Raw genomic sequence first — 144179 nt, 5'->3', positions numbered from 1 at the left:
GGCCACTCGCGATTGTGTGAGGAAATAATTTATACACGTGCTCGTATTGGGCACGGAAAGTTACGCGTGCAAGTGTGCACGGAAGGAAAATACACTCGTGATTGTGCGAGGAAATAATTTAAAGTACGCGTGCAAATGTGCACGGAAAGTTATACGTGCATATGTGCACGGGAAGTATAAATGTACTCGCAATCCTGCGAGAAGTTTTACTCACATCCGTGGCGGCGAGGCAAGCGGAGTCCCCATCCCCGGGAGGGGGGCTCTCGGCGGCAGCATCTTGCTCGTGCTCCGAGAGACCTGCGACAATGGGTGGAGTCTCGACGAGAATCCCGTTTTTATCTGATCAGATCTGACTGTAGGCACTCTAGAAGCTTCTCTGTACCCCCCACACTGGCTGTGGGTGCCCCTGAAGCCTCCAAACATCCCCCACGCTGGGCGCGGCTCAGTGTGCCTTGGCACTCCCTTCTCCTAATGGCCCTGGCCAGGGTGCTCTGGGTCCAAACAAAAGAAGCTGTTAGCCTCAAGTAGCAGAGAGAGTGGGAGATGTGCCCACTCCTCCATACTGAAGGAGGGAGGGGGAGAGAGGGGGGAGGTTGCATTCTGCCACACTCAGACATAGTGATAAGGTGCCTAGAGTTTCCAGGGGCCTATGTTATCTAACACAGAGGTTCTACTCATCAAGCACACAAGGTCAGTAAAACAATTAGTGTGATGTATGTGCTTTTTCTACAGACAGGTGCAAGTCACTTGAGCATATTTACATTTAACTTATCTCCTCGCCAAATCTTCCGCTATATCCCCATACATGGGCCAAATAAGATTCCCAGGTAAATCTAAAAGCATGATTTATTCTTTTATTTACCCACTATTTTCTGAAATGTTGCCCCACCAAATGCAAAGCAGCAGCAGGTAGAGAGTCACAGCATGAGAGCTGTGGGGAAGCAACAAGTACTGCCCTCACTCAAGGCATTGAAAGCCAGATAAAAGGTATTCCTGTTTCCTCTCCATCTGCCTCACTTTCCAAGATATTCATTATTACCCATTTCTGATGGTTTCCCACTTTTTTATAAACACTTTTAAAAAGTGACTGTCTTGCCACAAGAGACTGTTATGGCCATTTCAAAGAGGGTGAACTGGAAAAGAGTGACCATAGGAAGTATTCAATTTAAAAAAAAATACTATGACTAGGATATAATCTGAGTTGAGAGTAAGGGTCCAAAGTCACAGGCTGGAGCTGAGGTCCCCTGTTCTTTTGGGAAAATTTACTTTTAGGAGGAATCCTGCCATGTTTGGATCAAGTGTGTATCAGCCCTTTGCCTTGGTACCCCAGAGCTGGTGTTTGAGCTAGGCATCATGTCTTATTTGTCTGATCTCAAAAACAATATAGAGCCCTTTTGGGCCTAAAAGTGTACGAAACCATGAAGAAAGTGGTGAGAAATAAAGTAAATTTTAATATTTTGAAGTGTCTGAAGGGGATCGGTTACAAGAAAATACAAAAAAAAATTAAACAGGCTGGTGAAATAGTGGCCAAACTGTAGTACCACAGATGAGACAAGCAGGAGGTTGGTCGAGCTGAATGTAATTTAAAATTAACTCTATGAGTATGTGAACATTCTGAGGACCAAGCAGAAAGGGGGTAAGAAATAATAGGATAAAAAAAGTCAAATAACAAACAAATATACCTTGCCAGCAGGGCTTTATGAAGTCATCTGATGATGGTGCTTGGCAGAGTTGGCTCTCCCGGAGTCCTTCTAACTCTCTGGGTCTCCACGTGCTTCTCCCATCTTCACCATAGAAGTGCAGGGAAGTGGCTGGTACCCTTTTTCTGTAGATGAAAAAATGAGGTGCAGATGATGGCAGTACCAGGGACAGCAGAGGTGTGATGGGACAGGGAGCCACGCCCTTACCTCCACCCATCTCAAACAAGGGAATGGTTTCGCCACTCGCCACTTTGAGTGGTGACCTGGGAAGGGATGCAGGGATGCTCATGGACCGTGGTACTCAATTGCTCAGCAAGGAGGGGTTTCCTACAACTGCTCTGGGGTAATTCTCCTGTTTTCTCAAAAATAGTTCAGCAGGTCGACACATCTTGGTCATCCCTCACATGTGCTGAGTGTTCCTTCATGTCCTGAACCACGGCCAAGTTAAGCCAAGTAAAACCCGCTGCATCCACCAGCAAAAAATGCCCTGCTCAGGAGGAGCAGACAAAATACCACAGCCAGGACCTTAGGAATGCATTTTTAAAATCAAATTCTAGGAAAAAAGGATTGTAAAGCTAACAGAGCTAACCCATGTTGTACTAATGGAGGATATGATCCTGGAGATATTTATCCAGAATTTATTCCCAAACTCATTTAATTTGCCATTTGACCTCTGTCCTGGTTTTGTTAAAAACAAGTTTCTCTTTTAGTGAATTTGCCTGTCAGCTAAAGCTTTCATATTAGCTGTATTTTCCTGAAGAGCCAGATAAATGTTTTGGTAGACATAGCAATGGAATGCGAGGTCATTGATAAGAAAGGATGGATGTACATCTCACGAGAGGGGCAACAAGAAACAGATGACCAAAACCTGACCAACTGAAGTATTTCATTCCATTCACGTCATACTTCATATAAAAGTGGGAGATCACGAGGATCTCGTCCCTTTTCCTTATGGCTGACATTAGGAGAGGACCTTGCTAGTCATGCCTGCAAACTGAGGCCTAGTGAGAGACTGAATCCAGTTCCAGTTGGCTGCAGAGTCCAGTCCGGGACTTCGGGTGCCAGCCCTTCATTCTACTGGAGCAGTTGCCAGGACTTTCAAGATTAGTTTTGTATATTTTGTATTATTTTCTCTATTTTTATTAGTAGCATTAGTAAAACGTTGTTAATTTTTCCAACTCTCTTCTCTCTGTCCTTCTTTCCCTCCCGATCGCCTGTCCTTAGTGGGAAGGGGGGAGAGGGAGGGGCTGAAGGGGGAAGGGGGGGAGAGGAGGTTAACAATAGATCTGCCATGGTTTTATTGTCACCCCGCAATCAAAACCTCGACAATCTCCCTATCCATTTTTCATTTAAATATCTATCACTTTAATAATGTAGGCTTGGTAAAATTTTCACTCACTTAAATACTATGGTCTTCTCAGTGTAGCACTGCCTTTTTGCTCTCCAAAAAAATAAATTATGAACCACTGCATCCCTCTCATCTTTCCGTTTTGTCTTTTCCAAGGGTACTCCGGTAGCAATTGTGCTCACTTGCAAGAGCTCTCACCCTTCCCACGACTGCACATCCCGATAATGTTGGTGGTTTGCACTTAAGTGACGTTTTCTGCGTGTGAGCAAACAGAAGCCGACATGACCACCCCTCTAACAAATTCCTGCAAACTGATCTATTATCAAGGGTAGGGCCCTGCTGTATCGCTGGTGGGCACAGTAATTAATTTCCATGCATATCATTGCCAGCATCGCTTACTGATCCGAGGAGAAAGATCAGAGATGTCACACCATAAATTGAGTCAGAGCCTTCACCTCTGTGTTCAGCGTGTAATTTTACACGTGCTTGACAAAGTAACGAACAGGGGGTAAAAAAGGCAGCAGTTCCCCAGGGCGATGGACGGGGGGAATTGGCCCAATAAATTTTTCCTGTACAAAGCAATGTTTTCCTCATTAAAAGGCAGTGAATTCTCTATTGCTTTTCATTAGTTGTGGGTGTGCTAGACATGAGATTTAATTGGCAGTGTGTTTACAGGACACTGGCCCCAGAGGTGAAGGAGACAGAGAGGCTGAAAAGAGATTCTTATTTATTAAGTAGAGGTGACAGGCAGCCACTTAATAAGTTTTTTTTGTGGGTCCTGGAAGAAGTTGCACCAGTGAAGAATAGCTGTGCAGGTATAACCCCTTCTGTGCCATTGCTTTATCTTTTTTTACCATTGGAATTTGAAGTCTCCATCCTTCTCCTTCTTGCAAGGATAATAAAATAAACAATACATTTAAAAAAACAATAATATAATTTAAAAAATAAACTTGCATTGGTTTCAAAGGCTTACTGCTTCATTCTCAGATTCATTTGAAATACTGAAGCATCCTCCCGCTGCTTGGTGTTTGTAAGAGAGAATGTATTTGGATTACCCCCCTGCTTCTTATTCACAGGAGGGTACGGATACAGGGTCAGTCTCTCCACACCCCGGTAAAGTGGGAAAAGCCCAGGGAAAGGGAAAAATATCCACTTGCAGAAGGATGGACCTTTTACAGCTGTCCTCTGCAGGCAGCAGCATCTGCAAAAACACCCCCAGTACCCAGCAGTGGCACAAACCCAGCAATATTAAAAAAAAATAAAAAAAAATGTACAGGAGTGCAAAGTTTACATTAGGTCAAACAGAAAATGCAAAAAGTGAGATGCTCTGCAAGAGCAGAAGAGAGACGTAAAGAGAAGAGGCTCTCCCCATTGATGCCCAGCAGAACTAGTTTTAGCTACAGCTCTGAGCTGAATGGAAGAAAAAAGGCTATAACTTGGCAAGCAATGTTAACTATGACACTTTTCCCACCAAAAAAATACATAATCCTTGGAAATTGTACATACAGTGAAACAAACCCACCTTTTTGGTAAATTCCAACTGTCTGTCTGCCTATAAAAATACAATACTGGCATTTTGTTGTGATTAAACACATGACAAAGGACAAAAAAGAAAAAAAAAAAAGGAAGTGCCACACATTCTCAAAAAAAAAAAAAAAACAAAACCAACAAACAGAAGATCAGAGTATCTTTCTGTCTAAAGGAGGTTGAATGTTACAGTTCATCCCAGTTAGCGATCAGAGAAACCCACTAAGTTTAACATAAAGTATCTTTTGAATCCCATCACCTGTCATTCAAGATGTCGTGCTTCCTAACAAGCATATGTAGAACTGCATCTCCTCAGCGCATCGTCTTCCATGCTTTGAACTATCTCCTGCAAATAAAAGAATTTATCAGGGTCTGCCTAAAATCTCATAGGTGAAGAACATAACATAAATAATTTCACTCTATTAACATGGATCTTGCCTTCTGATCATTGGGTGGGACATGAAATGAGAAGGATGGGCTGGAGCAGCTTGTAGAGCAATTTGGGGTCCCCTTCCTGGAGTAACAAATGCGGGGGCTCAGTTCCTGGGTACTACCTAAGGTTGTAGGTGCTTCACGTTAACTTAGCAAGGCAAACTGCTTCAAACAATATTGCAAATCAATGTTCCAGCACTTATCCCCATTTTATACTTGTCTCTAATCAACATATTTAAGAGTAATATGGCCATCCTGATGCTCCACAGCTTGTTGTGCTTACAAGAAATACTGGTGGAATGGGAGCCTTAAAAACAAGTAGCAAGGAGTGTCCAGTAATTAATTTGTTTTTTACATCCATTCTTTATTTAATGCAACTTTAAAACTACATTAGAAGCTGGAAATAAGCAGTGTAGCATGAAAATGAACTGGCCAGGTTCCAGGTAAGGCAGGGATTAGCATAATGTTAAATGTTGAGGATTGTCTGCATCATGGAGTTTGGGTGGGGGAGGTGATGGAGAGACCATCCATGTACCTATGGCCATACACAGAGAGATCAAAGCACATGGATGGACAGTGCAAAAGACCATCTCTGCTCCAATTCCAACAGCAGAGAGGGGAGAGATGGAAGCAAAGACCAGAGCTTTGACCGGAGCTTAGGAGGAGACTGGTGTCTAGATAGGAAGGCTGAAGTACTGAGTTCAGGTTCTGCTCTGGGAACCATCACACCTACACTTCCATAGAATCATAGAATCATTCTGGTTGGAAAAGATCCTCAAGATCATCAAGTCCAACCGTTAACTCAACCCTGGCACTAAGCCATGTCCCTGAGAACCTCATATACACATCTTTTAAACACCTCCAGGGATGGTGACTCCACCACTGCCCTGGGCAGCCTATTCCAATGCCCGACAGCCCTTTCTGGGAAGAAATTGTTCCCAAGATCCAACCTCAATCTCCCCTGGTGCAACTTGAGGCCGATTCATCTCATTCTGTCGCTTGTTCATTGGGAGCAGAGCCTGATCCCCCTGGCTTCAACCTCCTTTCAGGCAGTTGCAGAGAGCGAGGTCTCCCCTCAGCCTCCTGTTCTCCAGGCTGAACCCCCTAGGTCCCTCAGCCGCACCCATCACACTTGTGCTCCAGCGCCTTCCCCAGCTCCATTCTCTTCTCTGAACTTGCTCCAGCACCTCAAGGGCTTTCCTGTAGTGTCTTCATTATTCATGTTGCATTCATGCCTCCACAAGTTGCCAGAACGTTCCCATTCCCAAGGATGAAATTGTTTAAACTATATTTGAGTGGGTTTCCTCTAGGAGCTGCAATGAATCTTTTCCTCCTCTAATCCCCATGTTCACAGTCTTTCCCATCTCTCCATCTGCCACATTCAGGTGAGCTGACCCAATAGCAGCATTGCCCCTGTTATTCCCTTCATCTTGCCATTGTTTTGGCAGTACAAGTTTCTCATACCAAAGTTTGGGATTTGAGGGCTTGGTTTCTCATGGAGCAATGACCAAAAACATCTAGAAAATCTAGACCTTCAGAGTAATTTTTAAACCACAGAAATTTAGGCTAAATAGCTATTTCTTACCCTTCATGCTTTTCTATATCAACCTACATACCAGTTCCTTAGACAATCCATGAAACTTCACCACCATCTAAAACTATCTGAATTAAGTTCTGCAATGGTCAAGAAAATTAATTTTTTCACTGAGCTCAGTGCCATGGCTGCCATCTCCCCCAGTTCAAACCATGTCTGCCATAACCTATGTCACTGAAAAAAATTAACTTTGATCTTTTCCATTTCTCTTGCAAGAAAGTGTAGCAAGAGGAGACTAAGTGATCAGAAAACTCAGTCTAGATCTTGGCAGAAAATACATAAAAATTTGAACTGTTTTACTTGGGTAAAGCAGCCTAAGGAAAGCTGAAAAAATCATGTAACATCAGAAGTGATTGGCAGATTGGAAAAAGCAAACCCAAGCATTTTTTTGTGGAACACACTTCTGCTGTCTCTAGGGGAAAAAAAAAAAAAACAGTCAGGATGCATTTCAATCCCTTAAAAGAGATTTGGGTCTTGAAGAAAAAAAGACAGAAAGACAGAAAGACAGAAAGACAGAAAGACAGAAAGACAGAAAGACAGAAAGAAAGAAAGAAAGAAAGAAAGAAAGAAAGAACGAAAGAAAGAAAGAAAGAAAGAAAGAAAGAAAGAAAGAACGAAAGAAAGAACGAAAGAAAGAAAGAAAGAAAGAAAGAACGAAAGAAAGAAAGAAAGAAAGAAAGAAAGAACGAAAGAAAGAAAGAAAGAAAGAAAGAAAGAAAGAAAGAAAGAAAGAAAGAAAGAAAGAAAGAAAGAAAGAACGAAAGAAAGAAAGAAAGAAAGAAAGAAAGAAAGAAAGAAAGAAAGAAAGAAAGAAAGAAAGAAAGAAAGAACGAAAGAAAGAAAGAAAGAAAGAAAGAAAGAACGAAAGAAAGAAAGAAAGAAAGAAAGAACGAAAGAACGAAAGAAAGAACGAAAGAAAGAAAGAAAGAACGAAAGAAAGAAAGAAAGAACGAAAGAAAGAACGAAAGAAAGAACGAAAGAAAGAAAGAAAGAACGAAAGAAAGAAAGAAAGAAAGAAAGAAAGAAAGAACGAAAGAAAGAAAGAACGAAAGAAAGAAAGAAAGAAAGAAAGAAGAAAGAACGAAAGAAAGAACGAAAGAAAGAAAGAACGAAAGAAAGAAAGAAAGAACGAAAGAAAGAACGAAAGAAAGAACGAAAGAAAGAAAGAACGAAAGAAAGAAAGAAAGAACGAAAGAAAGAAAGAACGAAAGAACGAAAGAAAGAAAGAAAGAAAGAAAGAACGAAAGAACGAAAGAAAGAAAGAACGAAAGAAAGAAAGAAAGAAAGAAAGAAAGAAAGAACGAAAGAAAGAAAGAAAGAAAGAAAGAAAGAAAGAAAGAACGAAAGAAAAGAAAGAACGAAAGAAAGAAAGAAAGAAAGAAAGAAAGAAAGAACGAAAGAAAGAACGAAAGAAAGAAAGAAAGAAAGAAAGAACGAAAGAAAGAAAGAACGAAAGAAAGAAAGAAAGAAAGAAAGAACGAAAGAAAGAAAGAAAGAAAGAAAGAACGAAAGAAAGAAAGAACGAAAGAAAGAAAGAACGAAAGAAAGAAAGAACGAAAGAACGAAAGAAAGAAAGAACGAAAGAAAGAAAGAACGAAAGAAAGAAAGAACGAACGAAAGAACGAAAGAACGAAAGAAAGAACGAAAGAACGAAAGAAAGAACGAAAGAACGAAAGAAAGAAAGAAAGAAAGAAAGATAAGAACGAAAGAAAAGAACGAAAGAAAGAAAGAACGAAAGAAAGAAAGAACGAAAGAAAGAAAGAAAGAACGAAAGAAAGAAAGAACGAAAGAAAGAACGAAAGAAAGAACGAAAGAAAGAAAGAACGAAAGAAAGAAAGAACGAAAGAAAGAACGAAAGAAAGAAAGAAAGAAAGAAAGAAAGAAAGAAAGAAAGAAAGAAAGAAAGAAAGAGAAAGAAGAGAAAGAAAGAAAACCAAACAAAAACAAACCAAAAACCTAAACAAACAAACCACCAAAAAAAAAACACCAACAAAAAACACTCTGCACTACAGTAACTGAGCAAGAAACTTAAAATCACCCCAAAGCAAACCTGAGGAAGTTTTGCTAAATTTTGCTATCAGGTTATCCTGATTTGGTGTCAATGAAAGGAACAGCTGGGAACCAAGGCTGGATCTGTACAAAACAAGCCTTGGTGTTATCACCCACAGCCTTTCAAATCATCAGCCCTGGCCTTGATTCACTGGCTGGAAAGGGATGCAACTCCCCATTTGCAGCAGCAAAAATGTTTATTGTTCACAGATGCCATCCCCCAAGAAATATGTGATGTCATACTCACATGTAGGGTAAGGAGCTGGAGGGTTTAGGGATGCCTACGCTCAAACCTCCACTCTGACAGTGTAGGAGACAAATATTTCTGTAAGAAAAAGAGGAGTTACAACAATAATACAACATTTTAGCAATTTCTCCTAGAGTTTGTGTTGGTTCTTTAAGGTAACTGTCCGTGATCAGTTCCCAGTTCTCTGATACCTTGTGTGTCCCTGCTCTGCATCTTTTCGGGGTATCATCATCTCCATTTCTTACCAGATGTGAATGTCTTGTGGGTAAGATTTGGTCTGGTCATTGCTGCTGTTGTATGTTGGTAAAGCACCAGGTCCTGAGAAGTTGGGCGCTGTCAGGTTTGGAGCCAAGGAGGCACTGGTGCTAATGCACCACTCTTGGACACTCTCTGATATGTTGGTTCATGGATACCTGCAGTTTCAGGCTCTGGTCCCTTTATTTTGGGGTTACCCCCACACGGCAGACAGTAAGCAGACCATCAATGGGCTACCCTCTGCCTACCTGGGCTAGCTGGCTCTTGGGACTGTGCCTGTCCACTACTAATGCCTCTGCCATAGCCAAATCCAAGACTCAAGAATGAAGGAACATCTTCATTTGAAAAGCACAGTCCCCAAAGCACAAGGCAGGGACACTGCAATTGCACTTGGTGGTGATGTTGTGACATGGGGGCTCTACACAGTCCTGCAGTAACATCCTCTCCCTCTTGTCCTACCTTGCTTCACTAAAATCACTCCTTGATTACATGAAATCCCTGGCCTTAAATTTCAGACCTTCATCTCCTTTAGCTGTTTTAAAGCACAGCGGCATAAACTGAACAGATTTAATGGCATGAGTTCTTGTGAAGATGTTCCTATGTATGGCTTTGCAAAGAGACCATGCAAGAGATGACCTGTGGAGGAGGAAGCCATAAATAGGACCTGTATATAGCCGGTTGTGTGCCAGCAGGCCTAAGCACAAATATACATGTACTGGCCACATGCATGTGATGCTTCACCACAAGCCCAGCCTATCCCCCACAATTACAGTCAGAGAATCATAGAGTGGTTTGGGTTGGAAAGGACCTTCAAAGCTCATCCAGTTCAACCCCCTGCCATGAGCAGGGACATATTCACGCAGCTCAGGTTGCTCAGAGCTCCGTCCAGCCTGGCCTGGGATGTCTCCAGGGATGGGGCATCCACAACCTCTCTAGGCAACCTGGGCCAGTGTCTCACCACCCTCAGTGTCAAAAATTTCTTCCTCATGTCCAGCCTGAATGCCAAAGCCAGCAGCAGCACATCTCCACTCTTTGGTTCCAGCCGTTGGGTTTCCTACTCTAATTTGTAAGAATAAAACCTTCAAGTATTGAATACATTAAATGGGTCTCACAACCCATTACAGCAGCATGCCCAACTTTTATTCAGGCTTTTTCTGTAGTTCATATGTATACAGAACGGCCATTAATGCTAACGGGTGTTACACTCCAAGAGCAGCAACAAAGGTCCCAAGGAATGGCAGCATTTATAGATTGCATGTCCTGCCTTAAGGTTATAAAAAACTCAGGCCTTTCTAATTGCAGTGAGTGGGTTTCAAAGCCAACAGGAAAAGCATCTGTTGTCAAGTGGGCAACCTTCATATTATTGCACTGCCTCAAAATCTGATCCACATTATGTAACGGGTAGCAAAGTGGAATCCTGGCATGTGAAAAAACATCAGTCATTGAGAAGATCATTTCTTTTGGACGCATGGATGAAACCCCTGATGGACATTTTGTGGACCTTTCTTCTGGACACCTTGATGCCTACTTAAAAAGATACTTTTATGAGCTTCTTGAATAACCAGTGTGTTTCCTCCCAGCAGCAGCACAGTTGCTTATTTTTGGCTGATGCATGGGAGCCAAATTAAATACATGGGAGCCCCGGTGCTGGATGCACGTAGCGGAGGTGGCAGCATATAAAATGCTTTTCTAAGTTCCAACACAAGAGGCTGGTTGTTTTTACTCCATTCTTGCCCACTGCCCAGTGTTTGTTGCTCTGCTTGGTTGATCTGTTCTCCAGATCTTCACCCTGATTTTAGATTTGACGTAACAGAGGATAGAGGAAGGCAGGACAGCTCCTGGACCTGCAATTGAGCCCCTTCACTGGTGCCTTTGCAAATGCTGACCCTTGGGCAGAGCTTCGGAGCAGCTTTCCGGCAAAACGTGGCTCCAAAGCACACCCAGGCATCACCTCAAAAAAAAAAAAATCCCAGGACTGCATGCAGCCTGAATGAAAAAAAACAAAGCCCACCAGCATCAGAGAGATCCACCACTGCCCCCTTTATTCCCATTTATTCATGGGATGCTCATTAATTGAATTGGGAGCAAAGCAAAGGTACTGCTGCCTGCGCACAGTCCTACCTGACCAGAGGTGTACGCGCCGGTGTTTTCCTTGGGAGAGCTTAATAATCTGAAGGGAAATTTTTATTTACAGCTGGGGAAGAGGGAATCACTGACAACCCTCCATGACCACCCAGCACAGCCAGGATGGAGACGATGAGAAGTTGCCACTACCTCCGAACTTGGCTGTGCCCGTGGGTCACAGAGGAGCACAGAAGACACCTGAGAAGGAAATAAACTGGTTATTTTTATAGCATTTACCAAAATATCCCAAGTGTCAGCCAAAGGGGCTCCAGTAAGGACAGTCTGGATCTGGTGCAGCGGGACAGGATGAGGAATTGGGGTTCAGCCACGGGCTCCATCCTAGGGCTCTGTCAAGGACATGTCCTTTGGGGCTAATCCTGGGTGAATGGAGTTTAAACTTTTCCATGTCAAAAGGAGAATATAGTGCGCTTAATACTAAAATGCTCAAGGTTTTCTTGGCATCCAGGGAAATGTGCATTTTTAAAAAAAATTATTTTATATTTTTAAAACTGGATAAATCTCAAATCTCTGTTCCTTTTTTTTTTTTTTTTTTTTTTGTCCCCTCTGCATACACCCATTAACATTTAAGGACTTTTTTTTTAAAAAAAAATCTTTTAACACAACAAGCAATAGAATGGCTCTACACTGCCACCAGTAATGAAAGTCAGGCTTGCCAGCCTCAAAGGCAGTTTAACCCCTTGGTCACACCTTGGCTTTTAATTCCCTTTGAATAGGTCTGATACAGTTTTTATGGAAAACACACCCAGTGCATGGTTCAGAAGGCTACAGAACTGACAGCTATTAAATACTAAAAAGACAAGGTGAGAAACAATTTGCAAAATCTCCTCTTTTTATAGACTGCATCTACTGAGAAAAATTGAGTAAATTCCCCAGCTACCAAGACTGCAGTCTGTTTCAAGATTCCATCAATTTTTTACGGTACAATCAATATTTGTGAATCCCCAAAGAAATGTTGCAAAGAGAAACATGGTGAAACATATTCCATGCAGTTGCAAAGATGTAACACAGGGACCTAAATAACTTTTAAAATAAGCTCAACAACAATCAAAGTGCCTTACATAACTGATATGGTATAATGTCAGTGTTTATATTAGCTCTCTTTTAAAGAATAGATGAAAAAGGGAAAAAAAAGAAAGGAAAATATTTGCAGTTTAATCTCTCCTAAAGAAGACATTTTGCTATAATAAGTATTTTGTAATTTGGTGCTTAAAAATTCAAAGGAAGTATTATATTGAAAGTTCTTTGATTTTTTTAATGCATTAAAATTATTCACCATCATGCAAGCAAAGGATTTTTCAGTGAGCTGGAAAAGACAAAAAAAAAGATTTCTGTAAATCTAGGCAAACAAAACCACATTCCTTTAATGGCTACTTCAGGTTTAATATCTGAACTTATTTAAATAATTCTGAACCCTCCTGCTGAGAAATATTGAAAGTAATGGATTCCTTTGTGTGTAATCTCCATTTACATGGAGAGTTTAATTTCCCTCTGGGCTGAACCTGGGTAAAACTTGCTTTGAAATGTCCCTCTGTAAAAACACAATGTTTAGATGGTTGCCTTTTATTTTTTTAAAATTTATTTTGTGCATTAAAAAGCAAAGAACCAACTCACCTGCAAGCTGACAAAATGTGCTATGAAGTTGAAAATTAGTGATCAAGAGAAAGGTCAGTCTGCGACCAAAACACCCCAAAGTCCAACCAAAAATAACCTCAGCCCTGCTGTGCTCATCACACCAGTGAGACAAGTCTCTGGTGATGCTGGTATCCCCAGTCTCTGTGTTGTAGAAACAGGAGGAACAGCTTTGCTATGATTTTCTCCAAGGAAGTCAGAAGGAGTTTGCTTTTTGGGTGGAGGAATTATAAATTATTATTATTATTATTATTATTATTATTATTATTATTATTATTATTATTATTATTATTACTATTATATTTTATTTAAAATTATAAATTTTAAATTTCTCCCTTGATATTTGGATATCCTTTGGCTCCTTCCCTCATCTCAGTTCTGTCAAATTTTAGCTGCAAATAATCTATCATGCACATTTTTATTTCTTCTTGTTTTTAACTCAGAGAAGACAATACCAGGAGAGATCCCTGTTAACAACACAGTAACTCACAGCATTTAATTACCTAAAACAAAGTCTTAGGTTCAGTGCTAATTTTTATTTTTAAATGTCAATGAGGGCTAAAGAAGTCAGGAAATACAATGAATTTGCAAAACACTTTCAGTGAGGCTTATTTCCCCAACTTAATCAAGCAAACTGCAATCCCAGCTATTTTTAAGTCTAGTTAAGTGCTGCTCCCTTGCAAGGTGTCTTTATTTTTTCCTCCTCTCCCATACTTCATTAAGGTGTTTCAGCAATTCAGCCTCGTACCTAGATATCTCATCCAGGGGAATCTTGGTGGAAAGATCTGATATCTGATCTCTTTCCATATTAATGGGATATTTCATCATGGGGGGATATTTTATGGAACCATCTCCTCTGAAACTGTATTTTTTTACAGTGAGTTATGTTCAGAATAGAAATATTTTAAAACATGTTTTTGCTGGAAAACATTAAAACCAAAAATTCTTCTCTTTCAGGAGGATTAAGCAGGATCTGCCACAGGGAGAGGGTGGGGCAGCAGGAAAAAGGGCTTGTCCTCGGAATGTTATTAAAAGAAAAAAAAAAAGAAAAAGAAAAAAAAAAAAGAAAAAAGAAAGAAAAATTCTGAAAAAAAGGTACCCGAGGATGGGGATGATGAAGGGAAACATCCACAGCAGGGTGACCCACGGGCACTGCACCACGATGGAGATGGGGACAACCCAGACATCTGCTCCCTCTTCTGATAAACACATGAAAGAGTTAAAAGATCAAACACTTTTCAACTCCATGCAGCTCTCCAGTTTCTAAAATATATATAAAAACACAACAATAACACTGCAGTCTGATTTTGTGCTAGAAGCCTCCCTCTCCACCGAGGCAGCCAGGGACAACTTGGCTGATGTTAAATGAGTTTACAATGTTACATATCTCTTTATATTTTAATCCATTTAATCAACAAAATTTCAAACAAACATCAGAAAAAAAGACAGAACAACAACAACAAAAAACAATGCCCCAAATTTGTGTTTTGTTTGACTGCGAGTAATATTCATGTCTGCATGAAGATGGCATGTAATTAACATGTCATAATCAAAATGACTAAGTTTGACACATTATAATCACTGCATGGAGATTATAGCATAGCCACAGGCAATCTGCACGGCCTATCTTAATATAATTTGCATAATGAAAGCATGGTGGCAGTAATAGTTTTTTTCTCTTATTATCATAATTTCACCCAGGGCTGCAAAGGGCTTTGCTACTGTCAGATGTTGCCTGTTAAAAGTCATTGTGAGCTGAAGACTCCAGTCCAAGTGACCTAAGAATTTCCGTGTGAGCAGTCTCCACATGGCTGCATGAAAATACAATGAGATGTTTGGAGTTTTTTTCTGTGATTTCCCAGAAAACATGTGTGTGGTCTTTATTTCATGGTCCTAATGGAGGACGTGTTTCTTACCTGCAGAACTGGACTGCATTTTCTGAGCAACCCCTAAATTTCTTGTGTATTGGGAATAACGGGATACATTGACACAGTATCTTCCCTGAAACATCTGCAGTGGTTGATAGTGATGCTCCAGCCTGGCCCCAGCATCCCCACAGAGGATGCTGGTCATGGTGCTTTGCTCTTAGCCACCCGCCTGGAACAGAGGGAACAGTTTCTATCTGGTGCTAAGAGGTCAGCAATGCTTGCAAAATCAGAGAAATGTCTGCAAACTCTGGAGAAAAATCTTTAAAAAGGCTGAGAATGCTGAGAATTGACATAACATTTTGCAGAGCCACTGAGATTGATGCCCTGTGTCCCCTAAGATGAAAAAACAGCCACATGGTGTGAAAGGCTGGTGAGGAACAATCCATTGTCCCTTTGCATGCAAAATGAGTGGCAAGGTGCAGAGGGCTGTTCTTTAAACCACAGTCCCACTTTTGGCTCAAGTGGCTGCAGATCACATCTCAGCATCTCAGAGGGTCCCATCATGGGAAGGGAATATCCCAGCAGCTCCCAAACTTTGTCCATCCCCTGGAATCATAGAATGGTTTGGGTTGGAAAGGACCTTCAAAGCTCATCTAGTCCAACCCACTGCCATAAGCAGGGACATCTTCATCCAGATCAGGTTGGTCAAAGCCCCGTCCAGCCTGGCCTGTAGCTCCTTTTCCAGTATCTGCCCTGTGTGACCAGTTCAGGCTGGCTACCACCTTCCACTTCTTCTATCAGAAGAAGTTCCAACATTGCCCCATGTTTTCTGATGTCCATTCATGTGTCTGAGGGCTCTGTAAGTTCATCTTAAAGCAGCAGGACCCAGGATAAAGTCTCATTTTTCTGTGCAAGTTTCTTGATGCCTGCAAGGAATATCTATTTTCTTGTGGTCAAGTGTTCACATGGCATCATCCCAGCTCATTAGGTGAGGACCTCAAAGTAGAGTTTTCCCAACTGACAAATCAGGAACATAGTGGCCTTCAAGAGTGAATAATGCATCTTCTAAAGTAACGAGGGTCCTTCCAGAATAGGCTCAATAAGCAGTTTGGTGATACACTTGTGGGCCTTCAGGCTACTATAATCCCAAACTGCTTCTGCTCCAGTTGTGGACACTTCACGGAGACTTCACAACTAGTTGCTTAAGAGTAAAGACCCACAAAACGGTCCCTCATCTCAGGGATCCTCATGGCAAACCTGCCGTGTCCTACAAAGACCCATTCCTCTCTATCTAGCTGCTGCTTTTTCCAAATAAAGTATATTTTGAATGACAGAAATACAAATTCTCATGTCAATCACATGTTTGTCAGTGACATCTAACACAGAAAAATGCCAGTCTATGTCTAGCGTCCTGGTAATTTCTATCCTACTTACAGCATATTTCTATCCTGTCTGTGACCTTTACAAAGAGATTATAAAATATTTATCTTCTCCCCTAAAGGTACCAGGGAGCAACTTCCAGTCTAATTCAGAATCTCTTCTTGTAGCCAACTCAGTGACTCTGCCCCAACAGACAATATTTATACAGAACGACAGAATAGTTCGGGTTGAAGGGACCTTCAAAGCTCATCCAGTCCAACCCCCTGCCATGAGCAGGGACATCTTCACCCAGATCAGGTTGCTACGAGCCCCGTCCAGCCTGGCCTGGGATGTCTCCAGGGATGGTTCATCCACCACCTCTCTGGGCAACCTGGGCCAGGGTCTCACCACCCTCAGAGTAAAATGATGTAAAATATGACAAAAGCACTTGGAGATCCTGAATGAATTGCATTCAGCTCCTAAGCCCTGTCTTATAAGAGGGAATTAATGCTCCAGAAAACTGGTATTTTAAGCCAACAAAGCCCTGAGATGGAAAACAACTGAGCCAAGCTTGTAGGCTGGTATTAGAGCAAGGACCAGGACTTGAATGGAGCAGGATGCTACCAGACACCCCAGGACACACCCTACCCTTGTCAGCCAGACATCGTCTCATAGAACAGGTGAGTGAAAAGTGCCAGGTTGCCTTTGCAATTAGGATAATCCCAGTCTTCTGCTGAAAATACTGTGCTGTTTTCCCTTCTGGGTTGTCCCATTCCTTTACCCCATTAACACCAGTAAGTTATCAAGGACCAGTGCCTTGCTGTCCTGGTTTTGTTAAAAACAAGACCAGTTCTCTTTTAGTGATTTTTTTTCTTTCAGCTAAGTTCTTCTAAGTACCTTCTAAGTAACTGCACTTTTCTGAATTTAGCTACATGTTTTTCGGACACTGTGCTCCAAAGCTGATAAGGGTGACCAATGGAATGCAGAAGAAGCCCCATGTTTAGATTTATTGCTATAACAACCAAGAAGACTGATAAGATTTCACACATCCTGTCGCAAGAGGGGCGTAGTTGCAAGGAGGAGTGGACAGAATAGATGACTAAAACTGACCAACTGAATATTCCATCCCATACGCATCATACACCCTATAAAAGAGGGAGATCACGAGGGTCTTGCTCTCTTCAACCATGGCTGGCATCTGAAGAGGACCCTGCCTGTCGTCCCTGCAATCCAAGGCCTGAGGCCCTGCATCCCTGAATCCAGTTCCGGTTTGCTGTGAAGTCCCACCCAGGCCTTCCAGGTGCCTGCCCTGCAGCTGCTGGAGTGATACCAACTCCATATCAGCAACGCTGCTATCCCAGGATAATCAAGATTGAGTTTATATATTTTGTATTATTTTCTCTATTTATTAGTAGCATTAGTAAAGCCTTTTAAAACCTTTCCAACTTGAAGTCTCTCTCCCTTTTTCCTTCCTATGGACTTTTTCCTATGCGGAGAGGGTAGAGGGTAGTGGGGATTAACAGAGAGCATCTACCATGGTTTATTGTGGCCTTACAATTAAACCTTGACGGATTTAATTGGTGGCCCGTACAGGGAAAGAGAAACCATACAGGGAAAGATAAGAGAAACCGTGACACTTGCAAAGTGCATCCCATGCTGAACACATCAGGGTTTCATCGAGGAAGATGTTTCGACTCCGAAAACCCCTCATAGGGCTGAGACACAATAAATGAGGGTCTCACCACCGGTTTGGCTTCTCACGACAAATAGCAGTGTGTTGTGCTCCCTCTGCTGCAACAGGTTCTTAAATTCTTGTTCTTAAGTCGGACTAAAGTCAAAGCCCATCTCACTGTCATAATTCCAGTAGTTCATGTGTCTTCTAATCACATGTTTTACAGTTAGCAAAAATGCCCCATGGGACCTGATTAAAGGTTTATGAGAACCAAGAAGATCTGATAGATCTGCTCCCAGGCTCCCAATGGGGTGCACAGACATTTTGGGAACGGCAACACCAAAGGAAGAGGCTGGGTTCAATCCACATAATTCCCAGCATCAAAGATACAGAAATATTTAAGCTGATGCATGCTCTATCCTGGCATTCAACTTCTGGAAAATAGAAGAGCCCCAGGGCAGGCTAATAACAGCACTACTTAAGAATGTAAGACAATTATTACCTCCAACTGTGAAGGAGTCTGAGTAATTAAAAAGGGTTCTTTATTTTGATTAAAAAAAGATTCCTTGCAGTCTGATTGAATCTTTAGTAAAAGCTCTGAACGATATTTTTAGATGCCGGAAAAGAGACTCTGCAACCGATGCGAGATGCATAAAAAACTCATTTGAAAAATTCTCCTATTATCATTGTATTGTCCAAAATCAATTAATTTCTAATTCTTTCACCCACATCACTTCCTGGAGACAATGCAGGTCTAACCCGAAGTTTCCAAAGCCTTCTTTAGATTAACAGAAATCCAAAATTAATTTGGTTTAATTACTATAAATTTCCTTCCCAATAGAATCTTAAGAATTTCCAATCATGCTGATTTATTTGAGTAATTAGTAAGCCATTCACAGATGTCACACTGTCAGGTAGTGTGGATAATGCAGGGTTTGCTTAACTGGATCCTGAGACCACAGCGCTGTGAAGAATGACAACTAAAAATCTCCAATAAAAAGGGGGAGATTAAGGGAAGGCGAATGACACAAGCCCAGGCTGTGCAGGCAATGCCAGTGACTTCCCGTGGGAAACACCCTGCCCTCCACTGCATCTGCCACTCCACAATAACTTGTTCTGGTCCTTGCATTTTGCACTAGTAGGTCTTGAGGGGTTTTGCAACCATTCTTTTTTTTTTAACAGAGGAGGAACCCAAGGTTCCTACAGACGCGGCATCAGAACTAGGGTCACCCTGAAGGATGGTACCAAAGCTAAAATAAAAGAAGCACTTCAGTTCACAAAATTATCAGGGAGTCAGGCAGGTCCTTCTTCTCTACAGGGGAAGGTGGTGCAGACCCAGAAGACCCCATGTGCCTGTGGGTTCATAATTTTGTGAACCTGTAGGACAAATGGGGTTGTGTTCTCTTGCAGAGGTATTTTACAAAGCAGGTGAGCTGTGCAGGCCAAGGTGGAAATCATCCCATCCACCTTCAGACACCAAGGATTGTGCTGCTGAGAGCTGGACTGATGGCTCTGCCCATTCAGTGGAGAAAAACAGATTCATAGGGGTGACTCTTCTGACCTCACACCAGTCCTTGCTCTTCCCATGAAAAGGCTGAAGGATCAGGTTAAGTCTCCTTCAGTTGTCAGGCACTGGAACAGGCTGCCCAGGGAAGTGGTGGAGTCACCATCTCTAGAAGGGTTTAAAACATGAGTAGATGAGGTTCTTAGGGACATGGTTTAGTGATAGTGTGAATTTAACGGTTGGACTTGACAATCTTGAGGATTTCTTCCAACCAAAATGATTCTATCATTCTATCCAAGCAAGGAAGCAGATTTCACACACCCTCCTACAAATGGAACACACTTGATTTAATTAGAAAAGTCATTTGGTGATTAGTAAATGAAAACCAAGCAGATCAGGGTCACCAAACGTGAGAGGAAAGATTTAATTTGGTGCCATAAATCTAGACAGCAGTTTATAAGAGGGGAAGAGTGTATTTTTAAACACTCAGTTGTGAGCTGAATCTAACAGCTTAAATCTGAGCCTTGACAGTGAATTTTCCCTTCCCCAGTCATCCCCCCTCCCTCCCCCAAATTATCTTAGGTTTGTACATGTCAGTATCTAATAACATAATATTTAAATACCACAGTAATCTTAGCACCATAATCCAGACACAAGTTATCTTAAATAAGGGTCAGTTGAAGAACATAGTGTTCTCCAACCCCCCTGGGCTGTCAGACATCCTCAGCCATAAGAAATCTTTACTTTGGGCCTGACCCTTTAATGGCTCTGAAAGCTGCTGCTTTTGTCTAAATACATACATTGTGCAGCAGTTTATGAAATAAGTGAAAAGGATTTAATGGAGAGATTAGCACTAGACATTGTGAAGCTGCACAACTAGGTCCTAAGAGATTTCAGAGGTCAGGGAATTTTACAGGGCTTAAGTGTTTTGTAATGTAGTTTAGTTTGCCCCTGGAACAGGACATAATGGATGCTTCAAAACTTGTTTTGCATTGATTAAAAATAACTAGGTTGCTACTCTGGGCCAAGGGTCACTTGACAAAGTCCAGCATGTACCAGCAACTGCTCAGGTTTCTGCAATAGTTTTAATGGGTGGGGGTCAGGTGGGGCAGAAAAGGCATCAGACAGTTAACAAAACCAGAAGCTTTTTGTCCCTCTTGTATAGTCATAGTCTTCCTAGTCTTTGGTCAGACAGATTAGGGAACTTGTCATTAAAAAATTATATACCAACCATTTAAATAAAGTATTCATGGGGAAAGGAGGGGTTTAAGTGCAGAATAAGCCTTCCATGTAAAATCAATGCTGTTAAACGCCATTACACTAGCTTTCCTCCATGCCTAGGTAACCACCTTTCCGATACCAGCCAGACCATAAACCATGACCCCAACAAGCACCAGCAACAGACAGGAGAAGAGAGAAGTCATCTTTCACATGAAGCACTCTGGAGGATTATTTAAAAATGAATACCTCAAAGGCATAAAAGGTCTTTGTTTGCTCCACTGAGAGATGCTCTTTAACCTCTTCTGCCTAATTTGCCTATTTTCTTCTCTCCCAAATTTGTATAATTCAGCAGAGACTTGAGGGAAGGCAACAGAGATGCACCAATGTGGGTAAACATGAAATCAATGAACGTTGGGTCAGTGAGAAGCCACTGAAGTCAATCAACACCACAGATGTTGACAGCATCCCTACTGACATGTCTAGAATGACACCTTGGTGCAAATTTACAAAGAGTGTAGATCATAAATAATCCTGGAGTATTGAGTATGTCCCTCAGCTCTAAAACAGATGAGATGCAAAAATTGACTGAGATACAAAAAAGTGCCATGGACAATTTGTGAGTGGAGAAAATTTTGGAACAGGGAGCAAGAGCTCCATGCATTTAGCATATCAAAAGGAAGAGATGAATTGTTACCTTCCATCATGAGATCAAGAAACTGCCCTTCCCAGGGAAAAAGGTACTAGGCAAGACCTGCAAATCTACCAGGAAAGGTACAACAAAAATCCACAGCTGGAAGTGAAAGCCAGGAAAATCATAGCATGGCAGTAGAAATCATTGGTAATTCTAAAATTAATTAACCGTGCATCAAGTAATAGCAATGGACCAAGGTATACAGTGGATTCCCCATTGATTGATATCTTCCAGCCAAAAGCATGGTTGCTCCCCTGGAAGATGTACTTCAGGCAGACACGAGTTCTTGGCTTAGTCAAGGGGGTCAGTGGACTGAGATACAGAGCAAGCCAGACTGGCTGATCCATTCTGGCCTTCATAAATCTCTGAAATCCTTCCACAGGGACTTTGCCCTGGGATGCAAAAGATACATACACTAATTTCAAAGTGTTGGGTCAGCCATGTACATCTTTGTCCATGACTTCTCTCCCTTCTCCTAGCCAAGTGAAAGCAATGGAAGCTGAAGCCATCAAGCTGATAGGCAGTTTGGTTAAAAACACTGATAATGCACTTCCAGTTCTTTCTTCGGAAGATCATGCATTTTCTCAATGTGTGAGGTCAAAAAAGATGTGTGACCCAGTGCACTCTTGACAAAAGCATAGGTTCAGTGAAGCTTAGAATCAATATTTAATAGCAACAAGTCTTCTGTGATGCTGTGCAGATGTAAATAAGTGGAGAGAACGTGATATTTACCCCACTATAAAACATTCATGAGCTAAGCTATTTACAAAAGCTAAATACGACGCTGTATTTACTGTAGGTCACCTCCTAGGGTTAGAGATGAAAAGTTTTTTGTCTAATGGAAAGTAACATAATATACCATAATAACACAACCACTGTCTCGTCTGCAAAGAAATATCTCCTGGCTCCTTCTTTCTATTGCAATCACAGGTGGGTAAAGTCACTACAAGGGAGAAAAATAATACTTAAAAAACCCCCAAAAACAACAAAAAAAAACAAAGGGAAAGAGTGTCTTAAAGAGACTCAATACCTTGGGCTTGTTTTACTGTGTGCTCTCCTTGCTCATTGTCAAACATTGTCATGTTCACATAGGAACTCAGGTCAGTAGACAGATACATGGCATGACTTCACTTTAATTGAAGTTACACTATCCTGAGATTGCAAATAAAATACAAAAGTGCATTGAAGCAATCTAGGGCTTTCCTTCTACTCTGATGTAATTCAAATTCCCCCCTAAAGTTCCTTTGTATATACCAAAACCTGCAATCAATATAGATGGTTAAATGGGATTGTCAAAACTTTAAATGCCAATACACGGAGACTGAACTTGCTGATGAAAGTCTCACAGCATTAAGCTCAGGATTTATAGACCAGAATAGTTAGGAATTTGTTTCCACAAACTAACACCCACAACAGAACCCCCCACCAGCCAGCTGCATTATTTGCTATAAGTTTCAGAAATCACTGAAGAATTGTCAAAGTCAAAGCAGAGTCCTGATTTAGGAAGCATTTGGGTGAAGTTGTATCATAAAGACTAACAAAAACATTGCTTAAAAAGACACACTTATCTCAGAAGCCTGTTTTTTCTGTTTGATGTGACATCCAAAAGCAAGCTGAAAAATGATGTAATTTCTAAGGTGATAGGTACTTTTGGTGGAGCACCAATAAATGGAAAAAGGCAAGGAAGCTTCAGTCTTCTGTGCATATGGAAAGAGAATATGTGTTACTGTGAGCAAATTAGAAATGGGTCAGTGATACCCACCTCAGTTTTCCCTTTACTTAGCAGAGGATTTTTTCAGTTGATGACTTACAGATAGCAGTCCTCAGTCCTTTGAAATTTTTCCAGGGAAGGAAAAATTAAGATGGCCAAATGAGTTGTTTGTTTACCACAAATTTAACAGATATGAAAATGATAGCATCAAATCTAAAAAAAGAATAGAATAGTTCAGTTGAAAGGGATCTGCAATGACCATCTAGTCCTCCTGCCTCCCAAATCAAGTCAGGACTGCAAAGATAATTTCCTTGTGACTTAGAGAGGATTTTGAGCTAACAGTCATTCAAAATGGAAGTAGAAGCTAACATCTTTTCTCCTCCTCACCTGCAGGAAATTTCAAAGTAAAATAGGACCCCCAGCACATATTTGCCACACCTTTTCCCTACAAATCCCTTCCCAACAGCTGTCCCAAAGGGTGTTGCTTCAATGGACAGCAGCATCCCGATGTTGCTCTACAACACAAGCAAAGGGTCCACATACTCAAAAACCCCACAATCTCCCATCCACGTCAACAAGGTGGAAGTACTAATGTATTTTGGGTGATCTAGGAGCAAGTGACTTGCCCAAGATGAATCCACCTAGTCAGTAATAGAACCCCGGATAGCTCTCCTTCTCTGACTATTAAGCTCTGCTCCCTCTACAACCATCTATAGATCAAACCAACACTGGAACCAGTGACAAGATAATGAATAGAGACAGTGGTCTTTAACTAAGGCCTGAGATCTATCTCTGGGGGCTGCTCTTGGGAGTAAATCTTACTACTGGTATACTCAGTGTGCATACTTAAGGATAGATGATGTATCCTGATCCCATGCAAACCCTTTGTGACATCTACTTATTGAATTCCCAAAGAGACAGGGGAAGTTTCAGTGCGATTGATGAAAGACAATCAATAAAAATAGGGAGGTCTGCACAGTTTCAGAATTATTTAAGAAAAGATAGCTCACCCCATCCCCTCAAAACTCATTAATACCTGGCATTTTATTATTTTCAAACCATAGGCAGAAGGAGATGTGCTGAGAGGCCAACAGGAGAGCCCCCACTATTAACCTCCTTTCTAGCCGAAAGGTGGTGTGATTTTGGACTCAAATTCAAGCTTGGTGACATTTGGGTCCAATTAGCAACATGGTGCAGGAGTTTTAGGTAGCCTTGATGCTCAGACATCTCATCCACCCCACAATGATGTAGGTCAGCTGGATGGAGTCTCAATGAGTCTTAACACATCCTCCAACAAAGAGAGGTTGAACAACCTCTCTTGGCCAAACTGCAAAGGGGGTGGGAATGAAGTTCCCAAACACAGGTATCCAGTGCCAGATGCCTTAAGATTATCCAAAACATCTCTAAGGGCATGGCAGATTGAAGTAATGACCTCCGGGAGATGTATCTTGCAGAGCAGCTCGTGATTGTGTTGGGTGCATTGAAGCGTCTCAGATGTGAGTGAACACCTGTATTTTCACCTCAATTCAACTCCAGGCCCTGCAGATTGGAGTCCAGTTATTGCCCACACAAGTGTGGTGACTGGGACAACCAGGGCCACCAAATTGGTGGGGTGTACCTTTGAGTAGCTCATGCCAGAAGAAATAACTCCCTGTTGAGATCCACCTTGCAAGCACAAGAGAGAAAAATAAAAATATATTCCTGATTAAACTGTAATACCTGTTGCCTTGCAAGAATTAACTCTCAGCCACCTTGAGCAGATTTGCACAGATTTGTTCCAGGTGACTACAGACAAAAAAACCCCAAAAAACGTGCAGAGATTAAAAGATACAGTGAAGGAACCTTCCATTGGAGCAAAGTGACATTCACCATGTCGGCAGCTTTCATTTTTGCTCTTTGAGCAGATCTAAGAGGGAAGATCTGGACGCTCTACTCATTTCACCATGAACTTTGTTGCTAGTGTATTCAACCCTACTTAAGTCCATGTACAAAAACAAACAAGAGCAGAACAAACTTCGGAAACTTACTGGATAAAACTGGGGCATGGGAACTGGCAACATTTATGGTGAAAGCAGAATATAATTACGATGTGCTTTTTCCACTCCCAAATAACTGCTTCTTCTGATCCAACACCAAGTCTACAGGTTCACAGTTTCATCTCCTTTCTACACCAACAGTCCCTAAAGCAAAAACTTTGGTTTCCAAAGATGATCAGTGAAATTCTGGGATACTTGAATTAGAGAGAAGGGGCAGAAAAGGGGCCTCCAGTGCCTACCTAAAAAGCAGAGTTGTCTATAAGTTTATCATAAGAAGACATTTCCCAGAAGCAAGGCAATTCTGGTAATACCAAAGAGTTTCTCATGTCTTTACCAATTGCAACAAGATTTTTTTATAAAGAAATTGAAAAACTTTTTACAATACTGAAATATCTTATTTCAATTATTTACCAAACATTTTCATTTCATCTTGAGGCATACTTTATTTCACATCATCTTTTCAGTAGAAAAAAACCCACTCTAATTTAAATTTAGGGTTTTTTCAATTAAATAGTTGTCAGACTGACTTTTCCCCAAAACCAAATTTCAAAAATGTACCAAGATATTGGCTTTTCATCCAAATTTGGTAAAATGTGAATTTTGAAATCTTCAAGTTTTTAACAAGATTAAAAAAAAAAATTAAAAATTCTCCAACTTGCTTTACACACAAAGCGGCTCCCCAAAACTGAGATGCTCAAAAAACACTGTCATTAAAAATTCTTGTCCCAAGACCCTGTTTTTGGATCTTGTTCCTCCTCATTTATTATTGTTATCTCAGATGCTGCCCTGAAGCACATTTCCTTTTGCATCACTTTTCCCTACATCTCCAGTTATAGTTTAGGGGAATTCAACTACAGAAAAATGCTGGTGCTGTCATTGTTCACACACTTTATTTGGAATATTCAGAGTGTGAGTTATTCACAAGAAAGGAGAAATGACCCCAAATGGAGTGAAGGGGACATTTGGCCATAAGTGTTTTGAAATGTTCCTTTTAATGCCTACCCAGGGAGTTTCTCTAATTACAAATTTCTCTGTCAGCCACAGAAAAGTGACACTTCTCATTTATGAAAGGTGAATTTAACAGGATGCTGGAGAGGGTTGCTCAGTATCTGCTCCAGTTGTGGACAACTTTCACCTGGGAGCAGCCCCTAAGATGGAATTTCTGCAAATGAACCCCAGCCGAGCTACCAAGACACATTAATGTGGTGATGTGGCACCTTGTGCTTACAGTGAAGAGATGATAATAAACACCAAAAATTGGTTGCAGTGTATGAAGGTGGATGAAATGCTCCACAGCCCAGAAGACCACCCCATGAGCTGGAGCTCTCCTGCCATGTGCAGCCTACAGAGATGACATGCAGGATTAATTCTCACCACTTTTCTGCTCTGCATCGTAACGCACTTCTGCAATGAACACCGATGCTCTGCCACATCCCATGGGAGGGAAGATTTCTCCATTTACCTTGTCCATCATTACCATTAGGTTCATGACAATCAAGTTTCTCATGCGATGAAACTTCATCAGAGGAGATGGAATGGAAGAAAAGATGCCCCAAATCCTAGTTCCACCTGCAAGATAAGGTGAAACCTTATTTTGATCTTTCCATTCCCATCTGCCTTGGTTTACCACCCCATACAAAGATGAAAAGGAATGCCACTGCCTTTAAAAAGCTGATGACTAGAACTATGATATTATGAAGCTGATAATGCAAATAATGTTTAAATATCTTCCCTGCAGAGCTTTGCTGAGTAAGTCAGGTAATCAATCACTAAGGGGTGCACAACCATTTTATGGGTCATCAAGTGATAAAGCTAATATGCTGCTTAAACTCCCCAGGAGAGAGGTCTCATTTGGTTGCATCAGGCCATTACACAGGGCTATAAAAAATGCAATTGTTTGATTTGCCTAAATACAGGTGAGATGTAAGAAAACCCCTTATTTGCCATCCCTTGCTGTGTTATGGCAATCTCAAAGCAGGGACTGACCTTTTAATTTGTCTATTCTTACCTATAGTACTGTAGAAATAAAACTTAAGTATGTGTATGCATACATAAAATCTATTAATGGTATGTCAGGGGGGAATAAAAAGCAAGAAGTCTTTTCAAGATGAAGCCACACCAATCAGGAAATGTGATTTCCTTGAGTTCACACCAGTATCTTCAGGCTTGGGGGAAGGGAGGGAAGAGGATAGTGGAGGGCAACGTGCTCTTGGTTAAATGTGTAAAAGGGGAATGGATCTGAGCATCCCAAATGCTGAAGCAAAAAGGTCAAAGTGTGAGAAATAAAAGCATTTGACAGTGCGGTGGAGGAGAAAGAGGGAAAAAAATAAATAAATAAATAAAAGAAGGACCCTGATAGCATTACATCTTGATCAAGGAATGACTGATAATATTCCAGCGCACCATCTTTCAGGCCCCTCGTTTGATAACAAAGCACGGCCAACATCCCACATCCATTATTCACTTCCCTGCCCAAGGTGAGCACATCAATAATGCTCCCTTCTGCCTCTCGGTGCCGTGTCTCCCTGTCTGCACTGGGGCCGAGAGCTGGTGGGCATTTCCATACAGCCCGTCCACATCATTACAGCCCACCAATCTTTCACCACACACATCCTGCTGCTACATAGGAGCTGGGGTTTTAACCAGTTACTCTCCTTTGGGGATGCTCCATCCATCCCAGGAGGGTTGCAGGAAGAGGGCAGGGACTGCTTTTTAATCATATAAGGTCCATCTCTCCTCCTTTTACACCTGATTATAGGTGGTGGAAAACCTTCCAGCATTTTGGCACAACCACAGGGTTTTTTTTGTTTTATTTTATTTTTCCTTCTCTTGATCTTCTAATTAACAAACACCCTCATCCTACCTAGTTCACCCAAGAGGGTGAACAGTTTGAATTTGAATGCAAACATCTTCAAACATCTGTTGCTGTGGCAGATGGCAACCCCCCTCCCTCTTTTAATATGGCACATCTTCCCCTTTCTCTGCTATTTGAGGCTAACAGCTTCTTTTGTTTGGCCCAGAGCACCCTGGCTCCTGGGACATTAGAAGAAGGGAGTGCCAAGGCACACTGGGCCGCGCCCAGTGTGGGGGATGTTTGAGGGCTTCAGGGGCACCCACACTCAGTGTGGGGGGTGCAGAGAAGCTTATACAATGCCTACAGTCAGGTCTGATCAGATAACAAAACGGGACTCTCGTCGAGACTCCGCCCATTGCCGCGGGTCTCTTGGAGCACGAGCTTAGCCACTGCCGCCACGAGAGCCCCCCTCCCCGGGATGGAGACTCCGCTTGCCTCGCCGCCACGGTGTAAGTAAAACTTCTCGCAGGATTGCGAGTATATTTTCTTTCCGTGCACATTTGCACAAGTACTTTATTTCCTCGCACAATCGCGAGTGGCGGCCGAGAGCCCCTCGCACAATCGCGAGTATATTTTCCTCCCGTGCTTCCACATAAGCACGTGTAGGATTCCGTGCACATTTGCACGTGTAAAATAACTCTCGCAGGACTGCGAGCGTATTATAAATTTACTCTCGCGACATCGCGAGTGCACACTTTCCGTACTCACTGCGAGTACGTGTATCTCTATAAAAATAATCCCACACCGTGCTTAGGCAAGTGTGTACTCCTCCGGGACTCGGGGACGGCTCCGGCACTGTTTTGGTGAAGCCACGTGCATGCACTCTGTGGACCTCCTGTTGTATTAGTGGCTGCCCCTCTCAATAATTTCCTCCACTGATATCCGAACCTGTATTTAAGTCACATTCGGAGTGCTAAAACCCTGTGCCTCGCTGGTCTAATAAAAGTTGGTTTTGGACCTTGTGGTCCCTAAAATTGACCTGTGGGTTGCTCTGTGACAGTTGCCATTATTTGGCTGGATTAACAGTCTAGTTTGTTCAACCATCTGCTGCTCTCCAAGTGCAGCATTGGTTCCTGGCACACATGGTCCCACCATCCCGTGCCGAGGTGGGGATGGACTCATGCATGCTTCAGTTTTCACCCGAAAACCAGCAATGGGCTCTAAGACCCTTGGAAATCAGGGGTAGGTCTGAATTCCTCACCTACTACCTCTGGGTGATGTAATGGTTTGGCTTGGGAAGGAGACAAGTTGGACACGGCACTTGGAGCCTGGTGTGGATCTTCTTGACAGTGTTTTGGAGAAGTACTTGAGCCAGCAAGCACCAACAGTGAGAATTATTTTAAATAACTGACTATGAACCTTCCCCAAAGCTGCAGATGGAGAGTGCTGCAACTGAGGTGTTGTCAGCATGATGGAGATGAGGAAGACATCAAGTGTGGGGAACAGATTTGGAAGATGCCCCGTTTCCCCAAAAATAAGACAGGGTCTTATAATAATTTTTTCTCCAAAATTTATTACTTTTTTACGTGTATAGCTGTCTGGACACTATTTAGATTGACTTTTTAATGAACTGTAACTAGGGCTTATTTTTGGAGTAGGGTTTATATTTTAAGCATCCTCAAAAATCCTGAAAAGTCATGTTAAGGCTTATTTTCGGGGAAACAGGGAGCATCAGTCAAACCTCTGACTAGCACGAGGTTAAAAGATCTGAAGCAGACTCACCTGCCTGGCTTCTCAGCAGCCTCAAGTGACTCCTGGCAGTTGCTTCTGCATCTGTATTTGGGATTTTTTCAGGCCAAAAAGGTGCAGCTTGAGGTGTGATGAACATCAACACAGAGACAGGATCCACATAGCTGGAGCTGTAACAGAGGCTGCTCTTCCACCTCCACCATGGCCAGTCCAAAACCAGTTTGCTCCTACAAACGAGCTGGGAGCAATTCCCTTTCTCTCTCTGCTGAAGTCAACCACTGCTTGACTGCTCTGCCTGCTCATCACGGGTGACCCAACAAGATGGTTGGTGGTGGAAAGCAGAGCACACCTAAGTATTAATAATTCTTCAAATTACTGGTCCAAATCCCAGCAGGATCAGTGATGGGTTTTAAACTAGATCAGGTAAGTTCCACGTAGTTTTGTGAGATGCAGGGAAAGATTACTTAGTTCAAGTCCTCTGAAAATGAAATCTCAGCAAATGATGAAAATTTCTGTCTCTTGACAGAGTCCCCAGTTCACTCCCAGGATAAATGGGAGGAATTCCAGGCAAATCAGCTGGTAACACCTGTAATGAACCTTTGACAGTGTTACAAAATTTTTAGAGGTGAAGAATCTACTGTAATGAGAGCAATAAAAAAATGTTCCTAAAAACTTCTCATACCCACCAGGGTTTTTTCCTCTTGAAGGGGAGCCCAGTCCATTCCTCCTGCCTTCCCAATCACAGATTTGCACTGCCACGATTAGAGCCAGGACTCAGCTGTCACACCACCAGTGGCCAATTCTCTCCCCTCTGGCACGAAAAGATAAGATGTGTAGGACTGAAACCTGTGGGTAACAGAGAGGGGTGAAGGCCAGGCAGTCTCCAACCTGTTGCCTGCTCTAGGATGGACTAGAAGGGAAAGGTCAGCTCCATCAAAGTAGCCAGCAAGGAAGCCAGTTAATAGAAAACCTGTTTCTAATTGCTTGCTGTATTATAGCTACACCTTCAACCACCTGAGACCACCAGGAACTCATTCAAAGCCTTGCTTCCTAGCTTACACATAAGCCTTTCATGTTTTATTATAACCCTGCTGATTTTTGCTTTCATTTATGGGGAAGGAGGGGGGAGGGAATGGCTGCTTTGCTGGTTTCAACACACAATGAGACTTTTCTTTTAGTCTTATTTCCACATACATTGCTTCCGGAAACCCCCAGCAGAACCCCTTTGGATTCCTGCGGCGTGATGCTCCGGCTGTGAGGGGCACCCCAGCAACACCCTTGGGAGCAGGTTTTTCACCCTTTCTTGCTCTGTGTTCATGTGGGTGATGAAACTGTGGCAGTCCTCTTCACTTTTTTCATTGCGCTATTTTCAAGTGCATTCTATTAAAGTCCCCTACCTTCATGACTGCAGCAGCTACCAAGGCATGGAGGAGGTCCTCCAAGGAGCTCCACAAGAGCTCCCTGAGCTGGCAGCTCTTACAGTGGCTTCTCACTCATGCTCAAATCTACACAAACTTGTATGACAACCATGTGTGTGTTACTCCCATCTCATCCTCATCCAGGTCTCCCATGACATGAGTCAAGCACCCCAGCGTTCTTCTCCTGACTCAGCCCCAAGACGTTTCAGCTCTTGCCTGTCAGAGTACAATCTTGGGATTTTAAAGGCTGCAGGAAGGACTGCTCTGGTGAGACTCCCCTGCAGTGCTGCATCCAGCTCTGGGGTCCTCAGCACAGGACAGACATGGACCTGTTGGAGAGGGGCCAGAGGAGCCACAGAAATGATCCAAGGCTGGAACAGCTGTGCTGGGAGGACAGGCTGAGAGAGTTGGGGGTGTTCAACCTCGAGAAGAGAAGGCTCTGGGGAGACCTTATTGCAGCCTTTCCATACTTAAAAGGGGCCTGTAAGAAAGATGGGGACAGACTTTTGAGCAGGGCCTGTTGTGATAGGACAAGGGGTGATGGTTTTAAATTAAAGGAGGGGAGATTCAGGCTGGACATGAGAAAGAAATGTTTGACACTGAGGGTTGTGAGAGCCTGGCCCAGGTTGGCCAGAGAGGTGGTGGATGCCCCAACCCTGGAGACATCCCAGGCCAGGCTGGATGGGGCTCTGAGCAACCTGAGCTGGGTGAAGATGTCATGCCATGAGCAGGGGGTTGGACTGGATAAGCTTTGAAGGTCCCTTCCAACCCAAACTATTCTGTGATTCTGTGGTTCTATGACCAGAAGCTGGCCATGCTTTCCCCCGCTCCTACAGGATCCCAACATCTGGGCTACCCAAAAGCCCCATATTTCTTTGGTGGGATGGCAGGTCCTGGCCAGGCATGAGAGGGAATTGCATCCCCTCCTTTAGCCTGGTCCCTGACACTAAGCACCTCTCCCCTGCCTGATTCGCCTTTCCATTGACAGCCTACACCTCTGACAGTTCATTCTTCATCACCAACTATTAATATTTCATAGCAGCAGCCAGCACACGGACACCACTGCGATAGCTGCTTCAGAATTGCAGGTCAACCATGCAGATAGCCTGATTGCTAAATGAGTTAGGGTTGCTCCGGCATCATAGGACATTTTTTCAGCTTGGCTTAAGGTTATGGCAAGGGGCACCCACCAACAGCAGCATCTTGCCCTGAGTTTTCAGGCAGATGTGGTGGGAACACACTGAATTACAGACAAACCCAGCCATGCTCAACAGTTAATCCTGGCTCAGCTGAGCCCCAGCCACCTTGTCTTTGCTATTTTTTTTTCTTTTTTTTTTTTTTTTTTCTTTTCCCTGTTATTTAAATGATTTTGAGCAAGAAAGTAGTCCATGAAAAAGGGGGTAGCATTGTTTTAATAATTAGCAATTATGATTGCTGCAATATTAATTGCATATTTCCATTGCAAACACCCCCCAGAGGGGAAAATGAGCGGTGGTTAGAGACCGCCGAAGCCTAAAACTGGAATTCCTGGGAACAGGGAGGGGGAAAAAAAGGGAGAGAGAGAATGAACTTCTTACATTCAAGTAAATTACTACAGGGATTCCTTAGAAACCTTTAATTAGCTCTGCTCTGCTGTTGCATTGATTGATGTGAAACTCATCAATTATTCAATGGCAGCGGCTCTTTCTCTCTCTCTCTCTTTTTTTTTTTCCTTTCTTTTCATCCTTTAGGTGGAAGAGCCTGTTCTAACCTGTTGGGGCATTTCTGTTTCCATGCCATCATGCCACAGGCCAGAAAACGCAGCTCAATTTCTACCCTCCAGCCCAAACCCTGCAGGGACCTGGTCTGATATTTATGCTGGAGGATAGAGACCACATGCCCTTGCTTTTCCGGGGTTGTCTATCCCCAGTGGGACCAGTATGATTAAGACGTGACCCATGATGCTTTTTAGGGATCCCTCACCAGCCCTGGCTGCTTTCTAGTTTGGGTAATTTCACACTAGCCTCCAAAAGTTGGGTTTTCCAGGGGACAATGTGCTCCTCACACCCAGAATCCCTGCAAGTTAGCTGTCACCAGCGGGAAAGAAGGTGTCACGGCTCCTCCCGAGTGAGGGCTGCATTTCCATGCCAGAAAAACCATTTTGGGGAAAATAAGAAAAGGAGATCCAGCAGACAGCCCTCATCAGCTCTGGCAAGGAGATGGGGCTGACCTGGATTGTAGTTAATTGCTCCCCAGTGAAATTTGGCCCGGGAAGTTTTGAGTCCTGCATGCAAGGCGCTACATACAAGTTATTTCCACAGCTGGTTTGTGGCTGGGAATCACTGATAACCATCCCAAATTGGCTGCTTTCTCCAAAAAGCCACAGTTTCCACATGTTCATTTTCCAAATGAGGCACAGCCCTCATTAGCTGTCCCCTCTCACACCAGCACTGCCCCAGCACCACCTTCCTAGGCTGATTTACCCCACCAACCCAGTAGCAAACCCCTCCTTGGTACCTGTTTTTTGGCTACCAAAAGCACCCTGAACCTGGTCCTCCCACCAGCAGCAAGCCATGGCAGTGGCTCAGCTGTGGCACCAGAGCATCACAGATGAAGATGAACCGCAATGATCAAAATTCATCCCCGGCTGCCTCGTGCTAGTTAAACTGTTAAGAGAACAGCTTTGCTCCCCATGCGTGTACACGTATTAGGCTGTGTATTTTTTAATTCCACTTATCCTCAGGAATTTACTCTAAAAGCTGGTTTTTGGAGACCCCTTCGTATGATGCGGCTTCACAGCCTGCATGGCCACGCATTGCGATGCAACTGCGCCGGCTCCTATGCTGTGCAAAGGAGCAGCTGAGCTCTGTTCACATTAGTGCTTAGGAAAGAGATTAACTTGACGGGAATACAGGGCACAGACCTAGGCAGGCTTATGTTTATCAGGTTTTGGTCTAAATCACAAGCTTTTCCTTGAATTTGTAACTCTGAAAAATTTTGGTTAGATATGCAAAGTTCGGTTGATTCCAAAATACTTTTTTTTTCCTGTAGGAGACAATATTTTATTTTTTTAAGTTTAACCCACACGTACCTTTTAATGGATGAAATAGAGCTGTGTTTGTTGTTTGGGGTTTTTTTGTTGTTTTTGTTTTTCCAGGCTAAATGTAATTTTTCTGTCCCCTCTTCTCCCCACACAAACATCTTTACTCTCTCTGGAAGACAAAATGTGAGATCAAGGACTTCAGGGGAATGAAAATCAATGGAATTCAAAACAAAATTCAAAGCCCTGACTCTGCAGACAGCTCCAAAAAGTGCTGGGGGTGAAGAAGGTGGGCAGATCTCTTGGGCCAAACAGAGCCTGGTCCCTGTATTTGCAACAGCAGTGGAAAAAAATGAAATAATTTTCATGACATAGTGCCCAGAATTAAATTTTCCAATGGTTACTCACCTAATTGAATACAAACCATTATCACAAATGGCAATGACCGGCTTTTCAGAGCGATGAACATGTCTGCAAATGGGGTTTGTATTTTCCCCTGCCTGAAACGAAACTCTGAAGAGACCTAAATAATATTGAAAAGAGGTAAAAAATTGACAATTAGCTTTTCCACACTCAAAAAAAAAAGACAGTTTTCAGTGAAAATCTCTTTGTTTCAGGGAATCCCAGCCACCTCTTTTGCTTTTTTGTAAAGCTAGCGTCCCATTCACCTCACTTTCATGATGAAAACCTGGAAGAACTGCAAAAATTGCCCTGGAAAACGGTTTGTGCAGACAAAGCCTCTCAACTTCTGGTGGAAACAGGCTTGGAAGACTGAGTATGACCTGAGGATAATTTACCAAGAATTAAGATAAAAGTGGATGCACTCAATATAAAAGAAAAAATTTAAATGCCAAACTTGGATGATGAACCTTCCAAGCACAATGCATCTGTGCTCGTACCCCAGAAAAAGCCATTTTTAAACCAATGGCATGAGAAAATCGAGGCAGCAAAACCCCTTTTCCACAGCTGGTGGGGCAGAGCTGAGCCACCCCCATGCCCAGGGCACCCCGCAAACTCCCCACCTACCATCCACCGTCCCATGGATCAAGTTGATCCATTCTCCCTTATTTCCTTGCAAAATTTTGGAAAAAAACAGCTTGTCTAACCCTGTCAAGGTTTAAGGCAAGGCGGCAAAAAACCGTGGCAGACGCTCCCTGTTATCCCCTCACTTCCTGCCACCCCTTTCCTTTAGATCGAAAAGATGATAAGAAAGATAAGGGGAAAGGAAGAGAGACTTCAAGTTGGAGAGTTTAAAAGGGGTTTTACTAATGCTACTAATAAATAGAGAATATATACAAAATATACAAAACCACTCTTGAATGCTCGGTGTGGAGTTGGCGTCACTCCAGCAGCAGGAGCTGGGTGTGCAGAGCTGGCGTGGCTCCAGCAGGTGCAGCTCAGGCCCCTGGAAGTCATGGGCGGGACTTCACAGCAAACCAGAACCTGGTTGCAGGGATGCAGGGCCTGAGGCCTGTAGATCACAAGCAGACAGACAGGGTACTCTCTAGATGCCGGCCATGGTCGAAGAGAGCGTGACCCTTGTGATCACCCTCTTATATAGAGGGTATGACGATTATGGGACGGAATACTTCCGTTGGTCAGTTCTAGTCACCTGTTCCATCCACCCCTCCTCAAACACGGAAGGTGGGAAAACTTATCAGTCTTTCTTAGCTACCGTAGTAATAAATCTAAACACAAGCTTCTTCAGCATTCCGTTGGTCTCTTATCAGCACTGAGTACAGCATCCTAGGAAAAATATGCAGGCTAAAACTCAGAAAAGTACAGCCACCTGGAAGAACGTAGTTGAAAGAAAAATCACTAAAAGAAAACTGGTCTTGTTTTTAACAAAACCAGGACAAACCCATAAATATTTTTTTTTAATTTTTCTCTTGAATTTGAGAATATGCATTTTAAAGGAATGCTTAATTTGACCCTAATTGTTTTACACAAATCCATTTTTTTTCCAAGACAGAAGCGGGGGCAAAGGCTTCACATTTTCAAATTATTTTTGGGTAGTTTCAAAATACTATTTTTAAAAAGTAATTATCCCTTTTAGACTAACTTATAATGATGACTTATCTCTAAATTTTTGGGGCACTTATTTTTTTTCCCCTCAGACAGAATGTGTTTAATTTGATGCCATTTTGTGAATGGCTTTTTTCACCCCCAAACCCCACCTTTTTACATGGGAATGACTTGTCTTCTCCTCCAGCTTTTATAGTTTCATTTCAGTTAAGCTTGTTTTAAAATTTGCTATTTAGAACAAAGAGAGGAATAAGTAATTCACTTTGGAAAAAAAAATTATATTTATGACATTATCCAAAAATAGGACTTTTGGTACCATCCTCAAGCAGTGTAGATGTACCTGGGAAGGTCAGGATGGTCCCACTGGGTATGTCAAGGTCCTCCTGTTCCTACTCTCACCTTCAGGGACAGCTGCAGAGAAGAAATGATCTATTGACTATGAATTTCATTTATCTTCACACCTTCCTTGGTTTGAGCAGTTGCAACAGCGTCACTTGCGATGCATGGACACATTAGCCTGTGTATTTCCCATCCTAATTATCCCTGGGAATTTATTCTAAAGTTCATTTTTGGAAACCTATAAGTAGGACATAATTTGGAGGATTTCATGTTCTGGTCAATGTTTTGTAAAGTAGTTATTCTATAAGGCCTGATATTGTGGAGAAAAATATCCTTAATTTTTTTTTCCTAGATATAAAATACATATATGTCATCATTTACTGCAGGGTGACAATAAACCATGGCAGATGCTCTCTGTTAACCCCCCACCCTCCCCACTAAGGAAAGATAATAGGAGAAAAAGAGAGAGAGACTTGCAAGTTGGAAAAGTTAAATGCTTTACTAATGCTACTAATAAATAGAGAAAATAATACAAAATATACAAAACCAATCTTGAATTTACCAGAGTAGCACAGCATTGCTGGCAGCAGGGCTGGTGTGCTCCAGCGGCTGCAGGGCAAGCACCTGGAAGTCCTGGGCTGGACTCCACAGTAAACCGGAACTGGATTCAGAGATGCAGTATCTGGAACCAGGCCTCAGATCACAGGCACGACAGGCAGGGTCCTCTTGAGATGCTGGCCATGGTCGCAGAGCACGAGACCCTTGTGATCTCCCGCTTTTATAAGGTGTATGACGTGTATGGGATGGAATATTCAGTTGGTCAATTTTAGTCACTTGTTCTGTCTGTCCCTCCTTGCAAATACACCCTCTCACTTACGGGACATGCAAAATTTATCAGTAACCTTGGCTGCCATAGCAATAAGTCTAAACCTGGGTTTCTTCTGCATACCACTCCTACCCTTATCAGCTCTGGAGCGCACTGTCTGAAAAACATGCAGCCAAATTCAGAAAAGTGCAGTTACTTAGAAGAACTTAGCTGAAAGGAAAATTCACTAAAAGAGAACTGGTCTTGTTTTTAACAAAACCAGGCCAATATATATAAACTTTTACTTACAGATATGTAAAATCAGAATTGTAAAAAACAAACATCCAGAAAGATATGGGATACTTGGTTTGCCTGTCTATGCCAGACAAGCACTTTGAGCCTATTTTACCCTAAAATATGCACAAACATGTTCCCTTGTTCAAGGCAGCCAGACACAACTGTGCCACCCAGAACTGGCAGAAATGCTGCTAATTAGAAACTTTTTTTATTATGGATAATAATTTCTATCCCTCTGTTGGAGAGCTGGAGCCCACACACTCATCCCATCACCTGCTGCGGCTGGTGGGACACAGGAATTCTTCTGTATTCTACAGTAAACCCCAATATATTACTATTAAAAGCCTTCAGAAACATTCTTATTACAAGCTTTTTGAAAACAACTGCATTATTTTCTCTGGTCTTGAGGGTAGGAGGAGGAAAAATGTGACAGTTCTTTCCTGGGTCTCCACATCTCACCACTTCCATCTGCCCTCTGAAGAGAAGGGGAAGAAACATTGCAAATAATACTTCTTCCTAGTTTTTAAATTTTTTACCCTTTTTAATTTCAAATACAAGTGGGAAGCATTGCTGTTATCTATGAAGAGGAGTGTGCTCAATTTCTACCAAAGTCATGGCACTAGTTGAGAACTGACCAAAGAGAATCAATCAAAAAATTAACCAAAACCATACTTTCCCCTTGACAAAAAATAAAATGCAAAGAAACAAAAAAAACAACCTCAAACCTCTAAGGTGTCTTAAGAACAAGCTGTATTTTCATGGAAAATATTTAATTGGATTTTTATAGGATCTATTGAAAGACATTCGCTTCAAATGCAGTTTTGTCTTAACTGTTATAAATTTCCTGGCTTAAAAAATTAAAAAGTCTGAATTTTGCATTTTTTTTCTCTTTTCACTTTGCAGTACAAAGTAATTTTTAGAAACTTGTACTTTCAGTATAAACTTTTTTACTATTTGTCCATGAAATATATTCGGAGGGATGCTAGGAAAACCCAAGGGAACAAACCCACTTGTTTTGCTGGATCTTGTCCTCGATACAAACCCAAAGCTGTGCTCTTGCTGCAGGTCAGCTAACCCTGGTGGGGGGGAAACCTGTTATATATGAGGATGTTAGCAGGTGAACCAGCCCTACAGCTGCAGGGAAGAAATCAGCTGCTGGAAAATTAAAATTTCATGCACTGGGGAAGGTAAATGCAAGCTTTTAAAATCCTTACTCCATGCTAGAGAGGAGGGTAAGGATTTCATTGTTGCTAATTTTGTTGCCAATATATATTTTTTAAATTTGTTGATTTTTTTTTTTTTTATTTGTTGGTAATTTTTTAAATTCCCTGATGTCCTGGTTTTATTAAAAACAAGACCAGTTCTCTTTCAGTGAATTTTCCTTTCAGCTAAGTTCTTCTAAGTAACTGCACTTTCCTGAAGTTAGCTGCATATTTTTCTCAGACACTGTGCTCTGAAAGCTGATAAGATGACCAATGGGATGCTGAAGAAGCTCATATTTAGATTTATTCGTATGACAACCAAGAAGACTGATAAGATTCCACACATCCCATAATTGAGAGGGGCATGTTTGTAATGAGGGGCAGACAGAACAGGTGACTGAAACTGACCAACTAAGTATTCCATCCCATCCACGTCATACAGTATATATGAGGGAGATCATGAGGGTCTCGCTCTCTTCGACCATGGCCAGCATCTAGAGAAGACCCTGCTGGTCTGCCTGTGACCCTAGGCCCAAGGCCCTGCATCCCTGAAATCCAGTTCCGGGTTTGCAGTGATGTCCTACCCAGGACTTCTGGGTGCCTGCCCTGCAGCTGCTGGAGCCATGCCAGCTCTACCCACCCAGCTCCGCTGCCACTGGAGGCATGTCAACTCTGTGAGGGAGGGGCAAAGCTGCTACCCAGGATAATCAAGACTGGTTTTGTATATTTTGTATTATTTTCTCTATTTATTAGTAGCATTAGTAAAGCCTTTAAAACCTCTCAAACTTTCAAAGTCTCTCTTCCTTATTCCTCCTTATTATCTTTCCTATCAGGAGAGGGTGGGGAGGGATTAACAGAGGGCATCTGCCATGGTTTATTGTCGCCGTGCTTTAAACCTTGACACCTGATCAAGCCACCATCAAACCCAACACTTTCCATCAGCATCATAAATACAAGTTTACCCCCCGACTGCACTGAGGAAGAATTTCATGGGCTACAGGCCCACAAAACTTCCTCAATGGCACTTAGGAAGGTGGAAAAAAAGGACTAAGAGTGAAAATTATCTTCTCAGCCCCCAAGGAAACCCTTTTTTCCCCCAGGATCAGCCTCGATGCTGCAGCCTCGTGGTGCAATGCAAGAGGGCAGGGACCAAAAACTCCATCTGCCTCACAATTTTTTTCCCCTCTGCTGGTAAATTTAAGGATGGATCTCTATAGTATGTAAGAAAATACTTTTTCTGTTGATTTTTTTTCTGTTTTCTTTCTTTTTTTTTTTTTATTATTCATTTTGCTCCCTACCAATAAAGCACACACACACATATGTGCATCCCTGCCTTTAAGAGAATGTGGGTTTCTTCACTCCTCCCCTCCCCAAATTTCAAGAACATACAGCTCATGAAAATTTAATGACATATATGTAACAAAGCAAAATTAATACTTAATTGGGGCTTTTATGTGAAACCAGATAACAAAACCAGTTACATGGGGGGGGGGGGGGGGGAAGGGAGCTCCTCTAATGTTTGATAAAAACTGGGACTGAAGCAGTTAAGCTATTGGCAACAATCAGTTCCTAATAAACACTCAGTTAATTCTGTAGGAAAAGCACTAATTAGAAAAGCAATAATAATCAGTGTAATTGCTCTAAATTACCCTCCTCACAGAGAAGTGGGTTTAGATACTGAAACGCAGCTGCTCCTGTTCCATCCAGGAGCTCACAGCCAAGGATGCTCTGGCTTTTCTCTGCTGCCCTCTCCAGGTCCAGGAAAGTGGAAAAGATGTCACTTCTCACATCCCAGGGAAAGGCAGGGGCATATCCCCCACCCTGGGCACCCTTGGGTGTCCCGACCTGCCCAGGCTCAGCCTGCAGCCCCTGGTGGCATCACTTGGTTGTCACTGGGTCCAGAAAACACAACATTGGACTCCAGAGATGGGTTGGGGTGGCTGAGGAGATGCAAGGAGGGCCATGAAGTTGGTGAAGGGTTTGGGGGGGAAGCCGTGTGAGGAGTGGCTTAAGTCACTAGGTCTCTTCTGTCTGGAGAAGAGGACACTAAGAGGAGAAATCATCGCAGCCTACAGCTTCCTCACAAGGGGAGGAGGAAGGGCAGGCACTGAGCTCTTCTCTCTGGCGATCAACAACAGAACCCGAGGGAATGGCAGGAAGATGTGCCAGGGGAGGTTTAGGTTGGACATTAGGAAAAGGTTCTTCACCCAGAGGGTGGTGGTGCACTGGAACAGGCTCCCCAGGGAGGTGTCACAGCCCCAAGCCTGACAGTATTCAAGAAGCAATTGGACAATGCCCTCAAAAAGACAGGCCTGTTGAAGAGGGGCCAGAGGAGCCACAGAAATGATCCAAGGCTGGAACAGCTCTGCTGGGAGGACAGGCTGAGAGAGTTGGGGGTGTTCAGCCTGGAGAAGAGAAGGCTCCGGGGAGACCTTATTTGCCTCTTTGAGAGTTCTGCAACCTTCACCTGGGAGCTTTGCCTTTCTCAGTGCCAGGTCAACAACTGGAAGATCAAGACACCCCATCCCTGGGTGACCATGGTGCAGCTTCCAGGTGGAGCTGACCAAAACCAGATAAAAGCTGAGTTCTTTCTCATTGATGCCAGCACCTGGAAAAACAGCCCTGAAAAATTTTCTACTGCTTGTGGTGTGAATATGCATTTTGCACTGCAAAAGCCACACATGCTGTGTTTTCATTCACGTTTCACCTATATTGCAAAGACCTTCCTGGTAGCGGAGTTTGTCTTTTATAATATAATTTTTTAACGCTACATTATTTTATGGTTTGAGCAGCTTTCCCAAATAAATCTGCATTGGCTCTGTGGGCTGCAAAGTCCTTGATAAATAAAAAGATGGGTGGATGTCCTTGGGGTTCAGGTTTCCAGGGTAGTGGTAGGGTTGGTGTGGCAAAGCCCTGGGCAGGTCGGCCAAAATGTTCATTGAGTTCCCTTCCAGAGCTTGAATCTACAAGATGGCAGACATACAAGGAAAACACTGAAATATTTTTCAAAACTGGCCCAAATGGCGTGATAATCTTCATTCACTTCCGTCAGCTCTCACGGCTCTAGAAGAGATGGTTATGAGGGTTATTTTGGGTTGGGTTTTTTTGTTTGTTTTTAATTTAATTTAATTGATCCTGATGGAATTGTTATAGAGGAAATTATCCCAGGAACAAAGTAAAATGGTCAGAGCCTCTCCCCAAATTTTCTCTTTAAGCAGAAAAGTAATGCAGAAACCTAAAGTAGTGCCTTGGAGAGTCAAAACCCCTCCTGAGCTTGGCTTAATCTCCCTACTTTGGCAATACTACTCATGCTGCACCACAGCCTCGGAAAGCGGACAGTCACGGTCCAAGTTTCCCTGTGTAATTACATTTAAATCCTTGTTGCTTCCATGCATGCTTCAGCATTATTTATATTGGTTTAACGATCCATTAAACAAATACTGTACTCTGGGAAGTGTTACTTTGCTTAGGAACAATTATGGTTTCTCCAGTAGTGCCAATCATGGTGCAGAGCTGGCTTGGAGTAGGATCTTAGGGCTTATTGGGGTGCAGAAAAGCACTTTCAGCAATACTGATGTAACCCTTTCTGGGTCTGCGTATCGAAAAACATATTTCGAGGACATTCTGAAGGGCTTGTTTTTGTTTTAGAAAGAACTACTTTTTGTAGGAACCCACCTTAATTACAACCTGGTCACATTGAAAAGGGGAGTCCTACCTGGTAGGATTTACTCAACTGGAGTCCAATCCTGAAAATTCTTCCAGAATTTTGATGCTGTGGACAGGCTCCAGGTGGTGAAGCACATCCCATGAGCCAACCTCACCTTCCTCATTGCAGACACTGCACGCCCAGCCATACATGTTGAAGCACGTCTCATGATGACCATGCGTTTGGCCAAGAAGGGAAGATGTGGCCCTGGTCCTTGCGGTGAGCAGCCTGGTTCTTATCTGTCCTCAGCCCTGGGATGGCCGTGTGGTGGGAAGAAGTTCATAAATGCCCTCCCAGAAAACCGGAGCTGTGACAGGATCTTGGGAATGGAGAGCAACAGGTTTACGCAAAGAGAGTCTTTGTAGGCAAGAGACACAAGGAAAGAAAACCCAATGCAAGGGAAGAGATGGGATTTGGGCTACTACCCTTCAAAAGCAGATTTCAGTTAAATCAGCAATGGAATGTCTTGGACATGGCAGTGCCTTGCAAGCCCATCACTTCAGCCCATAATTAATTTATTTTTTCTTTAAATTTAAGTGGTCTTCAGTTTGTCAGTTGAGCTTACTTTATCTTTCCAGTTTGCTGCAGACATTGGGTGAGCCCCAGCACAAGGGAGAATGTTGAAAAGGAACCAGAAGGTAGGGGTAGGCAGAGACCAGCCCAAAGCAAGGAGGTGGAGAGGGAAGTTTTGGGGACATCAGGGGGACCACAGGTGCCTTCCCTGACCCTGTCAGCAGCTCAAGTCTGTAGAAACAGGGGGACGATTTTGTGTTCCACCTAATTAGGGTGCCTGGATCTGCCTGAAATGTGTCCCGGCTCTTTCACGTGACCATTCACCATTTACTCCTTGCCAAAGTGGTCTCTTGTGTCTTAAGACCTGTCTTATTGTCTTTGGTCTGGCAGAGTGGAAAATTTAATTTTAAACTAATTAGTTTATAAGTTGCTGAATATCTTCAAATTACAAGACATCACCTTTTCCAAAGGAGAGAAAAACATAACTCACCTGTATCCAACATTTGACACTGCTGGAGTCAAGAGCACAGAAACAAAGGATCCCCAATTGCTTATTGTCTTGGCTCAAAGGTCAAGAATAATTTATGACAAAGCTCTAATTAATAGTTTATTACCCATAACTGACCATAGTCTCTTTTGTTAACATTTAATATTATTAGGTAAAGGTTTGCTTTGAATGCAGAATGAGGTTCTCTTTGAATTCAACTTGTCTGGCTTTCCTTGGTCTTCAACCAAGGTTGCCCTCTAGCCCAGTTTGCATTCCCCAAGCATAGACCTATTTGTGTCAGCAGCTTTTCACCTGACACCAAATCATTGACGTGCTATTGCTCTGATTACTTGGTCACTGAAAGGTCATATGGATATAAATACTATTTTCCAAATATTTAGATAAACGGACCAGTAATCACGCAAAGACCAGCCAGCACTTTAACAACAGCAGCGATCACCATCCAAATGTAGTTTTTCAAGTTCATATAGCATCTGGGTTACTCTACCAGAATGCAATAGTTTTCAAAAGATGATATTGGTTTTTTTCCTTATTTTTTTTTTTTCTTTTGGTCCTTTGAAAGGTACCAAAAGGAGAATCCAGGCATCAGGGTGCAGACACAGCACCTGCCTTCGTGATGATGAGGGTTATAAATTTATATATAACAGGTTGGTAAAGATGATGCTGTTTCCCATTTGAGTCTGTTGTGGCAACACATTGTGCAAGAAGTCAGGTGGGAAGGGGTCAGGCGGATCCAGCTTGGGGGTGCCAGAATAAGCTCCAACCTCCCATTTGCTGTCTTGATGCTATTATTCCTGCACATGGGATCTGCACAGGATAAGAGGAAAGAAAAACTATTAAAAAAAAAGTAATTCTTTGCTCCTCCCTCCTCTTTCATGTAATCTCACCTCACTTCTTGTCACAATATCTATTTGCTTAGTTTTGAATACACCACAGGGTCCCAGCAACAACACTGATCACTACAGATGTACAGCAGATTTTTCCATTTGCTGGCAATTAAAAAAGGCAATGTAACAGGGGTATAATGGCAAAAAGTACTAATAAGTTTAAGAGTTAAATTGGGGGTCAAACCTTTTTTCAATTGGTGCATTTAAAAGTACGTTTTCCCCAACAGAATTAAATTCAAAATAAAAAATATTTCAAAGAGAAAGGATTATTTTGTTTTGAGAGTGTTCCTTTGAGATATTCCCTAAAGTTTTTCTTAAATCTCCCTCCTGTGACCCCAGCAGTTTGGCAGAACAGATGCAAAAATACCCAAAGAATTTAGGTTATTCATCAAGAGTTTCAGTTAAGTTGCTGCAGGTCCCCTTTAATGCAACATGCGTAGATGGCTGCATCTCCATGGGAAGACCCATGTCCTCACCTGTTCCAGCAATGCCTGGGAAGATGCTGGTGGTATGGACAGAAAATGTCATTTGTGCTATGCAGAGAGGTACTCGCTCCAAATTGTGGTCATTGGTGAGTCTCACCCGTTTCCCCAAGATGCGCTTTGGTTCCAAGACTTCTGCTATTGAGTACTTTTGTCCCTTGTAAAACAGCTCCCCAGTTTTGCTTCAGGAGCTCTCAAACTTGAACACCCCATGGTAAACTCCCAAATTCCCCATTACATCCACCCACATCCCCTTCTCACTCTCTTCCTGACACCTCTGGCCACCACCAGAAGAAGTGCCCATGGCTGAAGGGATCGCAGTCAGATCCGGCACCACTTGCAGGGGCAACCATGGACACCCAACCATCACAGTCCTCCCCATTTGCTTTTTGGAGATGCTGATGCTTGGCCGAAGCGCTGGGCACTTCACCCTGCTCATCATATCGTGGCATCCTCAAAAGTGGTACCCAAACCCTACCTGGTCTTTTCCTCTCCAGGAAAGCACAGAGATGCTGTTGGTGAGCTCTCCCTTAGACAGAGTCTTTCACCTTGTGAAGGCCCACATCACTGAACAACGCTCTGTATTTCAGAAATCTTCAGTACGCATTCAGCACTGGATGGACAGCCACTCATCCATTCCCCATTCTCTGCTGCCATCAGGTGGATGTTTGATTTTATTCAGGGTACAGCTGAAAAATCCCAGTTTTCCTCAGGTTTCACAATCTTGGCCACAGGCAGTAGACTCCCTGGCTTTTGGTCATGCAAAGCCATGGGAGCCTGGAGACATGGAAAAATCCTTGATATTATTCCCCTTCTCAGGAACAAGATGATTTTAGACACCACAGAGAGCTGGCAAGACCCAACAGGCAACACAGAATCATAGAATAGTTGGGGTTGGAAGAGACCTTCAAGGGTCATCTAGTTCACCCCTCTGCCATGAGCAGAGACATCTTCACCCAGATCAGGTTGCTCAGAGCCCCGTCCAACCTGGCCTGGGATGTCCCCAGAGATGGGGCATCCACCACCTCTCTGGGCAACCTGGGACAGTGTCTCACCACCCTTGTTGTTGGGTCTTGTCTCTAAGACAGTGGTCTGGATCTAACCCCACATGGGAGACTGGCTCCCCTTACCCAGTATCTCCCTTGCAAATCCCACCCCAGGAGAGGCAAGAGTTTAAGCAGTGTGAGATTTAGCAGTACCACCCACCTTGTCATGACCTCAAGGCCAGGAGATTTCCCGCACATGTTGGTTTAGGAGTCAGCAGTCTCTGGCACAGGATGCTCAAGACAATGCAGAGCAGGGTTCATGTCAAATGGGATACCACAACATTTTGGAGATCCACTGGTTCTGAATGTATTGGAAGCCAAGTTACTGGCAGAGATAGGAAAGCAAAGCACATCTTAATTTCCTAGACAGCTTTGCTGAGATAATCATCCAGCAACAAATTCTGCCCCAGGCAAGAACTACTCCTATGCAATATCGCAAATGTATCTTGTTCACGACATGCCACAGGACTTCTGAGAATTGCTTCAAACTGCAGCATTTGTAAAGGTTTTTGGAATTGTTTTGCACTTACTGTAGGTGCAAATCACTGTTTTTCATATCACAGCAGCGGCACCAAAACCCCAGTGTATCGTCTCAGTACTGAAATTTGGACAAATAGCATGCTTGTGCAGAAAAACTTTGGTATTTTGATGGAAGAATCAACCAAGCTGATGCTTCTGTGATTCAGAATGCCATGAAGATGTTTGGTGCTGATGCAGTATGATATGAAGTGTTGCCTAGAATATGGCAACCCCCAGTATCAGCACAGGCTGGGGATGAAGGGATGGAGAGCAGCCCTGTGGAGGATGTGGGGACTCTGGTGGATGAAAGATTGGACGTGAGCTGGCAATGTGCATTTGCAGCCCAGAAGCCAATTGTATCTTGGGCTGCATCACAATGAGCGTGGGCAGCAGTTCGAGGGAGGTGACTCTGCCCCTCTGCTCCGCTCTGGTGAGACCCTACTGCAGTGCTGCATCCAGCTCTGGGGTCCTCAGCACAGGACAGACATGGACCTGTTGGAGAGGGGCCAGAGGAGCCACAGAAATGATCCAAGGCTGGAACAGCTCTGCTGGGAGGACAGGCTGAGAGAGTTGGGGGTGTTCAACCTCGAGAAGAGAAGGCTCTGGGGAGACCTTATTGTGGCCTTTCAGTGCTTAAAAGGGGCCTGTAAGAAAAATGGGGACAGACTTTTTAGCAAGGCCTGTTGCGATAGGACAAGGAGTGATGATTTCAAACTAAAGAAGGGGAGATTTAGGCTGAACATGAGGAAGAAATGCTTCCCCTGAGGGTGGTCAGACCCTGTCCCAGGTTGCCCAGAAAGGTGGTGGATGCCCCAACCCTGGAGACATCCCAGGCCAGGCTGGACTGGGCTCTGAGCAACCTGATCTGGGTTGAAGATGTCCCTGCTCATGGCAGGGGTTGGACTAGATGAGGTTTGAAGGTCCCTTCCAACCCAAATTGCTCTATGATTCTATGGACCAATGTGTTATTTTTGTACAGTACCCAGCAACGATTCCACCTCATTCACTTACCTTGCACAGGGCTATACAAAGCAAGCACTACATGTGATATTTCTCCATCACCCCTGAGCATCCACCTCTGGTGCCTGATTCCTGGATCTTCCACTGCATTTCAACCCCTTCCATCGCAGAGGAAATCCCCAATGAGTATTTTCCCACCAAATGTATCTCCTCTTGCCAGGCTGCTCCCTCACTCCTTGTCTAGCCAGTAGATTTCTGGTTCACCAGTGGTGGGTCAAACAGAAGAGAAACATCAGGTTCACTTTGCAGCAGGGTGGTAGTATGGATCTTCCTTCTAGGTGGCCCTGGAAGATCCTACAAGGCTGAGCATCCTCTGTTACACATGACCTAAACTGTTGAGTGGGTTCAAAAGGCTGTGGCAGGGAAGAGCCTGGACTGACAAACAGCGTGGACACAATTGTGCTAACTGAAAAAAACAGAGGAGATGTTTTCAAGTTAGGCAGAAAAAAGCACAAAGCAGGAAATCAGGGTATTGAAGAAGGTATCTTAATTTTTCCTAGTAGATTTTGATCATTTATGAGTCACTAAGCACTTCTCTTCCCATTTTGGTGGAAAGAGGAGGTAGGAAAGTGGCCCTGGTGCAGGAGTGTGTACACATATGCAGGCACATCGCAAGAAGAGCCAGAGGCCACGAATGCATTGCAAAGAACAAGTTTTATTTTAATTACCTCTCTACTGGGGGATCTCCAAAGCCACACCTGAGCTCCCAGGCAGAGGTGACACCAGCGGGGACGCAGGCGCTGGTCAGTTCAGCCCTGCTGGAAGATCACTGGGCCTGTTGAGCTCACCTGTATTTCAAGGCTTCAGGCAGGCGCAGCCTCCTGCTCTTTCTCACAACAAAGCAGGAATCTCAGACATAGTGATAAAGTACCTAGAGTTTCTCACAGGCCTATGTTATCTAACACAGAGGTTCTACTCATCAAGCACACAAGGTCAGTAAAACAATTAGTGTGATCTATGTGCTTTTTCTACAGACAGGTGCAAGTCACTTGAGTGTATTTACATTTAACTAACCTCCTCACCAAATCTTCCACTATATCCCCATACAAGGAGCCAGCAGCAATTCTTGAAACACCAGCATGTGTTGAGCAACCAGTAGAGCAAAGAGGAGAAATAAAGGAAGAGGAGAAATAATGAAGAGGAGAAATAAATAAATTGGCTCCTACTTTCCTGGTATTCAAAGCGCTGTTTAAAAGGCATTTAGATGAGGTTCTTAGGGACACGGTTTAGTGCTAGAGTTAGGTTAGGTTATGGTTGGACTCGATGATCCTGAGGGTCTCTTCCAACTAAAATGATTCTATGAAAGTCCTTTGTCAGCTCCTATTTTTCCTTAGCCCCTAAAGTAAACGGGATGCTCAGGTGTTGACAAAAGACTACCAGCAGAAAGCAAGGTTAAAAAAGCAATAATTCAGCCAGTTAACTACCATCATTGTTCCTTCCTATCGCTGCATTCTTGATAAACAAATTTGTAACAAGATTTTACTGCTCCGTTCCTCGGAGCAGTCTATTAGCCCGTTGTTTAACATGCAGTACCTGTCGAAGCTAAGCTCTCACAACACAATATCCCTTCAGATGATCTCCTTTGCATTTACTCTGATGTAATTAATTATCCAGCCAGCTTTGATATCCTCATACTTTCCAGAAGGTTTATGAGCAAACCTGTTCCTTTAATTGACTTTCCCTGCCACCTGTATGTCTCTCTGCAGGCTGTTGCAGCTTGTCGAGGCCATGGGGAGCTTGGACATAACTTTGTCCTGGCTGACAAGAATTTAAAAAAAAAAAAAATCACTTCTCCTAACTAGCAGTTAGCCAATGTTTGATGGCTTCTCCCATCCATAACATTATGCTGATAATGCCTGTGCATTTCAAGGTTTAATCATCTTTTTTTTTTTTTTTCAGCATAGTAATTTTCCTGGGAAACCTTCACATATTTGTCCTTCCACTTGCAATGAAAGCCCTGTCTGTTAGATTAACATTTATCTGGGAAAGAAGGGGGGAAAAGGGGGGAGAACGGGAGGAGAAGAGAGGAAAAAAAACCAACCCCAAAACCTAGACATTCTGGAGGCCAGATCTTTACAGCCAGCATAAAACCAATGCAGTGACTAAGAAACTGGCCTTTTGATGTCTGGACTGAATTGCTTTAAGTAATACATATGAAAAATATCATTTGACATCAAAGTCTCATTATCTTCCCAACTGCCTGAAATTCAGCATGGTCCAAATTCTACCAGAACAGAAGATAGAAAGCCTTTTTCTTTCAATGAGTACAAGCTTATTTAGGAATATTTTCTTTCATGTATATAAAGTTTCAGTGCAAACGCTCTGCAGGGTATGGGTTTCATTATCTTTTTCATTTCAAGTTTTGCTGTGCACTTTCTTAAATAAAAAAATAAAAAAAATAAAATAAAATCTGAATTTTCATGGCTTGAGGCTACCACATTTTTTTCTCCCCAGCAAACATGATTTAAATTCCAAGAACAGTTGGTCATAATCATAATAAAATAGCCAAACACAACCCAGATACCTTTTATTGAGGTTGTTTTGGTGTGCATCATCTCCATAAATTCCCGGGGTGCGGGGTGCCCTTTAGTACTTTGCAATTTGAAAATGTTTTCACAAACTTTTTCCTGTTTTTTTTTTCCCCTCCCCCCTCTCCGTTATTGTTGAGCTGAATTGCCTCACGAGGTTACATTAGAAAAATGATGTGCTTGGCAATATTTCATAGATTTATTCATGGGCTGTGCAGAGGGTTTGCGACACAAGCTCTGAAGACATGGAAATGGTGTGGTGACTTCTGCAGAGCCTGGATCAGCAGCAGAACTACCCACAACTCAGTGCACAGATAGATGAAGGTCCATCATACCTCTTGCATTTTCCTCTCTCATACAGAGATACAACTCCAGAAGATTCCGTGGAAGGAGGTAGGACGAGGCCAACCAGTACACATGTTCCCTGCATACTGTTGTTTCACCCACACAGGATCTTAAAATGACAATCCCCACCTAATCCCAGCAATTTCCCTACATCGTTGATTAAAAGGGCAAAGGGTCATTGCTCCACAACTCCAACCACGAAGCTGCTCAGCCCAACGCTGCATCTACCCTCAAGGCTTCAGAGATGGGATGCTGCTGGAAGATGATCCATGATACAGGTGAGAGAATCACTGAATCACAGAGTGGTTGGGAGTGACCTCTGGAGATCATCTAGTCCAACCCACCTGCTAAAGCAGGGTCACCAGAGCAAATCACACAGGAATGTGTCCAGGCAGGTTTTGAATGTCTCCAAAGAAGGAGACTCCACAACCTCTCTGGGCAGCCTGTTCCAGGGCTCTGGCACCTCAAAGGAAAGAAGTTTCTCTTCATATTTAGATGAAACTTCTCCTGTGCTTCAGCCTGTGCCCATTGCCCCTCATCCTATCGTTGGGCACCACTGAAAGAGTCTAGTCCATCCTCTTGACACCCACCCTGGAGACATTTATCAGCATTGATGAGATCCCCTCTCAGCTTCTCTTCTCCAGGCTGAATGAACAGATCCAGCTCTCTCAGCCTTTCTTCATGAGAAAGACGCTCCAGACCCCTCATCATCTTTCTAGCTCTAAAAGGAAGCACCTCAGATCCTTCAATTCAAACAAGAGGACCTGGCAGCCGAGTGTGGTGGTGGAGGCAAGCCTCAATGCACCCTCCTTGCCTTTGCTTGGAATTGCCAAATTCTTACCTTGAAGCAACAGTTGCCCATGACCCACCAGAAAGACCTTCAAATGGGAGAACTTCCCTGATATGAAGGGTGTGAGAGTTCCTTTTAGGTGTGAGGCTTGGAAAAGGAAACAACATTCATCTCTTGGCTGAATTAGACAGTCTTAGAGAAAAAGGCAAGTAGACTCTGAAGGAACACTCTTCCTTTGAGACCTGAGCCGTGTCAGACATGAAGAGTGAGGTTTCCTTCATCTACAATGAGGGCGGTGAGACCCTGGCTGAGGTTGCCCAGAGAGGTGGTGGATGCTCCATCCTTGGAGACATCCCAGGCCAGGCTGGACGGGGCTCTGAGCAACCTGATCTGGGTGAAGATGTCCCTGCTCATGGCAGGGGGTTGGACTAGATGACCCTTGAAGGTCCCTTCCAACTCAAACCATTCTATGATTCTTTGAAGGAGCCAAATGTCCAACCCACAACCAGGCATGGGGACAAAACGGATCTTAAAAGAGCCAAAGGGGAAACCCAGAGTGCTGATTCTACCAGGTATCCCAGAACAGTCAGAAGCTATAACAGAGAGAAGGGAAAGCTTATTCTAGGAGAACTTCTCTTCCCTGTCTCTGACCCCTGGTACTACAGGGGAAGAGGAGTTAGCAAGCAAGGAGACCTGCAGGACACCCCAGCTGTGAGGAACAGTGTTTTAGATTTGGGATTAATCAAGTGGAAAGATCTCTGGCTCAGGTGGTCAGGGATTGTCCCAGATGGGTTTCAGAGACCTCAACATGAAGGCTGCCTCCAAACTGCTTCACTGACCAAAATCATGAGAGCATCATCCTGTCTTCTTCAGATCTTCATAAAGAAATAGTGAAGCTCAGGAGACCAACTCCAGAAGAGTTCAGTCGTGCAATCCGGACCACCTGAGAAAGACCCTAGGCACAAACCTACACCTACTCAAAAGCAGAAGCATCAACATTTCCTGGTCACATGGGAAATAAGCCAGCTGAGTTTATTTACATTTGGCTAACTCCACATCACATGCCCTTGAAACAATTTCAAAATAGATCTACCTTGGGGGGAAAAAAAAGCATCACTCAATTAATCTCCTAGAGCGTTCAAGGACAAGCAGGAGGGGAGCTGCTGAGACGAGCAAATCCTGTTGTCTTTACACCAAAGCCACAGGGAAATAGAGACTGCCTGATGGAGGAAAAGGTAGTCTTCTTGATAGAGCACACTGCGGTTGACAGACCAGAAAACTTTGCATGACCGCTTTTTAAAACAGCCTGGAGCTTTAGGGCATGAATGTGAAATTTCTGTGTCTACCAGGACTAAACCCAAGCTACTGAAGTTGCCTGTATGAGCTACTCCAACCAGAAAAGATGGTGTTTGCTAACACTAACCTAGGGAGAGACAGGTTTTTTGTTCCCAACCACCCAACAAGTCTTGCCACAGTGCAAGTGATGACCAGGTTGTTGTGGGAAAGTCTGGCAGGAGAGTAAAGAGAGCGCAACTCCATCTGGGAACACCCGAAGCAAAGCTTATAGATGAAACCTCATGTGAAGAACAAAGACCATGTGCCCAAGGGCGATAGACACCATCTGACCATGGTGGTTGGCTGGAATATCAGTTGCAGAATCAAGTTGGGCATGGTGGAAACCTTGCCCATAGGAATTTAAGGTTGTCTTGCTAAAGTCACAAGATCATAGAATCATAGAATTGTTTTGGTTGGAAAGGACCTTTAAGATCATTGAGTCCAACTGTTAACCTAACACTGTCAAGTCCACCTCTAAATCATTTCCCTAAAAACCTCATCTCCATGTTTTTTAAATCCCTCCAGGGATGGTGACTCCACCGCTTCCCTAGGCAGCCTGTTCCAATGCCTGACAAGATGCTCTAACAAATTCCATGCTCACAAAAATTATTCAAATAAAGCTTGGCATCTACCTAAGACCACAAGGTCTTACCTGCAACCACTGCAGGATATCTTCAAAACATATTTTTGTGGCCTTTTTTGCAGATTTTAGCTGTCCTAGGCTTTGGGAGACCCAGGATTTTGCACAAACCATCTTGAGAGGGAAGCAGTTGAATCACCATCCCTGGAGGGGTTTAACAGACATGGAGATGAGGTTCTTAGGGACGTGGTTTAGCGCCAGTGTTGGGTTAATGGTTAGACTCGATCTTGAGGGTCTCTTCCAACCAAAATGGTTCTATGAGAGGGGAAAAATGACACTTTTCCATGATGCAGATCAAAAGGTTGCTTCCCTGGGTTGTAAGATAACGAGGCTGGGGAGGAGTTAAAGAATAGCACAGCGAATTTTGGGAAGACAGGACAGTCCTGTTGTTAGGAGGAGTGAAAACCATGAAGGGGTTTAGAAGTGAATTCATACAACAGCTTTGAGAAAGAGAAATACTCACATCCAAATAGAAGCTGCTGTGCCGTATATAACAACAGCTGGAGGAGCTTTAGAACCAAATGCCTACACTATGTGAAGGGAGGCAGATGATTTTCATGTTATTTGGGAACAGAAAATTCAAAGTGAGAAATATTCAGTAGAAGACTTATAAAAAAATTTAATTTTTAAATAGCTGGAGCCACATGTGGTGACATAAGCTTGGGGAGGTCGCTTGGCTGGAAAGACAAGCAAGGGACCAACTTGTCTGCTTTGCTTTTATTCAGCAGTCCCATGTAATCAACACTTTTCCATGTAACATTTCGACTCTGTCAGAAGTGCTTGGCTCTTCTTTCTTTTTAAAAAACAAACAAACAAAAAAACCCCAAAAAAACAAAACAAAACCAAAACACAAAAAACATGGGGAAAGAGACCCCGAGGGACTTGGCTTGTAAAAGTTGACATTGCCTTAACCACACAGAATCATTTTGGTTGGAAGTGACCCTTAAGATCATAACCTAACTCTGGCATTAAACCATGTCCCTAAAAACCTTGTCTATACATCTTGTAAACACATGGATAACAAGAATGCAATAAAGATCTCAGACTGCTCTGTGAAAAGCCAGGTTTCATGGATGCCGGCTACAGCACAGGACATTTATGGATATCAAGGGGAGGAACAGCTCCTGCATAGCTTAAAAGGTCTATCTTAGAAATCATTAATTTGGGAATTAGCTCAGCCACAGCTGGGGAAATTCTCATAGCCAGAGCTCCACAGCTGCAGACATGCCAAAATTAGCACACAATACATGAATTTTGGGTTGATCTGGAACCACTTAAACATCCTACACCACAGGAAGAAGTCCACCAATTCCTCCCTGCTCCCCTGATGTTTTAATCCAGCTACATGTTTTCTTAACTAGATGTCTTTCAACGATTGGTCCTAATATTTAAGAAATACAAATGCATTTCAATACCTAGCTAACTCATTAAGCTGGCTTTTGACAAGGTCTTACTAAATTTAGCCCACCAGCAGCCTCTGTAAGCAAACTAGAGCTCCTCGAGCCAGCATCTGAACCACAGTCAAAAAGTCAGTTAATCCATCGCCGTCTGTCTGTATTTTGTCAGCCACCTAGTTGGACATAACAGACCCAATGGTAGCAATTAGTGTGGCCGGTGCTACCTACCACAGTGCTAATTAACAGCACAACTAGGTCTTCTAAATGTACCCAGATCTTTTGACAGCACTAGACACGGGGTGTTGGCGGAAGGCAGGAGGAGAAACATCTTTGCTTACCCTAGGTCAGAGATCCAACTTTCCAGAATCCTGCTCAACCTCCCAATGTCACAATATTAATAAACTATTCTTTCTGCTTGTTAAGCTCTCAGAGCACATCCAGGGAAGCACTGGGTACAAACAGATCTCCAGAACTTTACAGTTGCTTTTTGGTTACCTAACAAAGACGAGACTTGAGGGTTTTGACTCCAAATAGCATCCACTCGTGTAAACTGGCCACAGCTCTACTGACAGAAGGTAGAAGTCAGAGAGAAAACACAAATTATGGTCATTAGCACATAATTATGGTATTACTACAGCAAAGCCTTGATTTCAACTGGATGACCAGAAATAAGGTACTCAGAAAGCACCTTCTGAAAGGTATGAAAGAAATGGAACTGCTGAGCTTTAGTTTGTGCCCTTGGGATGGCACCAAGATCAGAAGTGCCTTCGCAGATGTATCAAGTTCATTACATCAAACCAAATTAATAACTCAACTGATGGCTGACCTGTTTTCAGGTGTCTTCACTGGAGACAGGACACCTTTGCCATACTGTTTGTCAGCCAAACAAAGCTGTACAAAACAAGGGTGTCTGTTGACACGACAAACTAAAAATAATACAAATTTGTGATCAAGTGCCCTACACTTGAAATAAAGCCTCTTTGAGCTGAAGTTCAGTGAGACTTCAATCAGCCAGGCAGGTTTCAACCCAGTACTCTAAATCCAAACGATTAAAATATTTACACTGTTACCTGCACACTAATTCATTTCCTACTCCCCCCCCCTTTTTAAGTAGATAACTTTGAAGCTGTTTTTTCCTTCCTCCTCCTAATATGACTTTCTGCTCAGTCCCTAACAAAAGAAATACCACCAAAAACTCACAAAATAAAACACTTTTGCTTCACAGGATGAGATGTACTATTTGCTGAGGAGCACTTGAACACTCACAGGGATTGTTCAAGTGCTCTCATTAAAAAAAAAAGCAAAACTCTGCTCTGAAATCAAAATTAATGTAGATATTACAGCAAACCTCTTCTCACAGAGGTTGTGGGCTTTTTATTACTATTTATTTGTAAGACTGCTTCTCCTTGTGGGTCAGGTAACAGTCTCTTCCATCCAGTACCAGGCTGCAGGACAAGTTGTGTCAGTTCTTCAGTCTTGAGCTCAAGTTGATCCTCAAAGGACTGAGTCTTAGCTTTGACAGTAAAAGAGATGAAAAACTAGATTTGTGCTCCCCTCAGCTCAATTTCCATTAAGCCTGCTCCTGTGTCACTGTTGAAACAAAAGAATAACCAGTTTTATGATCTTTAAGTAACTGATACATAATCAAGATCATTCAGATAACTGGTCAGGGTGCTTTGGTGACCACATATCACTGCTGAAGCTGAGGATCAGCCTTTTTTTTCAGCTCTACCACTTTTCCTGTTCTACCAAACCTCAGTTATTTCTCCGCCCTGGCTCTTTGCCCATCTTAATTTCACACACTAAACAAACCTCAAAGCCTGAGTACATTATGAAGATATTTTCCCATCACATCAGTACTAACATCAGCGTTGCTAATAGCTGTGTTTTTTCCTCCCATTGGACTTTCAGACTTCTGAAGCTGGGAAAAAAAAAGTGAACTTGTCTAGAAGGGAATTATTGTTCCTAAATTAATGTTATCATTTACAAAGTTTAACTACAAAAAGAGAAGAGAGGGTTTATGTTGGCGTATGAATGTACATCTCAATACTGTGTATCTCTTTTGCAAGGCATGTCCAGCCTGGAGGGTTGATGTTCTCCAGAGCAACCACAGCCCTTCCCAACCCACAGCTCGACAATCCTCCCTCACTTCTGACACCACTTAGTTCCTCAGATGCACCACAGCCCTCATCTAAAAGCCAATTTCATTTGTTTCCCACTGCAAATCTATTTTTTTTCTAGATCCTTCTCTACCAAAGTGGATGCTCTTTGCTATTCTACCAGATTGCTTACAAAAATTCATGGCAACTAATTCTAAAGTCCTTTCTCCACTCTTAGACATCAGTCTGGGTAGTGAATATTCATTCAACCCTCTGGTGGACCTTGTAGAGCTCTTACCCATCTCCACCAGCAGCAGAGACAAGCCCAAGCTTCATCTGTCTTGGTAACCAAGGATGTGAGGAGGCCACAGCACCAACACACAGCACAACCTGGCTCAGGTCCCTAAGGAATTTCACTAGGACAGTACCTGAGCTGACATCTCCTGGGTTAGTCCACAGTCCTTCTCCGTGTGGCATCACTTGGATTCCCACCAGCTCACAGATCTCGACACTGCCTGCCGCAAGATAAATTTTGCTCTTCTCAGAGCTAAAGTAGGATCAATTCTTGTTCTTCTCCTGGGAAGCCCATCTCTGCTGCCTGAGGCTTTTTTTTTTAAAAAACCACAGGCTCCATCAATAATTTCACAGGGAAAAAAAAAAAATACTTCAATGCCCAGCTGTGAGAGCCCTGAGGAGTCCATGCTGAGTAACTCCCACCCAAATCTCAACAGCTTAAGCACATCTTTTTCTCAGCTTTGCTTCGTGAATCCTACAGATCAACTCTTCAAGGAGATGCAATACAAACAGAAAAGACGGGACTTCTGAAGTGTTTCTAAACTCATTATGCTTTGGTTTTATTTCAAAGTAATTCATGCATCTAGACAACCTAAACTTTCCCGTATTCTGTTCCCTGTCTAACTCTTCCGTATCTCTGCAGATTTTGGAGCATATGACAAATAACCCTGTGGAGTCTAAAATTTCTGGTCCAACATACGGTTCTACAGCTTGACCTGCTTCTACTCCAGCTTGTAAACTGGTTGCATGTTCAAGGCTCCAGCCTCCTTGTTTCGTTATTCCTCGATCAAAGGCGACCAACCACCTAGACAAAGATTTCAAACATTTAAATAAGAACCGATGGGCAGCATCCACCCCTTCACCCGAAGATAAACTGCAACTGCTGGCAACCTAAGTTTAATGATTTTCTATGCTTGATACCACAATAGCTGTTCTTGGAATTTTACTTCAAAACAAAAAGGCAAGTAAGAGAGACTTTAAAGCAAAGATCAGTTTGAAAATCAAATGGAATTTGCTGCATTAGGTACACCTTGCTCATAAGCTCAATTAATTCATGAGGCATACATTCATTTTTTATGATACCTCAATACAGCTTCAGATGAGCAAATAGCTAGATGCTGTTAACAGAAAAATCAGCTTTGTTTCAACTTCCCCTGTTTCAAATTAAAATAAAAATAAAAAACAAAACAAAATATCCACACAACAGTAGGGCTGGAATATATATTTATCCATTGCCACTTTGGACTCTATTCCAAAAGGAACAGAAAAAGCAACTGGGCTTTACTGAATCCATCCTGAGTAAATTTTCTACATGGCAGAAAAGGATCATGAGCATCAAGCTCTGACATTTTTACATATCCATTTCTTGTCACTCATTTTTCTTCTGCCAACTAACTAGATTTAATTCTGATTACAGGTAATGAAGCAACAGCTAATGTAACATCAAAAACTCTTCTCAGCTTTGAAGCCTAGATTCTTGTTTTTGTAGCAGTGACAGTCTAGTTCTAAAAACTTATTCCACCAGCTGTATTTTCCCAAGAAAAGAGCACCCTTATTTAGAGCATTTTTTACCCAAAAAGAGAGATGGAAAAGTGTACCAATGTGACTGAAGGTTATTTTTAAACAGCCTCCTTTAACACAGTTTATGATGGTTATTTCCTAGCCACGTTGTCAGGAAAACACACATTTCATTAATGTTTTCTTAATAGCAATAAACTTTCAGACCAGCTGCAATTTAATTCCCTGAGCAGGTCCGTCCTTTCTGATATAGCTAGTGTGTTCCTTGCAATATCTGTGATTCTTCTAAGAACAGAAGTATTCTTCAGAGCTATTATTGCAGCTTCAGTGTCCCCAAAATTAGGCTATAGTCAAACTTGTTTTGATAAAAGGAACACGGCTTCATAGTCAAGTAAAATGCTGTGTGGGTGGAGTATCACAGTATGTTTGGGATTGGAAGGGACCTCAAAAGATCATCTAGTCCAATCCCCCTGCTGGAGCAGGAACGCCTAGGTGAGGTCGCACAGGAACATGTCCAGGCGGGTTTTGAATGTCTCCAGAGAAGGAGACTCCACAACCTCCCTGGGCAGCCTGTTCCAATGCTCTGTCACCCTCACTGAGAAGAAGTTTTTTCTCAGATTTAAGTGGAACCTCTTGTGTTCCAGCTTGATCCCATTACCCCTTATCCTATCATTGTTTGCCACCGAGAAGAGCCTGGCTCCATCCTCATGACACTCACCCTTTATATATTTATAAACATTGATAAGGTCACCCCTCAGTCTCCTCTTCTCCAAACTAAAGAGACCCAGCTCCCTCAGCCTTTCTTCATAAGGGAGGTGCTCCACTCCCTTAATCATCTTCGTTGCCCTACGCTGGACTCTCTCCAGCAGTTCCCTGTCCTTCTGGAACTGAGGGGCCCAGAACTGGACACAATATTCCAGATGTGGTCTCACCAGGGCGGAGTAGAGGGGAAGGAGGACCTCTCTCGATCTACTAGCCACCCCCCTTCTAATACACCCCAGGATGCCATTGGCCTTCCTGGCCACAAGGGCACAGTGCTGGCTCATGGTCATCCTGTTGTCCACCAGGACCCCCAGGTCCCTCTCCCCTACACTGCTCTCTAATATGTAATTTCCCAACCTATACTGGAACCTGGAGTTGTTCCTGCCCAGATGCAGGACTCTACACTTTCCCTTGTTAAATTTCATTAGGTTATTCCCCACCCAACTCTCCAGCCTGTCCAGGTCCCGCTGGATGGCAGCACAGCCTTCTGGCGTGTCAGCCACTCCTCCCAGTTTGGTGTCATCAGCAAACTTGCTGATAGTACACTCTATTCCCTCGTCTAAATCGTTAATGAATATATTGAATAATATTGGCCCCAGTACTGACCCCTGAGGCACTCCACTAGATACTGGCCTCCAACTAGACTCCGCACCATTGACTACTATAGTGAAATCCTGTATTTCATAATATTTTAACTCAAAACCCAGCTGCAGTAAAATTTCAGTTTGCAATGCTAAAAAAAGCTGTAACCACAACGAAGTACGAGAAGTTTGAAGGTTAAAACAAAACATAGTTCACTGTGCCAACAATTTAGAGCTGCAGAGGATTATCAAACCCCCAAACATCACACCCACCCACTTCAACATGAAAAATCAGGTTGGACACATAAAAATAAAAATCTTGGTGAAGTACAGCAGTTGTGATTTCTGCTTTTCACTGTGTAAATTAATTTATTATCATTTTATTCCTAAACATCTGACTACTTTGATGGCACCCAAGAATATTTTAAGGCAGATACTTGTATTTTATGCATTTAAATCGGGCAAGAGAGGAATTCAGAGCCCCAAATTCAGATTTTACCTCTCCCTGCTGATTATATAGGGAGTCTGAAGTTAAAACTATTTATGCTGTTTGCCTGCAATCAGTCTCAACTTCTGAATAAGAACAAGAAACCACCACAGCTCTCACCATGTTCTGGATTTGTATAACAGCACTTAGAAGCCAAAGGACTGTGTGGAAGATGCCAAAGTAACAGCAGAAAATTCCTGTTGCAGAGTTTTCTGCCTAAATAAGAAACATGCACAAAAGGAAGGGAGAAATACACATAGATAACACTCTACTATCAATTCTCACAGTTTAAAGGTGCAGGAGTCCAGACATTCGACATAATTCTTGAAGCCTCAGCCCTGGAACAACTTCTAAACTAAATCAAGTTTTTCTTTGGAGGGGGAATGGCTCTGATATGTCAGCTCAGTGCATCCAAGCTGCTAAAAGGCAACTCAAAAATAATTTTTAGGTTCAGCTGTTTACCTGATTTTTGATTACTTGGCTTCAGTAGTACTATAAAAATCAAGCTCAGACAGGGCTAGTGACAAGAGAGAGATCAGCACCCATGCACATGGAATCTCACTCCAAACTAAAGGCAATGATATAGAGAGCTTTTCCAGCTTCATGACACAGATAAGCAGCTAGCTACCCACAGTTAAGTATCTCCAGTTGGTTACTCCCTGCTTGGTAAGTATTTTATTTAACAAAACAGCTTCATTGAAAAAAAAAAAAAAAAAAAAAAAAAAAATCACTTTTCCCTTGTATTCTGGACATTGGTACTTTGACTGGCAGAAGAGGGATGAAGACACATTCCTTACATACCACAGGCATTAAGATGCTTGAGCAGGCACTGGTCAGATTCTGAAGAGTGGAACAGCATTTGGGTAAGTCAGGCACTGGATTAAGAAACAGGAGTAGGTTAAAGTTACTCGAGAACTGCCAAAGGTATTTAAATGAAATACAGACAAGCAAATATTTTGAACGCAGATAAAGTTCCCTTGTTCTACTGTGCTGTGGCTGAAACAGAAACAGCAGGAGAGAATACTTTAGTGGTACAAAAAGAAGTGAAAAAAAAGCAAATTCTACACAGACCGAGATGGCCTCACACACAGGCAGCACCACAGGTCTACAGATAACGTCTGCAGCGTCCTTGTACACTATTTGGAAGTGCCCACCAAAATAAAAAAGGGTCCAGTCAAGGTTATTACCACGTTCACGGCAAAGTAAGTAACGTCGCCGTCACCGAACAGACACGTACAGAAATCCACAGTACGGAAACTACAGAATTGGATTGTGGTAGAGAAAAGCAACGGTTTTAGTAAACTTGACCTAGAGCAGAATTCTATCACTAAACACACACAGATCCAGAACCTCCATGACAGACGTATAAGAACTGATTTTACCATCTAAACTATATCTTTCCAGCCACAACATGCAGGACACTGGTGCCATTTATATTTTATAATGATTCCTAACCTTCGACAGAAAATATATACAGCAATTAATTAAGAAAAAACCCAACTATCATGAGAATTAAAACTTTTATTAGTGTATTCACATGTTAGGCAAATGCAACACGCATGAAGCATATTTCTTAGGTTCACAAGTTCTACCAATACGTTAGTCTACTGGTAAAACTAGCACAAACTGGTAACTGCTTTGCCAACTTTTTTAAAGGTGTCTGGCCCACTTTTTCAAGGCTTGATTTTTGGTATTGCTTCTATGCCCTAGTCATTTACAGCATAAAAATATCCATCACTATCATCAATTCAGTTGACTGATTAAAAGCTGTAACACTGGCCACATTTTTGTTTTCAAAGCTAAAGTTCTCACTAGTTGTACTTACAAAGAAAGTACAGAACTAGTGTAATGGATGAAACAGTGAGGAAAAAAAATACAAAAACAAACAGACAAAGGCAATCCCACTACTGCCACAATAACAAAAGAATGACAGACAGCTAGATCACAAGATTGTTAGTAATATGTTAGTAAGATGTATAATTTTTTTTCAAGTCAGAATAACCCTTCTATAGAGTTTCCCAACCCTTCCCCAACCCACACTTATCTGTAGAATATATTTCGGAATATTTTTAATATGGCGCAGCTGTAGTGTCCAAGGGTTCACAATAACATGCACTGTCACGAAGAACCTAGAAGTCCTCCTTTGCTGGTCATACCTCAGCAACCACTATCCTAGACATTTTGCAGAAGCAACTACTTTTAATAACAAGGCCCATTATGATATAATGAATGCGTATGATCTGGTATGTAAGTAAGCTAGACAAAGCCACTCCGATCAGAAATTTAAATTCTGTTACTGAAATATGTTAAGCTGCATCTATTTAAAACCTATATGAAAGAAAGGATTTTTTTCCAAGGTATTTGACTCCAAAAACCTAAAAAAACCCATGATTTTTAGTGACATCTGATTAACAAAAAAATACAGATGTAAGGGGTAAGCCAATAACCTTGTCTACTTAATCCAGTATCCAAAATGCTACAGTAAATTCTCATTCCATGAGAAAAAAAATCACTGATTTCAATGATTCAAGGTACAAAAATAGTCCCAAATTACATCAGTGCCAGCAATACTGCTGGCAACAGATGCACCAACTCAGATGGGTAGGGAAAAATAGACTCCTAGTGTGATGGATACTCAGAATTTATAATATGAATTCATTTCAGGCCCCATTAAGCATATAATGTGTCTTAAGATTTCACAGATGAATCTCAAGACATTTCTTTCCCTTCCAATGGAGGGATTTTCTTTTTCTTTAAGAAGGCAGCAAAAAGTTAAGCTTTTCTACAAGGAAAGTCTGCTTTTTATGTTTAGGACAACTCAAAAATCTGCTTATATAAAAAAATATAAAAGAATAAAGGAGTAGAGTCTTGGAATTTTATGAGAGATTTGCCCCAATCAAAAAACCAAACAACTATTTATGGGAACTAAAATAGAGAACAGCACGATACTGTGATATTTGAGATCATGATACATTACCTGTACATATACTTAGCTATTCATGTTATTGATAAACCATTAGGACACTCAATTATATACCCAATAAAAACACCATTAAGAGTCTTTAAAACTGTCCCTTATTTCTGAAGAAGGCATTTCTATACACTAAATTTTCATCTAGTATCAGAGTATAGGAAACAGAATCCACAAGGTGCTTTAATTAATGAGACCTCAAGTGCTGTTTTTCTTTTTTTTTTTTTTTTTTTTTTTAAAAAAACCCAATCTTACACACAAATACTAACGACAGACGAGCTGTTACATTAAGTCTGTTGATTGGACTCAATATTTAGCCCACTGGTAAGGGAGGAAGGAGTTTCATGACATGCTGGAGCAGCGTACTGAAGGGGAGCCCATCTGAGTCAATACTTTGTCCAACCATTGTAGAGGTCCGTTCAGATGAAGTTCAATCCAACAAGGAGTGCTTGTTACTGTTTGCCGCCTAGGAAATAAAAAATAGGAAAGTCAGCAAGCAGCTCTGGCTGCCATAAAGTTCTGCATCATGCAATCAAATATGTTTCCATTCATAACTACTACTTAGGAATGTAAAAATCTGCAACCATTACCATAAGTGTTACTAAGTTTTTTTTCAGACAGTCTTTGAAGAAAGGAGAAGGGAGAGGAGAAGGGGAAAAGAAAAAGTTTAAATAATAAAAGGAAAAAAGAGAAACAACAACAAGAGATAGCTGTTTGCAGCTGCATCACAGCCTTCGAAGGGCCTTGCATGCATAGCAGGTTTTGAATTTTGTAATCCTCAAACATTTCAAGTAAAAATTGCGTTTCCCTTGTCTTCTATATAAACTTACCCATAATTTTCCACCACAGAAGCCATTAATTAAACACCATATAGAAAGCCTCAGTAAAGCTTTATAATTGTCAACCCCCAAGCTTTACTCACTTTACCATATACCTTTGTTTTAGAGACCTCTTATTCAAAACAATCTTCCTGTTCATCTCCAAAATAAAGAAATCAGTATTGGCCATCCTCTTGCCTGAGAAATCCTGTTATTTCACTGTATCCATTCCAGGCATGGGAGTTTTCCCAAACAAGATTGGCAAGACCAGTGTTGCTAAGCCATTTTTTTCCAAATAATTCTAGCTATCCCAAAGCCAAAGCAAGGAGGCGTTAAGATTTCAAGGCAGCAGATTAGTCAGGCACATTTTTTACTGTTGGCACTGCAACCCTTGGCTTGAAGGAAATCTCTTTACCTAAACAGAGGATCTGAAATGGCAGAAAGATTAATAGGATGGATTTCAAAGGATGGATTTCAAAAGTTTTCTGTGGTTTCACTTTTTTCTAGGAGAAGAAAGTGGCAAGGGTCTGTGCTCGCTCTAAAAAACATTGTTATCTTCACCCCGAATACCTATGCCAAAACAAAGTGATCCAATAAAAGAATAATCTAAACCACAGAAAATATAATTCCATTTAGCCCCGAATCGTCTCCCAAAGAAGGAAGTTCATTAATCCACCACTGTTAACTCCCCTCTGACGCGTTCCACAACACATTTGCTCAAAATTCTCTAACTGGATCTGTTCAACAACCTTGGCTTTGTGCTACACCAGTAAAAGTTGCTAAAATAGCAATGGTCACTTAGGAGAGTCTCAAAGCTAAAATTCAGCTGCTTCTACTTGTGAATTTCCAGTTCATGTATCACTAAATCTCTTGGCTGTAATTACCTCTGCTTAAGTTTTTTCAGAAGACGATCCTCAGCCTGGATAGTTCATGTGTTAACATAAACACTTATCTGCTGATATGAGCTTTTACCACCATCATGACAACAGAAAGAGCTTTTTCAAATACATGGCAAATAAAACTAACACCAGAGGCAATGTAGGCCCACTGACGAATGAGGTTGGTGCCCTGGTAACAGAAGATACAGAGAAGGCAGAGTTACTGAATGCCTACTCTGCCGGAGGCTGTCCTGAGGAGCCCCATACCGCTGAGGCCCCAGAGGAAAGCAGGACAATGGAGGAGTTTGCCTGGGTTGATGAGGACTGTGTTGGGGAACAGTTAGGCAATCTGGACATCCATAAATCCATGGGTCCTGATGGGATGCACCCCTGCGTGCTGAGGGAGCTGGCTGAAGTAATTGCTGGACCACTCTCCATCATCTTTGCCAAGTCTTGGGAAGCGGGAGAGGTGCCTGAGGACTGGAGGAAAGCAAATGTCACTCCAGTCTTCAAAAAGGGCAAGAAGGAGGACCCGGGTAACTATAGACAGGTCAGCCTCACCTCCATCTCTGGAAAGGTGGTGGGACGACTTCTCCTTGGTGCCATCTCAAGGCATATCAGGGATAAGAGGGTCATTAGGGGCAGTCAACATGGCTTCACCAAGGGGAAGTCATGCTTGACCAACCTCATGAACTTTTATGAGGATATAACAAGATGGAGGGATGATGACAGAGCGGTGGACGTGGTCGCCCTTGACTTGAGTAAGGCATTTGACACAGTCTCCCACAGCATCCTCACAGCTAAACTGAGGGAATGCGGTCTGGACAACTGAGTAGTGAGGTGGACTGTGAAGTGGCTGAAGGAAAGAAGCCAGAGAGTCGTGGTCAATGGGGCAGAGTCCAGTTGAGGCCTGGATCTAGTGGAGTGCCTCAGGGATCAGTACTGGGGCCTGTATTATTCAATATATTCATCAATGATTTGGATGAGGGAATAGAGTGCACTGTCAGCAAGTTTGCTGATGACACCAAACTGGGAGGAGTTGCTGACACACCAGAGGCTGTGCTGCCATCCAGAGACCTGGACAGGCTGGAGAGTTGGGCAGGGAAAAATTTAATGAAATATAACAAGGGCAAGTGTAGAGTCCTGCATCTGGGTAGGAACAACCCCAGGTTCCAGTATAAGTTGGGGAATGACCTATTAGAGAGCAGCATAGGGGAAAGGGACCTGGAGGTCCTGGTGGACAGCAGGATGACCACAAGCCAGCACTCTGCCCTTGTGGCCAGGAAGGCAAATGGCATCCTGGGGTGTATTAGAAGGGCGGTGGTTAGTAGGTCAAGAGAGGTCCTCCTTCCCCTCTACTCCGCCCTGGTGAGACCACACCTGGAATATTGTGTCCAGTTGTGGCCCCTCAGTTCCAGCAGGACAGGGAACTGCTGGAGAGAGTCCAGCACAGGGTAACAAAGATGCTGAAGGGAGTGGAGCATCTCCCTTATGAGGAAAGGCTGAGGGAGCTGGGGCTCTGGAGCTGGAGAAGAGGAGACTGAGGGGTGACCTAATTAACGTTTACAGATATATAAAGGGTGAGTGTCAGGAGGATGAAGCCAGGCTCTTCTTGGTGACAACTAATGATAGGACAAGGGGCAACGGGTACAAAGTGGAACACAGGAGGTTCCACTTAAATTCGAGAAGAAACGTCTTTTCAGTGAGGGTGACAGACACTGGCCCAGGCTGCCCAGGGGGGTTGTGGAGTCTCCTTCTCTGCAGACATTCAAAACCCACCTGGACATGTTCCTGTGCGACGTCACCTAGGTGTTCCTGCTCCAGCAGGGGGATTGGACTAGATGATCTTTTGAGGTCCCTTCCAATCCCTAGCATTCTGTGATTCTGTGAAAAGCTAAAAGCCATTTTGTCTACCAAGCTTATAAAATCTACCACCTTGCCATATTTATGCACGTATGCCCAAAAATGCAAGTAATTCTTTGGCAAAGCCGGTTCTATGATAAACGTTTCTTACATAATAATTCAGCACAGAAGTTTTAACAAGTATGATGGATTTTTACAGCTTCCTGATCTATTTTGACAATTCTGACTACATCATTTACATCCAAGGTTGCATTCAGAGGAGCAGCCTCTTCTTGCTTTAATCACAACTGCGGCATAACTTAGAAGTTTTGTGCATCAATAATTTATTAGCAGCATCTTAAACAGAGATGAAAAGAAACTAGTTCAGCATTATGTCAGTAATATTGGTTTCTGTGCTGTTCTGGTGGAGTTTTCACTGGAGTTTTTTCAACCCAATGATTTCTGAAGGGTTTATGGACTAATAACCAACATTTTCCTTAGAAATCACTTCACCAAAAGCCTCCCACACTGTTTTAACCCACCCCTTACACTCCATTCACTTCAGGCTGTCTCCATATAATCTGACTGATTAAGCCTTTCTTCTGTTCCGATTTGAATGTTGTATTTAATTATGTGTAAGTTTATACATATTTCTTTTGAGCCAAATCCAACAGCTCTTTAAACTTGAGCCAGATTCTTTCTCATGTACCTCTTTCTCACAAAGAGGTACCAATTTATTCCATTACTCAAATTTCTCATTTCATCTAATTATGCTTTTACAAAATTGGCTTCATTTAGACAAGAAGCCTCCCCCATGTACTGACGCCAGTATTTACATGTATATATTGCAAGAGCAGATAAAAGCATCAAAATCCCAGGATTTACAGTGGAATCTACATGCCATTATTCAACTTCAGAAATGATACAGATTTAAAAAAAAATAATTTTGAATGGAAACAGGGTATATATCAAGACTTCTTTCAGAGGACAATTTCTAGAGAAGTCTGAGAGTTTTATTTAAAACCACATCTCTAGCTCTTCAAAATACTGAAATCTTTAATATTGCTCCGTTACAAGTCAATGCTTTTTCTCCCCAAACTCCCAAACTACACTAAAACCAGGCATATTCCTCTACTATAGTTTTTAGTTTATGCTAACGGAGAATACAATTAGAATTTATTCAAAAGCAAATTTTAAAAACCCTACTTTTTCCACTCAATAAGCTGTTTTTAGCAGTTTTACAGTCATCTTACTCCTGCAAATTTTTTTTCTGCTACAAGTTCAAAAATATCCTTTAAATGTGTGTTCTTCAGATGGTTTGTTCTGCAGAATGCACTCTGAGTGACTCCAATTCTTTCCGTCGGGTACTATCACACACCACAACCTAATGGATTCATTATACTCCATATAGAACAGGACAGAGACCAAAACAACTGTACATCTAATAAACAACAAATAATCTCATACCACAAACTATGCAACTGCTAGATGTTGTCAGTGGTTTCACCACAAAAAGCAAGTGAGCAGGACTGAGCAAGTAAACAAAATTTTGATGATATTCCTTGTTCAACAGCTGACTTCAATACAATGCTAAGATCAGTTTACTGGTCTTCATGACTTAAAAGGGGGAGAAAAAGGAAAATATGGGTTCAAATTGCAGACAACGTATCTACAGTAGCAGTAAGAAGCCTGTACGTTTGGCTTTGAAGCCACACAGAAATAAGCATATCAGTGAAAGAAGAAAAACAACTGACTTTCAAGTTTAAAAACAAAGATTTTCTTACCTGTATTCAGCTCCCCATCCTTTAACAAAACTCATTCTTATGGTACACATTCTAGTAAGCTGATAAACTGCTTCAAAACCCTGATTCACAGATTGAGCCAGAAGAGCAGCAAATTCTTGGTTATTGAAGATTTTTAGATTGCATCCTATAAAGAAAAAAAAAGTCAAAAGGGTACAATCAATGATTACTTGTGTTTGCTACACAGAAGCTCAAAACTATGAAGAAACTATGAAGGAACTATCCAAAGGAAAGCAAATTAATATATTCACTGGATAATTTTATGTGAGACCTTTTGTATCACAGTATCACAGTATGTTTGGGATTGGAAGGGACCTCAAAAGATCATCTAGTCCAATCCCCCTGCTGGAGCAGGAATGCCTAGGTGAGGTCGCACAGGAACATGTCCAGGTGGGTTTGAATGTCTGCAGAGAAGGAGACTCCACAACCTCCCTGGGCAGCCTGGGCCAGTGCTCTGGCACCTTCACTGAGAAGAAGTTTTTTCTCAGATTTAAGTGGAACCTCTTGTGTTCCAGCTTGATCCCATTACCCCTTGTCCTATCATTGTTTGCCACCGAGAAGAGCCTGGCAGGCTACTAACCTGGTGGAATTTTGCACACAGTTGCAGGATGCCAGCCATATCTTTGATTACAGTTGGGGCTCTGAACAAAAATCGCGCTATCGCTTAGGCACTCGGCAAAAACTTCTCCACCAATGTAATAGAGACGTACTCCCCTTCCTGTAGTAAAATTCAAAGGAACTCTTGTTATGATACGACCAGAGCAGATTAACAAACAAGGGAGTATTTTGTTTCAGAGAAGGCCAAAGTTTCTCTTTACAACAGAAACAGAAATTATCTACAGGATCATACTGCTGGGCTGACAGCTGTAGTAGAAGCAGAACACAACTAACTTGCATTTTTCTCCCAGGATCACACAATATTTAAAGGAGAAGCAGAATCATTTTTGGTCAAGGGTGAGATACAATTTTCTAGCCATGTAATAATGACTAATAGCCATGTAATGACAAATAACTTTTTCACTTAAAGAAATACCAAAAAGGAAATAAAAAAGATGAGATCCAACAGAATTAAAAGTTGTGCTAATATTAAATTGTTGTATGTGAAGCAGCACAGGCCACTATGGAAAAAAAAAAAAAAAAAAAAAAGGAAAACACAAGTATATCACTTCAACACTCTCAGTTTACACACGCCCACAGTACCCACAGTATTTCACAACCCACTGTGTGGACAAAACCAACAGGACTTCATTTAGCCCTATCGCAAAAAAATACCCATAAGAAATCCTGTTGTTCACTCTTAAATTGTAATCTTGTTCTCTCTCTCTCTCTCTGAGTAGAAAAAAAAAATCTGTGTGAGTTATTTCTAGCACAAGAGAAATAATGTGCAATTAATCTGCAAAGAAAACTATTAATAAAGAACAGGTCCTTTAAAGGTCACGGTTTCTCTTCTTTTTCTTTAAAACTAGTTTTCAAACAAAATGCGAGCTAATCTATACAACAGTGAAAGCTCCTTATATTTTTGCTTTTCCTCAACAAGACTATTTTGATCACTTATCACAGGCATAGTCTGGGTTTCTGCATATCTAAAGTTTTACTAAACAAACATTTGGATTTGGCATAGAGGGAGTCAGAAGGTTCTACTAAAGAGGTTAAACATTTTTACTAAAAGTGAAAACAAAAAAAACTTGCAAATGTTGCTAAAAGAATCAACAGAAAAAAAAAAAAAAAAAAGGAAGTAATTTATTGAAAAACTTAAAGCCAAGATGCTGCATTGTGGAAAACAGTTTACAAAGAAAATCTTGATCACATGTTATCTCAATGGCAGCTTTTCCCATTTCAGAAAATAATTTAAGTTTAAATTAAGGACTATCAATGTCCATTCTGCATTTTGTATATTGGAATAAACTAAGCAACATGTGAATAATTTTAAAGCTTAAATTTCAATTATAATCAACCCGGACTATAAATGCTATCCAAAGCAGAGCAGGCCAACAAGGAGCCTGAAAGCCAAAAACCTGCCCCTTGGGATGATTTGGTTTGAGAGAAAGAAATTCCACAAGGATACAAACACACAGATCTGTTCATCCTACCTGGATGATTCCAGATCATTTAATGGCTAAAACGAAATAAAACATTTAAAAGATGAGAGATTTTTACCTATGTGTCGCCTTGTCATTTCCACTGTAGCGTTTCTATTAACGTTGGAGAGCAGACCTAGGCAAAATCGTTCGGAATTTGATGGATCTGTAAAGCCATCTACAGTCAGGGAAGGCTGTGATGCATGGAAGGTTTCTCCCACTCTTTGATTCAATTCATAATATGCGATTGAACACCAAAACGCAGGCTCTGAGTAAGTAACTGGTTGCAAGTCTAAAAAAAATAAAATTGAAAAACAAGATTAACACAGAATTTTATTTGAAGCTGAAATCTGCCCCGCTCTTTGTCTCTTCCTCAAACTACTCCAATTATGTTTTGCTCGCTGTCATTTTTACCTACCCCAGTAAACAGAATGGAATTCAAGATTCTACACAAGGGAAGGAGAGGGAGAAGAAAGGATGAGCTAATCTGACCGCAGCTCATGTACTTCAGCACTTGCATTTTGCTCGACAAAATGATTAAGCCGACGTTATTGTGAGTGCCAGACGTGGAGACATTTTTGTTGCCTTTCTATAACTCTCAAACATTTTGGCAACATCAAAGAAAAGATTAAACTACCTAACACTGAACCACAAAGGATAGGCTAACATCCTTTAAAATATTTATTGTATAAATACTATTCCTGCACACACCACTATATTATTATTTCTCTTTGCTAGAAGCTCAATAGTTACAAAAATATTTCTTAACAAGCTATTAAGCCAGCCCTATTATTTTTATCATGAGGAAGCCAACCCAATAGTGTCCTCCTAATACAGCTCTTATTTTTTTGAAGTACATTTTCATTTTTAATGCAATTACATATATAAAGAAGAGTCATCACACACAGAAACAAAAGTATTTCCAGCTTACCCAGGCTATGATTAACTGGGGAGAGAGTACTAGGAGACAGCTCTGCTGGAGATCCTGTTGAAGCAACATGGATTGTTTCAGAGCAAATAATTCTCATTATTTCAGGTAGGCAGGTATAACCATTATCTAGACACAGTTTTACATTAAAATTCTATGCAATAAGAAATCTCAGAAATCCTACAACCAGTTTTCCAGCATATCACATGCTTATTCTGAATTAAGATTGCATTTAATGTTCCAGACTCCTGGGAACCTACCCCTCCTCATAAAAACTCGATTAACATAATTGCATTGTATTTTGGCAGAGCTCTCACTTCATGCACCCTCTGTGAACGTAATTTTATTTACGCACTTCTCCAGTGAGAAATTAGTGACTTCTTCCCAAATTCAGTGAAAAAAAGCAGCTAAGAAAAAGTGGCCGAGACAATTAAGATATTACCTCTCTGTTCTCAAAGGAGAGGGTTTATCTCTAGAAAAGAACAAATTGGATTTATTTCCTCATTTGAGGAAATTATTCTTTCCAGGAAGGAAGGAAAAAAACCTCAAAAAAACCCCATGAACTCTCCAACACATTTTTTGCACTGAAAATATTGAGAGGCTTTGCACAGAAACATTCCTACAATGACTGCTGATGCCAGGCTCTTTTAATTAAGGTACCTCTTGTCACACAGGGGGAAAATATTGCAGTTCTTACAGAAATTAGTGCAGTGATTCCAATTTAACTGAAAAGGGTTGCTAACATTAGCTAAACCAAACAGACATTCAAGTCTGCCAGCACATAGGAGGTTCTTATCCAACATATTAAATGTGCTTTGTCCGACTCTAATGCCAACCAGATTAACTAGAAACACTTTCATTCAAGAATTAATTTGAAACGTGGCCAAAGCAATAAGATTGTCAGAGTTAAAAGGTTCTCGAAATGCAGAATTTCTGTCACTTTAGGCCACCAGACATTTTGCTTCAATGAATCTGTTTCCAGAAGGTGAAGTCAGGGGTAGGTTGAAACCACTCAGCTATTTAAATCTATTTTAAGGCTTTCTGATGAGGACTTTAATTAGACCTGTATGCTTTTGTTACAAAACCAAATGTACTTAATATGGCACAGAAAAGCATTTCCCTCGCAAAAAATTATTTGGTTCACAAAAGACTGCGAGTGATATTTTTAAATAAAACCGACCAGATTTTATAGAAAGCTACTGACATCATTGTTTGGGCCGAATTAATGCCCAAGCCTTGAAGGTAGTGAAAAATAAATGTTACCTGTATCCATGCTTTGGTTCAACTGCTGGTCACTTGTTTCTCCATCTTCACTGATATATCCTGGAGGCGGTGTTTCTGTCACAAAAAAATAATAAAAAAAAATAAATCCACCTATTGGTTCAATGATTGGGGAAATGTGTAACATTTAGCATTTGGGGGTTTTGTCCTCAAGCCTTCACAAGCTCCATATACCTGAATATTGAATTAAAATTTTATTTTGCTGTCCCTTTTGGCCTTCCAGCAGGACTTCAAACCCATTACCTGCCTTATTGCCTATGGAAAATGTAGCATCTCTTGTCTGCCAGTCAATTGCCCAAATATGTTAAATAATTAACACATAACCCTTGTTTGTTCCATTTAATACAAGATACTTTCACTACAATGAGTAACAATTTTGCAATTGTGATCAACAGCTTTCACATTTAGGAGAATTACAAATTAAAAAAAACACATCGGGTGACTTAAAAAAAAAAAAAAAAAAAAAAACAACAAAACAAAAACAAAAAAACAAAGGGAGCCTTTATGTAGACTAACCATCAGATCAGATACCCTCCCACACCTTATAGAAGTTGCTAGATTTAAAGGTTATTTTTCAGTTCAGTCCCCAAATCCATTTTTCTTCCATACCCAACAGTTGATTTCACTCATTAGTGATAACTATATTATTTAACTAGTTACACTATACAAGGTACATTATAATTATTATTACTTCTAAGCTCTATTAAAACAATCATCTACTCTTTTAACTAGTTTTCTTTAAAGATGAAGTTTCATAGACCAAAGTAAACTCAATAACAATTTGGAAGCATTCTGATACTAGAAACTGTGTCTAATTCCACACAAATATCTTCAAAACCCAGAAGAGTATGGTTGTTCCTTTTCTCCATGCAAAATGTACTTTGTAATCCAGGTAATGAGTTAACCAACTGCCTTTCAGGAAATAATTTTCTTTGAAATGGGCAAATGTCTTTTCCTATATTTTAAAGGCAAAACCTGGATTTCTTTAGTGAAAGTGTTTGAAGCTAAACTATCTCTAAATTGCATTAGAATTGTCTCTGAGACATCTGAGAGATTAAACGCATTTAATTACATTATTACCAAATGGCAGAAATTTAAAGTGTTTTGCTTAAGAATTAAAATCCAATTATATCCAATATCATGTCTGAGATTTACAGTAATATTGTAAGATCAGAAGGAAATCAGCAAGACGAAACTGAATCAAGTCAGTTGATTAAATAAAAATGAATCAAAAGAATTATATCTTTGGTTCATTCTATAAAACTAGCGTGCTAAATACAGATGTGACAAAATCGAAGTGAGAATTTTAAAGGAAGATTAAGGGAAATCTTTATTAGCAAGAAGCCGGATGACAAAATCATGCTTGTTTTGAACATTTTTATAGAATTTGTGATAAAGTGGACTCCACCCATCTCCAAATAATTCATTATAGTTAAGCCCACAGCCATGGTAAAAGGTCAATAATCATTTCCAACCCAACTCACGCCTCCTATTTCCAGTTGCTAATCTTGGCTCTTTAGTACATATTATTTTTCCATATCTAGTGTCTGTCTGAACAGATATTTCCTCCACCTAGTACTATTAACAGTTTTAGGGCCAGAGGTTGAGCACCACCACAGCTAGAAATAAATGCTCAAGTGCAGCTTTAAAAATTCTTAGTGGAGTTTGAATGCTGCCAAAAGTCTGAATATTGCAGTTCAGTGCATCCATAACCTGAAAGGGAACAAACAGCCCCAAAAGCCATGCTGCACCTTCACAATCTTCTTTCCTGCTTTACATGAAACCAACCTCTCTGTAGACCAAGTATGGAGATAGTTTTATGGTGCAAAACTATGATGGCTGTTAAGTCTAGCCTAAAGCTAATGGATCTCTGAAGCAGGCTGTCAAGACACAAGGCTTAGCAGAACATAGCTAAATATTCAAGATTTTGTTAGCAAGGTCAAATAAAGCAAGATGTCATGATATGAATACACCATGAGTGTGTCGGTGACAAAGAAAAGGAGGCAAGGTGTACTTAGCTGCATAAATATTTGGAGATTTTGTGAACATCCACAATCACCTTGAAGAAACTTCCTCCAAATAACTACCCAGTTGCTTTAGCTCATTTTTTTTCAAATGATGGCTTTCCAGTAAGCTGCTTGCAAATGCTATCAAAAGCCCTCTGTTTGAGTCAAAAAAGTATACATAAGTGAAGAAAACAACACCAACTTCTAGTACCTGAAATTGCTCTTTAAAGATCTGCTGGCAACAAATATGGCATAAATTAAACAGAAGAAATCAAATTAATTGAAATTTTTGGTGCCATTTCAATTCTTGGATACATGTAAAGAAAACACAAGCAAAATTCTGTTTAAGACACGTAGATACAACTTGTACGTTGTATATAATTCAGTTTCAAGGCAGTTGTCTTATTCTTATTTTCAGCTTGTTTGTAACAGAGCTGTGCTAAACATTTTTGAGAAAACTTCAGCTTTGCTTGGTTTTACACTCCAGGTAACTTCCTGAAGAGATAGGAAAAAGGAAGTTGGGCAGGAAACAAAAGTAATTGATTTTATGTTCCAATAACGGTACAGGCTTTTGGGTGCACTGTAGCAGTATTTGTTTTGGGGTGGGGAAGAGGAATTCTTTAAGCATTCAATATGGTTGGGTTTTTCTTTCATATTAAAAGGCAAAAATATAGGCAAACCATAGTAACAAATCCATAAAGCAGACCTTGATCAACTGTAAACAACAGAACAAAACACTTTTTAAATCACTGTTTTGCAACTAAGTTTTCTCCACATAGTGAAACTGAGAAGCAGTTTACTACTCAATCTCCAATAAACAGCATTTGACAAGCCCTATATGTTTGTAAAACAGGTTTAAAGCACAAGGTGAAGGTCTACTTTGTACTCATTAGCATTTTGAATCTTAAACAAGCTACTGAAACCAAGTAAGCTATTGTGAAACCACAGCAATATGGTTTCACACAGGATCATGTTCTGCAAACAGTGAGTGTTCAAGTACTTCCATTGGAATACATACACAAAATCAACCTAGACTTAATTTATTGGTGCATCTTTCAATTAGTTTGATCACTTAGGAGGATGAAATTACCATCTTTGTTCCAGTGGCACAGTGTTGAGTGTACTGTTTACAGTGGGAGTTAAGAAAATACCTGGTATGTAATTACTCTGTGGTTCAATTCCAGCTGGAAAGTTAGTGTTTTCGGGAATGGAATGAGTATAGTCATCGAGAGGCGGAAGCTCGGTTAGGATCTCAGTGTGCCGTGGCACTAGTACGGGAGGCAAGACTAGAAAAGCAAAATTCAAAGCGTTAGTAAGACCCTCAAAATATACGCCAAGAGGAAAAAAAAAACCCAAACAAACAAACAAAAAAAACCAAAACCATCTTCATACATTTTGAAATTCTCTCAGTACTACTAATACTGCTATTGTATTGCTAGTTCCTAGAAGAATCAGATTCCTGAGGTATCTCTTGAGTGAGACTATTCCACATTAGTAAAGGTTCAGTCCAGACCGTACTTAACCAGCTAGAAACTGCTAGTGGTACTGGAAGTATTTATCAGGGGTATTCAACACATTTGTAAAGATTTTTCAGTATTTTTACTATTAAAAGCTTCTCAAAAGCTGCATCTCTAAGAATCTTCTGGCAAAAAAAAGCATCATCTTTCTCTATTTTTCATTTAAAACATTATGCTGAACAAATACGTACAGATGCTGCTATAGAAAGTCAGAATTCTTCCTACCTGGCGTCTCCACTCTCTGGTAGTGGTAAGGGTTCACACAGACTTCATCCTTTTTAAGATTAAAAGCATATTCACAGTTTTCAATTGCTTTAAGTTCATGGTGACTGTGAAGATCTGGCCAGCGCCACAAACGACAGTAAATAACATGCGGTAATCCTTTACGGTGAGATACCTGTAGGCGGCCATCAAGAGATCTATAGGGGAAAGATTTGGATAAGTATTTACAGACTGCATGCTGCCTTTTAAATCACTCAAGCAACAGCGTACACGCATGGGATGGCTAGTTTGTTTATTCTCAGAATTCAGTGGAATGGCACTGTTAGCAACATTTATATATATTCTTGATAGGCTTCAAATGTGATAAAAATGATGGTATCAAGCAGTGCCTTTAACTTATTTTTGAGCTGCTCAAATTATTGCCAGTGAATTTAGAGTTCATTAAAAGCCACTTTACCTCCAATGAAGTATTTAGGATGATTGTTTCATACTTATGTTTTTAAAATGCAGAAGACAGTTGTTTAAAAAATATAGTCACACACTTAATAGTCCCTTTGCACTGCTAAACCTCAAGGTTTTGCTGTGGCATGGATATTTTATGGGTTTAAGCATAAGAATTCCCACAGGACTGCAAATAAGCCTATAAGCAGTCAGCTGCTCAAGTGATCCACGTGGCAGTATAACTGTAATACAAAAGTGTGAATACACATCTTGTAAGGGCTGGACAGTTTATCTTCTTGACTTCATCTGCCTTGCTACCAGCTGAAAACATTCTGCTAGTTTTAAAGACAGACTGCATATGCTTACACAAATGCAGATGTTTATGATTGTTATGGGATGGGAGACAAACCTCAGTACACAAATCAATTAATGTGACCAAAAAAAAAAAAAAAGACTGAAAAAAAAAAGACCGTGTTTATAATTTGCCCACCATTAACTACTGAAGAATTTACAAACGATTCTTTAGTAGCTCATATCTGAGCCAATTAGCAAGATTTAACTGAAAGCTTGTGGCATACAAAGCACTTACACTTACACTTTGTAAGATTAGGTCTGAAGAATTAAATATCCCAACTTCATTAATATAAATACCAAATCACATTAGAGCTTGCATTTAACAAGTCTTCCTATTCTTTCAACAGCACTGGTGTGAAAGAGGAATATTCCAGGATTAGAGTTTCATTGGTCAAAACATCAGCTGAGAACACTCAGAGATCTACACTGGCAAGCAAATGTTTTAAAATGCTATACCATGAGAGGCCTAGGAAGCATTTTAGTCTATTTTTTACAGCTAAAGCATCCCCTTACAGACCCTCCAAAGCCAATCCCTCCCACAAGATTTCTATGATGCAAGAGAGGGTGGAATATTCACCTGGTTTGTTCAGAGAAGCTGTAAAGGCCTGTTGTATCCCACTGATCTATCGTGTTTGGTGTACTCAGTCCCCAAATTTCAGAGCAAGTGCTGTGCATAAATTGAAAACAAAAACAAAAAATTGATATGAATATGGAACATGGTTATTCAAAACACCATGATGTCAAACATGGAAAAACGTACAGAATACTTCCTTTCACATAGAAGATAGAGCACTGTTAGACCTGCATTTGAATTGACATCTCATGCTATATTTTCTATATGAAGGAGGCTATCAAAATGGAACACATGATTCAAGGTAAATGATAATGTTTTTAAAAGGTGAACAAGTTCTCTGTTTTTTAAGTAGTCAATACAGTTGTAATGTTCCTTAAAACAGGCAAAACTTCCTCAGCCTAGCTCTTAACAAAATTTGATTTTAAAGGGTAGTTTCTGGGTTGTTTTTTGTTTGTTTGTTTTTAAACATAAGCTTCTCTAAGACTTCAAACAAAGGCCACGTGTATCTGAAACCAAACACAATCTAACTTTCAGTACATCCACTTCAGCATTAATCTAATTTCTCCATGCACATACTAATTTGCTGCTTTTCCCAAAACAGTAGAATTCAGACTCTGAAGAAAAGCACATTGTAGCTGACACTTCTCAAAGTTTCCTATACTCTCGTGATTAAAGAACCAGTTATTATTTTCCACTGTATACAAAACAGAGTGTTTAACGGAGTTTTACAGTATAGTATTTTAAAACTTAACCATAGAATAACAAATCTTAATTGCTAAATCAAGCAGGAGGAGAGACAACTAAATCTTGACCAAACTGGTTGAATGACAAGATCACAACAGGAAAGAAAAAGGAGCCTCAGGGCATAAACACAAACTAAAAGCAGCAGTAGATTCAGACAAAGCAAGAAAACAGCACGGGCTTGTAAATGGACAGCATATTTTCAGAAGCAGAAATTAAGCTCAGCTCTATCATAGACTTGCTCTGTGACCACTGAAGACGGACAGTTTATTTTACATAAGTAACACAACTCAGAAAGAAAGATAATTTGGTTCACAAGCAACTTAGAATTCCACTCCCTACTTACAAAACCTGAAGTTTGGCTGTTACATTACCTTTAACAGCTCCAAAAAGTCAAAACAAAAAGAATGCAAGTTCACCCAACTCCTGGTTTAAAATACAGGTTTTGCTATTTAAATTTAAGCTACTAAGCTTAGCTCATAGACTCACAAATTTGGATTGAGTGGTCAAGGGAAGAAAAATGTAGCAGGTATTCTCAATTTCGCACCCCTACACAGTGAAAATTAATTAGTGTTATGAAACTTTTTTTTAATAAAAAGTAAGAGCTACCAAAAAAGGGACTGAATGGTTCTTGTCCCCTTCCCACCCTGTCCCACGTGCTTCATTTCTAATGCCATCACAGGGAGGCTGAAGTGTTCATCCAACTGAGCAGCAACCCAAAGCAATTAACTGGCTGTCTGACCATAGAACGTGGCTGAAAATTAACATTTTGAAAGTTATTTTTCAACCAGATCAGTTTTTCTGTTCACTGCACTACAAAGCAGGACTGAGAGCATCATTTTTGGCAACAGCCAAAAACATTAAATAAAATATACCTTTTGACATTTTACTGATTAAAGACAGAGGTAAAATCTTGCAGCAGATGACTTTTTGTCTAGAAGGGAGCTGCAGAGAGGACCATTCTCTGACATACATCCAGCTCTTCAAAGAAGTCAACTGTCCTGGACAAGATACATCCATCTCAGACACAGGCAGCATCGCGGCTCTCCGGAAACCAAGTGGGCAGAAGAAGAATACTGACCATCAGTAGAGCCTGCAAACCTCTCTTCTTCATATTCCTGAGATGCCTCCAGGACATTGGGCTGCCAGAAGCTGCTTAAAGTCTGAAATAGTTGCTCTGAAGACACACGGGGCAGCTTGTGGGACACCACCCCGCACTGAACCGTGTCCTTAAATACATACTGCTACTGCTGGGAAGACAGATCATCATGCACATTAAATTAGAAGAACAATCAGCAGACACAAAGCCTGCTGCATATTAATTGGCACAGTCAGCTCCAACAGCTTACTACTTTTTAAAAATGGATCCTTTGTACAAAGCTGTGTTCCAAAGCTGAGACTCCACATTCCCAAAATTGTGGGGCGCATCACTGGTGTGAGCATGACATGCCACGTGTTTGCTCCACAACACACACAAAAGTAAAATTTCCTAGTCCTTGAGCATGCACAGTGAACAGAAACAGTATTTTATATTGCTAACCTCTTTATAAATATTCAAATTATCAAAGCTGACAGCATATTCCATAACCTACGAAGACACAAAGAGGATCCTGACAGATACGATGGAGCCATAGGTCACAATGAAACTCAGGACACCATGGAGGGAGGGCAGGCCAGGAAGGACAGGAAAAGTGATCAGTTAGAGCAAAATTGCTCCAATACATGACGTTGTCTTCCAGGATGTACGTCTGCTTAGAGCTGGGATTAATATCAGTGTTTTACTGGTTCATCTACACTAGGACTATCCACCAGCTCCAATAATCCACAATCAAACACTGAAGAGTCTGCAGGAAATCATCCTGTGTGATCAATAAAGTCAGCTCAACACAGCTTTTACTGTTCACTAGATGAAACATTTTAGAAAATAAAGTGGTCTCCCCACTCTCCAGCTCACTTTAAAGCCTAAACCATGCAAGACTGTCCTACCACTTCACCCAGACAATAAACTAGGGCTCTTAATATTCACACACAGGCACGCCAAATCTGAATTAAATTCCTCACAACCATAAAAAGCGTATTTCATACACAGCACTTCCATGAAAAGCCACAGTGTGTTCATTCATACGCAAGCAATAGCCTGACAGAGGGAAGGCAGGCACTCCTATGCATCCCAGAAAGGTTGTGGCTGGAAAGAAGGTGACTGCATTCTGAAAGATGTTTAGACAACCACTAAAACCATCTAAAAGGGAGACAAGGAGGCATAAACATAGTAATGCAGAATTACTGCCCCAAAATAAATAGGAAGCATTCTCTTCTAAACCTACCTTTCTGAAGTGTCCCAAATCCCTTGTAATAAAAAAAGTCCTTCTGCGCCTTAGCCCATAAAGAATTCGGAACCATCAAGGACTAAGATCTGTACTCAGATGTTACATCTTGTCTGGAAACAATCCCAGGCCCTGGAACATGATCATATACACTAGAAAGCAGCTAGAACATTCTCCAGCCATACAGGATTTTTTGTTTTGTTTTGAACTCACTGTATACTGCAGCACTGGTAAGGCATCATTGTTTCCAAAATATAATTTGGCTCCTGCATCCAAGCTCTACTTAAATCTTTCCTGCGTAGACAGCACTTAAATATACTCAAAAATACAAGCTTAAAGCTATTATACTTCCTCCCACCAGAGCAGACACTTTCATTCCAAGGAGTATTTTCATTGCTGTTCTCAAAACAATTGGTCTGTTGACAGAAATGAAGACAGCTATACAAAAGCTAATATTTTTATCTTTTCAACACTAGCTTGGATTAGCAAATCACCATGTTCTGTGGCCTCTAGGACTCCCAGAGCAAGCCTGCTTGAATACTAGATTGCTGCTTTTGCAGACCCCACAAAAAAAGCGAATTTATAAGGGACTTCAGGGATATAAAGCATCAAATTGGCTCAATTTCCCAGGTGTTTTGATATCCTAACAAAACTTTCCTAGAGAAGAAATGTTCAAAGTATACTTGCAAGGAATAACAATTACTTTTTGCAACCCAGGGATTTTTAAGGAAAAGTTGAAGTCTAGCAGACATCTAGATAAGCTGCTACTCTGCAATCCCTATGTTGGGATTGACCAGAGGACTAATGTAGTAAAGAAAGGGTCAGATAAATTATTAATGTATGGAATCAAAGCTGACTCCATCAGAGCTTTTCCATAAGTGCAAATGGTTGCGGGAGTTGGCGTTTCAACCTGATTTTTTTATCTGCTTATAAGGAGCAGCATCTCGGATGATATTGTATAATTCTGGCAAGAAGAATTTTTAATGTGGCAATCAGCATGCAACAGCACATGGCATGCCTTCACTTCTTCCATTTTATCATTTCCTTTCACAGGAAAATCTGAGTTCCAAAAAACCCTACTCTGGGCAAGAAATTACCTTAACAGCAAAGAGCTGTAGCAATGCTTCATAATTTTGAGACCAAGTGCCAAAACTGCCTTTCTTGAGTAAGAAAGAAAATAGTGACACACGCAAGAAAAATGTGGACGCAGGAAAAACCTAAATATCAAAGATAACCAAAAAGTATTTGTATTGTCTAGGCTACATATCACAAATGATGTTATCAGCATCAGTGAAAATTGTCTTCGTGGAATAATAATATCTAAAAGTCTACTACAAAACTGGACTATCAAGTCCCAGTTTAAATACAGATGAATTATTGAGGTACTCATGAAGAACAAATATGGACAAACTCATAAGTAAGCAATATGATTGCTTGTTTTAATGTATTATATCCCCATTAGAGGAATCAAAGTCCCTATTGAAACCTGTAATAACCAAATATAAACTACATGGATTGAAAGAGTCTAAAGTAACATGCTATAGTCACATTGAAGAGTCCAAAAATACAAATGGAATCATCTCAACTGGAACACACAGCCTAAAAACTAATTCTTGTATTTGTGAAGGATGCTGACCCATCCAGATGAAAATAAGGAACAGGAAAAGGCTGAACAGGATAAAATGACCATTGCCAACCAACATATTAATGTTAAATCTGTGACAGTACAACCTCATCTTACTGAATACAGAAAATCCTGGCTTGCAGTGACAGTAATTCTGAATTAAAAACTTCAGTAGCTGGAGATGCAGCTACACAGAACGATCCACAGTCCCCTCACTGATGTCCAGATGCCAATTAATAAAGCCACCTCAGGCTGGTACTCAACCTAGACCATTTATTACAATTAAGTTCAGCACAGTTAAAAGGCAGATGTACGGATTTGCAGATCCAAGCACATATATGCAAGTACTATCCAAACAATCATGGCACTGCACACACTCCAAGACATCCCTGTATTTTCTCCAAGTGCATCTGCCAAAAAGAAGATAAAAAGCAGGGATAAAGGCGGTAGGTCTCATTAATAATACTCAATTTTAGAGACGCTGTTTTATTGGAGGCTGTAGTCAAAAGAACCCGAAGCCAGCAGAGTTTTAAACAGTACGCTATGTGTACCAAAACTGTCACACACATGCTTAGGCTGATATTTATATATTACAGGTTGTTGCTAATATGAATTTGTTACCAGTTTTTACCAAGACAGAATGAACAAAGTAACTATCCTGCCACTAACACTAGTTACAGTATTGGCAACGCTGCACGCTCCAGGTATTTTTTGTACTAAATTAAGTGCTTGCAACAAGTATGCCATCAAATGAAAGTAAGCAGAACCACTTCAAAGATATACGAAGTACCAGAAACTCTAGACAGAAGTTGTTAAATATTGTCACAATTCATATATAACTGTGATTCCACTTTCTTCTCTAAAGTCTTACAAAGTAGAACAGCTCTAAAGGAGCTAAAAGGCACAGAGTTCGGTTGACAGCCTCCTCTTTACCTCAAGTGGCACCACTAGAAAGATGACAACTAAAACCCAAAACACAATTATCATCATGCTAGTCAAAGCCCATATTATACAGGAATCATTACAGAACAGTCTTGGACATTTAACTTACTTATTTGTGAAGTATTACACTGAATCCCTAACATTTTTCATGAATCTTTCATATCTTTCAGAATCTACAGCTACTAACAAGTTTGCAAGTCCACGCTCAAGGCAATCTTCTCCATTTGTTTGTCTCCTGCATCACGAGCCTTTCTTCAAATGAGTCTAATTTGTCTGCCCCTACATTTTCTGAGGCATTTGGAAAAGTAACTTCAGCAAACTATGATAGCACCCCATTTATCAGTTTTAAAGTAGGAGATGAGAATGAAAGTTAGTTTTCAAATTCTAGAACTCTCTTCTCTACAGATGTGAGCCTGAATTTTTTTATCACTCTTGTTTCCACTCAAAGAATAAACAAGAAAAACACAGACTTATACCAGCTTAACATTTATAGGACTTACTACCTATAAGGCAGAAAAAAGTTGCAGAATTTGCTTCAAGAGCTACACCAAGCTATCCAAAATTGAGTTAGAGCAGTAAAAATGGTCACTAGATTTAGGGAATCCCATTTTCTCATTAAAAAAAATAAGAAAATGCCATTGCTTTAGCATTGCACATGGCTCCTTCTGTAAAATTTGTCTGAGAAAACAGGATAAAGTCTGCAAATTGAAGAACTGTACCTTGCGTACTAACTTTTTTTTTCCCCCCAAATCTTGCTATGTAAGATGTTAGATCCAAGACCTCACACAGCAACATATGGAACAGGAACCCAAGGCAGGAACACCTCTATATTGCCTTAGGCTATGTTTCATCACCAGTGTAGCTAGATTTAAGTTACACTCCTGTGAAGACACTGCCCATTACACTCCACTGATACTAACTTTGAGAAAAGGAGCAACTAATTGATGCATGAAAGAACAGAGTCCTTCCTCTCATATCAATTATCTTCTTCCCTGATGCAACTGGGGTTCAAGAACCCATAAAGCTGGGAGGGAGATACACCAAACCTTTGGAACTAGCTCAGAGAGGGTCTCAAAGACAACAGTAATAGAAAAAAAAATATTTGAAAAGCTTAGATGTAATATAGATGAAATGAAGCCAACAATTTTAAAAGTTCATTGGCTTACATATAGTATTATATTCAGTAGAGATGACAGTTCCTACCAAATCTGCCTGATCATGGTTTCCTTAATTCTGGATTTCAAATGAAAATACATGCAGCTGCTTTTATAGTCTGACTTGACAGTCCTTCCTATATACTGGCAATTAGCATTTCTCCCTGTTACAGCCTAAAATGTCTCTGCACCAGCCAGTAGCAATGCTAATCATATTACCTGTCTTTACAAACAGCACCTCAGTTAGCTATATAGTCAGTTGTATAAACAAAAGCTTACTGGAAAATTTAGTTTTGCCAGCCTAAGTGTCTCGATTACTGAAATATTTTTTCCCCCCATGCTGGGGTTGGCAAGGAAAAGGTTACTTGCACTATGCTCACCTAGAAAACATTAATGAGATCTGCAACAACAATGCAAATGTTAAGCTACTTTCATATCTACCCTACTCCTCTTTGAACCTCAACAACATTTTGCATCCCTGCAGAACTGACCTATCGATTTACTCACATTTCCATCATCCCATATTACAGTGACAAAATGTCAGTTACTCACTTAAATGCACACAACCAGGCATGCACATTCATCAAATCGCATGGCTCAAAGCTACAGCAGTTCTTTCCTGCTTGTGAATTATGTGAACACAGAGGTCCTGATCTCATTTTCTTGCAACAGAAAACGTAAAGATTCAGTAATTCAGGATGAAATAATTTTTCTTCTAAGCACTTACTAGAGGGGTGAGCTAATATCGTAACCAACGCCAAATAAAAAGCACAAGTGTGAATTCTTAAAAACTCATCTTTAAGAGGAACTGGACAAGGCTCTTCCATTAAGACCATTATGTGATAAACGCTGGGGTAGAAAAGCAAACCCCTAGAAAATTTCCATTAAAGGGCAGTATTAGCAACCAGAGTAAATGAATATTTACACGTTTAAGCACAGGTGGGCAGTTAGCTTGCTAAAAGATTCTCCCATTCTTCAAAGGAGAAACAGAGCCTGTAAAAAATAAGAAACGGATATTAAGTAATGTCTAAAAGAGCCCTGGACTCCAAAAAAGAAAGCTCTCACAGAACTGAAAGCCCAGGTTTCTCTCTCAGCACAAACTCAAAAAAACAACAGTAAAACTGGTAGCTGGGACACTCAGCTCCCACAATTGTGAGTGCTTTCCCAAGTCTCTCAAACCACTTAGAGATTTAGCAGCACAGAAATACTTTCGGGACTGAGACATAAAAGGCGTGCAACACAGCTCAGCCTCACTCAAGACTCAGCAGGGAGCTGGTCACAAGTCTTATGGAGAGAGACTGAAGACAGGAGCGTGCAAAAGCCACCTATGGAAATCATCAGCTAAGAGCTTTGCTGGAAAACTTGCCCTACTCTCAACATAACACCACAGCTTTCAGCAGCTGCAGTTTGTATCTCACAAACTCTGAAACACTCTTACTGGAAATAGGATGAACCACAAGATAGATTTATTCTTCCCCTCAATCATATGTTCAAAAAAAGCCATCAAAAACAGTGACACTCTCATGAGACCCCCCCTGCAGTGCTGGGTCCAATTCTGGGGTCCTCAGCACAGGACTGCGGGAAAGCAAAGACATGGGAAAGCAAGATGGGCAGTTCCAGGCACCTGGATGATAAAGGAAGATCAATACTAACATCACCATCTGAACGGTCAAAGAAATAGTACTAACATAATTAGATCACAGCAAAATATAAAGGGTCTTGGACAGATCGTGCTGAAGTACGTTTCTCATAATTGTAAAGAGTGATAGCCCAGACTCGTAAGAATGGTATCTTGGGCTGGATGACTGCCCAAAAGTGCATGGGATATGTGAATGTCCTTGGGCCTGGTCTGTGAATGAGTGTGAACATAACTGAAACAAAGATAACATCAGTGTGGGGTGTTTTCAATAAAAATTATTGGAAAAACATCTTATGTAACATCTTAGTCCAGGCCCGTATCTGTAAATCCTATAAATTGTCGATGGCTAATAAAGAGAGTCTCAGCCCGGCTCTGCGCTCCTTCCTGAACAAGACCTCTGCATGTGTGTGCATCTTTGTCCGCGTCCCAGTGTGCATCGTTCCTCATCGCCGCAAGTGGTGCCCTGTGTGAGTATGTGACCCCTGGAGGCTCTTCATCGAGCAGTGTGTTTGGCAGCGACCACGCAATTCAACGGGTGAGTAAATTTTATTTGTGGCCACATTAATCCCTGGGGTATAGATAGGGACAAGAAGTCCTCGTTGAATGAGAGATCTGCGGGATTGCGTTAGTATGGGGCAATCCGCTTCTCAGAAACATATATTGTATTTGCAGGTTTTACTGCAGCTATTACGTTCTTCTGGGTATCGTATTTCTGAGAAGCAGATCACTTAGCTCCCGGTATGGGTGAGACAGAATTGCACTTGGCTTCCGAGTGAGGGGACATTTGACAGTAAAATTTGGAAACAGGTTGGAGAACATCTACACACACAAAACAATTCAGGTTTTACAGTCCCTGATGGTTTGCATGTAACTTGGCGATTTGTTGCAGTTGGCAGAGCAAATAACACAAAGGCAAACAGGGGAGAATGGACAGGAAAACACAAATAAGGAGGTTGCTAATGATTGGAGTCTTGAGAGCACTGACAGCACTCATCCTTTTGAGTCAGGCTCTGTAGATCTCAAAAAAGGGTCAGTTTTATATCCATCATTAACGACATCCCAGCTGTGTAAAAATACGGCAGAAATTTGTGAGGAGCTGGGTCAGGAGTCTAGAACTCTGCCCTCAGCACCTCCTTTGCCTGATTTTAATGATACTTTTACAGCACCCAGTAACCCCTTCGTGACTAAGACAGCGGAACACAAAGGGGTGATGCAAAAATGCTGTGAAAAGGCTATGGAGCACGGCGATTTTTCTTTCTCCTTTTCAGTTACTTACAAACCACAACAACCACCAGAACATGAGGAAATACCTGCTACTGTGTGTTGCCTTTCTGAAAATCAAGCAACTTATCAGGAATGTGAGTTGTTTTATTGGTGGTTAGTTATTTCTTTGTGATATTGTTTGTAGAAGTGCACTGTAAGCCTTCTCCCTCCTCCTCCCACTCGCGCTGCAAGCTGCTCTGTACTTCCCCCTCCTCCCTCCCTCTTCTCATGGTTTTTACTTACGAGATAGGGTCAAGAACTACTGTTTTCAGTCGTGTTCCTAAAAAAAAAAGTATTGGGAGGTGTTTTAGAACATAGGAAAGCACTTGGAAATATGAGGAAGGAAGATCTTGTGAATTATTATAACCAATGGTGGCTGCCGTGTAAGACAGATGAATGGGAAAAGTGGCCAGAAAATAGAACCTTGAAGAATAACACTTTGTTGCAAATAATGTTGTTTTTAAAGTGAGAAGAGCAGGGCAAAAATAAAACTTTACAAGAGATCATTAAATCATTTCAGACAGTTTTACAGGTGGAACAGTTTGAACGTCAACAAGCTGGGAGAGAATTAACTAATAAAACTCAAGTCATAGAAAACTTGTTGAAGATTTTTTCCTCATTAACCTGTTTTCTTTGTAGATATCTGTATAAGCATATTACAGTTTTAATAAGTCTTTGCCTGTTACATGGTACAGTAAGTTCACAAACTTAAATCATGAGAATCCACGGACTCAAAATGTGATAATACAGAAGACCATGAATAATTTAGCTCTTTGCTGCACGAATGCGGTGGTGAGATTTTGTGTGTGACAGCTGTTACTTTTCTAGCATGCTAGCTTTATTCCAACATCCAGACTTGTGCAACTCTGTGATAGGCTGTGTCTCATCTTGGTATACTAAATTTGGCTTTTTTCTATGCACACCAGATAAAGAATCCTGTTTTGGGGATAACAGTTATAGCATACCAGATGAGACACTAATAAAAGCCCTGCCCAGTTAAGCTTGCTACGGCGGCTGAGGGGGGGGGGGTGCCAATAGGGCTCCAGCGCGCAGTGACCTGTTTTGTCAGGGAGACCCAGAGGTACCTCCACTTGGCTAAGCAGTAAGTGGTTCAAAGGTACAATGCAAAAACTGAGATATTGTCTTGAAAAAGTATAATTGTGATCCATTTGCATATTTGAACTTGGTATTTTGTTTTCATATCTGAGCTCAATATTTTAATTTACATATTTCTATTTGGCACCAAAAGAATTTTGTTTGGGAAGATAATTACAAAAGGGGAACCGGTTCCACTGCTAAAATACCACCTCGCTCCCCCTTAGGATGCATCCTTACACATTAAAGTAACCTTTTGGGGAAATACTCTGATAAAAGAAAACTTGAAATGATATTGTACTCAAAAATGGCTTGAATGTGCAATTCTGGGTTTTAGTGCTACATTGCAATTAATGTTGTTCTGCAGAACTTTGGAAAAAATGGGATGAAGTACAGTACTGTAAGTTAATTTGCTCTTATTGTTTGCTAATAATTTTGAGACCAGAAAAGAATTTAAGTTGTTAAACTCTGATTCGCATTGAATCTATGTACGAGTTGGAGGTATGGGAACTAAAACTAAATGCTATGATGGATGTGAACTTGAAAGAGGTTGTATTTAAAAGTTGCTAGAATGTGAGCTGATTTGGATCTAGAAAAAAAAAATAATGGATGGTTAAGGTGCTATTTACTGATATCTTTAAGAAACTGCAAACGGTAAATGGGGCTGAAGAATGTAACTACTGCATACAGATTGTATTATGGCTGGAATGAAATGGGAAAATGCAAAAGCAAAATATCCCAGGCCTGTGCTATACAGCTTGAACATGAATTTCAGGCCTGTGTTAAGCTGCAAGACAAACTCAGCTCATTGTAACCAAGGATTTTTGCCAGGGCAAGGCAGCTCCCACAAAGTACCAGCAATTACACCACCAGCGTGGCCTCGTGTCCTGGTTTTGCTAAAAAACAAGTTTCTCTTTGGGTGAATTTGCCTGAGTCATTCAGACTCTGGAAATGAATCAAATGATGGTGAACCCATATCAGCATCAGTTCCTGGTTGTAAGAAAGTCACTAGAAAGACTACCCGTGCAGCAGATGATGGCACAGGGCCAACATCAACCCAAGGGGCATCATCAGCGCAGGGAGGAGATGAAGTGACCACCACTCGGTCCCTTTCTCCAGGTGAGCTGAGAGATCTGTGAAAAGACTCTTGTCGTCGTGAAGGCGAGAATATTTTAACCTGGCTGCTCCGATGCTGGGACAATGGGGCAGAAACAACTGAATTGGAAGGTGGTGAAGCCAGGCGGCTGGGATCTCTATCAAAAGATTCCACCATTGATAGGGCAATTTCAAGAGAGTCTAATGCCACTACTCTCTGGACCCGACTCCTGGCAGCTATGAAAGTAAGATTTCCCTACAAGGGAGACTGTATATCCAAGTTAGGTAAATAGAATACTATGGAGAGAGGTATTCAGTTCCTGAGAGAATTAGCTGTGCAAGAGATCATCTATTTTGGACCAAACAGCCAAGAGGGGACAGACCCAGATAGAATCAATTGTACACAACCTCTGTGGCACAGATTTGTACAAAGCGCACCACCTGCATATGCTAAGTCATTGGCAGGAATGGTCTGGTCATCTGGAGGCGTACAAGATATTACTGAAGCGACTGAGCAACTCCGAGACTTTGAGGACAGCCTTGCTGGCTCTCTACGGGCTTGTGTCTCTGCTGTGCAGAAAGTGTGTGAAAAATCTGATGACCAGTTTGAAAAGCTGTTGCAAGAAATCAAAGAACTCAGAGAAGACACGTACCATTCACGACCTGCACGAACCTATGATTCAGCTATTAGGAAAAGGCGTTTCCAAACTCAAGAGAGAAGACAGAGGCAGCCCACAAAAAGAGGTTGACTGTGGTTCTTCCTACAAGAGCAGGGAGAAAACATGAATAAGTGGCATGGAAGACCTACCTCAGAACTTCAAGAACGAGTACGTGAGATTACAGTATGTTTGGGATTGGAAGGGACCTCAAAAGATCATCTAGTCCAATCCCCCTGCTGGAGCAGGAACGCCTAGGTGAGGTCACACAGGAACATGTCCAGGTGGGTTTAGAATGTCTCCAGAGAAGGAGACTCCACAACCTCCCTGGGCAGCCTGTTCCAGTGCTCTGTCACCCTCACTGAGAAGAAGTTTTTTCTCAAGTTTCAGTGGAACCTCTTGTGTTCCAGCTTGATCCCATTACCCCTTGTCCTATCATTGTTTGCCACCGAGAAGAGCCTAGCTCCATCCTCATGACACTCACCCTTTATATATTCATAAGCATTAATAAGGTCACCCCTCAGTCTCCTCTTCTCCAAACTAAAGAGACCCAGCTCCCTCAGCCTTTCCTCATAAGGGAGGTGCTCCACTCCCTTAATCATCTTTGTTGCCCTACGCTGGACTCTCTCCAGCAGTTCCCTGTCCTTCTGGAACTGAGGGGCCCAGAACTGGACACAATATTCCAGATGTGGTCTCACCAGGGCGGAGTAGAGGGGAAGGAGGACCTCTCTCTATCTACTAACCACCCCCATTGTAATACAGACCAGGATGCCATTGGCCTTCCTGGCCACAAGGGCACAGGGCTGGCTCATGGTCATCCTGTTGTCCACCAGGACACCCAGGTCCCTTTCCCCTACACTGCTCTCTAATATGTAATTTCCCTACCTATACTGGAACCTGGGGTTGTTCCTGCCCAGATGCAGGACTCTACACTTTCCCTTGTTTAATTTCATCAGGTTATTCCCCACCCAACTCTCCAGCCTGTCCAGCTCTCTGGATGGCAGCACAGCCTTCTGGCGTGTCAGCCACTCCTCCCAGTTTGGTGTCATCAGCAAACTTGCTAATAGTACACTCTACTCCCTCGTCCAAATCGTTAATGAATATATTGAATAATATTGGCCCCAGTACTGACCCCTGAGGCACTCCACTAGATACTGGCCTCCAACTAGACTCCGCACCATTGACTACCACTCTCTGGCTTCTCTCCTTAAGCCAGTTTGCAACCCACCTCACTACTCTGTTGTCTAGACCACACCTCCTCAACTTAGCTGTGAGGATGCTGTGGGAGACTGTGTCAAAGGCTTTACTGAAGTCAAGGTAGACCACATCCACCACTCTGCCATCATCCATCCACCTTGTTACATTCTCATAAAAGGCCATGAGGTTGGTCAAGCATGACTTCCCCTTGGTAAAGCCATGCTGACTGCCCCTAATAACCCTCTTATCCTTGATATGCCTTGAGATGGCACCAAGGATAAGCTGTTCCATTACTTTCCCAGGGACAGAGGTGAGGCTGACCGGTCTGTAATTACCCAGGTCCTCCTTCTTGCCCTTTTTGAAGACTAGAGTGACATTTGCTTTCCTCCAATCCTCGGGCACCTCCCCTGTTTCCCAAGACTTGGCAAAGATGTTGGAGAGTGGTCCAGCAATGACTTCAGCAAGCTCCCTCAGCACCCACGGATGCATCCCATCTGGACCCATGGATTTATGGATAAAAGGAAAAACTCCTAGGAAGGTGGCTGCTCCAGTTTACAAAAAGAGCAGAAGAGATTCTGATGCTCTTGAAGGAACCTCTAATTCACACCCAGAGACTGTGCAAAACAGAAATTAGAGGTGCCCTGCCTCCAACCAGGTGGAGGAAAGGGATAACAGAGTTTATTGGACTGTACTAATATGATGGCCTGGTACAACACACCCCCAGGAGTACAAAGCTTTAGTGGACACTGGTGCTCAGTGCACAATAATTCCTTCTAATTATAAAGGAACGCAATCCATCAATATTGTTGGAGTGACTGGGGGATCCCAGGAACTGACTGTTGTAGAGGCTGAAATGAGCCTAACTGGAAAAAACTGGCAAAAGCATCCCATTGTGACTGGTCCAGATGCTCCGTGCATCCTTGGCATAGACTACCTCAGGGAAGGGTATTTTAAAGACCCAAAAGGGTATAGGTGGGCATTTGGTAGAGCAGCTGTGGACACTGAGAAAATTGAACAGCTGTCTGATTTGCCTGGTCTTTCAGATAACCCTTCTGTTGTAGGACTGCTGATAGTTGACGACAGTGCATCGCCGGCAATATCGCACCAACCGAGACTCTTTGATTCCTATCCAGAAGTTGATCCGTCAATTGGAAAGCCAGGGTGTGATCAGTAAGACTCGCTCACCTTTTAACAGCCCAATCTGGCCAGTGCGTAAGTCTAGTGACGAGTGGAGACTAACTGTAGACTATCGTGGCCTGAATGAAGTTACGCCACCACTGAGTGCTGCTGTGCCTGACATGCTAGAACTGCAATTTGAACTGGAGTCAAAGGCAGCTAAGTGGTATGCTACAATTGACATTGCTAATGCATTTTTCTCCATTCCTGTAACAGCAGAGTACAGGCCGCAGTTTGCTTTCACCTGGAGAGGCATCCAGTACACGTGGAATCGCTTGCCCCAGGGGTGGAAACACAGTCCTACCATCTGCCATGGACTGATCCAGACCACGCTGGAGCAAGGTAAAGCTCCAGAACACTTGCAATATATTGATGACATCATCGTATGGGGTGACACAGCGAAAGAAGTCTTCGAGAAAGGTGAGAGAATAATTCAGATTCTTTTGGATTCTGGTTTTGCCATAAAACGAAGCAAGGTCAAGGGACCTGCACGAGAGATCCAGTTTTTAGGAATAAAATGGCAAGATGGCCGTCGTCAGATCCCCATGGATGTGATCAACAAAACTGCAGCAATGTCTCCACTTAATAATAAAAAGGAGACACAGACTTTCTTGGGCATTGCAGGCTTTTGGAGAATGCATATCCCTGACTACAGCCAGATTGGGACTCCTCTCTTTAGAGTGACTCGTAAAAAGAACCAATTTGAGTGGGGCCCTGAACAACGACAAGCCTTTGAACAAATTAAGCGTGAGATAACTCATGCGGTGGCCCTTGGACCAGTTCGGACTGGACTAGATGTTAAAAATGTGCTCTACACCGCAGCCGGAGATAATGAACTTACCTGGAGCCTCTGGCAGAAAGCACCAGGAGAAACCCGAGGTCGACCTTTAGGTTTTTGGAGTCGAGGATACAAAGGATCTGAGACCAACTATACTCCAACTGAAAAAGAGATACTAGCAGCATACGAAGGAGTTCGAGCTGCTTCAGAAGTGATCGGTACTGAAGCACAGCTCCTCCTGGCACCTCGACTGCCAGTGCTGAGCTGGATGTTCAAGGGATGGTTCCCTCTCCACATCATGCAACCAAAGTTACATGGAGTAAATGGATTGCACTGATCACGCAACGAGCTCGAATTGAAAGTCCCAATTGGCCAGGGATCTTAGAAGTGATTACAGACTGGCTAGAAAGCAAAGACTTTGGGATGTCTCCAGATGAGGAGGAAGCTCGGATCAGCTGACTAAAGCCAGCTCGGCCGGAGCCAAGAGAGAAATCTCGAAGCTACAGAGGTAAGAGAGGGTAAAGAGAGGGGTTCCTGGTTGCGTTTTCGATTCCGCTACCTGGGAGTCCCCGGCAGCCCTTGCAGAACCGGCTGACGTGGCGTGACCATTACCACGGTGACGGAAGTCACACCCCTCCCCCTTGCTTTGAAAAAGCCTCTGGGCGCTGGAAGGTGAAGTGCTTGTGAGGCAGGTGAGCACTACCCACACGGTGTTCCAGCAGCGACTGGGGCTGCTCGTGCAGTAGGGCTCAGAGGTTCTGTCACTCCTCGCTGTTAGACCTCTCACTTGTTGCTGGTGACACAGACTGGGGTGTGGCAGGGCAAGTAGACTGGACACAACTAGCTCTTGTAGGTGAGTTTGTCCGGGGTTTCATTTTGTTTTCTTGTCCCCAATTTAACTAAGGGTAGCAATGGTTTCTAGAAAAAGGAAAGCTGTTGCTGCCGTTAATACAAAGAGTGTGTCTACACAGACACTACCTGCCAAGAAGGATGCAGCCACCCAGGCTTCTGGCTGCGCAGAGTGTCTGTGCCTGGCATTAGTATCGGAGAATGGTATGGGAGGCACCTGTGTACGATGTGACCAGGTGAATGACTTACTGTGCCTAGTGGCAGAGCTTAAGGAAGAGGTGGAGAGACTAAGGAGCATTAGGGAGAGTGAAGAAGAAATAGACTGGTGGAGTCAGGCTCTTTTGACTCCTAAGGGTGTGCAACAGGAGACGGCAAAGCCTTGTCCCTCCTACCATAAGGCGGATACAGCAGATCTAATTGATGGGGGGGAATGGAAACAAGTCCCTGATCGGAGAGGTAAAAGAACCCTCTCTCGAACCCCATCACCACCCTTGGTGCCCCTAACAAATAGATATGAGGCCCTGGACCCTGAAAATCAGGCAGAGGACAGCCAAGAAGATCCACCTGGAGAGCCCCCTGGATGGACCTCATCAACAAAAAGAATCACAACTGCAGCTGTAAGAGAAAAAAAAAAAAGAAGAGTGGTAGTAGTTGGCGACTCTCTTCTGAGGGGAACAGAGGGCCCTATATGTCGCCCAGACCCATCCCACAAGGAGGTCTGCTGCCTTCCTGGGGCCAGGGTGAGGGACATTAATAGAAGACTTCCTGAGCTGATTCAGCCCTCAGACTACTATCCCCTGTTAGTAGTCCAAGCTGGCAGTGAGGACATCAACAGAAGTATCAAGATAATTAAAAAGGACTTTAAAGCACTGGGTCAGTCAGTTCATGGGACGGGAGCACAAGTGATATTTGCCTCAGTTCCTGTGCTAGCTGGGATGGATAAGGAACTAAATAAAGAGAGGAGCAGAACAGTCCATCTCATCAACAGGTGGCTTAAGGATTGGTGTCACCATGAAAATTTTGGGTTTTTTGACCATGGGCCAAGCTCCGTGGTACCCAGTCTCCTCAAATCAGATGGGCTTCATCCTTCTAGGGAGAGCAAGAGGACTATAGCCCATAAGTTGGCACGGCTGATCAGGAGGGCTTTAAACTAGGTTTGAAGGGGGAAGGGATTGAAACTGGGCTCTCCAAAGATCAGCCTACGGATGGAATGCCCGAATTAAGAGGGAAATCAGCAGCCCACTTGAAGTGCATGTACACTAATGCACGCAGTATGGGCAACAAACAAGAGGAGCTGGAAGCCATCGTGCAGCAGGAAAGCTATGACATAGTTGCCATCACAGAAACATGGTGGGATGACTCATATGACTGGAGTGCCGCTATGTGTGGCTACAAGCTCTTCAGAAAAGATAGGCAGGGTAGGAGAGGTGGAGGGGTGGCTTTATATGTTAGAGAGTCACTCGACTCTCTTAAACTTGAGGTCAGCAGTGACAAGGTTGAGTGCCTGTGGACCAGAATCAGGGGGAAGTCCAACAAGGCTGACATCCTCGTGGGTGTCTGTTATAGACAACCCAACCAGGATGATGAAGGAGATGAATTATTCTACAAGCAGCTGGCAGATGTCTCAAAATCGACGGCCCTTGTTCTTGTGGGTGACTTTAACCTGCCGGATATCTGCTGGGAGCTCAATACTGCACAGAAGAGGCAGTCTAGGAAGTTCCTAGAGTGTATAGAGGACAATTTCCTTCATCAGCTGATAAATGAGCCCACCAGGGGCAAGACCCCGCTAGACCTACTGTTTACAAACAGAGAAGGGCTGGTGGGAGATGTAGTGGTTGGAGGCCGCCTGGGGCATAGCGACCATGAAATAATAGAATTTTCAATACTCAGAGATGCAGGGAGAACCATTAACAAAACCTCTACGCTAGACTTCCGGAAGGCAGATTTTTGCCTATTCAGAAGTCTAGTTCAGAGCATACCCTGGGAAACAATGCTTAAAAACAAGGGGGCCCAAGAGGGTTGGACATGCTTCAAGCAGGTGGTTTTGAGTGCACAGGAACAGGCTATACCAGTGTGCCAAAAGGCTAGCCGGCGGGGAAGACAACCGGCTTGGCTAAACAGGGAGATTCTGAATGAAATCAGAAATAAAAAGAGACTTTACCGACTGTGGAAAAAAGGGCTGGCTACTTATGAAGAATTTATGGAAATAGCTAGATCATGCGGAAAAAAGATCAGGGAAACAAAAGTGCAATTTGAAGTTAACTTGGCCAATTCTGTCAGGGATAATAAAAAGTCCTTCTTCAAATATGTTAATAACAAAAGGAGGGGCAAGGAAAACCTCCATTCTCTGTTGGACTCTGAAGGAAATATAGTTAACAAAGATGAGGAGAAAGCTGAGGTACTTAATACCAACTTTGCCTCAGTTTTTACCAGTAAGACAGGTGGCCCTCAGGACAACTCATCTCTGGAGGTGGTTGGCAGAGATAGGAAGCCAAATAGGCCCCTTGTATTCCAGGAGGAAATAGTTGGTGATTTACTGAGCCATCTGGATCCTCACAAGTCTATGGGACCAGATGGGATCCATCCTAGGGTGATGAGGGAGCTAGCAGAAGAATTTGCCAAGCCGCTCTCCATCATCTTCCAACAGTCCTGGCTCACTGGGGAGGTCCCATATGATTGGAAATTGGCCAACGTTACCCCAGTCCACAAAAAGGGCTGCAGAGCTGACCCTGGCAACTACAGGCCTGTCAGCCTGACCTCGGTGCCTGGCAGGGTTATGGAGCAGATCATCCTGAATGGAATCACACAGCACCTTCAGGATGGACAAGGGATCAGACCCAGCCAGCATGGGTTTAGGAGGGGCAGGTCCTGTCTGACCAACCTGATCTCCTTTTATGATCAGGTGACTCACCTGGTGGACGAGGGGAAAGCTGTGGATGTGGTCTATCTGGACTTCAGCAAGGCCTTTGACACTGTCTCCCATAATATACTCTTGCAAAAGCTGGTAGCCCATGGCTTGGACAAGTGTACTCTACGCTGGGTTAAGAACTGGCTGGAGGGCCGGGCCCAGAGAGTGCTGGTGAATGGGGCTGCATCCAGCTGGTGGCCAGTCACTAGTGGTGTTCCCCAGGGGTCAGTGTTGGGTCCAGTCCTGTTTAACATCTTTATTGACGATTTAGATGAGGGGATTGAGACCATCATCAGCAAATTTGCTGATGACACCAAGTTGGGGGGGGAGTGTCGACCTGCTGGAAGGCAGGAGGGCTCTGCAGAGGGATCTGGATAGACTGGAAAAATGGGCTGATTCCAATGGGATGAAGTTCAATAAGGCCAAGTGCCGGGTGCTGCACTTTGGTCACAACAACCCCCTGCAGCGCTACAGGCTGGGCGCAGAGTGGCTGGAGAGCAGTCAGACAAAAAGGGACCTGGGGGTACTAATTGACAGGAAGCTCAACATGAGCCAACAGTGTGCCCAGGTGGCCAAGAAGGCCAACGGTATCCTGTCCTGTATCAAAAACAGCGTGGTCAGCAGGACAAGGGAAGTGATCCTTCCCCTGTACTCTGCATTGGTGAGGCCACACCTGGAGTATTGTGTTCAGTTCTGGGCCCCTCAGTTCAGGAAAGACATTGAAGTGCTGGAGCGGGTCCAGAGAAGAGCAACACGACTGGTGAAGGGACTTGAACATAAGACCTATGAGGAGAGGCTGAGGGAGCTGGGGTTGTTTAGTCTAGAGAAGAGGAGGCTTAGAGGTGACCTCATCACTCTCTATAACTACCTGAAGGGAAGTTATAGCCAGGTGGGGATTGGTCTCTTCTCCCAGGCAGTTAGCAATAGGACAAAGGGGCATGGGCTTAAACTCTACCAGGGGAAATTTAGGCTGGATATTAGAAAGAAATTCTTTACAGAGAGAGTGGTCAGGCATTGGAATGGCCTGCCCAGGGAGATAGTGGACTCGCCGTCCCTAGAGGTTTTTAAACTGAGATTGGACATGGCACTTAATGCCATGATCTAGTAAACGGACTAGAGTTGGACCAAGGGTTGGACTCGATGATCTCTGAGGTCTTTTCCAACCCAGTCGATTCTGTGAAGCAATACGTGCTGAAGAAGCACCACTGTATAATAGTCTTTCAGAGACTGATAAGTAGTATTCACTGTTCACAGATGGATCTTGTCATCTTTTCGGAAAACATCGAAGGTGGAAAGCTGCTGTGTGGAGTCCCACATGACAAGTTACAGAAGCCACTGAAGGACAAGGTGAATCTAGTCAATTTGCAGAAGTGAAAGCCATCCAGCTGGCTTTGGACATTGCTGAACGAGAGAAGTGGCCAACACTTCTTCTCTATACTGACTCATGCATGGTAGCAAATGCCTTGTGGGGGTGGCTACAGCAATGGAAGAAAAGCAACTGGCAGCGCAGAGGTAAACCCATTTGGGCTGCCACACTGTGGCAAGACATTGCTGCTTGGCTAGAGAGCCTGCCTGTGAAAGTTTGTCATGTAGATGCTCATGTATCTAAAAGTTGAGCCACCGAGGAACATCTAAACAACCAACAAGCAGATCAAGCTGCTAAGATTAAAGTAGCTGAGGTGGACTTGGACTGGCAACATAAAGGTGAACTTTTCCTAGCTCGGTGGGCCCATGATGCTTCAGGGCATCAAGGTAGAGATACCACATATAAATGGGCTCACAATCGAGGGGTGGATTTAACTGTGGACACTATTTCACAGGTTATTCATGAATGTGAGACTTGCGCTGAAATCAAACAAGCGAAACGGTTAAAGCCTGTATGGTATGGGGGGCGATGGTTAAAGTATAAGTATGGAGAAGCTTAGCAGATAAACACGTCAAGGTAAGCGTTATGTACTTACAATGGTGGAAGCAACCACTGGATGGTTGGAAACATATGCCGTACCTCATGCTACAGCCCGAAATACTACCTTGGGCCTTGAAAAGCAAGTCCTTTGGCGACACGGTACGCCAGAAAGAATTGAATCAGACAATGGTATTCATTTCAAAAACAGTATTATAGACAACTGGGCCAAAGAACATGGTATTGAGTGGGTATATCATATTCCATATCATGCACCAGCCTCTGGGAAAATTGAAAGGTACAATGGTTTGTTAAAAACTACACTAAAGGCACTTGGTGGTGGAACCTTTAAAAACTGGGATTCACATTTAGCAAAAGCCACTTGGATGGTCAACACCAGGGGATCAACCAATCGAGCTGGGCCTGCCCAATCAGAAATTCTTCGTACTGTAGAAGGAGATAAAGTCCCTGTAGTACACATGAAAAATGTTAGGAAAGGCAGTCTGGGTTACTCCTGCCTCAGGCAAAGGCAAGCCCATTCGCGGGATTGTTTTTGCCCAGGGACCTGGCAGCACCTGGTGGGTGATGCTTAAGGATGGAGAAGTTCGGTGTGTACCTCAAAGGGATTTGAGTTTAGGTGAAAATATGTAATACTGAACTGCAAGATGTGAACTGCCGTACTAACAGTGTTTAATAAGTGTCTTTCAGATCAAGACAGTGATGATGAAACCAGAGCTAGCTTCTTCGAGTGGTGCCTGACAACTTCTTCGAAGTTGATGTCTTTAACCCACAAACAGTGGTCATGAGATGCACTTGTACCATTTTTCCTGCCCTGGGAGACTGTCGTGACAAAATGAACTTAAGGAACTTTTCAAAGGATGGTCCACTGATTAAGATTAATTACTCCTGTGTATATATGTACATATGTGTGTATATATATATATAGTAGTAGTGATTAATTAGATGGTATTGATAGATTGTATTGATAAGGTTTAAGTAGTCAGTGAATGGCATATTATAAGGGGTGGAATGTCCTGGTTTTGTTAAAAAACAAGTTTCTCTTTTAGTGAATTTGCCTGTCAGCTAAAGCCTTCATATTAACTGCATTTTCCTGGAGAACCAGATACGTGTTTTGGTAAACCTAGCAATGGAATGCAAACTTATCAATAAGCATTAATGGACATTTCACAAGAGGGACAATGAGAAACAAGTGACCAGGAAACTGACCAACTGTGTATAACATTCCATTCACGTGAATACTTCACATAAAAGTGGGAGATCATGAGGATCTCGTCCCTTCTGCTTACGGCTGATATCAGGAGAGGACCTTGCTAGTCGTCCCTGCCAACTGAGGCCTAGTGACAGACTGAATACAGATCCGGTTGGCTGCAGAGTCCAATCCAGGACTTTGGTTGCTGGCTCTGCAGTTGCTGAGACTTTCAAGATTGGTATTGTATATTTTGTATTATTTTCTCTATTCTTATTAGTAGCATTAGTAAAACATTGTTAATTTTTCCAACTCTCTTCTCTCTGTCCTTCTTTCCCTCCTGATCACCTGCCCTGAGTGGGAAGGGGGGAGAGGGAGGGGCAAAACGGGGGGGGGAGGAGGTTAATAATACATCTGCCAGGGTTTTACTGTCACCCTGCCATCTAAACCCTCGACACCTTGTCTCTATCTAAACTGCAGCAAGAGAGAGGAGAGAGAAAACACCTGGCTGCCCACTGCTAAAGTGGCAAAAGGAGGGTTTTCTCTACCCCCACTGTGCAGCGATGTTGCTACTGGAGAACTATAACAATGAAGCGGTCTGAAGGTGAAATTTAAAGGCATCCCCAGTAGATCCGTAGTCCTAATGAAGCTGGGAAATTAAACCAAAAACTTTTTTTCAACAGACTTCTTCTGTGGTAACTAGTTGTAAGAGACTTCTTAGTAAATTCACCTTGATAGTTTTTGAGATCATGGGACAGAAATAAAGAAAGGCTGTTTTTTGAAACCAATGGAATGCCAAATTTGGAATACAGTTTTAACAGATGAATTCTTGTATTTGCCCGAAAGCCCTATACCTCTCTCGAGTCAAGATTTGTTAACTAAGTTGTAAGCTCTAATAACGTTCCCTGAGAATTCTGTTTAGTTGCATGTCCCATAAGAAGCTGCTTGGAAGGTGCAGATCTCCTTACTGCAAGCAAGAAATCTCAAACAAAATTTTGGATGCTGTATTTCCACTAGTATGGGCAACCAAAGTATTGGTAAAGCCAACACTACACTGATAGAACTGAAACAGGACTTCGATCTGGTAACAGAAAAACAATATCCAATGAACATGAAAGCCAGAATGGAGTTAGAGACTTTGATGAACAAATTTATGAAAACCTTACAGGCTGACTGCATTTGATTGGACTTGCTGATTCATCTGTTTATGGTTACAAAACAAAAACAACCTGTGGCTACTGTAGGACAATATGATGAGAAAGCTAACAGACTGATATACTTGGAATGAAATTTTTTTCCCCCCCAATTCTTTCCATAAAACTATTACTCAGCTTCTAGAATTGATTGTTACTCTGATCAAAAAACACAGAGTGGATTCAGGTCTTAATAGGCCATGACCCATCTGTCATATATGTGCCACAACAGACTGAAACTGACAACGGTCCTAGCTAAACTGCTAGATCTACGTAAAATTCTTTATAGCAGTGGGATGGTTCGCATGTCACAGGTATTCCACATTCTCCCACTGGACAGGGTATTATTGAACAGGCGCATTCCATGGTGAAACAAATGTTATTAAAACAAAAAAAGGGGAATATGACGCCTCAAGAACAATTAGACAATGCAACATATACTTTAATTTTTTTGAATCGTACTATGACTCCCTCCTCTATCGCAGCAGTGGAAAAACACTTCCGTGTTCCAGATTCACTATCTCAGAGACCAAAGGTTTTATACTGAGATCCCCTGCACAACAGTCAGTGGCAAGGGCCTGTAGAGTTAATCACCTGGAGAAGGGAATATGTGCGTGTTCTTATTCCAACAGGACTGAAGTGGCTTCCTGCAAAATATGTTAAACGTGACTATGAATTGGACAAACACGACGCAGGACCTAATGCCAGAGATACAGCATCTGTCCCTGCAGCAGAGGGCAACAAAGAAACAGAAGAGACCAAAGGAAGAGGCCAGTGATGTTACCTGAGGGCAGCTGAAGAAGTTACAACAAAACGCAAGTACCATGATGGCAGCAGCAGGCCCCTGGCTCCAATTAACACTTCCTTAGCCTATTGGGCTATCATCTCCTGCAACAATGCAGTAACAATGACACACACTGGGTAGGTGGTGCATGGATACCACCAGAATGTCAATTGCTGAAAAACAAGGATTGGATTAAATTTCATCAAACACAACAGTATTTTGTTGAGACCCCTGTATGTATTTCTAAGAAACCAATTAAGAATTGTTTGTCAGAGAAGTTTCACTTGTTTTATCAGTGATGGGGGATGGAGGGGTGGTTCAGAGCAATTTGGATTTTGTTTCCATTCTGGGTCTTAACATGCAAAGCATCTAAAATAACCACAGAAGATCTTTTGAGTTTGTACTGGGCCCCCTGTAAATTAGAGGCACTAGCATATCAGAATGATACAGATTTACATTATTTGGACTGGGGACTAAATGGTGAAAAAACTTTCAATGCATTTGTTTTCCTTTTCAGGGTAACCAACCAGCCTTCTCCAATATTTGTTAATAACTGTAATAATAACTTGCATTATTCTATTCTATAGCAGGTTGATTTATAATGATAACGTATAATAGGAAAATGACACATAAGGTATGATGATCCACAGTGGGCATTCAAACTCACCAACAGAATGCCCCCTTTTGACTTTGGAGGCAAGAGGTGACTGTAGCACCACTCCAAAGTAGCCTGTCAGATGACTGTGGTCACAGGGTGGATTGTGTGGCAGTTACACATCCTCCTGAGATCTGGAGCCTTCAATGGGGCCGCTGATGGCTCTTCAGCACCTTTTGTGCCCCACTGTGTCTGTCCCAAAGTACACACCTAGGATGGTACCAAGGTGCTATCAGTCACATCCTCCCCTGCCTCAGGGCAGGGTGATTTCACCTCTACCAGCTAGTGGGACTGGAGGGGTAGAAGCCTTGGTCAATTGACAAGGTCCTCAACAAAGGATGTGCCCAGAGAAGCTGCAAAGCTTCTGGACTATGTTGTAATGCCCACATCCACATCTGACCAGACTATAAAATGGGGTTCCCACTGACAACACCTTTTGAGTGCTCATCTTGGAGCCGCAGGTCTGTGAACTGGAATCCTTTCCTTAGACAGGAACACCATCTAAGGAGACTTCCTGGGATTAAGAACACCTCACCTCTTCATTCAGGTGAATGATTATTTACTGGATGTATCCCTGAATGAGACTTCGCCTAACCCAGGTGAGTGATTATTTCTTGTGAGTACCCTGAAGTAAGAGGCCTCTAGGTTTGTTTCTTGTGAGTGACTACAGGCACGTTGTGGATCCTCATTCTTATGTTATTGTATTCAAATAATCTCCTTAACTGATATCTGAATCTGTATTTTCTGTTAGAGCGCTAAATATATGTAATACCATTGAAATTGAATTATAGTGTTATGAGCAAAATCAAGTAAAACAACACCTCCAGAGAGCAGTCTCAGCTAATGTGCAAGGCCTGATTTAGGATTTAACCAGTGCCCTGCAAAACAATTGCATCATTTGTAAGAATTAGCACTGTAAGACATAATGGCTAACATTACCTAATAGCATAAAGTGATTAGACCCAAAAACTTGGTTTTCGGGCCTCAATCTGCATATATGGGTTTTTGTGGGAACTGCATGTGTTTGTGTAATGTTTTTTCTTGCAGTCCTCTGAATCATCTGGAGAACGATACAGAACACAAAGAAGAATAAAGCCAGGGTCCTTGCTGCGCTCACTGAGAACCTGATATTCCAAAACAAAAAAGGGGGAGATGTGGGAAAGCAAGATGGGCGGTTCCAGTCACCTGGATGATAAAGGAAGATCAATACTAACATCACCATCTGGACAGTCAAAGATATAGTACTAACATAATTAGATCATAGCAAAATATAAACAGTCTTGGACAGATTGTGCTCAAGTACATTTCTCATAATTGTAAAGAGTGATAGCCCAGACTTGTAAGAATGGTATCTCGGGCTGGATGACGACCCCCAAGTGCATGGGATGTGTGAATGTCCTTGGGACTGATCTGTGAATAAGTGGGAATGTAACTGAAACAAACATAACATGAGTGTGGTGTGTTTTTAATAACAATTATTGGAAAAAACATCTTCTGTAACATCTTAGTCAAGGCCTGTATCGGTAAATCCAATAAATTGTCAATGGCTAATAAAGAGAGTCAGCCTGGCTCAGCACTCTGCTCTGCCTGGCTATGCACTCCTTCCCAAACAAGATCTCTGCCTGCGTATCTTTGTCTGCGTCCCGGCGTGTGGTGTTCCTCATTGCCGCACAGGACAGACATGGACCTGTTGGAGAGGGGCCAGAGGAGCCACAGAAATGATGCAAGGCTGGAGCAGCTCTGCTGGGAGGACAGGCTGAGAGAGTTGGGATTGTTCAGCCTGGGGAAGAGAAGGCTCTGGGGTGACTTTATTGGGGCCTTTCCATACTTAAAAGGGGCCTGTAAGAAAGATGGGGACAGACTTTTTAGCAGGACCTGTTGCGATAAGACAAGGGCTCAGGGGGTCGTGATCAGTGGTGCAGAGTCTGGTTGGAGGCCTGTTGTTAGTGAGGTTCCCCAGGGGATAGTGTTAGATCCAGTTATGTTAAACCTGTTCATCAGTGATCTAGATGAAGAGACTGAGTGCACCCTCAGCAAGTTTGCTGATGATACCAAACTGGGAGGAAGGGCTGACATACCAGAAGGCTGTGCTGCCATTCAGCGAGACCTGGACAGGCTGGAGAACTGGGCAGAGAAGAACCTGATGAAATGTAGTAAAGACAAGTGTAGGGTCCTGCACCTGGGGAAGGAATAACCCTAGGCACCAGTACAGGTTAGGGGTGGACCTGCTGGAAAGCAACACTGCAGAGAAAGACCTGGGAGTTCTGGTGGACAATAGGTTGATCATGAGCCAGCAATGTGCCCTTGTGGCCCAGAAGGCCAATAGTTCCTGGGGTGCATTAGGAAAAGTGTGACCAGCAGGTAAAGGGAGGTTGTTCCTCCCCCTCTGCTCTGCCCTGCTGAGGCCACATCTAGAGTTCTGTGTCCAGTTCTGGCCTCCCCAGTTTAAGAAGGACAAGGAATTACTGGAGGGTATCCAGTGGCAGAACACTAAGATGCTGAGGGGTCTGGAACAACTTTCTTATGAGGAGAGACAGAGAGCTGGGGCTGTTCAGCCTGGAGAAGAGAAGCTGAGAGGGGATCTCATCAACACTGATAAATATCTCCAGGGTGGGCGTCAAGAGGATGGACCAGAGTCTTTTCAGTGGTGCCCAAAGATAGGAAGTGGGGCAACAGGCACAGACTGAAGCACAGGAAGTTCCATCTGAATACGAGAAGAAACTTCTTCACTCTGAGGGTGCCAGAACCCTGGAACAGGCTGCCCAGAGAGGTTGTGGAGTTTCCTTCTCTGGAGGCATTCAAGACCCACCTGGACACATTCCTGTGTGATCTGCTCTGGTGAACCTGCTTTAGCAGGTTGGACTAAATGATCTCCAGAGGTCTCTTCCAAACCTAACCATTCTGTGATTCTGTGAAGGGGTGATGGTTTTAAACTAAAAGAGGGGAGATTCAGGCTGAAGATGAAGAAGAAATGTTTTACACTGAGAATGGTGAGATCCTGGCCCAGGTTACCCAGAGAGGTGGTAGATGCCCCATCCCTGGAGACATCCCAGGTCAGGCTGGACGGGGCTCTGAGCAACCTGATCTGGGTGAACATGTCCCTGCTCATGGCAGGGGTTAGACTGGATGAGCTTTGAAGGTCTCTTCAACCCAAACCATTCTGTGATTCTAGATGCCATGCTCACTGGATGCAGGGCAAGTGTACAACAGCATTCACAATGGATGGCAGCTCCCCAGACTAACCAGGCAATTAAAAAGAAAAAAAAAAAGCTAAAAAAAAAAAAGACATGGGCCTACAAGCTCTGAGGACATGCATGTTTGTACTTAAGATGGCATTCATGAAATGATAACTTGGAATTCCTTTTTCTTTCATCTGTTACACTATTGTACCCAATAAAGGCTTTCTGATTGCTGTATTATTCTGCAGTTTCTCACAGTATCTTCTGCCATGTAAATACAGTGCTTCAACTGGGACAGAAGCTTCCAAGTATGAAACTCCCATAGCTGAAAGTATCATATTCATTACATGTCTGAGTGAACTCAGCTTCAACGTTAATTATCTGTATTTCACCTGAGAACATCACACCTGAAAATGCCTTTGGACTTTCTGACAAAAGCTTTCCAAAGAACACAAGACCACCACCTCCTGAAAGAAATAAAGGATCAAAACCCTATTATCACAGTAAAAGCAGCATAACCAGGAACACAAGCTCCAAAAATGTCCATTTAAGAAAAGAATCAGAGCTCTGGATATCTAGTAAGATGTTGTACCACATCAGGTAGCAAGCAGCTATGAAGCAAGTACGTTTAGCAACTCAGTCTAGCGAAGAAATCACCACCTGTCCTCCACTCTCATTATGCCATGCCTGTGGAAACAGTTGATTAAGCAATTCCTTTCTACTATTTAAATTACCACTGAAAAGCTTCAACTAAAGAGACAGATGACTAGCATGGTCTTCCAGGAGCAATGTCAAACTGTTAATATCTTTCTTTTACTTATAAGTTATGTAAGAAACGAAGAACCCAACAATTTGATTTCTCAATTTCAGTTCACACCACATGCGGTTGTTACTTTTTTTCTGGTTCGTATTAGTAAGCAGTATCACGCAGTGGGTTAAGATGACACCCAATGCAGTTTCACAGATTAACGCTCTGTATCATCCTTAACAGACCTAAACAGAATCAGAATTATCAAAGGACAGAGTATCTTTATAGGAAGACATATCCACCACAATACTGGCTGATCTATCCACAACAAATTGCTTTGTTAACAGCAGATAGGAATCTCATGGAAGATCATACTTTCAAAAGACAGACATACACATTTCAGGACTAGCACCAGACAGACATTAAAAAAAAAATTACCTTTATCTCAAGTTCTCTAACCACTATTAGTCATAGTAGGTATGGCGAAAGCTTTTCCCACAAGCTAAAAGGCACATCTACCAAGGGCTACATCAAATAATTTTTCTGAAATAGTCCGTCATTCTCCAAGTGGGTAAGCGGCTGATGCTACCGCATGAGTGGGCTGGTTTGCAACCGATGGACAGCTGAAAAAAGATGTGACATTTTGATTAACCTTTTCCAACTAATAGGTATTTGGGGTAGTGAGAGGGAGGCATTAGCTCCTCAAGACATTTATCTTGTCCACGTTGCTTGAAAACTATGCTAAATTGGCAAAACATTACTCTTAGAACAACAGTTACAGAATCTTTTAATACCTCTTTTCAAACTGAAGTTGCCTCTGGACAGCTTCTTATGGATTACACACCCATCTCGAGAAACCCAGGAAGAAAAATGAATACAGGATATATAATATCAACTATTATATAAATAAGGCATGCAGCATTTCCCATAAGATATTTCAAATAAGGTTTGAGCCACAGAGGAAGCTTCCCCACACAACATATTGGCATAAGTACCATTCAGTTCCCATTTTCACAAATACATACAAAAATTAAGTCAGAAGATGTTATCACTGCTCACAGCAATGCCCATATTTTATGAGAAATATTAAAAGAAAATTCACGACTAGCAAATAAGCCACAAAAAGGTTTGAAGAGTTTCAGTCTTCAGATACAAGAAAGTAGTATTTTATTTTTAAAATTGACTTAGCATGTTTGCTGAGACGACATATTGCCTTACATGCTTTGCAAAGGAAGGAAAGAAAAAATTTAAGTAATTTAATAATTAAGCTGCCTAACAACTGGCCTCTGCTCTCCTCAAGCCCAGAACAGAATATAAGACCCCATATTAGACACTATTGACAGAAAATCTGAGTATGCAGGCTACACTCTTAGAAAAAGAAAAATTAAAATCTATTTCCTGAGCTTTGCTGCCTAGAGCTAGCCAGAAAGGATGTGTTAAGATCAAGTCCTGAAGTTTTCAGCATCTTGCTCAGAATTCACACCCAGAACACACACCTGAAGACGATACCCATGAGTCCTCTTGCTTCACATGTGATTGCTTAACACTTAAAGCACTTTCCCAGGAGATCCAAAAAGCTGCTTTTCTTCACTCCACCTAAAAAGAATCAACCACCTGCCCCCTGCTGAGGTGGCAGTTGCCCTGCTTGCTCTGTCCCATTGCAGGAAAAAAAAAAATTCAAAGGCTTCAGAAACACTAGCATTCAAGTAAACCATTACTTGACTTTTCACAGGAGAGCTGCTTAAATCCTTCTTGGAATGTCTGTGGTTATTGCCCAAAACGTTGAATGGTTCCCACATGATGGACAAACACACTGACACTGAGCTCCAGTAAAAACGTCTTCCTATAATTGAATACATTATTACAGTGTTTTTAAAACGGCTGCCACCAATGTAGCTTACAACAGAGATGTGTAGGAGACAGCAAAACATTGTTTTTGGGTTACTAACCGTGCTTAGACAAGGCACCAGTCTGCAAGACAGGTACACAGAATGCAAAACATCAAACACTCAAAATTTAGATACAAAGGAACTAAAGGTATTTTCAACACTAGCTTTGCAGAATTCATCAGAATGGGCACATTTGAATTCTTCCCCTGATATGGCCATTTACATTTAAGTCCCCCCCACTATAACAGAAAGGGAGATTTATTACAGAAAAACAGTGAAACTATCAATAAGCTTTGGTGATTGGAGGCTGCACTGCTGTAGGCTATGCAAACACAGCAAGGTGCTCCTGGAAATTGTAGCTGGAGTCCATGAAATTATTATTTGAGTTATCTACTAAAAGATTTTTTTCAAGCAAACACCCAAGAGACAAAAAACATTTCAAACGCAACTTTCCATGCCACAAAGCTGAAAGATTCCACATTCTTCGGTCAAAATTTCAAAACTACAGCATGAGTTAAAATTACTTCAAATATCAGAGGAACTTGACTTGAAGCCTCCCACAAAACTAAGAGGAAGTGAAGACCAGTTCTGGGATGTAACTCACCAATTCAACTACACAGTGACTTTGAAATTCTGCATTTAAGCAAAACTCAAAGTTTACTACTTCCGCATCAGGTTTCACTCTATCCAGTACCTAAGAAAAGATAACCTAAGCATCCAAATAAATGATCAGTTTTGCTACAATTATGAAAAAAATACTCCAACTGAAAGCCTTCAATTCTTGACCAACTGAAACTTGCTTATACATTTTGGAATTAATAAAACAAACACAACACACAATACAAAAAAAAAAACCAAAACAAAACAAAAACACCACACAACACAATTTGGGGAATCTTCCGAACAAAAGCTGAAGTCAGCTTACTGTGCAGCACTTGACCAAGGGGATTTCCCCAATTTCGCTGTTCTTCTGCCAATTTTGAAGCATATGCATGGAGATGTGAACTTACTCCAGCTCCCAATTTTTCTCTCATATCCTGCCAGTCTGTTTCAAACAATACAGCACAACAGAAGCCAAGGAAAGCCACTCATGATGATATTATTGCACTGTATGCTATAAATTTTAAAAGCTTTCTGCCAACCGGCACTGCAACCAAGTCAGAATAAGCGAAAAGAAACAAGTAGTAAACAAAACACAGGGAATTGCTTTTATTAAATTAGGAGATGTAGCTTCCAAACAGGATTAAATCGGTAGGGAACCTGTTAACTAGCTATTTGTGTTCAAAAGATGCAGCAGGAACAGAACTTCAGCATGTTGTTAATCCTATAAATTCTTCCTAGACTAACAGTCTGAGCTACACAATTTTGGAAGTTTTTCCTGTAAAACTGCTCTGATAATCATAAAACATTCACACAAGTAAAAACAGTACCAATAAAACTAAAAAACAATAATCTTTGCCACACCGAATAGCCGGGCTGATATAAAACCACTAATTATTATACCAGAGCAAGACAGGGAATAGTTTAGCATTGACTAGGGCTAACTAAAGCCCTGATTCTTTTATTGGAGAAAAATAAGTACTATTTATGAGATAATTTGGGCCTCGATATGACAATAAAGCACAGTTAACTTATTTTTCTTGAGTGATCAACACATCATCTTAACAGTAGCATGAAATGTTAGATACAGATATTACTATTCCTAGTTAGAGCTCAGTACCAGGATCTGCTGAGCAGGTAAGCTGCTAAATTAATCACAAGTAGTTATTTTTCATTTGCTTAAAATTCAACAGCCTCAGCATCAGTTGTTAACCTACCAAACAATTAATGGCATATAAACTCAACCAAGCTTTAATACTTACTTTTGATTCTGACTCTTCCCACTTCTTACCATTAAGGCAATCCTAGTGAGGAGCAACAGCATCTTGAAGCTAAAGAATTTCCACATATTCCAACAACTTCCAACACCCCTAAATTTGCTTTCCATATCACCGATACTCCAATGGGAACAACTTGCACTCCCTAACCAACTAATTCAGCTTTTACCAGGGAGGTGAAGGCATTATCACAAAAATTCATCTCAATTTATAGACTGAAAAATGGCAGCAATTTTTCCTCCTGACTCGAGGCAAGCTCTTTCCAACTATGCAGCATTTTGCTACTGGCTAAATATCTTGTGCATTTAAATTTTTACACGTTGACCTACCCCAAATGACATGCCAATACTTTCTGCTTGGCATGCCGACTCTGTAGGAAATGATGTGGATAAGTCACGTGGCTTCCTGAATTGCACAAGCTTAAAACTGGCAGCCCTAAGTTTCCTTGTTTAATATTCTAAGACTTCCTTTTTCAGGATGACATCAATCAGAAGATGCTGTAACCTGAGCTATGTCTAAACTAAAGCTTAAACTTAGTCGTGGCAACTCAGTCCTCAACATCAGTCACAGCTGTGCAAACCAAAATAACAATTATGTTTTAGTACCTTTGATAAAATCTCACACTTGAACACAATCGCTACTCTTAATTTCAACCAACACTGCATTAGAAGGCTAAACAACTTAATTAAGTCTTAAAATTAATCTTCTAAAGCATGACTTAGACTAGACCAAAGCCCTGGCCTCTGTAATACGCAGCGTCTGGGCAGTATCCTACCGATGCACGCTTATTTTTCTGTATATAGGTATCAAGAATAAGGTCCTGCTGCTTAGCAGCCATTCAAGTAGGAACACTGGTAGAGGAAAAATATGCTATTAAAAAACAGCATTATCTTACACTCATATTAATCCTGCATCCTACTCTACTTAAATATACTGATTTTATTAATCAAAAAAGAGAAAGCAAGCACAATGTAATTTGAGGCTATAATTTTTAACATAGTTTTGTAGTTAAAGGAAATGCATAAGAGTAGTTTTCAAAAACAAGTAATGTTACCAATGCTATCCTACTGATTGCTAACCTCCAGTTTAGAAATTAGTTTTCATAAAGGCTTGAAGTCAAACTTGACATATAATGGGAAATTAAAATTCATGTTCATGCAGCACCTAAAGGTGTCCTGCAACCTAGAGGTTGCACATGTCATTTTACATATATGTAATTAGGTCCAGCATCCTTTTGCCTACACCATCCTGAACATTTAGAAACTAAGAAGACCTGGCCCCATTTATCTTTGAGCAGGAAAAGGTCTTGGAAAGCCAGGTGCTTGCTTGTGTCATACCAGCTCTGAGAAAGACCCCAAGTAAGTTGGTGCAGTCTCTCAGAATCCTCTTTTTCTCTCTCTGCACTAAAGAACATGGACCAGTTGAAAGCTGTCATTGTAAAATTATCTCAACACAGATTAGAAGACACTAAAAAAAAAAATACCTCTGAAGTCAACTGCTTTGCACTTGCCACTTTCAGCAAGAGCGGACTATTTCCCTTGCAGGATCATCTTTTCACATTTCACATTCAGGCAACACAAGTGGACTCTCTTCATCTGGGAAGCAGCTGCCTGGCTGTTTTCTAGGCTCAAAATTTAGGCTACATAACACTGTTTACTAAGAGGAAGGTACATGGCAAGCTGCCAGAGGAGTACATATGCACGAGGCTAACTCTGAGATGAAGAGATGCCACACACAAGAGGAAACCACCACAAAGCACCATCCTTCTGTCCTTACTGCCCTGTGGAGGCCAGAGCCTGGCATGACACTTAGAAATCACTGAGAATTTTTTAGTCTTTTACGGAGGATGTAGAGACAACATTCAAGTCCTACCATAAATACAGGAATGAGAAGAGCAAGGGCAATTTGATTCTCCTGCTACACCTTTCCAGTGAACACATCCGAAGTCTTCACAGCAGAAATACAAAAATATTAATATGTAGTGGATTTATTTCCTGGACATTTTAAACAAGTATGAGAAAAGTTGTCAAGTGTCAATAGTACTAGTCACCTGAACACCCAGAACAGCCTTTTAGACTCAGAAACCACATGGAAAAGAAACTCCTGTAGATTTTTGCTTCACAAAAAAAACCCACATTACAGCCTTCAGAACCAGTCAATATATACTACTACATTTTCACTTTCTTAAGGAAAAAATATTAAAAAGGCATTCTGAACACAATGCTTAAATACCATCACCATGCCATTTCCTGGAGAGAATCAGGGTGTGATTTGTTCTGTAATAGCCTTTTAAAAAGTTACCAACCTACACTATTGGCTGAAGTGAAATATATGCAACAGGTATGGCTTTAAAATACTGCTATTTCATCCTAACAAACTCAAAAAACAATGGCAGGATTTGAGCCCCTCTTGCTCGCTCACTTAAGTCAGAAAATAAAGCAAAAATAAGCTTCTGAAAAACAAGAAACATAGCACAGGGATACTGTCCTCATGTTAAGCAAGAAGGATAGAGGACACAGATAAGACTACATTTTCTACATAATCTACTGAACCGTTAAGCAAGAAAAAGCATTTTTTCAGATGATACTTTCTAAAACTCTTACGGCACAGCAGGCTGGAAAGCAAGAGTTTGACAGGAGAATTACCCTTCTCTCTGCACTGGAAGCAGCCGCTGCTTTTCACCTAAGAATCTAAAGAAAGTAATTTGATTCTGTGTCAAACCCTTCTACAGTACTGAGATAAGTACACAAATATCTGAAAAGAGAAAAACACGTTACAGACATCTTTTAGCAGACTCTACCACAGTTGTCAAATTTCCCACACGTTGGCATAGAAGCAGAATTCAACATGTGATATGGATGCAAGCAGTTACAGCTCAGGAAGGACACAGTTCTGCATTAGATTTCAGATATGTACGCTCTAGAGGAACATAAAACTTCGCAAAGGAGTCTTAACGGAATGCTTCCCTTAGCTTTTTTTTTTTTTTAAAAAAAAAAAAAAAAAAAAAAAAAAAAAAAAAATAAGAGCTACAACATCCCAGGTCAACATTAACCCAAACCTACTCCCACTAAACTCTTGTTAGTTGCACATTATCAGGCATTTTATGAAAACAAGTGCATTTTGGTCTTACTTAAAGGCAGCAAGAAGCAAGCGCAAAGGATGTCTATATTCTTTTTAAGACAGAAAAGCTGATCACAGCAAAATACTGGGACACTGAAAAGAGCAATTTTTGTTTCCCTAGTTTGGATTCCAATACTCTCTACTTTCACCACTGAAACAACTTCTTAAATAACATAGACAGACTATGAATATACCTGCTGACTATTCATGACACAGTTTTGTTTGTTAAAGTCTTGATTTTAGCTATCCCTAGTTACAAAGTATTTATTTCAACAGAACAGCCCACGATAATAAGGAAAAAACTACTCCCTTAGAAAAATAATTTTATAAATTGATGCTTGCGAGGGGGAAAATTCATGGACTCCACACAATTCAATATGAATTCAAGTGAAACCATTTATTACAGAAACAAGCCTCCTTATATATGCAGTTATTTCCTGATCACGCGTCCACGCTCCAAGCATACATTAGCTGATTGGATATTGTCCACGCGCCCGAGTCTCACTGCTGTTTTTCAGCCTTTGGGCTGGCCTTGAGATTCCTTTGGCTAGTTCAGAAATAAATCTCTATCTAATAGAAACCCATCCACACAACAACCTCAAGAAAATCCCTCAAATCTCCCACAATTCCCCCTTTTTGTTTTTGAACCAGCCAGGCCTTGTTTACAACACACTGAATCATCTTTGAAATACGCTGCAGCATACAACATATGATTAACAACAATGATTACAGTTACATATAATGTAGCTAAGCCTTACATAATAAGATCAAACAACTACCCACCATTTGTCAAACCCTAATTCTACTATGACAATCTCATTAATGTGCTGGGTTAGTTTGTCTAAAACACTATTAATAGATCCATAATGATTAAACAAGTTAATACAACATCTTTCTCTTAAATTCATCACAACCATGTCCTTATGATAACAACAAAAATCTATAGCAACATGATTTTGAAGTGTAACATGCCTAATACCATCAACATCTACTACTAATTGATTTAGTTAGATTAGCCTGATTAAAAGACCAATAGCTTAACTTTGATAGGTCTCCTAAACCTTTACCAGCTGCTAGACTAAAGAAAAGGAGTGCAATAGATACTATGGTAGGAACGTCTCATAATTTTATCTCATTTTTGCATTGACTAAGTGTAATATCACCCTTTTGGCTCACCTGCTGTTTGCTCAAATTGCCATTCCCCACAGAAGGTACACCACCTGCTTGCTAATAGGCTTCTAGACCACCAGGTCTGTGAGCATCTATAACACTGAATTAGGATCCATGGTTTACATCTGAAACAGTCCTCACAACTTATCTCCCTCCTGTCCATCTGCATCCCTTGAATCTTTGTTGAATCCACTTCAATCCTCGGCCTGTAATGACATGAGCATAACCTTTTCCCCAGGTTATCAATTGATGTGGCCTTTTCCATTTACCATTAACTAGTGATTTGACCATAACTAATGCAGGTTCTTTCTGATTTAGCATGGTTTTGGGTCACATTGCAAAGTCTTTCATCACAGGGCAAATTTAGGCTGCACCACTTAGATACAAGTCATTCATCACAAACAATGCTTTTGACAATTGGTTTTGTGCTGTTTTCCCTACTTCTCCCCCCTTTTTGTTTAAAAACAAAAAGAAAAAACAAAAACAGAGTTCAGATTCAGATACGTGTGTTGGACCTTGGCTACGTACTCAGAATCACAAATCAAATTTAGAGGTTCCTCCTTAAAAAGCTCTAAGTAATGTAAAGCTGCGCCAAGTTCTGCTAATTGGGTTGAACCTTCAATAATTTTTACAGAATGATGCCAATTGTTATCCTCACACCAAACCACTACAGCTTTATGAGACTTCCCAGAACCATCAACAAAAACTGTGCAAGTATGTAGGATCAGACCAAATACAAGTATGGTCTGTGACCTGATGTTAAAGACTTGCATCAGTTTACAGTTAGGCATGCCAAAAGCTGTGCTGTTAAGAAAATCAGCTAGTGCAATTCACAAAAATGTCGAATGCAAATAAAAAAAACAAAATTAGATTTCACAAATGGTACATATATGACAAAAGGATCATGGCCTATTAAGGCTTAATTCCCTGCATTTCTTGATCAGAGTAACAATCAGTGTATCAGTCTGTTAGCATTCTCATCATACTGTCCCACCATAGCCACAGGTTGTTTCTATGTTGCAGCTATAAACAGACAAATCTGCAAGTCCAATCGAATACAGTTCGCTTGTAAGGCTGTCATAAATTTATTCCTCAAAGTTTCCAACTCCATTTTGGCTGTCATATTTATTGGATATTGTTTTCCCTTACCGGATCGAAATCCTGTTTCAGATCTATCAGTGTAGTATTTGCTTTATCGAAACATTGGCTGTTAATACTAGTGGAAATACAGCATTCGAAATTTCCTTGAATATTTCTCACTTGCAGCAAGCAGATCTGCACCATCCAAGCAGCTTCTTGTAGGCCATGCAACTAAACAGGATTCTCAGAAAACGATATTTGAGCTTACAGTTTACTTAACAAATCCTGACCCAAGAGAGGTATAGGACTTTCTGGCAACTACAAGAATTCATGTATTAAAACTTTGTTCCAAATTTGGCATTCTATTGGTCTCAAAAAACAGCCTTTCTTTCGTTCTCTCCCATGACCTCAAAAACCTAGCATGGTGAATTTACTAAGTCTCTTACAGCTAGTTACCACAGAATAAGTCTATTGAAAAAAAAATTTTGGTTTAATTTCCCAGCTTCATTAGAACTATGGACCCACTGGCAATGCCTTCAAATTTCACCCTCAGACTCCTTGATGCAGTATTACAGTTCTCTAGCAGTAACATCGCCGGGGGGGGGGGGGGGGGGGGAATAAAACCTCCCTCTCGCCCCCACCTGAGATGGCAGGATCTCCAGCTCAGCATGAAAACAAACCAGTTCAAACTCCACATCAAACCAACCTGGCTCCACTCCACACCCAAATCAGTGGGTGACCCAGAGAAGCACTAAGCACTCTGATCTCCCCCAAAGCTGACCAGTGTGAAAGACCAACCTCAGCAAGGAGGTAAAATGATGAACTCTCTCCCCAGATGTGCCAAAAACCTAGGAAAAAAGACAGAAGCAAAAAGAAACAGCACCAACAACCCCTGATTCGAAGCCGAGAAGCAACACAGTGCCACAACAAGGATGGATCACAATACTCCAGGAGAAAAAAAAAGACAGAGCAGGGGGAGTAAAGCCCCCCTTTCTCCGCTTAGCAACAGGAAAACAGGCTTTTTTTCCATTTTTTTCTTCTTTCTCTTCTTGCTGCAGTTCAGATGTAGCCAAGGCCACGTGGCTGGCGTAATCGCTGGTATGAAGTAGGAGGCTCTGGCAAACTCCTTGACTGCAATGAGCTGAGTTTTATACACAATTCCAATTAGCTCAACAGTTGTTACATTCCTCAGCGCCATTTGCCTTTCACAATTTACAGATGTCAAAATACAGTATATTAAACATCAATCCATTATTCCATTTTCCTAGATCCAAATTCATATTCTAGCAGCTTTTAAATACAACCTCATACAATACCAGGTTCACATCCATCATAGCATTTAGGTGTTTGTTTGTTTGGTTGCATGTTTTTCTTTGTTGTTTTTTTTTTTTGTTTGTTTGGGTTTTTTTTGCAAAGCAGAGTTTAACAATTCAAATTCTTTTCTGCTCTCAAAATTACTAGATAACAATATAAGCAACTACTCTAATGCATAAGGATGCATCCTAAGGGGGAGCAAGGTGGTGTTTTAGCAGTGGAACCGGTTCTCATTTTGTAATGATTTCCCCAAACAAAATTATTTTGGTACCAAATAGAAATATGCAAATTAAAATGCTGAGCTCAGATATGAAAACAAAATACCAAGTTCAAATATACAGACAGATCAGAGTTACACTTATTCAAGACAATATCTCAATTTTTGCATTGCACCTTTGAACCGCTTACTGCTCAGCCAGGTGGAGGCACCAGGTCAGTGCACGCTGGAGCCCCATCGGCACCCGCCCCCCCGCTGCAGCAAGCTGGACTGGGCAAGGCTTTTATTAGTGTCTCATCTGGGGTGATGCAACTGTTGTCCCAAAACCAGGATTCTTTACTTGGTATGCATACAAAAAAGCCAAATCCAGCACATCGAGATGAGACACAGCCTGTCACACAGTTGTGCAAGTCTGGATACCGGAATAAAGCTAGCATGCTAGAAAGAAAAGTAACAGCTATTACACACAAAACATTAACATCACGTTCACGCAGTAAGGAACTAAATTACTCATGATCTTCTGTATTATCACAAAACACACTTTTTGAGTCAACCGATTCTCATGCTTTAACAGTCTGTGAACTTACTGTACCATATAACAGACAAAGACCTATTAAACTGTAATATGCTTAAACAGATACCCACAAAGAAAACAGGTTAATAAGGAAAGCATCTTGCAGACTTCAGCAAGCTTACTGTGACCTCTGTGTTATCAGTTAACTCTCTCTCAGCTTGTTGAAGTTCAAACCATTCCACCTGTAAAACTGTCTGAAATGATTTAATGATCTCTTGTAGGGATTTATTTTGTCCTACTCTTCTCACCTTAAAAACAACATGAATTGCAACGAAGTGTTACTCTTCATGATTCTATTCCCCGGACACTTTTCCCAATCATTTAACATATACAGCAGCCACCATTACTTATAATATTTCACAAGATCTTCCTTCCGCATATTTCCAAGTGCTTTCCTATGTTTTAAAACACCTCCCAATAGCAATTTCTTAAGAACACAACTGAAAACAGTCATTCCTGACCCCATCTCTTAAGTAAAAACCATGAGAAGAGGGAGGGAGGGGGGTAAGCACAGGGCTGCTTGCAGCGCGAGTGGGAAAAGTGGGGAGAAAGTTTTACGGTGTACTTATACCACAAAGAAACAATTCTAACAACAACCAATAAAACAATTAACTCACATTCCTGACAAGCTGCTTGATTTTCAGAGGGGCAATACACAGGAGCACATAATATGCACTGTAAAACTCACAGATATAACACGTTGATAGCAAACATTAGCATTCTCTACTGCTAATTTCAACACCAGTGCTTCTTTAGCTTCTAAGGTTTCAACATGCTTATTGATAACCTCTTGAAGATGGTCAATAAATTGCATGTAATTCTCACTGGGACCCTGATAGTAGTTATAAAAGATTTGGCTGCTTTGTTGGTTTCAGACAACTCTACTATAGCTTGATATGCAAGATCTGTTGACTGCCTCAGGATTTCAGAAACTTATCGTGCCTGTAATTGTGGTGTGTCAATTAGAGTCTGTTCCAAGAGTTGGGGGATACCTGCCCCTTTCAACGAGTCCACATCGTTCCGTCCTAAATTATCTAAAGCTGTTACATTGCATAGGTCTAATTTTACTTGAGTCTTTCATAGTTTTTATCTGATATCGGGGCAACACGTACACATACTCCTTTAACTTTTCAAGAAAATGCTGCAGACCCTCATCCTCGTCCAAGTCATCAGATAACGCGGACTTGAACAGTGCTGGAGAATCGTTGGTAACAGGGGGCTTCGGAACAGTGCACATTCTCACCAATACTTTCTAGCATCATAATTATTCGTATAACCTGAGTCCCCAGGAGCACCCCCTTTCCCGTCACAATCATCATGACTGCATTGCCGACTGCTGGATTCACTCGCTATTAGCTGATCTAATCTGCCACACAGTTCTGTTGTCCAGCTCTTATCCAGTGACTCCTTCTGCTCTCTCATGGAAGTTGGAGGGTTAAAAGGCAGTAAAGGCAGATACAAATTGGTAAAAGGACAGATAGTACACTTGTTTAAGACCTTAGCATTCTGAGATATCACAGGTTCTTTGGGCAAATCATACGACTCCAATCCTTTGGACTTGCTGTTCTCACCAGGGTTGGACAATGGTACAGGAGACCACCCATTTGGCATTTTTCCTCCCCCCGCCCCGGACTGCTGAACTATCGGGGATGCCGAAATCACAGCAGGGGATGAAATAGGGAGGGTATCAAAGACACGAACCGGGTCAACTTCACCACAACTTTCAGGATACTTATCGGGCTGCAACGCTGCAAAAATTCCGACAGCAGCAGACCGTTCAGCCTTAAGATCTTTTAAGGTAGTGATTATAAGCTTCCATGTAGTTGCTAATGATTTAGCTTATTTCCATTGCTGACTTTATCTCATAATTTCTGCTCTATATCGTCCCAAAGTTCAAGTTTAAGTTTTGAGTCACTAATGCTTGTAACTGTCTTTTCAGGTTTTAATTGCTGCAGTGTAGTAATGATCAGTTTCCAGGTGGTTACAAGGCCAAGAATATATTTTTCATGGCGACTAATTGCCTTCCACAACACCGTTGCCACTTTTTCCCCACGTCTCTATTTGAAAAACTCCTACCAGGTCAGCAGGAAACCCATTGCCTCTGCACCAAATTAATAGTCTTTTGAGGTTACTCTCCTCATACTTCACCCCTCTCTTAGAGAGAATATGCGAGAGGAGCCGCAGTATTTCTTCTTCTTCTTTAAAAATATTCTGCCCCATCTCTCGCCCCCAGCTGCTCACCTCTTTGGGTGTCCATCGCAACAATATCAGATCCTTTATCCCTCCTCTGTCGCTTCTGTAGCGATCCATCGGGAGTCACGGAGCCCACAGACTACGTCCCGGTCCAGCCGAGCCGTTCCAGCTGGGGCTCGCTCCCCGCAGCAGTCGTCCCCCTTCCGTAAATTCTCCTTATGGATCACGTTGGGGTCACCACTTGCGAGGGCAAAAACTCATGGACTCCACACAATCAAATATGATTTCAAGTGAAGCCATTTATTACAGAAACAAGCCTCCTTATATATGCAGTTATTTCCTGATCACGTGTCCATGCTCCAAGCATGCATTAGCTGATTGATATTGTCCATGTTCACGAGCTGTCCACGCACCCGAGTCTCACTGCTGTTTTTCAGCCTTTGGGCTAGCCTTGAGATTCCTTTGGCTAGTTCAGAAATAAATCTCTATCTAATAGAAACCCATCTACACAACAACCACAAGAAAATCCCTCAAATCTCCAACAGATGCTCATGCTCTGTTTCTTCACTGACTCTTCCTTGTGCTCCATTTGTGTTGAAACTGCAAGGGAGAGCATAAAGGCAGCATCTGAAACTCTACAAAATTCATTACATATTTTAGAAAAGTGAACTCATGTGCCAACGTTTAGTTTCAGGATACACAGGAATTATGCAATTAGAATCCCACTGGCTCACTGGAAGGTTTCAGTGAGATAAGTACAAATTACTTAGAGGGCCAGTGTCAAAAGGACCTCTGTACTTATTTAGCCTCTGCTCTAGATTACTGGCCCACTTATGAAGAGCTAAGCACCCCTGCTGCACGATGCCAACACCCACTCTATCTATTTGCTTCTGCTTTCTCAGAACCTCTATTAGCCCACGTTGTGTTAATTACCAAACAAGCAGCTTTTGCATAGTACACACAGTATGAGCCTCACTAAGCACGTAGTTACCTGGACAAACAGCACAGAAACAGAACAATCAGAATTGCAGCAGGGTTATCAATTACAATATTTAGATTTCTTAAGAGGCAATTTAATTCCATTTTTGCTCTCGGTTTTGAAAAAAAAAAAAAAAACAAAAAAAAAAAAAAAAAAAAAAAACAACAAAAAAAAAACCCAAACTTGTAGGCCTTTAGCTGGTTTAGGTTTCAATGATAAAAAAAAGTATGAAGTACTGTATCAAACTTGCTGGAAATCTCCAAGGGGACCAGAAATTTGTGAAACCACAACTGAAACTTCTGTTGACAGAATAATGCAGCAGCTGCAAACAGAAGCATTCCACGATATTTGTCACTATCTACGCTGAGTTAAACAGTGTTATTAATTAAATCTAAAGCTAGTTTAAAAAAAAAAAAAAAAAAAAAAAACAAACAAACCACACACACAAAAAAAAACCAACAACGCACAAACACACACATAGAAAACCAAACACAAAAACCCTCCCCACACAGAACATGTGGAAAGTAAGATCACATCGGAACCACATATCACCAGCTTAGCACCTCAAACTTCCTGCTCATTAGGAAGAAAAAGTTTCAAATTCAGCATTTTATTATTTATCCCTCCTGATCTGCAGATCATTGAAGACATTCATTAAAGTGGGTCTCAAGCAGCAGTTTCATTAACTTACTAAATCCAAGACCAAGAATCCCCAGAAGTCATTACAGTACTGATTTGACATTTGTTCTTTCTTGGGAACCCAGACTACTGCTGTCAAAGTGAAATTATATCAACGGTCCAAAAGCCAACTATGAAACTCAAGAATTCTGTATAGTGCTGCTGGCAACCTTGATATCGCACCCCTTAATACCAAAGTCATTTCTTAGTTGAATTTTAAACCTTGTGTAAGAGCCAAAACCACTTGAAGCGCTCTCTAAGCTACCAGCTTCTCCTAAGGTAGTAAAGAAAAATAAAACCCAGGTCCAGTCTTTTACAGCAGACTAGAGGGTAGAGGAAAATTGTTCATCACAGCCCAGCAAGGATTGCTGGTCACAACATGGAACCTATACGAAGTAAAACTGAGCTTCGTAGTCTCTTTTAAATAATTATTTACTATATCTACCTTAACGCAAAACAATCATGCATGCGGGAGGAGATAGTCAAATACAGATGACAAGTAGACTAGGAAAACAATGATAAATTGGCATTTGATTTGTATCTCCTAACATCATCTTCAAAATTAAATGTAAACAACAACTATTCTGAAGTAATAACATTTACTGCTCCAGTACCTCTGCAGGAGAGCTCTAGGAACCCTCTCTAAGAGCTCTAAATATTAGACATTTTATATCAAGTGAATCTCCGTATGACATACGGACCTTCTATCATACAAAACGCCTTCCAATTAAGCATTTTGTCTCTGACATTGTGGGGTTTTTAGAAGACCAAGGACATGTAGTGAGCAATCCAGACACTTTAGATATGAACTTGATTAGCCTGTGAAGTGCAGGCCTCAAAGATGCAGCAAGATAAATCAAGGTTGAAGAAATGCTGATACAACCTTATGCAGCAGAAAAATGAGGAAGAAAGGCAAGTGTACGTGGCCAATGCCTGTCTGAAACACAGGATGCCATGGGGGGAGTTGGTGGTCGCAGACCAAAAAGGACTGAGCTAGCAGAAACGGTTTAAGGACGCGCGAACAGCTCATTAACAGCGCATGCAACCAATCAGATTTCAGCTATCATATAATAAGGGAGCCAATAGCATATATGTCTGATGCTTCTGCTAATAAAGTGACTACTATCTGATCATATTGATCATGTGACTAGTCCGTGACTTCCACGTCGACACGTCATAGTAAAGACTTGCTAAAAAAATCATAGAGTCATCACATGTCAACTCAAAAAGTCCATGTCCCTACAGGTTCCAATCTCAGTCTACTGATATACACTCAAGACAAGAAAGCTCAAATATTTGATTTCTGATTTTTTTTCTAGCTGGCAAAAGGAAGAAAGCAGAAGGAAAACCTAGAGAATTTTGGGACTGCTCTAGGGAAGAAAATACAAGCAGGGGGCAGCATAGGAAACAAAAGGTGAATAGAAAAGAGAGAGAACAGAATTAAAGTAGTCATTCATTCAGAGCATACTCATGATTTGTCCCAGAAAGCTGTGTCAAATCTAAAAGAGAATGCTAAAACCATTATCAAATAACAGCTATAACACATTTGATATATGAAAATCATTACTGACACCAGTCTAATCTAATTTGCACTATGATTAATATAAAGCTTAAAAGTATCTGGGACGAACGCGCTAATAGAAAAATTAAGTTCATAAACCAGATAAAATCCTTTCTAGGGGAGAGAAAATGTAAGTGTCAATGGGCTAAGTGCCCAGAACATTCCTGTGCCACCAGATCCTCTAGCTTCTTCCTAGAAAAACATACCTGTGATTTGATACTTATGTCACACATAATGAGCTTATACACACACCTTAGTGGGATTTCTGTACAGCATGAATCAAGAGCAGACTGCATTATACTTACAAACATAACCCTTGCCTCTCACACAGCAGTTGCTATGAACTAAGCTGAGAAATTCAAAGGGGTAGAATGCAAGTCATTCACCTAGATGTATATACATATCAGGAGCAGAAGAGCAGTTCTAGAAATACTCCAGGTTATTAAATAAAAAGCATTTTCATCAACCAATAACAAATAATAATTAAAGTAAATAAACCGGTCTTCAGACAACCTGCCTCCAAAGAGAAAATTCCCCTTCAGAAGGGAGAATGGATGCAGCTTGTACGACTTAAAATAACTACCATATACAACTAAAAATAATTAGATGACTGAAGTATTGACCAAGGAAAAACTAGGGTTTTTTTTGTTTTGGGGTTTGGTTGGTTGTTGGTTTTTGTTTTTTTAAAGTGGCAGAGTAGATTCAAGTTTTTATTAAATAAAAGCATAAAGCAGTGCTACAAACTAAGAACTGTGCTAGGCACCACCAAAATACAAACAAATTGGAATCTACATAATAATGAAAATTGAAATGTAAAGTTACTATTAGAAACTGTGACTTTTCCAAGCAAGCATTATGTAAAACCAAAATGTTTTAAACAATCAAAAGCATCCAACTGATTTTTTAGTCATTTGTTCACAGGACAGCTTAAACATCTGTTGAGTTATTTCTTAAGTGGTTGTAACAATTTTAAACACAACAGTACTTACCTTGGTATCGTCACACATTTTGTATTGCAATTCTGAGTGGTAATTGCCTTCTCGAGCTCATCCAGCTGTCCTGTTTTCTTCAGCTTCTTCACCAAGCTTTTCACTGCTTTTTCACACCACTTTTCCTCCTGACCATTCTGCTCACTGCCACCAGCCCCTCCAGAGCCACCAGCAGATTTTTTCCACCCCAGGAGTCTCTTCACCACCGGTGGAGTGAATGGCAATATGGATGACATGACTTTCACCAGAAAGAATGCTCAGCAAGCAATAAAATAAGAGATTCCCGTCCGATCCCTAAAAACACAAACCAAAACAGAAACATTATCACTGAGTTTTCACATGAAACAAATATTAATATATCTTGCTTAGGACCTTTCATTAACAAATGCCATAGGACACTGCAACCCAAAACAAGGCAGATAACGGTTCAGAAATAGTCTTCATCATGGTTCAAAACTTCACCAATAAAGTTAAAATGCAAGCTTGCTGCAGACTCTTCAACAATTAAGGTTATTGTTGGATTACATTTATTTTTTTTCTTCAAGTCTTTCTTGCTTTAAATCAACTCCAGAAAACACAGAAGTTAACTTGAGTCTAACTTTGCACCTAGGCTGGTTCATTTTAGCCATTTATTAATATTTTCCATACATGAATGACAAATTACATACACATATATGCATGTTCTGCCCGTCTCCAAATTAACTTCGTGAGCAAAATTGCATTTTGAATATCATTTAGTAATTACAGCTTGATAGAAGTCTTCCAATAGCCAACGATTTCACAAGCCTCTTCTCATTTTCTTTGTAATATTTTAAATAACTAGCAATTTCTGTTTCACTGGGGACACCGATTTGAAATTCACTCATAGATTTGGTAATAAGCTTATTCTCATCTTCTGCACTAGAGCTCAATGGCCTAAAGAAAATGAAACTTCTCAACTGGCAGCACCTAAAAATCATCAAGTCTTTCAAAATTCATTAAAGGATATTAAAAATCTTAGTTTGCAGGCACCTGAGTACTAGAATCGTGTTTTCAATTTTGATAGTATCAACTACCTGATCAGGATGTTTATACAAAATGAAAGATTAGAAGGGATGCCGAAACTTGGGTTATATTTAGCATTCTCTGCAATTAGCACTTCAAATAATTTTGAAGAAAAATTATAGCCATTTAGGGAAAAAAAAAAAAAAAAAAAATCATCTTGGTTTTGCAGCTTCTATTAAGCTAGTTTGAGGTACTAAAACATAAGCCTCAAATAAACCGTATTATTTCAGGCAGACAGCTGTTAGAAATTGCTTGAGGACATAACGGCCCTATGGGTTCAAGTCAAAAACAACCTTATTTCCAGGCAGCAAATAGGTATTTGAACTCCAGAAAGTTACCTTATTTCCAAGCTCTGTAAATTAGTTCAGCTAAGAGCTAACACTACCTTCAGGCTACTTAATTTGAGATCTGAAGGCAGCTTACATGTCTCCCCATCCTGTACAGGAACATGCCTCATTTCTATCCAAAATGTATAAACTTCATCTTATTGAAATTTTCCATCTGCAAAACAGCATGGATTATTTGGGATACTTCAGGCTACAGTATTCATGGTTAATTTATGCCTTGTCATGTCTTTGCAGTTTCAGTAAGGACCAACAGGTCAAACAAACACTAAATTATATTGTACAGGTAACTTTAAATCATAACTTTTCAACTTCCACAAAACAAAACATTTGGCAGCAATGACATTTCAGTTTCAACTAAAATATACCTCCAAAAATGAGCTTCTGAGAGCACCTAAAAATATGACTGAAGTTATGATTGTAGTTTTCTGGGGTCAAAGAGACAGAGGTTCCAGTTAACGGGGACTCAAGATTAACACTGGTAACTTTATGCAAGTCATTCAAAATATTCTAAATTAGAGAACCATAGAATGGTTTCTGTTAAAAATTATTTAATCCAACCCCCTGCCATAGGCAAGAACATCATTCACTAGACCAAAAAACACAAACCAAAAAAAACCACACCTCTTTTCCCATTTTTTTCCCCATTTCCAAAAGACTGTCCACACAGACGTAACTAATCTGAAATTTCCAGATATTATACTTAGTTTTAACCAGTTCCCTTACAGGTACTTGCTCATACAGTTTCTGCAGATGCTGTCAGAAAGCACAGGTTGATCTGCTTTAAAAAAATTAAAAAAAAAAAAAAGGGACACACTTAAAGAGTCCTTTATTACAATTATTATTACAGCTTAGCAGCTGCTTTAAAAAACAAACAAACAAACAAACAAAAACACAAAAAAACACACAACATACATCACAGCTGCAGACTAAAAGTCTGGGGGAATTAAACTAACTTCTTCCTTCTAGCTATTGTTTTGCTATGTCAGGGATTTGCCAGGGGTATCAATAAGAATTTCAGTAAACTATTCCTGTATTGGCCCCATATATTTGAGGGGCTGAGCAGATAGAATGTGATACAAGCAGTGCAGGACTTCACTTGGTTAAATACTTCAGCCGTTTGTGATGAATGCTCACAGGAGAATATTTCAGCCAGTTTAATTTTTGAAAAAGTGACATTCTGCTGCAAGCCTAGAGAAAGCACTGTGAAGCATAAGGCACAGTTAGGTTGAATTCAGAGCAATTTTGATCCATGCAAATTATGCCAGGAAAATGCAGCAATAAAGAAATTAAGAAGAAATACCCTACTGGGCACTTCTGTCTCCAAAGGTGGCAAAAGGATTCACTACTCAAGGAAAGCATGTGAACCTGGCTGTTGTATGTAACCCATTCTCCTCATAATTCTTCAGCATCTTAAACTGTTCCAGTGGGAAATTAAAGGCTTCATTCCTACCTATTACCTTTAGTAGCTGTTTACGGACCTGTTGGCCACAAAATCATCTAACTACTTTTTGAACCTGCTTCCATGACCTCTTGCAGGAGACAGCACCAGAGTTTAACTGCCCACTTGTCTAAAGTAGTCCTTTTAGCTGTTTGAATTTAATCTCTTTCTAGCATCAGAAAGTGGCCCTTGTTCTACCACTGCAAGCTTTGCTAAAGAACTGTGTGTATTCATCTCATCCACAAGCTTCATGATTCTGTACATTTGAATCACGTCCCTCTCTCAAAGAGAGGACTATCAGCCTTTTGTCACAAAGAAATTATCTGAACACAGCTCTGGGAAGCTCCTCTGGACACATGACAAGCCTGAAAGATTTACTATTTCAATTTAATTACAAGTCCTTGAAGATATCGCATAAGGACTGATCTAAAGACCACAGAAAAATAGTATCAGTCTGTGGTTATATTTTCACTTATCTTTTTGATTATATTACCCTAAAGCTCTCAACATCATAATTAAAATAAAAAGCACAAAGAAATCTACACCTCACAAGGAATTTGGAGATAGAAGGTGGACAGCACATGTCTGCTGCTGAACATCTGGCAGGAGTTCAAATAAAAATGAGAAGCCCTACATTTGCATTGGGTTCTAAACGTATCCACCTAGATGGTCTCAGATACCACGTTTATACTAAGGAGTTTAAGAGTCATTGCCGCATGTCATTTTGACCAGTAAACCAGTTTTAATTCAACACCTGTAATTTTTGCCTTCAAATTGATACAGTAATATAAAGAGTTTTGATCTTTGTTCCTGAAGAATCACCCTCTCACACATTGCCTCTCTTGACAATAGCCTCTTTCTAAAAACATTCCTCTAGTATTTCCCATGTACACTTTCCTCATCCACAAAAAAAAAAAAAAAAAAAAAAAAGCTTTTTCCCCAAATGCACCCAAAAAACAATCTTTGCCAACGTTGCCAAAAACATTTCCACATTGCCAAAGTGGTCACAGATTAAATACATGCTTAATATGTAACATCCCTTCCTCCTTGCAATATAGTTTTTGTAATTTCCTTCTAGTCTACAGCCAACCATCTCCAAAAACCAAGTCCCCATTTACAGCCTTTGCTTTTAAGGACATTAAATGTGCTTTACCATTGCTTATTCTTTGCATTGTCTCTCCTTTGCTCGTTCTCTTCTACTGAGGCCCAACATCACAGCCCAAATCTGATCTTTCACCTTCCTATGTACTATTCCCACTACAACATATCAACATATTGAGACTCTGGGACTAAGCGTAAGCAGATTTTTGAGACCACTTTCTGAGCTCAACTATAGTTGAACTATTAGTATCAAGGCAGCAGTGTGATACAGAGTAAAAAACTTCTGCTATTTTATCCCTTTCCATGTTCTCTGGATCACACCTTAAAAATACAGCTTTGAATATTCAAAGGAGGACTCGCTCTGTTCCCCAGAGAGTTCCGAATGTTTCTTCAGATTGCTGGAACACAGGGAGCACGTACTGTTATTCCCAACAGATTAATACTGGAAAATTTACAAATTGCCTGACTTCGGTGGTATTCGTTTCATCTATGCCCCATCATTTATCTCCACTTCCTGATGCACGCATGTTTCTATGGTGGGTCAAATGGTGTCCATAGTTGGCAACTTTTAAAGTCACAGTTTGAGTCATGTCTACTATTATTCCATTCTATTGTGGCTCTCCGGAACAATTATTAAATATTAAGTCCATGATCACAGCAGTAACTAAGCAGGAAAGATGAAAAAAACCTTAAGGGCAGCATGCTAGCAGACTAAAATCTTCAAGGGAAATTCTCCTTTCCTGAGCATCTGGAACACACTATAAACACACTGGTGCTACCAAACATATCAAGTGATTTCTGGCTAATTTATTCTAAAGCCTTATGCAACATATTTCATATCAGTCTGCTTATTCATCTTAAACTTGAAATAAAGAAATCTGATCTCTCCTGGTTTCAACAGAAGTATTCTGGCTTAGGGGAATTTCATTTGTGAGAACTCTCCCAGAATAAAGAAGACAGAAGTTAGGTTCCCCAGGAAAGAAGATCGAGGAAAAAATGTCAAAGAAAATAATATGTGGCATTTGAGAGAGAGTTTACAAGTTCATTTCCTCCCTATTTTAGTCCTGGTTTTGTGATTTTTTTTTTTTTTTTTTTTTTTTTTTTTTTTGAAATGACAATTTTTTTTTTGTTCATTAGTCCTGGAATTCGGATAAGATCCTTTATCGATTTCACCAAGTGAACAATATTTCAGATCTTTCAGGAGAGGAAGAAATATCCATCCTTTCCCCTTCACATGCATCACTGTGATATTAGTAGTTTCAGAATAAGGCAACATTCATTGAAGCACAGTCTAATTAAGGCAGTATCAAGACCTTATGTTAGGCTAAACAGTAATGAGAGCTAAAGTTTTAAAGCACATAGCTTATGCAGCACTGCATATTTTTTCATATTAATCCAAAGTCATTTAGACTTACAGAAATGATAAAACAAGTATTTCATCTTGCATTGAACACAAGCAAAACTAATTTATGATCCACTTCTGGATACTTTAAGCTGTGTTATTCCAAACAACAAGGAAACAGTTTATTCTCAGCAGAATCTGAGAAAGTTTCCCCAACGTTCATGATCCCAACACACAGGAAACCTGAATTCTGTATGAAGTTCGAATTAAAATCAAAGCCAGTCTTTTCCCTTTCACATAGGATACGCTCTAGTTAACTCAGCAGAACAGACAAGAGAAGATATTTCACTTATTCTATTGCAACCACACCCCCTCCATAAACTGACTTTTGAGATTCCAGAAGGGATAATACTTTAATTTCTTCCCCTACAAACACATACTAAAGAGACCTGGTTTTGTCCTAGTGGAGAAGCTCAAACCTGCAGCCACATACATACTTTTCTGAAGCTTTGACACAAACCGATGAAGTTCAAGGCAGGTTGCTTGTCATCTGGGGGGACAGGAGTGAAGAAAATTCTTCATCTGGGTTAGTTTTAGCATGAGGATTTTGTAACGTGCCTATCTACAGACTTAATTTCCACTGGAATTTTTAGGCTTATTTTACTCTACTATTGCATCTCGAAACTCTGCATAACTGTATTATCTTTATACAGCTCACTGAAAGCAGAATTACCCACCTAATTTAAAAGTAGATTTTTTTTCCTCTCACTCATTTCATGAAGTTTGATTATGAATCAAATTAGAAAACTCGTGTTTCTCATACACAGAACTAAAAGAAGCTTGATCGTGGTGTTATGAAAGGTTCAGAAGTTGGATTTTTCTTCAATTACTAAGGACTGCTGCAAACTACAGACAAATGTAATAAAGAAAAACTACACTGCTATTAGAAAATTAGCACACTGTAGCACATGTATTAAAGGTATACTAAAACTGCATGCAACTGGAGACATGAGAAAGAAGAGATGTTAATTTTACTGACCTTTGATTAAACTACTAATAGGACCAATGTATTTTAGCAATTCTCCTAGAATTACAAAAGAGGAAAATTACCACAACAGCATTCGGCCAATCCAGCTGTCTCTGCAAAGCACCAAACCTCTTCCACCTACTTAGTATTATGAACAACCTCACAATATTGCTCCTTAAAACTAAAAGACCTTAATAGCCACACAAAAGCACTGAATAAGCACTTCAAACCACAGCAGTTGAAGCCCTTCTCACCTCATTTGTTTTGACTAAAATTTTCAACGTGTAACAGGCAAGTATCAGTTCCAATATTTCAGAAAATAAAATTACTCCTGGGCTAAATCTGACAGAAATATTCACAGAACTGATTAGCAGGTACCTGTTTCAGTTTTTCTGTATAACTTAGCAGCTTCTCCACTTTCCTAAACCACAAACAATTGTATTTAACGTTTAGTTAATGCAAGTTCACTTTCAAAACAGGCTTAAGGTAAATGTTCTTCAAACAAACCAGCGTCCCCACTCCCTGATAATCAGAGTTCACTCTGCACCAGAAGAGCATCTTATGTTAAGCTCATATTGCTCCAGCGTAATTAAATCAAGCTTGAGCCCCAGACTAAACTGATAAGAGACCCAGGAGCTGCTCTCCCACAGTCTCTTCTTGGTCTTACTTCACACTACAGCTGTCAAAAGCAAATAATCATAATAAAATATCATCTGAAATGTTGCCTGTAACAGTTTCTCTACTGGAAGTGGAGAAAAGCATTTAGGAAGGTTTTCTGCAGTAGCCAGTTTCAAGAGAATTGAACACAGGGCTGCCCGTACTCTCCATTCTATTACAAAAAACCTAATCCCATCACATGACCTGAAGCAATTCAGTTTAACAAATCAACAATTACAAATATTTTGGCAAAGTAAGCTTAGGTATTGTTTGTCTCTCAGCACAGTTCACAACCAGTTTGTGGCTTTATGATAAAAGTCATTAAAACCAATCTGAAAAGCAGAATTTACAGCTCACTTAGCAAGTCAGGCCCATAAATGGATGCTTTCAATTACAGGGCATTTATACGTACAATCATTAAGGCAGCATTGAATATATTTGAAAACTCTAGAATACTTTTTATAATAATTAAAACTTCGCATACTGTTCTTTACATAAACAAAGCTGAGGAATTCTCTTCAGTCTCAAGCTAAGCTCAGATTCAATGTTATCCAGAACCTACTACAAAGCCTTCACAACAAGAGGGTTGTTTTTTGTGGGGTTTTTTGGTTTTCTTTTTTCAAACTGGAGAATAAAGACTAATCAGTCTCTCACTACAAAGTCCAGCCCCAACAGAAATAATGTCATGAATTAGTTTGAAAGTACAGCTCTCCAGGCTAAGAGAGAAACACTTAAGAACAGACAAACCTGCTGTTACGTGTGGTCTCCTAATAAGCTGTCATTATAAACTTCTTGCTACAGAGGGAATCTGACTGGTTTACAACCATGAACTGTGGTAACGTGAGCTCTACACCCAATATACATCAGCTGCAGCATTTTCAGAAATACTTGTTTGGTAAATCCAGCAAGTAAAACTTTCTCTTAATGCTATCCACTTGCTTCTTAAGTGTTTGAAAAGACCACAACACACGTTTGTTATTTTTTTTTTTTTTTTGTCAAAAACTGTGATGGACAACCAAAAAGACACTAGTCTAGGCTGCAGTCTGAATCCCAGCTGTTCAATTCAACAGCTCTCCAAGACTACCACAAGTTCTGTTCATCCTATTTTTTATTTCCCCAGAATAAGGACTAAAAAAAAACAACACCCCAAAAAAAAAAAAAAAAAAAAACAACACAACGTCACACTTTTTCTCTTCCCTTTCACTCCCCACATAAAAAAATTGCAACTAGGAACTCTACAACTCTGCAGGAACACCAACTCTTTGCATTTATCACAAATTCTCCCATGTGCTTTATCGGGGTATACGAAACACTTAACAGATCATGTTTGTTTACATCTTACAATGCATAAAAAAACTACAGCATCAAAAACAGAGCCATAAAGAAAATCACTGATCTCCATTCGCATGGGACGCGTCTCATACAGGCAGCGTGTATTTCACACCCACGGCTCTGGACTAGGAGAGGACCAGACAAAAAGGTTCACGACCCTCAATGCTTCTTTACAACTCGCTGCTAAACTTTCTCCACCACACCCAGCACAGAGCTTTGCACACCTGAGCTCCGAAAGAAGAGCAGAGCTGGATGGGGAGAGAAAAGAGAAGCAGAACTCCATTGTTCTCCACTCCCCCCCCCGCACCCCGTCACACCCCATACACAGGGAGGCACAACCCGACCCTTCCCACCCTCCCCCATCCCGCGCTATGGGCTGTTTCGCCGTGTCGGCGGCGGGTGGTGACAACGACCATCCCCCCCACCCCACTTCCCCTCATGCAGCCCCAGCCCAGTGGCCGGCGGTAGCCGACCCCCCGGTCTCACGCCGCCCTTCCATCCCGCTTCCCCCAGTCCCGGTCCGCCCAGGCCCATCACAACAAAGCGGGAGGAGGGCGTGGGGAGGCACCCCCGCCCATCGTCCCCCACAGCTGGTGGGGACCCCCGTCCCCGCAGAGCAGCCACGCGGCGCCGCCCTCCCGCAGCTGCAGCCAGGCCACCCGCCAAAACCACCGCTAAACCAACCTCTTCCTCGGCGAGCTACGCGGCCGATCTCCTTCCTCAGCACTGCATTCCCCTGCGCGGCCGCCCTCGCCGCCGCCCATTGGCTCCCGCCACCCCCCGCCCCCAGTGGGAGGCGGTGCATTGGCTGCACCGCCCGTCACTTGAAAAGCAAGCGAGCGAGGATTTGGCAAAGGGAGCGGAGGCCCGGCCCGCGCCGCCGATTGGCGGATCGAGGCGCCAATGGAGTGCCCGCGGCAGGGAAAAAAAAAAAAAAAAAAAAAAAAAAGAGAGACGCGAGGCGAAGGCAGATGGAGCTGGGTGGGAGGTGCTGCGTGCCCCGCGCCGCGGCCGGGGCGTGGAGGCGCCGCTCACTGGTTCTGCTAGGTGTCACTCATTGTCTCACGCGCCCGCCCGCTAGGGGTGGTTGATCGGGAAAGGAGAAAGGGAGCAGGAGTTTGTATGACCCGCAGACACGCAGCCGCACTGGCGGTTGGTGGTTGCACCACTACCAGCGCCGTATCCTTCCGCGCCGGGCGCGGGTGGGAGCTGAGTAAAAGTAGTACGCTCCTTCACAGAATCACAGAGTCATTTTGGTTGGAAAACAACCTCAAGATCAACGAGTTCAACCGTTAACCCAAACCTGGCACTAAGCCATGTCCCTAAGAACCTCATCTCTGTGTCTGTTCAACCCCTCCAGGGATGGTGACTCCACCACTGCCCTGGGCAGCCTGTTCCAATGCCCCACAGCCCTTTCTGGGAAAAAAATTGTTCCCAAGATCTAACCTCAACCTCCCCTGGCACAACTTGAGGCTGTTTCCTCTAGTCCTGTCGCTTGTTCCTTGGGAGCAGAGCCTGACTCCCCCTGGCTCCAACCTCCTTTCAGGCAGTTGCAGAGAGTGAGAAGGTCTCCCCTCAGCCTCCTGTTCTCCAGGCTGAACCCCCTAGGTCCCTCAGCTGCTCCCCATCACACTTGTCCTCCAGACTTAGGGCAACTCTTGATGAATCACTACCAAATAAGTCAGCTGAATCCCATTTGAGGTGTCCACATCCAAAATCCAAGCCCTGAATACCTGTTCTCAGCCACTGGGAACGATAACGTTATTGCAACACCGGGTGTTCTACCTAAAGGTAGGCACACCTAATAGGGCAAAAAGCCCCTGCTTATATCTCCTCAAAATCCCGGCCGCAATTTCCCTACCCTGTTCCCCATTGGTTGGGTACATCAGGGTTTACAGACTATCCTGACGCACACAATACCCTTCCCCTTATCAATCTATTTAAGATATGGATTCCTGGTACTTTGGCTACACTTCCCCCTAAATTAACTTATCAATACAGGTATCGGTATATATACAGGTGTCAGTACATATTCCGGGAAGAGACTGTGTATTACATTAAGGATTCATAGTCCGATGTCTCTCGGTCCTTCCCCCCTGCTGGGGTCAGGCGCCAGGTCCTCAGTTATGTAAAAACAACAGTTCTTCATTAAATGTTCCTTACAATTTTCCTCCTCATTTTATACTTTTGCTATTTTTGCATTTTCTTATGATACAGTTCTATAGGTGGCTTCAAGCCTAGACAACATGATTTCACATTTTTCTTCTGGAGTTATGCATTCACTGTTCCTTCTTCTTTTTCTTTTAGCAGCATCATTTTATCTGAGTATGGCAGTGGCCCTAAAGGCATTTGCTTTGATAGAGCTGTCTCAATAAGGTGTTGAACAAGTCCTCGGACACACGGATAGCATGCTATAGAAATTAGTGCTTCTGCTACTACGATTAAAGAAGTAAAACCAGATACTATAATTTCTTTCAATTTTCCAAACCAAGATTCTAACAATCCCATGAGTGGACTATCTATACCGGAATTCTCAGCCAATTCTTCTGCTGAAGTTGAGTCCTTGCAATACTCTGGTTACACATATGTCACCTTTTTCTGCCAACATCATATTTAGGACCATGGTATTTTCCCATGCCATTCTACTAGTAGCATCTAATTGTTCGGTGATTCCTTTAACTGCTTGTCTAATATAACTTAAAAATAAATGTTATTTATCCCGTCTACATTCTTGTTTGTAGATACCTACCAAAACAAAAAGGACTCAAAACCCGCAGCTACTTCATTTCTTGCTTTGTGTTCCTTGGGGACCCCTCTGGGGAACCCAATCTAATTGAAATAAACTCTGTCATCAAAGGAAAACCCTAAACTCCTTTATCTGTTGCCCTGATGAATCACAATGTTCAAATTCCAGGGTAAAAAGAATTGCCAGTTGTACAATGTCACAGGTACCTTCCCAGTGCGGGATTAAATGGAATGAAGTGTCATCTTCCCACAGTACCACCAAAGATCCACTCAAGAAGCATTTGAGGACATATGAGGACCAACTTCCTGTGTCTCTACACACCTACTCATGTTCCTAGGAACCTGGTATCACTCCTGCCCCGTCATGAGAGACAGGCAGTATGATTTCCAATTATTCCTGAAAATGCCAGGGGAATTTTGATATTTTTCCCTGCAAAGCTGGAAATAGTAGGGAGAGAGTATGACACGACTTATTTCCCCATGCCGTAGAGTCTTGGTATAAGGCTAAGATGCACTCCATCCCCTGTCAATCTTCGCTCCATCCCAGAGGGAAGAGTACCACTTGGGCCACAGGCCTTCCTGGTGCATAGGCACAGCAATTGCTCTTGTTTAGGCTTTGCACCATATATTTGATCCGTTCTACCCAGGCATTTGTATCTCCATATATGTTGAACCTTCCCAGGGCATCTTTTCAACTAATGTCTGTTCATGATCCATAAACCCCACTTACTGAATCATCTGCTCCCTGTATTGTAATTAGTAAAGGGTTGCACTGCAGAGACTCACAACCCGGGAGAGATTGTCCTTTAGATAGGGTAATTTTTCTTTTCAACTCTATAACCGTTCATTACTCACTGTCCATCCCCTCAACCCTGTGGTCCAGATAACACTGTACCAGGAGGGCAATGAGAGACAGCAACAAAAACTGTGCACTTATTTAAATCATCCTTAGACTCAGTCCCCTTGGACACGTGTTTGTTTTCATAACTCAATTCTCTTTAGCTCTGTACATCCCCACAGTTAAGGATCTGGCAATCATCTACTCAAATTGTTAGGGAACCTTCAGTTTCAGTGATGTTTATGTTAAGTAACCCATTTGTAAATTCTACATAATACAGGAGTAATGATCACAGCATCACAGCATCACAGCACCACAGCATCACAGTATGTTTGGGATTGGAATGGACCTCAAAAGATCATCTAGTCCAATCCCCCTGCTGGAGCAGGAACGCCTAGGTGAGGTCGCACAGGAAAATGTCCAGGTGGGTTTTGAATGTCTCCAGAGAAGGAGACTCCACAACCTCCCTGGGCAGCCTGTTCCAGTGCTCTGTCACCCTCACTGAGAAGAAGTTTTTTCTCAAATTTCAGTGGAACCTCTTGTGTTCCAGCTTGATCCCATTACCCCTCGTCCTATCATTGTTTGCCACCGAGAAGAGCCTGGCTCCATCCTCGTGGCACTCACCCTTTATATATTTAGAAGCATTAATAAGGTCCCCCCTTAGTCTCCTCTTCTCCAAACTAAAGAGATCCAGCTCCCTCACCTTTCCTCATAAGGGAGGTGCTCCACTCCCTTAATCATCTTTGTTGCCCTACGCTGGACCCTCTCCAGCAGTTCCCTGTCCTTCTTGAACTGAGGGGCCCAGAACTGGACACAATGTTCCAGATGGGGTCTCACCAGGGTGGAGTAGAGGGGAAGGAGGACCTCTCTCGATCTACTAACCACCCCCTTCTAATACACCCCAGGATGCCGTTGGCCTTCCTGGCCACAAGGGCACAGTGCTGGCTCATGGTCATCCTGTTGTCCACCAGGACCCCCAGGTCCCTTTCCCCTACACTGCTCTCTAATATGTAATTTCCCAACCTATACTGGAACCTGGAGTTGTTCCTGCCCAGATGCAGGACTCTACACTTTCCCTTGTTTAATTTCATCAGGTTATTCCCCACCCAACTCTCCAGCCTGTCCAGCTCTCTGGATGGCAGCACAGCCTTCTGGCGTGTCAGCCACTCCTCCCAGTTTGGTGTCATCAGCAAACTTGCTGATAGTACACTCTATTCCCTCGTCTAAATCGTTAATGAATATATTGAATAATATTGGCCCCAGTACTGACCCCTGAGGCACTGCACTAGATACTGGCCTTCAACTAGACTCCGCACCACTGACTACCACTCTCTCTGGCTTCTCTCCTTAAGCCAGTTTGCAACCCACCTCACTACTCTATTGTCTACACCACACCTCCTCAACTTAGCTGTGAGGATGCTGTGGGAGACTGTGTCAAAGGCTTTACTGAAGTCAAGGTAGACCACATCCACCGCTCTGTCATCATCCGTCCACCTTGTTACACTCTCATAAAAGGCTATGAGGTTGGTCAAGCATGACTTCCCCTTGGTAAAGCCATGCTGACTGCCCCTAATAACCCTCTTATCCTTGATATGCCTTGAGATGGCACCAAGGACAAGCCGTTCCATTACTTTCCCAGGGACAGAGGTGAGGCTGACCGGTCTATAATTACCTGGGTCCTCCTTCTTGCCCTTTTTGATGACTGGAGTGACATTTGCTTTCCTCCAATCCTCGGGCACCTCTCCCGTTTCCCAAGACTTGGCAAAGATGATGGAGAGCGGTCTAGCAATGACCTCAGCCAGCTCCCTCAGCACCTGTGGATGCATCCCATCTGGACCCATGGATTTATGGATGTCCAGACTATTTAATGGCTCCCTAACCCAGTCCTCATCGACTAAAGCAAAGTCCTCCATCCCCAAAAGTTTCATTTCATTTTCATCTCTGTATCTTTAGTCAAAGGGGGTCATCAGTTGTCAGTACTTGCCACTTGTCATTGTCCTTTGAAGGTTCAATTGGCCCTTTAATCCGTGTGTAATGAGTCCACCCTTTCTCAGCTGGTCGTACCACTGTCTCAGTGATCAGCACAACTTGAAATGCTCCTTCCCAATTTGGCTGAAGCTTAGTTTCTTTCCAGGATTTGACCAGGACCCAGTTTCCAGGCTGAAACTTGTGAGCTGCAAACTCTAAAGGCAGAGTTTGTGCCCTTGGTGCCTGAGAGAAAATAGAAAAGACAACTCAAGTATGTCGCGGTTGAGACGGACAAACGACATGGACCAAGTTCTTTCAAGATGAAAGTAATAGATGCCATTTATTGCCACAAGTGCATTTTTATACAGTTTTACCACTTCATGTGTCTCTTCACTATTGGTTACACGTTACAGCACTAACATCTCATTGGTTAATTTTTCTATCATCCATGTTATTCTTCTATCCCCTTCTCTCTCACGGGTACATCTCCATACCTCCGGATACTCCTTTACTCCCATCCTTCTCAAGGGTAAATCTTAATATCTCAAGGCTGATCTCTACTCTCATATTTTCTGTCAAGGATTCCACAGACCTGCTGCAGTTTCCCACACAAGTATACAGTTTTTGAGAAACAAATCCTTAGTTTCAAACTGTGGGCATCCATCCGTTATTTCACTTTTGCTACCACTGCCACCGCGGCAGTGCTCAGGGGGAAAGCTTCTCCCATCTGGTAAGGTGATCGTGGCAGGATGCAAACCCCCCTCTCTCCCCCTCCCTCCTTCAGTATGGAAGGAGTAGGCACATCTCCCTGTCTCTCTGCTGTTTGACGCTAACAGCTTCTTTTGTTTGGCCCCAGAGCACCCTGGCCAGGGCCATTAGGAGAAGGGAGTGCCGAGGCGCCAGTGAGCCGCTGGGCGCCTGCGGCCAGTGTGGGGGATGTTTGGAGACTTCAGGGGCACCCCACAAACAGTGTGGGGGTGCAGAGAAGCTTCTGGAATGCCTACAGTCTGAGCTGATCAGCCAATATAAAAAAAGGGACTCTCGTCGAGACTCCGCCCATTGTCGCAGGTCTCTCGGAGCACGAGCAAGATGCTGCTGCCGAGAGCCCCCGTTCCCGGGATGGAGACTGCGCTTGCCTTGCCACCACAGGTGTGAGTAAAACTTCTCGCAGGATTGCGAGTATATTTATACTTTCCATGCACATATGCACATGTAATTTCTCGCATAATCGCGGGTGTATTTTCCTCCCGTGCTTCCACATAAGCACGTGTAACGTTCTGTGCACATTTGCACGCGTACTTTCCATGCTCAATACAAGCACGTGCACTTTCCGTGCACATTTGCAAGTGTAACTTTCCGTGCTCAATAGGAGCACGTGTATAAATTATTTCCTCGCACAATCGCGAGTGTATTTTCCTCCCGTGCTTCCACATAAGCACGTGTAATATTCCGTGCACATATGCACGTGTGAGTAAATTAACTCTCGCAGGATTTCGAGTGTATTATAAATTTACTCTCGCAGAATCACGAGTGTACACTTTCCGTACTCACTACGAGTATGTGTATCTCTTTAAAATAATCCCGCACCGTGTTTAGGCAAGTGTGTATTCCTCCCGGACTCAGAGACGGCTCCGGCATTGTTTTGGGTGAAGCATGCACTCTGTGGACCACCTGTTGTATTAGTTGCTGCCCCTTAATAATTTTCCTCAACTGATATCCGAACCTGTATTTAAGTCACTTTTTGAGTGCTAAAACCCTGTTTCTCACTGGTTTAATAAAAGTTGTTTTGGACCCTGTTGTCCCTTAAACTAACCTTGGGGTGCCTCCATGACAGTGATCAACCAACACTAGTATGTATTTAATTTGACCAGCTATGGGTAAATCAACTTGAATATTTTGAAAGAGTTGTAAACTTGGACTCCGCCCTCCTGCAGGCTGCTTTTTAAGTGCCTTTGTATTTATTCTTGTACAAACCACCCATCTTTCACAAATTTGCTTGGCTATAGTATAAATTCCAGTACTATGTCACACATTGCTTGTGTTCCCCAATAACTCTCCTGATGTAAAATTGCTAATACCTCCCTCATGATTTGCTTATTTAAACATTTCTCTACCACCTGGGAGTACCCATTTCCCACTCTGTTCCCTGGCTCCTAATTCTTGGAGGACTTTTTATTTTTCATCAAAAACTGGAATTTCCTGGGGGCCAAGACCTCAAGCGTGAGATAACTTACAGTTATTACTTCAGGTTTTAAGGCTGCTTCTCAGACCATTTCATCTGATAACCAATTTCCCCTGACACAAAAGGAGTTTCCCCTCTGATGTCCATTAACATGTACTACAGCCACTTCTATTGGTGACATCAGATTACGTAAAACTTGTCCAACTGGTTCTTCATGAACCAATCCTTTACCTGTGCTATTAATTAGACCACATTCTTCACAGATTTTCCCAAAGGTGTGCACTACTCCAAATGCATATCTAGAACCATTACAGATGGTACCTTCTTTTCCATCTAACATTTGCAGTGCCTGATTGACAGCTTATAGCTGGCACGTTTGAGCTGACCAGTTATTAGGCAACCTTCCTGTTTCTTATTTCACCACTCATGCCTTCAATGATGGCTCACCCATTGTGTCTTTTTCCCTGAATTACCCTTGAAGACCCATCTATGAAGAGGTGCAGCCCATTGTCACCTCTCCATAGGAAAGCAGCAGAGTTTAATTTCCTGCTTTCTTCCACCAGAAGAGCAGTTGCTGCTGCAGCTTGCACACACTCTGGCCAACCTTAAGACACTGTGTCTAAGAGCTTAGTATGTGTGTCACTGGTTGTCGCTGCCCCCCCAGCCCACTTGCTGCTGGAGCAGTGTGAGAGGCAGAACAGGCCTCCACTCTGTGCAAACATTGCTCAGCAATAACAAAAACATCTCTGTATTATCAACACTGTTTTTAACACAAATCAAAAAACATAGTCCCATACTAGGTACCACAAAGAAAATTAACTCCACCCTGGCCAAAACCAACACAAACTTCCAGGTAATATAATAGCTTTCAAATTTTCTCCTTGTCACCCCCCCTGTGGAGGGGTTTTGATAGATAAAGATTTGTTGCTGAATTAGTCAGGCTCAAAGGAATCTCAAGGCCGCTTCGAGAAGCTGAGAACAGAATCTGCTGTGAGAGAGAGGGGCGTTCCTCAATCACCGGGGTCCTGGCATGGCGTGAATCATCGGACGTATCATCAGTGAGACTCCAGCGCATGGACAGCCCACGATACTCATTTAGCGAATCCATGCTTGGAGCGTGGACGCGTGATTAGAATATAGTTGCATATATAAGGAGGCTGGTTTCTGTAATAAATGGCTTTAGCGTGATTCACATTGAATCGACTTGTTTTGCTGAGTCCTTATTTCGCTCTAACACCCCCCCGGCAGTAACTGTGTTTCCACACCCAGAGTCTGTAAAAGATTTTTCTCTAATAAATAAGCTGGGGAATCTTCCACTAATATATTCTTTCCCCATACACTTTTAATTCTTATTATCACAAATAGGAATTTATTCATAATCGTCTCTCCTTCCCCCCTGTTACCCCATTTATTACAACTCTTTCTTCAGTTTTAGATCTTTTTAGGGTAGAATTTAGAAGGGATAGGGTAGCTTCTGTTTCTACTAAAACTAGACCTCATTACCTCCTACTTTACCAATTATATGCCCTTTTGCGATTTAAACAAGTTTCCCCCGGCCCAAAAAAAAAAAAAAAAGAAACACCAAAAACATTTTCAGCCCCTCTGATTTTCCAAAGTGTATTGAGTTTTCTTCCTTTAGTCATTTCTAACAGTTGCCGTCCTAGGGGTAAATATCCCAGATTTCCACAATAATAGCATTCCATTTTCTCTCATTCTCTCACTTTTATCACTGACTTCGGTCTAAATCATCTGCGTTTTTTTTTCCTTCCAATCTTTATCTTTCACTTGCAAATTCCTAGCTAAAGCTGCTGCTAACAAATCAATCTCCTTCAACTTTTCACTTCTCTTCCTGACCATCATACACAAACATGACCACACTCAGAATTTTTGCAAATTCTTCCTGCCAACCTGGCACATGCTCTCTGAAATACTTCCGTAGATCCACAAACACACTTGCTACCAGTTCATTACAAAGCCTTCCAAAAATCTTCCCCAGTCGGTGCTCCTCTGGCTTCTGTCTACATTCCTGCACTTCTGTTCAATTTACTCTTATCTCCTCAAAAGCTCAAAAGCTTTTATCAGATTTTTAACCACTGTTTGGCAATTATCTCCATTTGTTTGATTATTATAATCTCAATTAGAATCACCTTGGGGCCAGGCAGTTTTCCCCTGTCTGTAGGGATAGTTCCACATTCTATTAAATGATCTTTCTGGACAGACCAACTCTCTCAATAACAGGCTAATATCGGCTCAGGATGGATTATATCCCAAAAAAAAAATTAGAAAATAATGATGCACATCAAACCCCATCTTCCCTTAACTTAAGAGTTTGATTTCCTCACATAATCAAATCCCCAGGATGCCAGGGAGTGCATCCATGTAACACCAGAGGGCATTCACATGTACATCCCCCCCCACCTTTCACACTTCTTCCCCTACACACACATGCACACACATCTGCTGCTGGCTGTACTGCAAAATAACTTTAGCAATCCCAGGGTAAAGCCCAGCAAAAGCAGTAAGGACAACAAAGACAGTTGGGGAGGGAATCAAGAGGTGATACAGAGAGCAGAGACCAGCTCTGCAAGCACCTTAGTTAAATTACTCCCAACTGTAGCTAAAATTCCCAAGTTTGCAATACCACGGCCCAGGGCGTCCCCTTTTCTATGCCGAGTTTTATTTCCCATCACTAAAAAATTCAGGGAGACCCTCCCGTTGAGTCACGAGGTTCAGAAAGGACCCCCTTGCTTTCTAAACTCCTTCAGAGAGGAGTTTAGGTGCGGCTGGATCCAGTCCCAGTCTCAGACTTGGTCAACGGTTTGTCTAAAGGATATTTTCCCATTCTCAAAAGAGACTTGAACCCCCTTTTATGTGCACTTTCCACTGATCAGGCCGCACACTTTACACTCATAAACATGCTGCAGCAAGGGGGGGACTTGAACCCACCCTTGTATGGAGGAAGATTTAAACCCCCTACATTTTTTTTTATGTACCAATTTAGATCTTGGCATAGCCAATCGTCATCGGATCCGTATTTTGGTCAGAATACCTTCCGCTCTATTATGAGCTATTTTGTCCAGACAAAACACAATAATTTATCATTTTCTATTTATCCTTCCTTTTTGTACATCACAAGTTTCCCCAATACCTTAACATCCTCCCTAAAGGACTGTATGGAGGAATGTTATCGTTTTTCCTGTACATTTCCCATTCTGAGTCCCAAGGCTTCTCCTTCTGCCTCATCCCTCCTCTCAGAATGCCCCCGACCACCAAGGCAATACTTAATCGATTTTTTACCTTGGTCCATGCACAGAGTTGCCTGGTCACTTGTATTGTGCCGACCACCTTTTTCTTTTACCTTTCCCCTATGGTTTGCAGAGATCGGCCTTTTTCAATACAGCCTCAGGATTTCTGTTGGTCTCTCCTGGAGTCTCTACCGATGATCCACAGGGCCGTTGAAATCAACAGGGCACGCCTTCCTGTCCTTCGGCAATAGGGACCCCCGAGATGATGACGTTTATCCTGGACGAGCCCCCAAATCTGTAAGAAACAATTATTCTGCAAATATAATAGGCTCAGGCAGGATCTCTAAGCAAAGCAAT

The 144179-nt window shown here is 41.8% G+C and overlaps 1 protein-coding gene and 2 long non-coding RNA genes across 8 annotated transcripts; all 3 read right to left on the bottom strand.

Annotated features, from left to right (window-relative positions):
• Positions 1-3117: 3117 nt before the first annotated feature.
• Positions 3118-11452, bottom strand: LOC135577003 (uncharacterized). Its single transcript, XR_010468611.1, has 3 exons — positions 8898-11452; positions 4835-4921; positions 3118-3303 (listed from the first exon to the last, which is right to left on the bottom strand). It is a non-coding gene; the product is annotated as an uncharacterized LOC135577003 (long non-coding RNA).
• Positions 11453-30188: 18736 nt separating this feature from the next.
• Positions 30189-36723, bottom strand: LOC135577002 (uncharacterized). Its single transcript, XR_010468610.1, has 3 exons — positions 34377-36723; positions 34020-34140; positions 30189-30377 (listed from the first exon to the last, which is right to left on the bottom strand). It is a non-coding gene; the product is annotated as an uncharacterized LOC135577002 (long non-coding RNA).
• A 24873-nt stretch (positions 36724-61596) lies between these two features.
• LOC102085910 (mothers against decapentaplegic homolog 2) lies at positions 61597-133677 on the bottom strand. 6 transcript variants are annotated; one of them, XM_065044829.1, is made up of 12 exons: positions 133529-133581; positions 124557-124850; positions 87736-87772; positions 77809-77898; positions 76440-76633; positions 75849-75983; positions 72674-72748; positions 71414-71467; positions 70562-70774; positions 68985-69122; positions 68387-68531; positions 61597-63530 (listed from the first exon to the last, which is right to left on the bottom strand). In XM_065044829.1, exons 7-12 carry the CDS (start codon positions 72681-72683, stop codon positions 63407-63409), a joined length of 684 nt encoding a protein of 227 aa, XP_064900901.1. In that variant the 5' UTR covers positions 72684-72748; positions 75849-75983; positions 76440-76633; positions 77809-77898; positions 87736-87772; positions 124557-124850; positions 133529-133581; the 3' UTR covers positions 61597-63406. The 6 variants fall into 6 exon arrangements, with proteins under 6 accessions (XP_064900901.1, XP_064900896.1, XP_064900898.1 ...); XM_065044824.1 differs by lacking the exon at positions 87736-87772 and having other exon boundaries at positions 133529-133677; XM_065044826.1 differs by lacking the exons at positions 87736-87772; positions 133529-133581 and adding an exon at positions 130868-130907.
• Positions 133678-144179: the final 10502 nt, after the last annotated feature.

This window comes from Columba livia, chromosome W, assembly GCF_036013475.1.
Source record: "Columba livia isolate bColLiv1 breed racing homer chromosome W, bColLiv1.pat.W.v2, whole genome shotgun sequence".
Taxonomy (NCBI): domain Eukaryota; kingdom Metazoa; phylum Chordata; class Aves; order Columbiformes; family Columbidae; genus Columba; species Columba livia.
This window is presented reverse-complemented; position numbering and strand designations above follow the sequence as displayed.

Excerpts from the sequence above, each read along its gene's own strand:
- LOC102085910 (XM_065044824.1), bottom strand. The coding sequence starts at position 124,792 with ATGTCATCCATATTGCCATTCACTCCACCGGTGGTGAAGAGACTCCTG. Across the intron at positions 70,775-71,413 it reads CCCAGTTAATCATAGCCTGG|ACTTGCAACCAGTTACTTAC; the intron begins GTAAGCTGGAAA and ends TATTTTTTTTAG. Across the intron at positions 69,123-70,561 it reads AATGACAAGGCGACACATAG|GAAGGGGAGTACGTCTCTAT; the intron begins GTAAAAATCTCT and ends ATTTTACTACAG.